Source organism: Protomyctophum parallelum (genome assembly GCF_964188405.1).
Source record: "Protomyctophum parallelum genome assembly, chromosome: 15".
In the NCBI taxonomy this organism is placed as follows: domain Eukaryota; kingdom Metazoa; phylum Chordata; class Actinopteri; order Myctophiformes; family Myctophidae; genus Protomyctophum; species Protomyctophum parallelum.
In genome coordinates, this window is record NC_139710.1 from 4305882 (window position 1) to 4442714 (window position 136833).

Consider the following 136833-nt stretch of genomic DNA (forward strand, 5'->3'; position numbering starts at 1 on the left):
CGGGCTGTACTGGGCGCGGAATTGGCTCTGCACCGTTCGCGGAGCGGAGTCCGCAACGATATGCTGCTACTATAATCGATTGAACCTGGCTACACCGAGTGCGGGTGTGGTGTGCAGGTTGTGCGTAAGCTCCGTACGTGAATAATTATTTTACACAAATACTCTAGTTCTCTGTGTGTGCACAGGGGTTACGCAGCCCTTCACCTCGCCTTCAGAGGATAAAAAACAGTAAATACGGAACTCCCTGCAGGATAGACAAACTGTTCCGTCCTTAGTGTAGCCCACCCCTTATTTGCTTGTAATTTGTGTAATCTGGGATTTGATGCCCATTTCTTCTGTTGCACTCTGGGTAAGACTATTATATTTAAAGTGGTTTGAAGGACATCGATAGAGGTCGTCATATCAGGGAATGACCAAAGTGATCATTTAAAGATAACGCCACAACACAGAAATATTCTATTTATTTTGTTATTGAAACACTGATAACCAATTAATGCAAAGTGGTGTGTCTCAACAAATGGGGGGTCTGCGGCCAACTGCTATTTTTGGCATTGTTGTATACAATGTAGTATACGTTTTATTTTGTATACATATAAATCACACTTTAAAAATCACCACACTGACTGACAATGTATTTGAACAGGTACTCATGTGCAGTCATCATGCACTAGAGCAGGAGAGAAGGCAACTTGTGAAGATTGTGACTTTGGCACGTATACGGAACATGAAAACGGGCTGCTGAGACAGTGTTTGAAGTGCACCAACTGTCGTTCAGGTAATTCCGCTAGATGGATTTTAAATTATTCGTCGATAGTGAGTGAAAAAGATCAACATGTAACCTTTTATAAGTGCTCAAAGCATCGGACTAAAACTTTTTCCCACGTCGTCCTTTCAGACCAGTATGTTGTAAGGCCATGTACAACCATCCAGAACACTGAATGCCAGTGCAAACCAGGGACGTTCTGTGCCCCTGATCAGGCATGCGAGATCTGCAAAAAGTGTTCAAGGTGAGCTAACAAGGATGGAGAATATAGAACAGGCCCTCCAGTTATTTCATTCAAATGAATCATGGGAGAGTACTCCTTTTTATGGCAACCATTTCTCAAATTAAATGTGCTCCTCCGGCAACCTTACCCGTTATAATGATTTTTTTTGTGCCTTCGTTTTGTCTTTTATACTGTGCTTTCAAACTAGATGTCGAGAAGGTGAAGTGAAGGTGAGGAACTGTACCGCTACCGCTAACGCAGTCTGCAAGAAACCACCATCCAGCCCCAGCACTGGTTCAGGTACAACACCATCTCATTTGGACATGTAGAATCATCGGCTCTGTTCCAAAACAAACTTACTATTATGCTCTCTTAATACAAGTGATAGCAGATCTACAAGCTCATATCGCGCCACCGAGTGGCGCGATACGAGCTTGTAGGTCTGCTATTTTTGAAAAATCGAAGAGCGACTGACATTTTTAGAATCTGATCTCAGGTCAGAATGGGTTCATCAGACCAGTGTGTGTCCGGCGGAAACCTCGTATGAATCTGATCTCAGGTCAGAATGGGTTAAGAAAGTTCAATTGTGTAAAATGTTTCAAGGATCAAATAATACGTACACATAACTAAAACATTCACTTAACTGGCTTATGGCCAGTGACGTGCCTGACGTAATGAAATCATTAAGTGATCAAAGTGAAGTGATGAACAATTTAAACCCTATATCAGGGATCATTGGACGACCTGCTCTACCTCCTGAGCCACAGCCGCCCCATGCTGCCCCCCCCCTTTCCCCCTGAAATGGACAATAATAGGAATGCAATCACAATCGGATTTCTTCTAAAACGATAAAGAAAAATGTATGTAGTGGGTTGCCACAAACGGACTTGAATTGTCATTTGCAGCCGTGAGGCCATCACTTTGTAATAATGGATGCTGATTATTTCTTGTTGCTCAATCAACAGTTGCTGTGATAATTATATCACTTGCAGTACTGGTTGCGGTGGTTTTGCTGGTTGGCTTGGTATGTCTTTGGAAGAGACGGACACATCAAACACAGACAGGTAAGAATCAGAATATTTATTTATTTATTTATTTGGTCTGTCAAAATAACAGAGTTAATTCAATTGTGAAATTACTTAGATTAAAAATGTTAACGCAATTGATCCATGCTTGGATGATCCGCCCCATACATTCCATAATCCCATCCACCCTGCACTATCTAGCCCTATCTGGATGGGGGAAAATCACAAGTCAGTTATTTCGAGAAAAGGCTGCACAATTTACATGGGCAGCGGGTCAAATCACATAGCACGACAACGTGGTGAGAGACAGAGAGAGACCATCCTGCCACACTGGATATAAAGAATAAAACATGACACATTCCCACAACAATATATGGAAAAACATAGCATATTTTGGACATAGTTTGAATGGTGATTAATTAATTTTTGAGGGGCGCTAGCAGATTTTAATCTGATTAAACTGTAATCATTTGACAGCGTGATTGAACAGTACTTACTAGTTAGTGTGTTGGAGACCTGTGTTTCATGTCAATGCATTTTTTCTTCTTTCTTTCTTTAATTTAATTTATCATTGTTTTGGTTACTTACTCGTTCGTACCTTATCTTATCTTATCTTATCCCTAATTGTCTAAATAAGGCAGAAAAAACGAATACATTTCAGAATCTGTTTAGTATGTGAAAGCAGGGACATCCGCACACTGCCACTTGCTGGTTCAGAGCAATTTTATTTTGCTTATTATTAACCCATTCTGACCGGGCACCCATTCTGGTGTTAGCATCATGTTATGCTTTAGCTATTTAAAAATAGCAGATCTACAAGCTCGTATCGCGCCACCGAGTGGCGCGATACGAGCTTGTAGGTCTGCTATTTTTGAAAGAAATCGAAGAACGACTGACATTTTTAGAATCTGATCTCAGGTCAGAATGGGGTTCATCAGACCAGCGTGTGTCCGGCGGAAACCTTGTATGAATCTGATCTCAGGTCAGAATGGGTTAAGGTCTTGCGACCTTCCTCAGGAATCTGTTTAGTGCAAGTGAGTGTGACCAATTGGACATTTGGCAATGACTATTAAAAAAATAAACTTTATCTTTCTAAATCTAAAAAGTCTTCTAGTGCAGGTGAGAACTTTGGTCAACTTATACAACTGTGTTTGACATTCAATCCTTTTTTGCCAGGCTTTGGTGTTTTTGTTATTTGGTTCATATAAAAAGTTGGCTGAATTATTCCGTTTGAATTTCAGTTTCTATGGAAACCACTACAATGGAATCTTCTGAAATGAAAATGTATTTCAGTTCTAAAACTAGATGCATGCAAATGCTTAAATGCAACAATTATATGTGTTATTGATTTATGCCTTAGCGTGCCCTCACTCACTCCACAGTTCCTCTCTCACAGATTCCCAGAGCGATAGAAATGAAAGTATGAAGGTTGTCGTGGTGAGTAACTTTTGTTTTCAAACTTCAGCTGACACCCTTATCCATAGCAATTAAAAAACAAGAACATGGGTAGAATAACCTTGATCTCCTAGATAAGTGTCCACCCTAACATTGGGAGGTTAGGTTGGGGGTTCAATCCCTGTCAGTCAAACCAACAACTATTAAAATGCTACCTAATGCGTCACTCCCTGGCACTCGGCATCAAGGGTTGGATTGGGGATAAGTCCCTACGACATGTACCGTTATATGTACTATGCTAAGGGGATAGGAGATAAGCTCCTGACCCATAGGCCGCGTGATTGGGGAACCATCGGTTCCCAAGGCTACTTACCTACTTAACTTTGTTTTCATGGACTTGGTACAAGCTGCTTTTTATTTCAAAAATTGTGAAGGCAACCTTTATCTAAAAACGGAAGACTAGATTTAAAGGGGAGAAGAATATCCACAAATATCACAATTGCTGCTATGTACAGTAGGTGCCATGTTGATGAGGAATGGGTAGTTGGGGGTTTGGGTATATCTGTACTTGCTAATGATATGCCATGAACCAAGGACTTATAATTATATGAAACACAAATTTTATCCAGCACATCAAATATGATGACAGGTGTCCAGGTTTCCAGGGGGGAGGTTTTGAAATGGTAGAAATGCAATGTGGTGGAACATTTGTTGTCCATGAAGAGATGCATCTCTGTGTTCGGTTTGATGACAAGAAATTGGTCAGAGGAGAGGGCCTCCAAATTATTTTGTGCGAATAGTGGATATTGTCCTCTTAGTCTATCAATATGCCAAGTTTCATGAAGGTGACCAATATATTCTTTGGACTGCCATAGACATCTATTGGATTAATGAAGAAGAAAAAGAAAGAAAACACAACTTGTCTTGTAATCATACATCAGCACAGTTATGCTAATACGTTGGCTGTAGGAGATATATGCCCAATTTAAAGCCACTACTTTACTGGTACAGTACAGTGCATACTTTTAGTAGGCATTATACCACCCTGTCAAGCAATCTATATTAGGAGTCTCGAACTGACTAGAGAGGATTGCTCCACCCTTATCCCTCCTCTAGGACAAAATGACGCCTGTTCCTTCCACGGAGGAGAGTCAGAACAGGCAAAACCACGCAATGACACGTGAAGACGACAGGCTGTGCCTGCTCCCTCAGCAGTGCCAGCGAGCTGTGAGAGCAGCCGCCACTGGCAAACCGTCAGCCATGGAGGAGGACGAGGACACTGGGTTGGGGGACAGCCTGGCCAACACTGCCAGTAACTCGCAAAGCAGCCTCCTCTCCAACCAGCTTCCCACACCCGCTCCCCCATGCTCTACCTATTACCTCCCGTTATTCTCACCCCAGCCCAGCTCCATGGTCCCCACGCAGCTGAGCATGAGGGTGAGAGCAGCAGCATCCATGCATGCTTCTCTGCCTGCCTTTACCTACCTACCTACCTACTACTACTAGGGCTGGGCGATATAACTTTAAATCAATCTCATGATGACTTCAACCTTGCCTTGATTACAATGAATCAAAAATAAATTAATATGGCTGATCTTCAAGCTCACAAGGCAGTGGTTAATTAGACTGATTCAGTCGATTATAAAAAACACTTTCCCTGTGTCGATTTGTTGATATATAAGAAAAACATTATTGGTTCTAAATATCAGTTTTGTATAATTTAGGTTAATTACCCAGCCCTACTACCAAACTATTTGTATCAATCATATAGCCTTAGTATACCCTACTACCTTTTCTATCTTTTCTCCCATTCTATACTTTTTAAAGTTCTCTACTTTCAACACCCTCCAGTAAGGCTCTCTCTGTAGTCTATGGTTGTGATGGCTACTATACTCCTCAACACACTTTAACCTCACTTATATTTCATGCCATATATTTACGCATGTTCTGTATGAAGTGTACTTTGCTCTGTAGCTGCACTATAAGGCCCAATCCAGGTGAGGACTGCTTTGAAGATGAAACTTAGTTTGGTTTATTTTCTTAAGTTTGATTTGTAGGTTTTTTTTTATTGTAATGTAATCATTTTACTCCAATGTTTACAAACAACAAAAATTACCAACAAACAAACAAATACGGTACCAATATACCACAAATATAGTTTCCCAAACTCCTCCAGCCCTCCTCATATGACTCAGACTGGTGCAACTAGTGGTCATTTTATGCAGAGAATAAATATGTTTCCCCTGCCATTTTTATTTGTATGTTTTTGGTGGTGAGGCTAACCATTTGTTTGTATCATTGGGCGTCTATGCCCCATAACAATTGCACCAAGCTTGTTCTTTTAACAGCAGACCTCTCTTTGCTTGTTCTCTGCCTTTTTAACAGCAGACTTCCCAAGGTCTGTCGGGTTAGGTTATGCTGGTCGGGCTGACCCCTTACTCTGATTCCTCTCCAATCAATCAATCAGTGTCATTTTTGAGGGGCGCTAGCCCCTCCTATATACAGCTTTTGTCCCCACACGTCTCAATATTTGCCATTGACAATGAAATATCATATCAAATGTCTGCCAAATATGATGTAAATCTTGTCCCCACACGTCTCACATTTGCCATTGACAATTAAAGGAGAAATTAGGTCTGCCAAATATGACAAGAGCGCCCCTCACTTCACACGGGTGTGAATTTTATTTACAACCATTTGATCGTTAAAATTCTGTACATTTTCTGTACATAGACTTCTGAAATTGGGTTGCTATACATTTATGGGTGTTGGTGGCTCTGGGGAATAGTGGTCGCCAAATCGAAACGTTCCCGGTTTGTTGGTATTATGTCCTTGAGCAAGACATGGAACCCATCTGCTCATTGGTCATTATCTGCCAGCTAGTTAGCATGGTTTAAATTCCAGGTATGCAAATGTGCTTGGAACTGTATTAATGTTTACCATTTCCTTATCTTTCTTTTGCAGGAAGATGACCCAATTCCATCGCTCATTCCTTTGAATGGTATGATATCACTTTCACTCCCTCCTTACTTTCCACAGATGTTATATTATGCATGTGACACATCGTGAGCTTGTAGATCGGCTATTTTGTACACTTGAGTGTGACACTGTAATATGACGAAGTAGGGTATTTATTACTTTTCCGGAAATGGAAAATAGAACCTGAGTTCCAATGATCAAATGTAATTATTATATAGGCAAAATGTCTTGTTAATGCGTCTCATTTGTTAAATATCCTATATTCACTATAGGGTCACACAAGTATAGATCTACTACTTTTGCTATTTTTTAATTTGAATCCTGAAAACTAACAATTTTGGACATAGGCCTATGAGGTTTCCACCCGACAGCAACGATATTTAACCCATTCAGACCTGAGATCAGATTCATACGAGGTTTCCGCCGGACACACACTGGTCTGATGAACCCATACTGACCTGAGATCAGATTCTAAAAAATGTCAGTCGCTCTTCGATTTTTCAAAAATAGCAGACCTACAAGCTCGTATCGCGCCACTCGGTGGCGCGATATGAGCTTGTAGATCTGCTATTTTTAAATAGCTAAAGCATAACATGATGCTGACACCAAAATGGGTGCCCGGTCAGAATGGGTTAGAATGCAGTGAATAAAGAATGCTTAATGGAAATGTCTTTCGCTTTTCTATTTGTTGTGGTCAGGCGAGGAGTCTCTGAAGAGATGTTTTGAATACTTTGAGGACTTGGACGTCGACTACCACAAGAGGTTCTTCAGACATCTGGGCATCAATGACAACCTGATCAAAAGCAAAGACCACCTCCACCACGAGGACAGGATCCATGAACTACTGAACGTCTGGATGGAGAAGGTTGGCAAAGAGGCCAGCTTAAACCACCTACTGAAAGCACTGCTTACTTTTAACCAAAGACTAACAGCCGAAAATGTCATAGCCAAAGCCATTGCCAATGGTAATTATGTACGTGAGAGGGAGTGAACGGCGGATTCCTTTCACATCAGAAAATGGATGGAAATGTGTGCATGAGTCATGCTATTCTCAGGTACTTGCTGCAGCAGGCCTGTGGGGCTGAATCATTCCCTGAAAAGCACAGGACATGCAGGCTCAAGGCTGGAAGCCGTAGAGCTTCTCCACGTGAATAGTGATTCTTAAATGTGTAAACTGGAAACAAGGGAGGAGTGTATACACTGAAATACATTGCTGTGACGCTTCTACTTTTGCACCAGAAGGACATGGTATTGTACTGTAGACGAGCTGTTTTTATCCTGAGATGCACTGAGCCTTGATGGCTCATACATACGGGGCACACAGGAAGCATTGGTCACCTTCCTTTACAAGCACTCTTCATCGGCAAGAGCTGGAATGTAGTTGATTCTCTTTTACTAATGGTCATTTATTATTTATTTTACTCTCCACCTGCATAATTTAATTTCCCCCGGGCCAATGCTGGAATTGTTGATGATGAAGTATTTAATTGTGCATATTTATTTGCTAGTTTACAACCATTTATGTGACTTCTGCACAAATGCTGCCTCTGGTTGCTTGAGCAAAGGGACCGAGGGCTCCCAATAGCGTTGTGTTAATGAAAGGTCATAATGGTAGGCTACTGACTGAATGAACATGTAACATGTCAGTTCTCACTTCTACGCCCATGAGTCAAGAAGCTGTTCCATTGTGTCAAGCAAAGCCCTGACAGTATGTCATGCTTTACTGCATCATGAGGTGCATTGTTTAATGTACATTATTTGAATTGAATGCTTTGTGAATGTAAATTGTGATTAGGTGTAGTGATGAATGTGATGTTAAAAGGTCATTGCATCATCCTTGTTTGTCAGACTGTAGTACATAGTTCCCTCTAGTGGATAAACAGTAATGTTTCCATAGAGATTCAGTCATAACAGTGGATTAGGACAGTGGTCCCCATGGGTCATGAATAAATATCTTTTTAAGTTTTTTATTTTTCAAAAATATTTCCTGACAAAATTCTGATGATTCATAGAATTTCTGAAAGAAAAAATAATCTGACATGAAAAAAGAACATTCAAGAAGTAGACTCAAAATATAAAATCTACAAGCTCACATCAGCATCATGACGTCAGCATCATGACGTGTTTGTTTGAGTTTGTATCGGCTATTTGCACTATTTTATAATGGGGCTTAAGTTATTCATGTATCATGTATTTTTGTACGTTTGGGTCCATGGCATAGAAGACATCAAATGTATCGTTTGGTTCTCGAGCTGAAAAGGTTTGGGAACACCTGGGTTAGGAAACAGACATTTCATTGAATGTCCCATATGCCTTTTCCATTATAATTCTGTTTGTTACAAGTCCCCACTGTCACCATCAACAAGTTGTGGGATAAGGGGAACAGAATCGAGCTCCAATATGTTTGGTTAATAGAATACAAAATAAAGATGGCTCGTTCATTGTGTTACATGGTAAGAGCGATGTCCCATAGACACTTATGGTTATGGATTACAATAGACACACTTCTGCCCACACTTTTTTTGTATTGTCTTTGTTGTGTGACTTGTGTCCATTACTTTTCATGTTCTCTGTACCTATGGTAGTTGCAAGTATATCATTCCAATAATTGTATTTTCTAAGCTGCCATCTGAGACAAATAAATCGTACCATTAAATAGCCTACAGCTTTTCTGTATACTGTCTGTGTGGTATGTTGCATATGCCTGTATGTGTCGATCCATGTGTATAAAGCCCTAACCACACCAAAGGGTCAAGACTGTTTTAGCGTTGTGTGATATGTCTTGTTGACCCTAGTGATTCAATGCATGGAATTCAATGGCCCAAACCACACCAAAGGGTCAAGACGGTTTTAGCGTTAACTCCTTGCAACCGTTTGGACCCAAGGAGTTGCATTGTGACCCTTTGGTGTGGTTAAGGCTTTAGTCTGAGCAATATTGTCTGTTTTTGTATCAGCATGTATGACAACGTTTGACGGTGGGTTTGTGAACATCTTGTTGGAATGTGTTATTTTGCCACTCACATCAAAGTCTGCTGGGGGCTGAGAACCATGTCAACGATTTACAGTCAAATGCCCTTTGGCTCTGAACAAAATGCAGTGTGAAGGGCTTGATATACAGTACTAAGTTGTGCACTGCTTTGCTCATGCACCAAAAATAACATGTAAAAGCTCACTATGTTGGTGCGGCAACACATTGTGAGCCTGTAGTGTAGTAGATCCCTAGCAGTACTGTAGACGTGTAGATGCCCTGTAGAAACTGGTGCTTTTCCCTAGTGGTGGTTAGAACAGGAATAATAACCCATGTATTTTTGTATTGAGATGGTGTATAGACTGGACAGTAAGGCTACAGAGCAGTGGGACATGAAGCGGAACATAGGCTACCCCTGACTTTGAATTCTCACCGGGGTCTTGCCTTCTCTGTACCCATGTTGAGTTTTATTCAATTTCCTGTGACTGTACAATCCAAGGGGACTATTACATTTGAACGAGTACATAATTAGACTGGGACCTTGACTGATGTAAAAGTGCTGGAGTGTGGACACACTTGCTGAGGCTTGCAGCACCGTGTATACTGTATAGGATCACATATCCCATTCTGACCTGAGATCAGATTCATACGAGGTTTCCGCCGGGGACACACTGGTCTGATGAACCCATTCTGACCTGAGATCAGATTCTAAAAATGTCAGTCGCTCTTTGATTTTTCAAAAATAGCAGACCTACAAGCTCGTATCGCGCCACTCGGTGGCGCGATATGAGCTTGTAGATCTGCTATTTTTCAATAGCTAAAGCATAACATGATGCTGACACCAAAATGGGTGCACGTTCAGAATGGGATATAGTAACAGACGGTATGCTACAAATGCATGAAAAAGGGGACATGAAATAAACAAATACAGGATGTTTGCAGTTTGCTCATGAGGATCAATCAATTATTGAATACTGTAGGATATAATACTTTTCATTGCTGTTGTCTTGTAATGTAGCATGAAAATCATACATGAATAAGTTCATTCTTTTCTGGTATTCTTTTCAAATGCATACGACGGGAATTTAAAGACCTTTAATATTTAGGAATTATTAGATCTCTCATCTTATAGAGGCAAATAGATTAAATGGCTAATGCATGTTTGTGTTGCATCGTCTGGGGGAAGTGTATTTCTTTGTTGCTATATAAAACTATTAATTGATAGTAAAGTGATATTTTTTCTGCCATGCGTTTTGAGCTTGTAGATAAACTATTTTCAGCACACCAACACTGTCATGCAACAAAAGTGTGAAGTGAGGGGCGCTCTTATCATCATACATCATCTCACTCAACTGTATTTACGAGTACCGTATAAATAAAGGTGATGATGATTCCGGCCAATCACATATCCTATGTCCAGCTTTTAATGTTTGTGTTTACACTCAAAACTGGCCAATCATTATCAATGGCATTTTAATGTTTGCGTTGGGACAATGATATAAAAATGGCCATTCATTATCAATGGGATTTCATGTTTGTGTTAGGACAAAGTTTGTTTTTCACATGCACACATATGAGGGGCGCCCCTCAAAAATGTTCTGTATTGTCTGAAATATAATATTCCAGAAAGGCCAGCAAAGGGACACGTAAATGTCCAGGCAAGACATGAGGATGATGGTGAATCTCAAAGAATCTACAAAGGCATAGCCTATCCTGGACAAAAATTGTATAACCATTGACGTATTTCAAACCATGTGCATCTCAAAGAATCTACAAAGGCATAGCCTGTCCTGGACAACAATAATCTAACTGACATATTTCAAACCAACAACTTCTTTACTTTTGTGAAGCCAGGATCCTATTACAGTATTTCTTAGGCTTGACTTGTTATGCTTGACCGGATTCCCAACTTCCCAAGGCTCCTACTGTATAGGTGCAACAGAGTTTTTTGTATAATATGGATGCCATAGTGTTCAAAGTGGCTACTTTATGTCATTGTGAGTTTATAGATCTGCTTTTCTGTGGTGACACTGTTGTACTAAATCATTCCTAAAGAAGACTTGTCATTGCACAGTGTGACAGTTTCTCAACAGAAATGTCAGCATGTCATAGGCTAGCCTACACAATGCCAATAATGGCAACAATTTAGTGAATTATAAAGGACAGGAAGAAAATGCTGCCAAGGTATTGTATCGCATGGTCTCCAAGCAACAGCCACTGCTTCCAGTGAGATTAGAAATTCATTGAGTGACTTCAGCTTCCAGTAATATAATCAACTGATGCAGCCAACGTTAATTCTAAACTATATGCCTTCATTTTGCTCCTGAATTACGGGTGATCTCACACATGTCATTGTAGCTGTCTGGGAGACACTATACTGCCATTCATCAGTTATTATGCCTTCCATTTCCATTATCCTTCCATTTCCCAATCTTTACTGGTAATGACCCAGAGAATCCAGTTGCTTACTCGGAATTATCATTCAAATTTTGAGCTCATAGCAGCAATATCAGCTCTCTACAGTTGTTAGCCCAGAGGCTTCATACAGTATGTGATCAGGAATCAAAAAACCCTGGAGCAACCCCATAGCCCATTTACACTGGCAGCACAGGGTAATTACAATAGCACAATACCATTTGCCTAATGCCTTTGAAGGACCCACATGAATAGTTTCACACAGGTTTTCAGGTAAATTATGTGTGGGTGCTTGCCATTGTAGCATTATACTGCTATTAAAGCATTCTATCTGCTGCCTGGGGAGGTTGGTGCGTTTATTATACTAATACTACAGCTGACACTGAACAAAGGGATGGAAAATTCAAGGGCCATAACAGGAGCTCGCAGAAGCCTTCATAGATACTAGAGTTTAGAGTAGGTTTTGCTTAAAATTCTACTTTTTCTTTTGTGTTTTTGGGGCTCCCATATGTGTTTTCTATCCACACAAATAACCAATCTTGAACAATCAGGCTTTCATATCATATGGGTGCTTTAATGGAAATTGCTGCAGGAACAGCTCAACTGATTTTGTCCTCATTGTGATATCATCAATGTCACCCTACTTGTTTACAATGTCCACCATTGTTGATTTTCCAAGCTGGCATGGAATGGAAACAAGCCTGGTTTTATCTAACATCAGTATTATAATGACTCAAATATTAAATAATCTGCATATCAGCACCCCCACCACCTCAGGACATTGTGGTACTGCAGCTAAAACTGCTTTCAAAGTCCAGAAAGAAAGGACAAGGACTGGTTATATCAGAGTGGTGATTGAGGCTCAAACCATTAGAAATAACTTGAGGGACATAGACAATAAGATATTAAATATTAAAAGCAGTTTTAAAGTGCATGTTATTTGCGCTTTAATAAATAATGGGGCTCCTCTGTAATGGAGCCCCGAATTTCAAGTGGTGTCTTAACTACTACTTCTATCTAGTATTCTATGGGCATAGTACTATCCAAATTTGCACAGACCTTCGGCTTCACATTTAATTATATTGCACATTTCTGTGTAATTCTAAGTGCTTCTCATGAGAAAGTATAGTACCGAGAAACACATTTTAGTCCTTGTGTGGATTCATTGGATATGATATATTGGTTGGTAAGCATGGCTCGCTCACAAATTATGTTATTTATTTATTTATTACAGTATGGGCATAGGCCCCGTGCTGAAGCCACACTTACTCTGAAAGTCATTGACTCACAGCTTTACTTGTCCAAAATAAAAGAGTTAGGCTATATGGTAAACATTCATGCTAAATTTAGTGCACATTGCTCCAAAAATAATACAATTAAATAATCCATGGAGGGGAAAACTGTTTTGTATATAGGGCAGGCTATTATGCCAAGTCTTATCGAGTTTTTTGGCATATGCTATGTTTATGCATCCACTGCAGCCACGTAAAATTGGAACAAAGTTACAAACTAAGGGCAATTGAATTAGAGAGGCTATAACTTCGTTTTCACTGACACAGCTGATACAGATATTGTTGCTGTTGTGAAAGGCATAAGGGGTCAAGGGATCTTAGTATAATCTGATCAACAGTAGTGGGTCAGGTGAGAGTGTCTTGCTCATAGGTCTTGCTCAGGGGACACTTCAACAATACCAAGGCCGGGACTCCGGGAGGCAGACCGTTGATACCACGACCTCGGACCTATCTACGATGCGTCACAGCCTGGTCACGTGGTTCATGTACTCGCGCAAGCCCATAGACTCCAATGCATTCCGTAAACTTCCGATTGTCCCTATGTGGAGCCTTCAATTAGGGACAAACCAATAGAAGTCTATGTAGAAGAGCCGCCACTGGAGTGGCCCCATGAAGTGAACGGAGTTTGCGTAACTCTGTCTATACTCTATCTATGGCCATCTAATAGAAGAGTTGCGATATTAGCCTAAAATATTGTCTATATACATACTGTACATTCATGAATCCACTTGCTGACCGGCTGAAAGTATTGGGCAATTTATTTTATAGTGGTTTCTTGTGACCCTACCATTAACATCCTATGGCAGGCAAACATTTCAAACTTTCCTTTTTGCTTTAAGTAGCATGTGACATGTCAAACTAGGGGGTTTTCATGATTCTGAATCCATTCCATTAGTTTTGCACAAAATACACTCCTTGGAAACGGGGCCAAAATCTCACTTTCACAGTGAAATGGCCTTGGTTCACATTTGCTTAGCCAAGTCTGTAACTTGAAAACTATTCACTGTGCAGCCCTATAAACTGTGTTGGGACTTAGTGGCACCAGTATGAGTCATATGAGGAGGGCTGGAGGAGTTTGGGAAATGGGTCCAAAATGTCACTTTCACAGTGAAATGGCCTTGGTTCACATTTGCTAAAAATGCCACGGCCATATAGACATCATGACAAAATGAGGTCAGCACATTTTGGGCACATTTGGGCAAGTGGCTATGGCTGCTTTTAGCCCAAGGATTGTACAAGGATTTGTGCAAAACTAATGATTGGAATGGATTCAGAATCATGAAAAACCCCTAGTTTGACATGCTATACTTACCATAGGATGTTAATGGTAGGGTCACAAGAAACCACTATAAAAGGATTGCCCAATACTAACAGCCGGTCAGCAAGTGGATTCATGAATGTATGTATGTATATAGACAATATTTTAGGCCAATAAAAAAGACTATATACCAAATTTCCCACTTTAAACAAAAGAAGCCTATGTCGGCTGCCGGACTAGTTCATGTAGGCTACTAACGCGAGCCAATAGACTCCAATGCATTCCATAAACTTCCGGTTGAACTTGTCCCTATGTGGAGCCTTCAATATAGGGACAAACCAATAGAAGTCTATGTAGAAGAGACGCCATTGGACTGGCCCCATGAAGTGAACGGAGTGCACTGAGCTTCGGCCTCCACTGATTAGGGCTTGTATTCTGCCTCAGGGGGGAACCAAATGACAATGATGTTGATTGATTGATTGATCGAAGAATTTATTAACAGATTGGGGAATTACAGTACATTTCAAGCACAACTCAATACAAAAATGTTAACTGTGAAGTGTGGACAACAGCATATTGCACTTGTTTACAATAGGGTCCACCGTGTTCAATTCATCATAACATTTAGAGATGTCGACCAGAGCTAATTATATTATTATATAATTCTATTAGGTAAACCACACCAATGCAACAATGAGGCCGAATGGGCCGAATGTACTAGACTGAATGTAGAAAGTAGACAGCAACAAGAACCGTCCTGATGGTCCTGAATGGTAACAAGAAGACTCACCCTGGTGCGTGCCCGTTTTCCTCCCGGAATTTTCCCCAGTGAGGGGGATAACTTTGTAATATGCTATTGGCTGTTTGTATTCTTTTTGGAAAAATATAAAAAGATACTCCTGTGGAAAGGCTATATTATATTACTTATATTGACCCTATAAAAATATAAAAAGATACTCCTGTGGAAAGGCTATATTATATTACTTATATTGACCCTATAAACAATTTAGTATTATTTAGTATATGTAAGGTTTTGCCCCCTCAAATGGTACCTCGTCAGATAATCCCCACATATCCTACAACAACTTCTGTGAACAGACTTCACTGTAGTAGCTTTTCATAAATTATATTTGTACTTAGGCTGTCTGCTGTCATGAAAGTTTATAGTTAGAAAAATTCAAAATCCAGCCGTCTGCTGGCCAGCCTCTCCCACCCCTCACTGGGGAAAATTCTGGGAGGAAAACAGAAACGGGGTGAGTCTTCTTGTATTCTCCTGAATGGGTTAAGTTGACTCACTGGAGGGCAAAGTGAGTAACTACATGTCCCATAAGCCTCTCACTGTCAACAAGGAAGCATATGACTTCCTAGCTTTAATGTTATAATTACCCTTAAATTAAACTATTTTTGGCCACGAATTGCTTTACAATAATCTACAGACATGGACGTTTTGTAAACGAGGTAGGCTACTGCTGAATTACTTTGCCATTGATTTAAACTATAATATTTAAACGTCGTCAAGCGGTCGTGTCCTAAAATGCTCTCTGGCAGAGAGAACGCTCATTTGAGCGAGTCATTTGAGAATGAGTCTAATCTAAGGTCTAAACCTCATAGAGATCTTTGGTAAATTACTACATTGATACACGGTATGCCTACATATGCCCTCGGGCTCGGACGCTACACGCAGTCTCAATAAGCTATAACAAAACTGCGCTCTAAAGGGCACCTGCGGAGTAATGCTTTCATGGTGTCGTCCACTCACAGTTAACAGTTTTTGTATTGAGTTGTGCTTGAAATGTACTGTCATTCTGCCAAATGTTAATACTTCAATCAATCAAAACAATGTGTAGTGAGTAGTTAAAACGCAAGGCGAATAACTTAATGCCTGGTAAGTGGTAGCCCCTCTCGGAACCCTCCGTAAAGCTTTTCTGAAATTTGGATGTCACTTTATGTAGGGTCCCTGTACGTATCTGTGTTTTCGTATTGAAATGATAGAACGAGGACATAAATATCGTCGTTAACGTCCGGCTTCTTTTCGTTTGAGTTATTCTGAATGTGTCAACTATAAGTACCTATACATACCGCTGCGAATTCTCTTGTGTCGCGGAAGCCGTTACGTATTTTTAATCTTTGTTTGACCGATTTGGTTTATTTGGTTTATTATTTATTATTAATTATTTGTGCGTACCCGGTGGCAGGGTGGAGGTGGAATAGGACCCCATGCTATCTGGGTCTCAAAAATGTCTATAGCTATTTATTTCCATTTGTTCATCAAAGTATAATTTTCTATTTAAAACTTAACAGCATATTGACTACGTTTTAAATCGAACATTATGTAGGCTACCTAATACAATCTAAATATTCTTAGTGCTCTTTTACACACACACACTCACACTCACTCACACACACACTCACACACACATGTTATTATTCATTGGTCATTGCAGGCAGATGCAGCAAGCTTTGTCTTCTGGTTCCCCAGACTGCGTCCTCCTCAGGCCGCTAGACACTGCAGAATGTGGAAGCGACACTACAACAGATGATACAAACCAAGAAGTGAAATCAAATACTATTGTGAGTAAAATATTTATCAGATAATCTATCTATAGTCAGGGAATTTCCATTCTGTCTGGGTCAGTTTGCCAGAGCCAGATATTTGTTGACTTGTAACAGTTTAGACTAGAGCTAGCTGTGGAAGGTTGCAGGTAGGAACTTTAAGCTGGTATGATGAGTGTAATTTGCTTGCTGTTTGTAGTTCAGAATGAGTTTGTTCTCTGTCTTAGTGGGTTAGTGGGCAGCCCACTCTCCTTTTTCTTTATTGAGACAAGAAAGAAAATTGATATGACTCATATGGGAGGCACAGGAGTGAAGGATCTGGCAAACATTTAATCCAATGCCAACAGGGGCATGTACGATTGTACGTCCAGAGACACTGCCGCCACTGGCCACTCACTCGAGCCTCTATTTTTCCAAATGTTTAGTCTTATGTAGTTCTGCTGTAGTCTAGACTCCAGCTAGTGGAATGTCCCATTAAAGGACTATCTCATTTTAAATGAAATTTCATTTATTTAACCTGTGTGTGTGTGTGTGTGTGTGACGTTGTGTTTTATATATATGCATAAAAAAAAAGAATATTGTGGAATATATATATATATATATATCTCTTCCGTAATATAATTTAAAAAGTAAAACTTTCGTATATTCTAGATTCATTGCAAATAAAGTGAAATATTTAAAACCTTTTTTTTTTTTTTTATCTTGATGATTCTGGTATACAGCACAAATCCTATCTCAAAGACAATTTTTTGAGACCACTAAAAAAACATATTTATAATACAGAAATGTTGACCATCTGAAAAGTATGTTAATTTATGCACTCAATACGTGGTCTGGGCTACTTCTAAACAAATTATTTAATCAATGGGGCGTGGCATGGAGGTGATAAGCCTGTGGCACTGTTGAGGTGTTATGGAAGCCCAGATTTGCTTTGATAGCAGCTTTAAACTTAGTTGTTGTCTCAAACCTTCCTCTTGACAATTCAACCTAGATTCTCTGTGGGGTTCAGGTCAGGCCAGTTGGCTGGTCAGTTAAGGACAGTAATGCCATTGTCACTACACAAATTACTAGTAGTTTTGGCTCCGTGGGCAGGTGCCAAGTGCTGCTGGAAAAGGAAATCAGTATACCCATAAAGCTTGTCAAGATACGGAAGCACACAGTGCTGTAAAATATCCTAATAGATGGTTGTGTTGTATCTGCAATTGATAAAACACAGTGATGATTTGGGTCAATGTCATCTGCATGGTGACGGTGTTGGTCACACTGGAGTCAACAGAGCCATCTACCAGGATATTTTAGAGCCAGATGGGGCGGAATTGAGTCCACAAACAAGCTTCTTCAATCTGGCGCAGTCAGGTTAATTATTCTCAGGGTCTCCACATGTTACAATTTAAAATTCCATACTTTTCTAAACTTCTCTGTAGTCTTTACAGACCATATTTGATGTCTTGAGTACATTACAAATAGCTAGATGTTTATTATTTAAACAAATACCTTTAAAATACAATTGTTAACATGCATGTTACATGTGACCGTAGCAATGCTAAAATAGAGAAATTGATGTTATAGTTTTGTCATGTGAATTAAAATGACAAACTGTACGTTCAACCCCTACACTAGTACAACAGTAACAGAAGTTCATGCACAATTCAACAGGGAACTAGAAAAGAGATCTAAAGTCCATTGTGTTTAGATCAAATTATGTCACTGTCAAGCATCTCTGCCCAAGCATCTCAAATCAAATTCCATAAGTTCCATATGTTGATACTTGCATAGAAACCTGCATTGAATTCTAATACTTGTTGTTTCAGTGTGCAGATCTGTTCAAGATGACGTCTGTTTTGTCCTTCTACCTTTGCTACGTACTCAGCCTGTGCCTGGGGCTAGGATGTGTGATGTGTGTTTGCTATTGGAGCAGTCACTGGCGTGGTGGCTTTGCCTGGGATGGCTCAGACCTTCAGTTCAACTGGCACCCAGTACTGATGGTCTCAGGCCTGGTGGTGCTCTACGGCAATGGTGACTGGCACCTTTATCATAAAGTTTCAGTTATTTTTCTCTATTCATTTTTAGAACCAAAAGTTTGGTTAATTAATCGAAAAGAGAAGTGACACTTTAATAAAGGTACAGTATCACTTCCTCTTCCAGCTAAATGTGTCACCTTTGGCGCCCGCTGGCCAAGTGGCCCAGGTGCATGCCACATAATAGGCTTTGGCCTGACAGCGCATTGTGTTTTCGACTCCCGTTCATGACGACCTTTGCTGCGTGTCTCTCCCCTTCTCTCTCTCCCTCTTTCCTGTCTTATCTGATACTATCAATAAAGGCAGAAAAGCCAAAAACAAAATCTAAAAAAAGAAAGTGTCACCTTTAGCTGAGTTTCCACTTTGGTGCAAATCTCTTCCACACTGCTTGTCTGTATCTAGTGGAAGATGTAGCGGTAGTGAAGAGTTCGTTATGGGGATCGTGCCTGTTTTACGTTGTGTTGTAATGATCATAATGGTTGTTCTGGGGTAATGGCAGATATCATTGTCTAATATCAACTTTATGTAAAAGTTTTATATACATATTCTGGTTGTAAAATTACTCATCGAATTGTGTTATTGAGAAGATCAAAACAGTGTGTAAATGCTAGCAATAAATAGCTATCATCATTATATTATGAAATTCTAGTTCTATCACACAATTGTAACTATTATTATTATTATTATTATTACTATTATTATTATTATTATTATTAAAAAAGGGGAACTTAATTACCCGGTACTCCCAAGCTATTAGGCACCATAGCAGAATACTCTCCCAGGTAGGTATCAACATTTGTATGTCAATTATTTGAATGTGAAGAATTATCATTTCTGTAAGAGTATTCATAATAATCCTTAAAATAAATGCTTAATTAATAAAAAACACATCAAACATAGCTGGCCGGTTAACACGTATCCAACATAATCCCACCTTCCCTGGTTTGATTCAGTCTGGTGTAACGTGTGTTACATCATGTTATCCATCCTTACCTCAATTATATGTGATTAAAATGTGTGACCAGAACATTAATAACATGCTCTTGTTGTCTCCCTGCCCTGTAGGAGCTGTACTATACCGTGTCCCTCTGACATGGGGTGACAATAAGCTTCCCTGGAAACTGCTGCATGCTGCAGTGATGCTTCTGGCCCTGGTCTTCTCCATCCTGGGGCTGTGTGCAGTATTTGACTTCCACAATGCCAAACACATTCCCAACGTTTACTCCCTGCACAGCTGGATTGGAATTTGCACTACTGCACTTTTTGCCATACAGGTAAGGGACCCAGAGTTGGAATCACGTTTTTACATAATTGCGTCTATATGGCACAGTTTCAGAAACATAATTGTTTAGCTGTGAGGTATTGCTAATTATTGTAGGTAGACGGGAAGTAGACCAATGAATCCCATATATCTGACTTAGACCAAGGGTCGTCTGTATGTCTCTGTGTTCTGTCTTTGTTTGACTGCAGGCTCTTTCAGGATTTTAGCAATAGGAGTGTAACTTCTAAACTTCATAGTCATACCGCTGTCAAAGCATGACACCGTTCAAAAAATTACATGAATCTCAGTGTGTACAGTATATTTGTCCTTTGCAAAGTCGATCAGATGGTTTTTCCAGAAAAGACCCGCTCAAAGCGAAGCCCCGATCTGGCACAGCACTAGTGCATTAAAACAGAATTTTATTTTCACAAAAAATAAACACACAATGATTATGTAGACTGTTGGATTACTTAGTTTACCAAGTAAAAAGTATTTGCCCCTTGATTTTCATATCTGCAGCAGTGTAGGGGATCCAGTGGCCTCCTTTAAAATCAAACAAACTATGGATTATTTTGTAAAATTATGCATAGATCCTGTTTGATCTGCCAGACAAGATGCCAATCAATTGTCTTCACAGTGGGTTGTAGGCCTGGCTGGCTTTCTCCTGCCCTGCTCCCCTGTGTCATTTCGTAAGCTGCTAAAACCTGCTCATGTGTGGATGGGAACCAGCATTATGGCCCTCAGCATCGCTTCCTGCATCTCTGGAATTAATGAGAAACTCTTCTTTGTTCTGTGAGTGCCACCTCTCAGATTGTATTCTTATTAGCATGAACTGACATATTTTCATTGTCAAATGGAAACGATTTTGGAGACATCAATGCATAGTAGCTGTATAGTACTTGATCAGAACAGTTCGGAAGAGCTCCCCGAGTCGAAAACCATCTGACAGGCAAATAGCAATTCATACTGCCACAGAACAATTCTGTGTTCTGCATGGCTTACAGCCTTACACTGTTGGTAGTCTCTCGAAGTACTGACTGAAGCAGCGTGCAATACAGCCAGCACTGTTGGAACCGATGGATATCAATGATGTGCTGTGGGGAATTTGTGACAGAGTTATGGCGGTTTTGCCCTTTGGGATAAGTTGTGTTCATGAACTAGAGAGATTTCAGAGGCATTTGTACCTCCTGGAAGTTTGGCTCGTGTCTCTTCCAAAATATCACTTCATTTCACTCTTCACTGCTGACAGAATAAAGCTGGTCTAAATGTAGAAATAGTGGCAAAACATGTCAGAAGCGCAGAACAACCGGAAAAAGGTCTGAGATTGCCCAACCAAAGCTCTGCCTCTGAATGATGTCATATTGTTGTTTTGGACCAGCCGAACTGACTGTAGTTTGACTGTAGTATAAATTGGACTTTGATGTGGTGTAATGTAGTCATGTGTTGAGGATGAAGTCATAACCTATTGTGTGTTGTTGCAAACCCTTTATCTTTTCTTGTGTTTTCCAAGGGCATCAAAAACCAATGGAACAATGCCATATAAGCTACTACCATCTGAAGCTGTGTTTGGAAATTCATTTGGAGTTTTGATTGTTGTCTTTGGACTGGTCGTATTGATGATTCTGCTCAACCAGAAATGGCAGAGACCAGAGCCTAGATCTGACGATGTAGCCTACAGGGTAAGAACACCAAAAAATATGTATACACAGTAACATCCTCAGTGTTAATTTAACTCTGAGAGTGTTTGGTTCCATTTATACACTGAGTTACAAATGGATAAATGAACACTGAGAATTCTACTTTGTGTATACAGTATAGGCCTACTATATGAAAGAAAACAAAAAAGAAAGGGAAATAACATTTAATTTAAACTTTTCCACAGCCTTTGCTCCAAGAAGATAATTAAGGAAATGGAGACATTTTGAAAATACGCACAAACTCCTCTTCATGAAATGTAAAAGTGCAATTCTGAATGTACAAACTATATGCAGTACTACTATGTAACATTTCTGGATATAATTATTTATTTGAGATTATATTTAACTTTGCTGTATTTGTATGGCCAAATAATAAATACATCTACATCACATGAATGATCATATTCTTCATTCAAGATTCTGAGATGACAGTATTTCCTTGTCACTAGGGCAGGGGTTCCCAAACTGTGGTGTGTGGCACTGAGTGTGTGTACCCCTTGTGGTGCGCGAACACCCTCTAGGGCTTCGTGACATGAAAAGGGTAATGGCGGTTTGATGGTGTTATTTAACACAAACGTCAAAATCCGGTAAAACACCGTTGTAAGGAGATGCTGTGGGAGTATACAGCAGCTGCATGTGTTATTATTTGCCATAATCATATAAAAAGTCACACCAGTGTGAACCGAGTGGTGCAACTCCCGTCTATTGGTTCTCTGTATCGTTCCAATTTGTATCGTTCCAATTTCTTCTCTGTATCGTTCCAATTTCTTCTCTGTATCGTTCCCAATTTCACGCATGCGCACACCACTCGTGCTCATGACAACAGGATACAGGTACACGGACATTGCTGGTTGTAGCACTCTGGTGCCCCCTACTGGTATAAATAAGTCACATACTCGTGCTCACTTAAGTTATACATACAGGTACACAGGTACACAAACAGGTACACAGACATTGCTGGTTGTAGGAGTGGTTGCACCACTCAAAAATATATAATTCTCTGCCCAATGCAACAAGACGTTGGGGGGGTGCGTCAGCTAGGTCAGGAGGTAACACAGTCAAAACAGTTTGGGGACCGCTTATCTAGGGTAAGTTTGGTGTGCTCGGTGCATAATTTGCACCAGGGTTGGCTATCATCTTGAGGGTATTTGTATAAATTGCTGAAACCTGCAGATGTATGCACTATATGGAAGCCAACTTTACTATATGCTAGATTACCATGTGTTGATTGGTATAAAAGCAATATCTGCTCTCTAATGATCCTGAAAGTGGAGTTTGATTTAATTCAGATTTTGCAACCTTTAAGGCAAGCGTGACAACCACAGTAATTGAGATTTTACTCATTTAGCGATGGTAATAACAAGTATGTAATGTGCTGTACTCAAACACAATCTCACAGTCCATTATTTTTGTCTTTGTCTAGTTTGAATAACATTGTCTGCGTAAAGTTTTATGTATTTTCAATTAATTTGAAATGACAAAGAATGCTCTGGTAATTAGTTGGCTGAGTAGAATTTTTATATACTGATTTGGTTCTGCTGTGTAACACAACAATTTAATTCTCAGCACTAGGATAGTCATTACCTCTTGTTTGGAATGGATAGTTAAATGATAGTAACACTAACAAAGTAGTATAATTAATGTAAAGATTAATTCTTAAATTGTCTCATAAGATATTAATGTAAAGACATACATTTTAATATGTGGTATTGCCGGAGCCTTTAATTACTTTTAATAGAGATATAATTAATCCTTTCCCCGTAATGAGTATAATTTATTTAATACATTCTTTGTCATCTATCGCCTTTCTTCAGCAAGAAAAACCTCTACATACTGTAGGTATCTGTCGAAACAAGCCCTCATCCTTTTAAGTTTTAATTTGAGTCTGAGTTGATGTAGCCTACGGTATGATTTATTACTTTTGTTTAATATTTGAATGGCATGGTAAAATTGCTTGTGTAGTGATTTATCTGAGATACATCTGTAAGTTAGTAACTAACTTACAGATGTATCTCAGATAAATCACTACACCAGCTACACCAGCAATTTTAACATGCCATTCAAAGTAATAAAAGTAATAAATCATACCGTAGATAGCCTGTAACTTTGTTCCCCTTGTTCAGCATCTTCTCTGACAATTGTCTGTAACCTGGCAGGCTCTGTGATCCCCTCAAATCCCACTACAGTAGGCTAGATCAGTGAGGAAGTGATGGCCTAAGTGTGGTTCAGGCTCATGCCACATGTTCTCTCAGAGCAGCCTGGCCCTGAGCTTTATGCCAGTTCAATTTTACAAGAATTAAGGACTACTGAGAGCATCCATGCGATGCCAATCATAATCGGAGCCACTTGACTTCTCATCTTCTCTGTTAAATGGGTTGGTGATGGGCCCAGTAACGATCCATGCTGATGATAAGGTTCAGAATGGAATCGGTGGAACTCATGATAGTAAAGACAACCCCGGCCTCGCAGAGTCTACCAGATGGCCAGCTACCTGCAGGCTACTCCGTAACTACCCTATGTATGTTGTGTGGCCACACAGACGTCAGACACAGCCAGAGACTTCACTAACACATAAGCCACCTTGGATCACAAATGGTGGAATTGGACCACGGTGATGGAAACCACCAGGTATCTTTCCATGAATGTGCTGAAGATGAAGATCACAGGAAGGCAGTCACTGAGGGAGTTACTAGCCTGGATATTTCACCGTCGCTAGTGTTTTGCATAATTTCCTCTTTGTCTTACCATGTGTAAGACAATATAAGACAATATTCCATGGGGGGAAAGAAACTACTACCAGAGACAGTGGGGCCCATTGAAATAGATTCATAGCAGGTTAGAAGCTTTGCTGTCCTTAAGATACACCATGTTAATGGCAGACATTAGATGCACACCTTTGCACAGTTAGCAGCCACATGTAGCCTAATGTCATTAGTACATTAGTACAAAGGTGTAAAATTGATCAATTTCTCAAGCAGTGGTGGAAAAGGGTACAGGCAGTCATTAGACCGACAACCTATACCTCAAACCCTAACCTAACCATAACTGCAAGCATGGGAGCAGCGCATGTTCGACCATTGTTCCCGCATGTCGGACAAATGCTCCGTCGGAATTACTATTGGATCCCGTTGGGAAGTACAAAATTATTGGCATCAAAATGTACTTATAGTACCAAAAGTTGAAAGTACTCTTCATGCAGAATGCAAATGTATAAAAGTAATTGGAAAATAGCAGATCTACAAGCTCACAATTAGTCGCATTGCGACGCATTGTGAGCTTGTAGATCGGCTATTTTCATATGGCCAAAGATTTATATAGGACTGAAGTGGTTAATGTATGTTTTGTAATAATAATCCAAATCTACAGAGTAACTAACTAGTAACTAAAGCTGTCAAATAAATGTAGTGGAGTAAAAGTGCAATATTTGGATCAGAGATGTAGTGGAGTAGAAGGGAATTGGAAATACTCAAAGTGCAAATATCTCAATTGTAATTAAGTACAGTACTTGATTAAATGTATTTAGTTATTTTACACCACTGTTCTCAACGTAAGTATCCCAGGCAACCACTTATTGCTTTATACAGCTTTGGGAGAAAAAAACACTGCTGAGAAATGTGAGAATGCACTGCAGAGCCTATCACTGCTAATATCGAATACCAAACGCTAATATCACAATAGAGGGTATGCACATGACATCATCGTACCTGGAAGTTATGCGGGAACGCCCACTGAGTGGCAAAAAAAACGACTTTCTGGCCTTGACAGCCCATTCATCCAAACAGAAAAGTCCTGTCTGATTGCATTAAACAATGTTAAACTCACCAACATTGTAGCTGTACGAAAAACTTGAATTATCCTCTTTCTATCTTGCAATGGGAATTAATGGTCTCACTATTAGTAAGTAAACAACATCAGGAAGAAGCAGGACTCAACCATCAGGATTCGAACTCCATTCTTTTATTGTATATGTCATCACACCCGAGAGAGACTAGTGACTCTCCAGAGCTTCCTTCCGAACTCCCCACACACATCCCCAACACATATTTTATACTTTCAGGAGTAACTAACTAACTATTCTATAGTTAACTCACACAGTTTGAAATAGGTTCACATGAGTCGGCAGTCTAATGAGTTTGTCAGTGAGGAACAGGTGGTAATTAGAGTGTAGAGTATCATCTACTAGTAGGCTACATTCAATGAATCAATACCATAGTGTTTATATGCATTTTTGCCACCACAATCTGCAAAGTTTTTGTTTCATACAAATCCACCATAGAAACGTTATGAGCTACTTTCTGTCAAGAAATGCCCTGCATTTGATTATTGTGCATTTGTCAGAGTTTGGAAGTGCTTGTTTTCAATAACACAACATGTTGCTGCCTCCTGCATTATGTGACATTTAGAAACAGGTGGTACGTAGGGCGGTTGAGTGATTTCCAAACTCCAACACTCCATGCTGCTCAATGTTTTGCCAGTCTAGATGAGGGGGGCGTGTCCTGATGGGATGAGAAAGAGATAAGAGGTAAAACTTGTAGGAATGGGCAAGAAAATAGGAGCACAAGGGAGGGAATGCATGATATGATAGTAGTAGTGCTATATGCACCAAATACTCCAACCCATCATTCAGAATCACAGATTACATTTTTGTCTCCACCAGGCCGAAGGCATGTGGGGAGAGTATGTTTTGCACTCCGTCCGTCCGTGTGTCCGTCCGTCCGTCCGTCCGTGTGTCCGTGAACAGCTAATCTCGGCCACCGTTAACCCGGTCGATGCCATATTTTGCACACACACTCCCTGGATGCCAACGATGAACCTCTGCCCCAAACTTTCCAGAACGGCCTGTTATAGCGCCACCAGGAGGCCGCTTTGTGCAAAACAAGTTTTTGCACAGTACACCTACAGATTTTGTCCAAACATCACGCAAATTGGTACACAGTCTCTCTAGAGCCATTCAACGAAACGGGTCTTTCAGATTTATCAGACTCCATCCTGATTGGTTAAGATTGGCTTCCAAAGTTCACAGGAGTGCTCAGTTTCAAACAAAATGCTGCAAATCATGAACACATCGCGTGATTTCCGTGAAATTGTGCACCCACATTCCCACTAGGCCGAGGACGAAATGCCACATGAACAATTTCAACTCAGCCTCAAGGTGGCGCTATAACTGGCCGAAAAGTGTTTTTACCTCTAACTGCACGGATCTGTGGATAACCTGGTGGAGACCTGTGCCCGGAAGGGCACTTTTTCTAGTCTAGTCATAGTTTTATTTATTTATTATATCTAGCCCATACCTGTAGCTTGTGTGTGTGTGTGTGTGTGTGTGTGACACATGCATGCTCTGTTAATTACGTGTGAGTGCAGTAATTATAAAAGGCCCAGAGGCAATGCTATTATTTCCCCCCTCCAGAAAAACATCTACATAATTAGGCTACCAATATTAGGTTACATGGAATGAAAAATCAATGTAAAGTCAACCGTTTTAACTTTACATACATTTTCATCTCAGATTATGCTCAAAATGTTAGCCAAAGCTAGTGGGTTTAGTGGGTTGGCTGGAACTGTAATCTGGATTAGCATTATATTGTCGATGCAAATCATGCAACTATACAGTGCCTTCGGAAAGTATTCACACCCCTTCACTTTTACCACATTTTGTTTTGTTACAGCCTCATTTCAAAATGGATTAAATTCGTTCTTTTCCTCATCAATCTACACACAATACCCCATAATGATGAAGTGAAAAAAGTTTTCTCAAATATTTTGTTAATTTATAAAAAATAAGAAACTGGAAGAACACATGTACACACACTCTTGACTTAGTACCAAGTTGAGGCACCTTTGGCAGCAATTACAGCCTTAAGACTTTTTGGGAATGATCCTACAAGCTTGGCACACTTGATTCTCTGCAGATTCTCTCAAGCTCCGTCAGGTTAGACGGGGAGCGTCGCTGAACAGCTATTTTCAGGTCCTTCCAGAGATGCTCAATGGGGTTCAAGTCTGGGCTCTGGCTGGGCCACTCAAGGACTTTCACAGAGTTGTCCTAAAACCAATCCTTCGTTATCTTAGCTGTGTGCTTGGGGTCGTTGTCCTGTTGGAAGGTGAATCGTTGACCAAGTCGGAGGTCCTGAGCGCTCTGGAGCAGGTTTTCATCCAGGATGTCTGTACACTGCTCCATTTATCTTTCCCTTTATCCTGACAAGTCTCCCAGTTCCTGTTGAAAAACATCCCCACAGCATGATGCTGCCACCACCATGCTTCACCGTAGGGATGGTATTTGCCAGGTGATGAGCGGTGCCTGGTGGTGCCTCTCCTCAATGAAAGGCACATGACAGCCAGGCGTCACAGCACACTTGGAGTTTGCCAAAAGGCACCTAAACGACTCTCAGACCATTATTAACAAGATTCTCTTGTCTGATGAAACCAAAATAGAGCTTTTTGGCCTGAATGCCAAGCGTTACGTCTGGAGGAAACCAGGCACCGCTCATCACCTGGCAAATACCATCCTTACGGTGAAGCATGGTGGTGGCAGCATCATGCTGTGGGGAGAACAAGTCTCCCAGGAACTGGGAGACTTGTCAGGATAGAGGGAAAGATGAATGGAGCAGTGTACAGAGATATCCTGGATGAAAACCTGCTCCAGAGCGCTCAGGACCTCCGACTTTGTCAACGATTCACCTTCCAACAGGACAACGACCCCAAGCACACAGCTAAGATAACGAAGGATTGGTTTTAGGACAACTCTGTGAAAGTCCTTGAGTGGCCCAGCCAGAGCCCAGACTTGAACCCCATTGAGCATCTCTGGAAGGACCTGAAAATAGCTGTGTAGCGACGCTCCCCGTCTAACCTGACAGAGCTTGAGAGGTTCTGCAGAGAAAAAGGGGGAAAATACCCCAAATTCCCCAAAAAGTGTGCCAAGCTTGTAGGATCATTCCCAAAAAGTCTTAAGGCTGTAATTGCTTCCAAAGGTGCCTCAACTTAGTACTAAGTCAAGAGTGTGAATACTTATGTACATTCCAGCTTCTTATTTTTAATAAATTAACAAAATATTTGAGAAAACTTTTTCACTTCATCATTATGGGGTATTGTGTGTAGATTGATGAGTAAAAAAACGAATTTAATCCATTTTGAAATGAGGCTGTAACAAAACAAAATGTGGTAAAAGTGAAGGGGTGTGAATACTTTCCGAAGGCACTGTACACAGGACACATGCCGAGGCCCTAATGTTGTATCCTAGTTTGCGCAAGGTGGCAGCAAAGTCTATTATAATCGAATCACTCCAAAATCAGTTTAGCCACGTCGAGCGCTTTTTAAATGCGCGGCATTTAAGGGATGCTATTCGCGCAGTACGGTTTCTAACTGTAGACTAATGTTGCTCAGAAATCAGCTGTGCAGAGTGCAGTCAGTGGCGACTTCAACGAAACATCACTGCTTCTAATCTGTGACTGTGACAAAATTGACAATTACACGTTCACCTACTGCAGCCTGTTACTCTAGTCTACTCTGTCTGTAGGCTACCCCCTGGCTGGCAGTTGAAGCAGCCTCTCTCCGCTGCATTAATTTCACAGCATGGGCCATCACATCACTGAGGTCATCGGGGAGGTGGGTGTGACTGGGAAGGTCCTGCTCAGTTTGGTCGGAAACTTAAAATCACAGGGGAGGAGGGAAAGTTAACGGAATAACTCTTGGCTCCAGCTGCTCTGCATGGCCATTGTGGAAGGCGGCCGACGTCGTTATTTACTGTGATCGATTGGTTCAAACAAAGGACCGCAGAACAAGTCACCAGTGGCAGAAGTAATCACGTAAGTTTAAACTAAGCATGAATCACTAATATACTATAAGAAAAGTTCACGCAATTTTTTTTAGCGCTTGGTGACTCGAGAATGTCAGCTAACCGTAAACCCCGTCACTATTACTGTTTCCCCATCAGCATAAGCTTTGTGAAAATGAGATTCAAGCTACTTTACGACAGCAGCAGGCCAGCCCAGATGCAACAATAATGAGCATTTTGTAGCTACAATTGTAATTTGAACAATATAAATTAGTTTGAACTTTGATTGTTACAATTATTAAGCTATTCGTATTAACGTAACTGTCTGTAACGGTCATTTTCACTTGTCCTTATGTGCTCCTCCTGGCCAGTCCTTTATGTTTGATTTCCTCACCTATAGTAAAAGCGAGTATAGTTAACCATTGTTCAATGAGGGTCATTTCCCAATGTTTTCTCGAGGTGAATAAAGTTTTATGATGCATACAAAATAGGCGACACGGTGTTGGGGAAAGTGGCAACAAGGTCTCAAATTTATAGGTTGTTACTTGACAGTGACATTTTGACCCTTGTCCTTGGTCCGTGCTACAGTTTAAAATTTCAACAGTGTATATGAGTGCTTATGAAGATTAGGAGGAAGACAAAAGGCTATTTTAGCATGATTGGACTTTATTGACGATAAAAGTTACAACCTTTCTACCCCATTTGACACATAATATGTCGATACATAATAGTCTAGATTGATGGAGCATTTGATTTACGAAAGGTAACAATGATATAGTCTTTAGTTTAGATTTAGCCAATAGACCAGAGGCCAGGGCTACTCAATTTAAGACGAATCAGGGGCCACTCAGCAAAATTCAAACAGTCCAAGGGCCGCAAGCTAAAAATGTCAGTATTATTTTGAAACGTTTACAAATTTATTTTGACAGACTACACGACTAGTATAAAAATGAAGGAAACACAGTAAAAAGCCACATTTTCAACTATAAGGCCAAACCTCAATGAACAGAAACATTGTGAAGTGTGATGAAGTTACAAGTCTTTTTTTTTAAGATATTTTTTGGGCTTTTTTGCCTTTATTGATATAGATATACAGTAGCACACACCAAAGTTTGCCAGGATCGGGACTCGAACCCACGACACACTGTCATGCTGGATTACCAGCCAAGGGGCCTGGACCACTAAGCTGGCCCTGGCCCATATCACTTTCTCTTGGAACAAACACCTACAATCTTGTTGACAACTAGATAAAGTGCCCCTCGGGGCACAGTTCTCCACCAGGGCAGGTCAGGTTGTGGCCTGCTGGTGGCGCTATAATAGGCCAATGTGAAAAGGGTGCCATTTCTTCTCACGCCTTGGATGGCAATTGGATGATTTGAAAAATCCAACACAATGTGAAAAGGCTGGGATATATTCCTCAGCCTAGTAGGGAAGTCTGTGAAATATTTCACGTAAATTGCACGCTGTGTTCATGATTTGAGGCTTTTTGTTCAAAACGGCCCAATCCTGCAAACTTTGAAAGCCAATGTTAGCCAATTAGAATGGAATCTGAAATATCGGACAGATCTGTCTTGAACACATGATTATAGAGATAGTGTGTAACGATTTGCGGGATTTTTGGACAGAATCTGGAGAAGTAATATAAAAAAATGTGTTTTACAAAAGTTGGCCTCCTGGTGGCGCTATAACAGGCCGTTCTGGAAGAATTGGGGCAGAGATTCATCATTGGCATCCAGGGAGTGTGTGTGCAAAGTTTGGCATCGACCGGGTTAACAATGCCAGAGATTAGCTGGTAACAGACGGACGGATGGACACGCACTCGGACATGGACGGGGTGCAAAACTTACTCTCTCCCCAAGATATTTACACACAAGCCTTTGCATTAGTGATTATATCATGACTAAACAGCTTGTTGTTAATTTCACTCAGGTAGAATAGTCTAGTTCAGAACATGCTATATATATATTATACCATCAAAGCAAAGCCCTTGTTTTGTAAGTACTGTTGAGGTCACAGAAATGGCAAGAAGCTCATAAAGACAAGAGTTCCAAACTCCACGTAATCTGTGCATGTATGTTAACCATGTTTTTGTAATGACAGCAGCTCACACATGAACAGTAGATTCAGCTGGCTTCATTCCAGCAGGTCTGTTGGTTTTGTGCAGTAGGCCTATGTGTATTTTCAAACTTGTGTATTTTTCACTGCCATGTTACAGTGAGACAAGTAGAGATTTTGCATTCATAGAATGATCCATCTTCCTCTACCAAGATGTTGCTTTTACACAAGTAACACTAATTCTATTTTATTTATTGTCATTGCATTGCAGAATTACAGTTGGAAACATTCAACTTTGCGCATTTTGTTCATAGTTTTGGTTTCTTGAGACATTGTGGCTTCTAATCACCAGTCACCACTGCTACCCTTTGCCATTTTGACCTATGACCTGGGGCCATTTTGACCTATGACCTGGGGTTTGTTTGTTTAACTTCTTGGCTTCAAGGGGGACACAGGAGCAGGGGTGTGGCACTGAACATAATACCAGTATTGTTGCTCTCCTTTGGGACTTAGGCATTAGTTCTACATCTTTTTGTAGGTTTTATTGTTAAAGTTTAAGCTCATGCAGTTAATCAAGGTAAAATGTGAGCTTGACTGATAGACAGCTATTGAGGCATATCATGAAAATCTTCAATTAAACCAAATTAAATAAGAAGCACAGGAGAAGAGTAGTCTTTGGTTAGAGTTGTTTATTGGGTATTTTCAGATGAGGCAGAATGACATCAACATGATTGTGTGGTCGACACACCGAGTTGTTTAATGAAGTGTACAGCCTGTCTGTGGCTGGATTCGATCATTGGAGTACACAGTACATGTGGGTCCATAGATAAGAGTTTAAGCATCATCACTGCTCACCAATTGATTCTATAAAAATGATGGAAGACTTACATCCATTGGCCTTCTGTTTGAGACAGTGTTCCCCTGTCCTGATTCCTCTATAATAAACGACCGCAATTCCAATGAATAACTAACCGAGACAACAGCCAAGGAATTTTAATGAACACTGTTCTGCTCTTCATCTATTCTCCCTCAGAGCTTGTCTTCCGTCCGTTCTGTGTGTTCTACAAACAACGATGCTGGTCGTCCACTGTCTGCCCTGCTGCTTCGCCTTCCTTTTAGCCCTGTTGGCACTCGGCCTGGCCCAGTATGAGCACCTGGGTTTACCGCCAGGATATGACCCCCAACAGGAACAGTACACTGCCCGGAAACTGCCAGCGGACACGCCCAGGATCCAGCTGCGTTTGGCAGGCGATAAGCGGAAGCACAACGAGGGTCGCGTGGAAGTTTTCTATGATGGAGAGTGGGGCACAGTCTGTGATGATGATTTCTCTATTCACGGTGCCCAGGTGGTCTGTAGGGAACTGGGCTATGTTGAAGCTGTCAATTGGTCACCATCGTCCAAATATGGCAAAGGAGAAGGTACAGTAGGTGTCTCCCCCTCCCACAACACCCCCCCCCCCCTCCCCCTCCCCATAATCTTTACAACAGGGCTACACAATTATTTATCGTTTACAACAGTGGATCTCAAAGTCTGGTCCAGGGGTCCTTGAGGGGGTCCCCAGATACATTATTGGTAACTCTGATAGTGTACAATTTTTTTACTTTCAAAACAAAAATACATCGCATGGATGCACCTGGGACGTATCCTCAATGATGTATCACAAAGGTCATCAGGCTTTCGGGTCTCTCGACATCATACCCCAGCCGGGGTGATCAAGTCCCAACTTGCGTCCCAGTAGCTACCCTCGATCAGTCCCATTAGCGAAAAACCAGGGCCACACAATCCGTTCCTCCTGAACTACTCTGCCGGGACTGGGAGGTAGTAGGTACTATTCTGGCGTGTGGATGGACTTATGTCCCTAATGCATCAGAGTTATGTCCCTAATGTATAATAAACTGGGGGTCATTGAAATTAAAACATTTTAGAATCACTAGTTTATACTGTTAAATAGAGCTGAAACTACTGGCGTATCAACAATATCAAAGCACGTTATTGCCTGCTGTAGTTAGTTTAGCATAGTCTAGTTCATATTATATAAGAAGTCACACCTGTGTGAAGTGAGGGGCACTCTTATCATACATCATCTCGTTCTGGCCAATCACAATTTGCGTCCTCTTTTCCACTTTTCCACACTCACTTTTTTATTTTTCTTCAGCCGGAAAGCTGAGCATAGGGTTAACCTGTTATTTCAATGGTAGTGAGTGGAGAGAGGATTTTTTTTTTTTTTAATACTGTTTTTATTAGACAATCTTTGACAATAATAATGAGTTATTCAGTTATAAAATGAAAGATAAAGACAGGTAATGTAAATTCCACATACAATACATAATAAAAAAGATATATAAATGTGATAAAAACGAAAAAACAAAAAAAACAGTTAAACAACGACAAATGTGAACAGACAAACAAAACAAAGACCACAGGACAGACACTCTTGCTCTCAAAACTTTCCCAACACGTTGTTGTAAATTAACAGAATTACAGACATTTCTTTTTAAATGAGAATAAATAAAATAAAATAAAATCCTCAGTTCCTTTTTTTTCTTTACTTTTCTTTCCTGGAGAGAGGATTTTTGTCCAAGAAACAGCCGCGGGCGTCTTTCTCCATGTCAGAGGTTCGTGTCTCTCTGGAGGTCTAGACCCCCAGATGCGGTGTAATATCAAATATGTCTTCCTGGTGAATTCCCGGCTTCTTCCTGAAAGCTGAAAGCCTTTTTGAGTCAAAAAGCCTGAAAATCATGACTACACAGTCATCATTATACTGTATGAGTCAATGTTCTTGGAAAAGTTTTGATGTTCACCTTCTCACCTTGGTTGCTCAGGATTTACTTACTTAGTTAAACATTATGGCTCCTACCGTAGCATGATCTACAGTATTAAGGAACTAAATGGAAAAGATTAAGCACAAAAAAATCTAATTCCAGGCATGACTGGATACTAATTTGCAATTACCTCTTGTGAGTCACTTAGCATGATGTATATTTCACATTTCATTATGGAATTTGATGATGATGTAAGTATGTATAGGGAGCACAGTCTGACGGTCCACCATCACCCCACCCCAGAAATGGTACAAAGATCAATAACACAAAACAAAATAAAACAAAACAATGGATACACATTCTAATAAAATAAGTAGGTACAACAACTGAAAATATGGGAATTCTCTACAGTAGCATGGCTCTGAAGGAGGGTCAGTAATGTATGTGTGTGTGTGTGTGTGTGTGTGTTTTAACAGAGCTAAGCTTGAAAACCACTGACTGGACCAAACCTATATGCACATTGCCAGTAAGACAACTTTGTACCGCCATGCAGGCTTTAGGAAATATATTGTTAATTCATTTATAATGGAAGGTAGATCAAGCTTCAAAAATGCCCACATTTGGATTCATATATCGTAGACGACTGACGTCACACAACTTAGCTGACCATATGAAGTCACACACATGACATTGACCCTCACGTTTCATACCTAGAAAATAAACAGAAAACTTGTTGTGGTAGTCCTGTTGAATCCTCAGTGAACTGAGTGTTTCTTCTACTTTTCCAGGACGCATTTGGTTCGACAATGTCCAGTGCACTGGCAAAGAGCAGAGCCTGGCATTGTGCAACTCTAATGGAATCGGTGTGTCAGATTGTAAGCACACAGAGGATGTGGGCGTGGTGTGCAGTGACAAAAGGATCCCAGGGTTTAAATTTGTCAACACTCTGCCTAACCATGTGGAGGTAAGCCATGCACCTTTTATCCCCCATTTTTTAAAAGTCATTTTACACTGTTGACTAAACAAAACCGTTATATAAATGCAGTGGTCTTTTTTTAACGGTGTTGCCGCAAACTATAAGAGCTGAAAGCTTGTAGACCTGCTATTTTTGCAATTATTGAAACTTGTTGCCTATAATGAAATGCCCAAAACAAATGCTTACTATATAAAAAAAAATCTATTCACATTTGTATTGTCATTTTCTATTGTTCAAAAACATAATTTATCATTGGACATCATTTAAGAACAAGGTGGGTTTAAAAATATAGCAGGAAATGTAGGCAGTATATTTATTACACTCCCATGTGATCTTCTTTAGCCTCCTACAAGGAATTTGTGGACCTTTTGGCAACTTAAGCTGTTGTTGACTGATATGTTTTTACTTCTGACTAGACAAACATTTGTCACCTCACACCTTGACAGCTCAGCTCTCTCAGTCACAGCTGTGCTTTTTGTTTTTGCATTGTTTTGGAGTGACTTGAGCTTACTCCATTCAGTATTTAAATTTCTTGAATATTCTGTGGCATTCATGAAGTGTTTTGTCTTAAACATCAACTTCAAACATATTAACTTCTATTTTATACTTTGTACTGTCGTACAATGGTGTCGTGTGATGAAAATAGTTGATCTACAAGCTCACAACTTTATACGTTATGAACTTGTAGATATGCTGTTTTCGCCAAATCTTTACAGCCAGCTGCAGCAATCCAAAACTCATATTAGAAAATGGTTTCTGCACTCAAAGAAGGTGCTGACTATGCCGAAAAACAATACTTCTAAGACATTTAAAAGTATTTCTCCTTCACTAGACAGATAGCACAGTGGAGGGGTAGACAGGAAGGAGGGGGCTGAGGCGAAATCTTATAGTACAACAAAGGACACGAAGTCAACCAGGACAATAACTGATTGAGACAGTTGCTGTCATTGTGATTATCTATCTCAATAAGCTTTTTGCAAATAGCCTCCAGACAGTCAAAGTGAGTCTGGGGAACTGAAGTGATTCATAACTCATAACTCGAAAATGCAGCCCGTTCACTTGTGTACTTGAACAAGCAATACTGTAAAATGACATATAAATTAGGCTTCATTTTTGCCTGACTGGTCTTTTTAAAGATGCATTGAGCTCATCACAGAGGCCAATCAGCCCAGATGTAATTGCCACCAAAGGCAGAATGTTATCTATATGCCCACTGTGCAGGCCATTCACATTCCAATGTTATGACTCGCAAACTGTACAACAGAGCTCTCTCTCTCATTTGCCTTATCTTGCTGTCGCTCTCTTGCTATTGCTCACCTGTGTTCTCTATCTCTCTCTCTCTCTCTCTCTCTACTGAGTTTAAAACTTATATAACCCATTTTGGGCGAGAACCCCTTTTGGTGTTTTAAACATTATGTTATAATTTTGCTATTGGAAATGTGGCGCAAATCTTTGAATATATATTCTTTCAAAGTGAATGTTTTTAACTCGGGTCTAAATGGGATAGTTAACATGTATGAACAGCACAGCAGAACTGTTCCCCAGGATTTGACCGTGGTTTAAAAACACCCAAATGAATCACCTTAACCTATGAATTATTCTGCGGAATAGTTTTGCAAATACATATGAATCCTCTCTGATTATGTAATGCATGTTTGTATGTTATGTTATGTTATGTTTTTTATGTTGTGTTGCGAGGCATTGTGAGCTTTTAGATCTGCTATTTTGTTGCACCAGAATAGCCCATTCTGACCGGGCACCCATTTTGGTGTCAGCATCATGTTATGCTTTAGCTATTTAAAAATAGCAGATCTACAAGCTCATATCGCGCCACCGAGTGGCGCGATACGAGCTTGTAGGTCTGCTATTTTTGAAAAATCGAAGAGCGACTGACATTTTTAGAATCTGATCTCAGGTCAGAATGGGTTCATCAGACCAGTGTGTGTCCGGCGGAAACCTCGTATGAATCTGATCTCAGGTCAGAATGGGATAGGGATGCTAAGGTTCATCATGTGGTTCAATTGTGCCTGTTACACCCTGTTACTAGTATGTTATGTATTTATTTACTAACATTTTCATTACTGTAGGTGCAGGCACATTACTATTCATACCTAGATCAACATTCCCAAGGGTTAACCCATTCTGACCTGAGATCAGATTCTAAAAATGTCTATTACATCCTGCCAGTTTAATTATTAACCCATTCTGACCTGAGATCAGATTCTAAAAGTGTCTTCGATTTAAAAAAAATAGCAGACCTACAAGCTCTTATCGCGCCACTCGGTGGCGCGATATGAGCTTGTAGATCTGCTATTTTTCAATAGCTAAAGCATAACATGATGCCGACACCAAAATGGGTGCCCGGTCAGAATGGGTTAATACAAAAGACTGTAATAAGGCCATTGTAAATTAAACTGTTCCCCTGTGGAGCGTTTGAGTCCGATTAAAATCTTTCCAAAGCTATAAATGCCTGTAGTGGGAAAGGATGCATCTCATCCGGCTTGTTCTGTTCCGCGTAGGTTTTTTTTGAATAGAAAAGGTACTGATTATGATTCTCCAGAGAGAACACTGCTGGAGTGGTCTAGTCTAGACGTCTGGAGTCAGTCTCTCCAGTCTCATGCTGGGGTAGAAAATAATCGTACTCAGCTTTTCCATTCACTAAGAGGGGACACATGGGCTCACTATGTATAAAACACAAGGCAGGCCCACCACACAGGGCCCTGGTCTTATCATCTGGAAAAGGTATTCTGGTGACTCAGCCCAGGCAGACTTGGGGTTTGTAATGACCGACAGGCATGACGACAGGCCATGTGGGTTCTGTGGTTTTAGTAGGATGAGAGGAGGGCTTTTGAATAAGCTTTGGATTTACACAACACAGGTATCTGCGTTAAGAGGCCTGTGTGCCCTCTCACAGTATGGTACAGGTGATGATAACCTGAGGACAACGACCAGCCAGTCGGCCACAAAGCAATGCTTAAAGGGTGAGTTAAGAGAGAGCGGCGAGAGGCCTCGCACGCACTGACCTTTTGACATTCCATTTAAATTGGGATGGAGTCCTCCTCTGTGAGTACTTTTGTCTTCTTTGGTTGTTGAAATAAGAGAAGAGATTACTTTTAGAGGCCTGTTTTTGTACATTCTTTAGTACAGGCTTTCCTGATCTTCCAGGTTCACCGCTGCCGAAAATAGAAAGTTGTTCTTTTGTGGTGCAGTGGAATAGAGTGGAGATTGTTTGGACAGTAAACAGAAAGCTACTGCCCAGCACTTAGGTTCCTCCATTTCCCTTCACTGGAATATTCACTGGAATATGAATATTCCAGTTCTTAAATATTCCTGTTCCCGTGTTTATTTGTATCTTTGTCCTGCCTTTAGAAAACACAACTTCCCCGAAACATTTTGGTTTTTAGAGTTGGGTAGAGAAAATATTTGAGGTTTGCTGTATGATCTGTCACACATTTACCGTCCATCTCAAAACTAAATTCAACTTTGAGAGATTCCTGGGTTTATGAAATGTGAGTTTTGGCAGTGCCTGTTTCCGTACCAAGTTAACAACATACAGTTTAGCCTTTTATCAGTGCAGACTTTATGAAGACACTTGTGCAGTCAGATTTCTCTATGAAGTATTACGTTTTATTCAGGCAAACATTTTATGAAGGTCAAGCAAGCAAGCTAAGTGCACATGGTGGAAGCAATCTATGAAAGATGTACATTTGTCTCAGTTGTGGAAAAATGTAAACTTTTGTGGAACATTATATTATATAGGTGGAGTGGAGGTTTATTGAAAAGATTAGCCTATGTGAAATGCATAGGCTGTAGTGTCTGCTGTCTGAAGAAAGACAATTTATGTAATTGCTGTTGGGCTGAAACCTTGTATGTCCAAAACAGTTACTTTTCTGGAACAATTTGAAAATAGAACCTATGTTGAACAGGACCCAAAGCAGTTATGTAGTTACAAGCTCTTGTTAACTACATTTCATTGGTTAAATATAAAACCCTCTGACAAACACGGTATGCCACCTGAAATATTTTACCTCGAGAGGAATGCCCATTGCGTAAATTGCATGACATCATGGGTATTATATTACGAGGCTGTAGCCTCTTCATCAGACTGATGATGTGGATTCACTCACATGTTCCTCCACAGGCTAGTGTTTTAGGACTTGGGTGATATCACATGCCTATAGGCAGGGCATCATCCTACTTGATATATTTAGCTTCATTACTTTGCAGTCCACTTGTCCTAAAGAATCTTCCAGGGATGTCATGCTGGGACAGGCAAAGCTGAACAAGACTGATTGTGGTGCTCCAGGCTGCTGGTAGAACTCATCTCTCCCATTATCTTTCCTTGGTCCCCCACCCCTCTCTCCTTTCTCACTTTTACTTGCTTTATCTCATCTCACTTGCTTAACCCTTTCTCTTCCACTCTCTCATTTCCTCACTCTTTTTCAATGGTCCTTGTGAAAGTATTTACATTTTGACATCGAAGTCACCCCAAGCAGAGTTTTATGGCTCCCATTTTCTCTTTAGTCATTGTTTCCCCTGAGGGCTAAAGGTCAACATCTCAACATTCTACTCTCTAAACCGCCACACGGTGGCAGGGTGCCATAGACTGCCTCGTCAGCCTCTAATTAAACGGCACCATGAACTCTTCTTGATGCCATTTGGTCCAATATCCCAAATGAAGTCCTACCAGTTTAATCAGATTCCCATACAACTGATACATATTTCTGTAGCCCAGTACAATTTCACAGCCCCAAGGCACCAGTCGGATGTTTATCCTCTGGAAATATGCATTCTAAAATTAAGCCTGCTGCCTCAGGCAGTAGTGTGTACAGAAGCGTGAATATACCGCAAGTTTCAGACTAATGTTGAAGTGGCTTTTTCATCCACACTGTGATATTATGCTGCTGTGGGACGAATCACAACCATACGTTACTGTTTGTTTCTTTATTAAAAATCTATGGCCCTGTTGAATCCATCCACTTTAGAGTTTCGACTTAATGGTCGGGTACCTGTTCAGCAGGAGGTGGGATTGGAACAGAGAGGGATATCGTGTTCCTCCATTGAGTGAAACTCAGTTGAAAAGAAGCGGCTGGTGACTCCCATGTGTATCGGAGTGTTACAAAGTAACAAATGAATATGTTACTGTAATTACATTCAATTCTAACCCATCATTACTGGTCAAAATTCAGTAATAATAGTACAGTTACTAATGAAACAATTAGTTCATTACTACATACTGTAAGTTCTGTTTTTCATCTACTGTATACCACACACACACACACACACACACACACACACACACACACACACACACACACACACACACACACACACACACACACACACACACACACACACACACACACACACACACACACACACACACACACACACACTTATGTCCTTAACGGTGAGTTCTTTGATGGCTAAGAGTCCAATCCTGGAATTACATGTTTTATTGCAGGTGGGGCATGGGTAGGTTGTAGTGGTGGTAGTGGTAATGGCAGTCATGGGTGTGTTCCTCCTGTGTCTCTGTTGCCTCTGTTGCCGTCTTCTGACAGTCCTGTCCTCCTCCAGCCTCTGGGTTCCTTCGTGACAGTGCTGCCGCCATGAGTCACGGTCAGCAGCAGCAGCAGCCTCCAGGTCCTCAGGCCTGATCTTACACTTCCTCAGTGAGGTCTTCAGCTGGTCTTTGTATAGCGCTTCTTTGGCCCTCCTGCCAGGCGCTGGCCATGGTGGAGCTGGGCCATACAGCACTCTACGGGGCAGCCCGTCTTGGGGCATCCGTATGACGTGTCCGAGCCAGCGCAGTTGGTGCTGCATGGGTGATCATGGCCTCGATGCTCCTGCAGTTGGTCTTAGCAAGTATTTCAGTCTGAGGTGCCAGGTGAGGCCAAGGATGCGCTGCAGGCATCCAACATGGAAGCGCTCCAGGGCCTTGATGTGACGGCTATGTGGGGTCCATGCGTCACAGCTGTAGAGGAGGGTGGTGATACAGACAGCCTGGTAAACAGAGACTTTGGTGTGCAGGTGAAGATTGTTGTTGTTGGAAGACCCGTCGCCGTAGTCTCCCAAAGGCAGCTGATGCCTGCTTGATCCGGTTTTGGATTTCACTGTCGATGCTGCAGTCTTCAGAGAGGATACTGCCCAGGTATTTAAATGATGGAGTTATTGTCAGGGGCTTGTGGTCAATGGTGAAGGCAGGCAGGGTGTGTGGGGTACTGGAGCTCCATTGGCAGAACACTTCTGTCTTGGTGGTGTTGACAGACAGCCCCATCCTGCTGTAGGCCTTGACCACCACAGCAAGGATGGACTGGAGGTCCTGTGGAGAGTGTGCCACAAGAGCACAGTCATCTGCATACTGCAACTCAAGGACCTGCTCTGTGGACAGCCTGTAGCCTCCTGATATTAAAGAGGTTTCCATCCAGTCTGAAATCCACTAAAACACCACTGCTGGACTCAAGCTCGTTATGGAGCACGCATGCACGCACGCACGCACACACACACACACACACACACACACACACACACACATACACACACACACACACACACACACACACACACACACACACACACACACACACACACACACACACACACACACACACAAGCACACACAGCTGAGACAAAACGATTGGCTTAATAATGACTAAATTAACAAAATAATCATATGAACAGAGATTGCAGTTATGGAAACGTTATCATTGGAAAAATTATATATATTTTTTTGTCTCTTACATTTTTGATTTGGGGTTTTAGGTTTTGTCATGGCTTTGTTGAACTTAGACATCTGCTTTCAATTTACAAACAAAGGCTCTTTTAATGGCTCCTAAGGAAGTCTACCGTAAACGAAACAAAACTGGTGAGTACATGACGTTTCCTGCAATCTTATAAATGGTCATTCAGGAAACGGATCAGTTTGTGCTTTGGCCTGTGAAGTAATCGACTCTCTGGCCAGGGGAATACATTTAAGAAATGTGACCTCATAACACGTGGAAATCACAGGGAGTAGTGACTGGGAGGGATGTCAACAAAGATTTCTAACATAGCAGATCAGTGTTTTCACACTGAGTTCTGGTTTCAATGTACTCACAATTCGTCAGTCTTCTGATTGGTCCCTGACTGAATAACCAGCAGGCTCTTTCTGCCTTGTTCCGCCCTGGTTCCACCTTGTTTATGTTGCATTTTCTAAATCAGATGCAACTGAAAAACACGTTATTTCAATGGTAGTGGATTGAGAGAAAGGATTTTTGTCCAACCATGAAACGGCAACCAATGGGTGCAAAGAGCGGCACAACCACATGTCGGGACTTGACCCTTGACAAAGGGTGAATTGAGTAGGAGAATCCAATAAATAAAATAAAAGAAAACATGAAAAACACTGTAAGAGCAAATATACATGACTGTAACTATAAATTAAGTTACTCAGAAGTAATTGTGAATGGTAACTGTAAAACTGAATAGCATGTCCCAGTTCTTTGGACTATAGATGATTTCAACAGGAAAAGAGCTTCAAGGGCTCTATTGGAACCATATGTTCCTCATACACTTTATTTTTGCTGGCAGTGACACACATTAGAACAGTGCTGAGCATGGTGAAGGATCATGAAGTCACAGTTTGGCCCTAAGTTGTATAAATATCTGTGGCCTTGTTGCCAGAAAAACACCCTGAGTGTTAACCGAAAGACTGCTGCATTCTTTGCGTAGCCTGCATCTTGCGATATACAGCTGAGTCAAGCCTATATAGCCTGGGGCTCAGTAGTATTTCCACATTCGTAACCCTGTAGCCTCTAAACATGGTATGTCTATTGGTCCTTCCAACTCTTTGGTGCCACAGAGAAATTAAGTTGAGTATTACTGAGCACTGCTGACTGGGCGAGATCATTCCCCACGATGTATGGTCTACTTACTCTACTGAGAAAGTGGATTATACATGACAGCTGCGGCCATGCTGCACCATATTGTTTTCCCTAAGGAGTAGGTTTACCACTTACTTATACCTGTTGACAGTATATGCAGAAGCATAACAGGACATAACTGTTTGGATACGTTTCATATAAAATGTTCAGATCCACTCTGATTTCACATTTTGGAATGTTTTGATTAAAGGACGACTTCACCCATTTTCAAACTATCGTCATATAACTGGTCCTACTCACTAAAGCTCATTAGGTATGGTACCATTTGTGTGTGTCCCAGAGGAGGGCTGTGGGCAGCAGGAACCCGCCTACCAGTGACATCATCGATTGGGAATCAAGGCTAATAGAAACAGCAGGATTTATATTCCTGGAAAGTTAGAATGCAATAATGAAAGCGATAATAAAAATTGAAATAAAACATTTTAAACCTGCCTAAGATGTCACTGGTAGGTGGGTTTCTTTTTTTTGAAAGATTTGTTTTGGGGCTTTTCTGTCATTATTTAGATAGTAGCAGTGGAGAGCGACAGGAAACTGAGAGAGAGACAGGGAGCGATACGCAGTAAAGGTCGTCAGGCTCGGGAATCGAACCTGTGACACTCTGTCAGGCTGCTTTAGAGCCTATGGCCCTCATTTATCAACCGTGCGTACGCCAAAACTTGACAACGTTCAAAACCCACGTCTGCTCGGCAGCTGGCGTACGCTTTGTCCTCACCTGTTTTTCTGTCGTAGAACAGCGGAGCAGCATTGTTTGACCAGCTGAGAGGCTGTCACAGGCATTTAAACATATGTTTTCACTCCTAAAATGTTAATATAAAACGGTATGTGTATGTAAAAAACAAAAGAGAGATTTCCAACTTTACAAGTAATTAAAATCGCGCAATTAAAAACAATATAACATGTTTACAATGTATTAGTGCTTAATCAAACAGTGCTTTACTGGCCTTGTTATGCGAGCGCACTTGTGAGATGATTTTGGATGCGGCATATGTGATTATGATATTATAAAAAAAGGCATAAATGGACTGCACGCCTTTATTTCCAAGTGACAATGACAAGCTTACAGCTTGCCTATTTGTAGTAAGTACTAGCAGGCTATAGGCGTAAGGGGCTTAATCATTCACCATTTAAAGTGCTTAGACAGGTTTTGACAGTTTTGACAGTTCAGATAAAAGCGAGATCATTTTCGGGGGTCGGGGGAGGACGGGACCGTGGCGTGCGTCGCCAACACATACCAGCACACATGCAAGCAAGCCTTCATCCATATGTTTATGATTCGTTCATCAATGATCACATCACTACATAAACGTTGATTATGACTGCCTTGACGACATGATAGCCTATCTCTCATGCAGGCATCACTGACACTCACCCACAGGACTTTAATATCACAGCAGTGCGCAGTCTCACGCCTTCGCCGTGCACTGCGCACGAATGGGTAAAATTAATATAGGCCAGCCCAAACGTATTCCATTCATGGCGATGCGATGTCGATGTGTCATGTAGGTGCGTGCGTGCGTGGACATGACAGCAAGGCAAGCGAGGTGAGAGGGAAACAGACAGGGTAGGCCTACAACTTTATTTAATTCATGCAGGTGTTCGTTGTTTATTTATTTAACAACACACCAGTTAGCTGGGCTTGCAAGTTGCGTGTGCGTGGCGTGCAGCGTGTGTGCGGGTGTGCGTCTGTGTGTGTGTGTGTGTGTGTGTGTAGGAGAGAGGGGGGTGACTTGAGGCGGGCAGAAAGGCACGGTAACCATGGTTTCCAGATCGTATAGCAGTGGTTCAGGTCGCAAAAACGAGGGCGAGGCTTGAGTTCTTAGGGCGTGCCAGATCAAATTCAGCCGTGACATTTATTAACGTGAGAACGAAATTAAGGAAGGATCAGCTGTTTGCGATCACTTTATAAATTTTACACTCGATTGATAAATGAGGGCCTTAATGTGGTTGTGCCTTAACCACTAGGCCACCGGCACCCCGGTAGGTGGCTTTCTGAAGTGTCCTGTTTCTCCTATAAGACACAAAAAATATCATTTTATCATGAGCATTAGTGAGGACAAATTATATGAAGATAGGTTGATAATGGGTGAAGTCATCCTTTAATGAATTAAATCTTATATAAAAAAATAAATATTTATTTTGAACTGGAAAGTGTGTAGCAACCATAGTGAGTAAGAGTTGGGTTGCAGCAGGTCTTGAAACTCTTCAATAGAGACTCATCCAGCTAATGGCTTTTCCATCTGCACCACCTTCCTCTTACCCAAGCCAAACTGATTGGGCCCCCCTTCCCCAGAGTGCACTGAAAACAAAGCACACATGTTAGAAAACTCTACTTTATTTCTTCAATCCCGATGCTGTCAACCATGCATATTTCAGGCCCGCTTTCTAGTAAACAAGACCCTTGAAGTGCCCTCTGAACCTCCAAACAGGAAATAGATTATATGAGGAATTAGATGTGGCAGTGCCAGCGGGGAATGGGAGGGCAGCAGGGTGGGAGGGTGAGAAGCCATTTCCCAAACAAGTTGAGTCTGTCATCCACCTGAAACCAAATTAAAGGGGAATAGTTGTAATATTTTCAGACTTCTCTGTAAACATAGAGTGGTGACTGTTAAAGACGTACAGTACACACAAGCAGTAAGCACACCAGCAAACTGTTGGCAGGGATATTGTTTATCTCACATAGACTTGGGCTCAGTGACTGAGAAAGAGATGGGGATATTTTGCAATGTTTATCGGACATTCATCACAGTCTTGAGCTAATTTTGGATAGCAGTCTTTAGTGACTTTCACCAGTCATGTTTACTTGACTGTGGCATGAGATATTTAGGCTGCGTTTTATTTGGATGTTCGCAGATTGTATTTTTCTCTTCTTTTGTTTGTTGTGATTGCCAAGTGAATCTGGCACCAGGATATACAGTATATGCTTTCCTCCTAGTGAATTAAGTTGAAAAGATATTAGAAATAGCCTTACCACTTACCACTAATGTCATCTACCAGGCTGTGTATATCCAGACAACATCGCACCATCACCACATTTCCTGTCATTAGTATTTCCCTATAATTTCAGCCTGCATACAGTTTAACCATCTCATACCAGATCCCTCTGTTCCCAACAAGGGATGGTTACTGTGGTCATCCATGGGGACAAAATAGATTGAGCGAAAGACTGATGATTTGCGATTATTTTTTTCAATGGTCCCATCTAACCCTTGCTTTTTCATTACTGATTTGGTAGGTCTCTCTCCACTTGTTTGACTGTAAGTGATATGTATTTATGCCCACCACATGTGTTGAGCAAAGCGACGTGTCCCCCCCCCCCCCCCCCAGTCTTTCTCCCTCCCTCTCGTTTAGCTTGCACTGTCACGTAGTGCAAGAATGTGGGTTTGGTCTAAGGGAGAGAAAGTTGTTTACTTAATCCCTACCAAGAGTCACAGAGGAAAGACTCATACAGTCCCTTTTTGACAGCTTGACACTGCCTGGGTGCTAACTGTTGTACTGCTCTTCTCCAGTCTGGCAAGTCTTTGCTATGACTGGCAGTTCTGCCTTGGTGCCGTGGCAAATACCAGGATGAAACTCATTGTCTCCCCTATAGTAATACAGTCAATCTCCTAGCAGGGACCCCCCTGAGTCTATACATTTATGGGAGGATGATTGTTATTGCTTAAACATGTATTGTTGAAAGGTTAAATAGTGAGACTTTGGTTTTGAATTAATCTAAATCTACAAAGTAACTACTAACTAAAGCTGTCAAATTATTGTGGTGGGGGTAAAAAGTACAATATTTGCCTCTGAGATGTAGTGGAATAAAAGTATAAATGATCAAAAAAGGAAATACTCAAAAATAGTACTTGAGTAAAGGTACCTCGCTCATTTCCACCACTGCCACACACAACACGTGCTATGCTGGTACAGACCTCCATGATTCTGCTGTTCAGAAGCCAAACAGTTGCAGTGCATCTGGTCATGGTCTTTTTATATTAATGAGGGTATTTACCGTGAAAATGTTTAAGTAAACCGGATACAGGTTTACAAGGGGGTGGTTGAGTTACAGCACAGATGGGGAGATGAGGGCCATAGATTTCATATTATGTAACACAAGAAATGCAACATTCCACTGAGCTGTGATGTACTGTAGAGTTGTGTATAAGATGGGATTGATGATTCCAGACAAAGTCGTTGGAAATTGTAAAAGCCAAAAGTTCAGAGCTTCATGCAATGTGTATATTCACAGCTTCAACCATAAATTAAATTGTATCCAAATGTATGTTAATAGTTCATTTGTACTTTAAAGTGTGCACAGGTCTCCACCAGGAGGATAGGAGTGTGTGTGTGTGATGTTTGGCAAAATGTTTAGGAGCAATATAAATGTGTGTGTGTGTGTGTGTGTGTGTGTGTGTGTGTGTGTGTGTGTGTGAGTGTGTGTGTGTGAGTGTGACGCAGCTTGGCCTGTTGTAGCGCCACCATGAGGCTGATTTGAAAACTGTCAAGTGGCATTTCTTCCAAAGCCTAGTGGGAATATGCATGCACAGTTTCACCACAATTGGACGCTGCGTTGAGTAGTTGTGGCGATTTGTACAAAACTGGTACAAAGCGGGCTACTCCTGAAAAGTTTAGAAGCCAATCGTAGCCAATCAAACAAACCCGTCTTGATCACATGACTATGGAGAGCATGTGTACCGATTTGCGTGAAATTTGGATAAAATCTGAAGGAGTAATATTAGAAAATGTGTTTTACATATGTCGGCCTCCTGGTGGCGCTATAAAGAGCAGAATTCCAGGCAGGTTTTTCCTTGGCCTCTAGGGAGTTGGCATACAAAGTTATCCACAGATCGTGCAGTTAGAGGTAAAAACACTTTTCGGCCAGTTATAGCGCCACCATGAGGCTGAGTTGAAAATGTTCAAAACATACTCTCTCCCCATGCCTTCGGCCTGGTGGAGACAATTATAAAATGTATGATTAATATTATATTTAGTGTATTACCTACCTACGTTTCAAGGCTGCAAGTTGATTTAATACCATACTGAAATGACATGAATCCAATGGCCTCCTTTAAAATCAAACCATGGTATGCTCCGGGAAATGTCAAGTATGTTAATTAAATGTTTACCTCATTCTTACCGTCACTATAATATTCGCTATATTTTCTTCTTTTTCATAGAACTTCAATATCCAAGTAGAGGACGTGCGCATTCGAGCCATCCTGTCATCATACCGCAAGCGTATCCCGGTGACAGAGGGCTATGTGGAGGTGAAGGACGGGGGCAAGTGGAAGCAGATTTGCAACAATGAGTGGAACCACCTTGACAGCAGGGTCATCTGTGGCATGTTTGGATTCCCTGGGGAGAGGAAATACAATGCCAGAGTGTACAAGTGAGTAGTCCTTCACTAGATAGGTTGGTACCTTATTACTTTCCCCAAGGGGAAATTAAGCACATTTTTTTTTTACAGTGGTTAAATCTGCATCTCAGGGGGTGGAGTACAACATGAACTTTACCATGGTTAACTTAACAGTTCCCTCACATCATCTTTCTCAATTATCTCTCTATTCACTCTTATTGAATGGTGAAATATGTCTCAAGTGGTCATTCTTCTTGGAAGTGAGTGGGTGTGTTGAGCAACATAGCATGAAGACTGCCACGTTTACAGTATGTACTATTCCCTGTTTAGCTCAAAGGGTCAACAACTGCCAGGGTGGAGGCTCCACACCTGTAGCTCATGTACAATGGTGAAGACACAATCAGGCTCAGGGTTGATGTTCTTCAACTTCTCCATGTAGCTCATTATATATCCTCGTTTTCACACGTGATCCCCTTCTGTTATACTGACTTGAGGAAGAAATCCATATATCATGGAAACTCTGAAACCTGATCAGTGTCATGTCCCATACATACAATACCAATACAATGTCTGTCTGCTGAACGTGAAGCCTTGACATCGCTCAACTCTATAGGGGGACATTAACCTCTTAAAACCTAATACTTTGTTGATATGAGTCCCCCAGGGGTCTCTATACACCAATTGTTTGGTGTACAAACAATAATCTGCAAGAATGTTCTGCCTATTTGCCTATTTATCTATATTTTATATCTATACTAGTGTCCATATTCGGGGTCTATTTGCAGTGAAGAGTTTTGATTTAGAGAGAAATAAGGGATCCAAGAACAGAGTGCTGGGGGAATCTGGTCAACTAAGTTTATAGGGTTTAAGTTAATTATGGAAAGTTATGTCTTAATAAAAGAGACCCATGTGTGTCTGACATGCTTGCTTCGATCTCACCACAAGCCTTTCAAGACTGACAGAAATAAATGAATACAAAATCATCCTCCTTTCATGCATTTAACTTCGTTGCATTCCTGATAGCAGTTGTAATGTTGAAGCGGAAAATGTGGTAACCAGCAGCCAAATAGCTACAGGTTAATCACAGTTATAACCATACACTTTTAGCCAGCACTGCAGTGAACTCTGCAGGGTAAGGAGGTTTCTTGTGCTCAGGAAACCACAGTGGAGCGAGTCATGCTCCTTACTTTTCCATCTACGTGTCTGCCTCCCCGTGCACCCTGCTCCTGCTCAGAAAACCATGAAACGCGCACAACGTTGTTTTCACAGGCTGCCGTTTGACTGAGTAGCGGTGCATAGCCAAAGGCCTGCTCCAGTTGTTTCATAATCTGGGGTTTGCCATCTGTTCGGATGCCTCAGCGTTTGCCCTCTAGGTTAGCTTTATTCACATTAACTTTGACAGCCAAGATTTATATTAAAAGTTATCATGTGCTATGTAAGGATGCTATGTACTGTACATCCTTACATAATATTACATTACATACGTGTGCATGTGTAATGTACACCTGCTGAAACATGTCATTTAGAATGTTGTAATTTCTGGCTTTACACTTGCTTTAATGTATCCCAGCGTCATTACATTACATTTGAGGAGATACCAGGCATCCATCTATCTAGGCGTGGTGTTAGAACATTTGGGCCATGTCCAAAAGACTGCAGCATTCCTAATGTAAGGTCCCAAATGAAAAACAAATGCTGTCTCCTTTCAATTTGCTTTTCTGTGTATACTTAAGACATGTGATACACAGACTGGAGGACATACTGTTCTGTGCGTGAGGCTCGTTAAAACACATTAATATAGGCTCTGTACTAAATGGAGAGGAAGAGATTAGCACCCCAGTGGGCCTGAAAGAGCACAATTAGCCCCACGTTGTTTCGTCCGTAACAACATTATGTCAGAAATCTTGTGTCTCAGTTTTCAACTTTAAAATGTATGCCCCATTTCGTTGTATGACAGCGCTGTGTGTGAAAAGCTGCTACGTTCTCACAGTGCGTCACGACAAGTTGCAAGCTTGTAGATTGGGGGGCGTGTCATTTGCCTATAACCCATTCTGAACGGGCACCCATTTTGGTGTCAGCATCATGTTATGCTTTAGCTATTGAAAAATAGCAGATCTACAAGCTCATATCGCGCCACCGAGTGGCGCGATACGAGCTTGTAGGTCTGCTATTTTTGAAAAAAATCGAAGAACGACTGATTTTTAGAATCTGATCTCAGGTCAGAATGGGTTCGTCAGACCAGCGTGTGTCCGGCGGAAACCTCGTATGAATCTGATCTCAGGTCAGAATGGGATAATGACATGCCCCAAATAGGGCCGTGAGGTTGAACGTTTTTAAATCTGTCCGTTGGTTTTATTTAACCAATGAAATGTATTAACAAGCACTTTTCTGACAAGTAACTGGTTTGGTTTCCACCCGACAGCGACGAATCCGACGATAGTTCTTACAATGCCTTAAACCCATTCTGACCTGAGATCAGATTCATACGAGGTTTCCACTGGACACACACTGGTCTGATTAACCCATTCTGACCTGAGATCAGATTCTAAAAAAATGTCAGTCGTTCTTCGATTTTTCAAAAATAGCAGACCTACAAGCTCGTATCGCGCCACTCGGTGGCGCGATATGAGCTTGTAGATCTGCTATTTTTCAATAGCTAAAGCATAACATGATGCTGACACCAAAATGGGTGCCCGTTCAGAATGCTGTAATTGTATTAACTTCACTATTGTTTCACCACGGTCATCAGTCATATCAGTCATGGCTAGCAGCACTCTGAACTTTGAAGCCATTAATCTGAGTTCACATCTCAGTGGAACCTATCCATTATGATTATGTGGAACCTATCTATTATAGGATGAAGATCAACCAGTCCTAGTACATTTTTACTTGGCAGGTCAGGACCATTTACGATTGAGTGCAAATCGTTGCTGTCAGGCAGAAACCTTCTATCTCCATATTTTAATCCTCATGCTGCCGTGGCACACAAAAGTAGCAAATCTAAAATCTTGTAGATCTGCTATTTTTCCTATTTTAGAAAATAAAAAATCACACTCGTGTGAAGTGAGCGGCGCTCATACATCATCATGAGGTAAAATAGACACTGCCTATTTGCTCAGACACTGACGTAAAATTCTCCATTGATTGTCAATGGGAATTTAATGTTTGTGTAGGACAAAAATACCGATTTGCTCGTCCACATATGATGTAAATTCTCCATTCTTTGTCAATGGGAATTTAATGTTTGTGTAAGACAAAAATCTACACTAATAGCTGAATATAGGAGGGGCTACCACCCCTCAAAAATAAGTCAAAGTGGTTGAGTCTGCCCAGCAAGCCAAATTACCATATGATGACGTCCTTCGGTGACTCTGGTGACGTTCAGGACTAGGCCAGATCACAGCCCATATGGGGATGATCTTTACGTCAGCATTGGTAAAGGAAATGCTGTCAAGCTGTGGTGTGCTCTGAACGCCCAGACCCAGATCCTTACCCTAACCCTAAATCTCAACAAAGCATGTCTAGACTACCTGTTTACTACAGAATCAGCTATACTATTACTTATAGTACTAAAAAAAAAGCAGGATGCACCACGGTAGATTTGAACCCACAACCTCCACAGTGATGGGTAGGCATTTTGCTACTGCGTCACCCGAGCGTCCTGTGCAAATCTTGACTTCACTTAACTTAGTATGCTTCCTGTCTCTCCAGGATGTTTGCTCGCAGGAGAAAGCCCACCTATTGGGACTACTCAGTCAACTGCACTGGCAACGAGGCCCATCTGTCTAGCTGCAAACTGGGTCAGGCTGTGTCGCTGAAAAGCAACAGTACCTGTTTGGGAGGCTTGCCAGTGGTGGTAAGCTGCATCCCTGGGAGAGCCTTCGCTCCCACACCCATGGCGGGCTTCAGGAAGGCATTCCGACAAGAGGTAGGTGTTCCGTGAGATGCCTGAGAAACTATTCAGAACACCCACAGTCAGGGGTTTTCAAACATTTCATGTGCAAGGACCCTATAAATGTATATGCATTTGTCCCTGGACCCCCATTTGAAAACATGTTGTCGTGCCATGGACCCCCATAAGAGAAGATTTGTGTTTGTAACATTTTAAAAGATTGAAACAAAAAAAACGAAATAGCAGATCTGTCTTATGTTTTTTTATATCCAAACTATAAAACAGGATTAAAGTGGTTAAACATATTTTGATGCTATATTAACACATTTTCATGGGGACCCCCTGGAACCCTCAATTTGAGAACCACTGCCTGTAAGTCCTGTTCTTCAAATTGTGCGTATACTACAGCATACCACATAATACAAAACATGAAATATACACAAATGAGTTGCATTTACATTACAATTAATGGTTATATCATAACATTATAGTATCCACATTGAATCATAGAGTATGTTATAATATATTCACAAGATGTAGGTCTGCATGGAATATGGATGCTCAAACACGGCAGAACATACAGTCTTTTCAGTAAATGCTGTTCTTAATTTTAACAGTTTTTTTTGTATAGTAGGGTGACATATCTAATGCCACTCCACTGAAAAACCTTACTGTGCATTTACACAAATCCGTTTTTGAGAATGAAGATTTCTAATCGAAAATATACAAATGATTTCTCAACAGTTTTTTTTGAGTGGTGCAACCACTCCTACAACCAGCAATGTCCGTGTACCTGTTTGTTTGTGTACCTGTGTGAGCACGAGTATGTGACTTATTGATACCAGTAGGGGGCGCCAGAAACAGAGAGAGGGGTAGTGCTGTGTCTCTAATGAGAGAGAGAGAGAGAGAGAGAGGGAGAGAGAGGGGGGGGGGGGGGGGAGGAATTGCACCACTCAGTTCACACAACCACATAAATGTTTCAAGTGAGACAAATGCAGTGCTACAAAAGTACAAATGCAGTGCTACACTGAAGTTTTGGCCACTTGTGGCGTCATTGTCTCTGCTCTAATGGCCTGATGTGAGTTGCTTGCCTGTGCATGTGCTCTCTGTCACGTTCCACGGCTTAGTGATTGAACTGGGATGGAACAAGTGACATTTTTTCCTCGATTCATCTGTCTTTAATTCAATTGGAAAGATCAGTGTCAGAAATTGTCACAACAACGATCTGTTGACAATATTATCCTTAGTATGTATGTACACTTGTATTTTGTATATTTTTATTTATAATTTATCATTTTATTAGATTTATAATTTAGCATTTTATATAGACGTAGCACTCTATAATGTATACTCATAGCTTCACTGTACAGATAATCTACTGAACAGATATTAGGTTCTTAGATTGGTTATGATTCTTGATGACTATTTCTATGTATTTGATGTATTGCCTTGTGTTGTTCTTGCTTACTGTAAATTGCTTTTTGATGAAGAGCATCTGCTAAATGCCTAAATTGTATTTTGTATTTTGGATAGGTCAGGTGTAAGTAACCCTCAAATCCAAATGACCAAAGTCCTCACTTAAAGATGTCCAGATTGCTGAATACAAATGGCAGTGAAGCACGTGAAACTATGCCACTAATGTGTTTACTTACGTAAAATTAAACACTTCCAATCTGTCTGAGCTTTTAATGGCAGGAGCACTTCAGTGGCATGTTAACATGGAGCCACCCAGTCTGTAGGTTTTCTAACAATTCTCCTGCCCTGTGAAAGTAGGAAAAGTCTAAACTGCGGTCCTCCAAACTTTCAGCTGACTGTGTTATTTTTGGAAGAACTATATAGTCTAACCCAAAACTGTGGTTTTCTCCTTTTAGAAAAACCTTGTTGAATAGATCATGGAGTTCACTTCCAAAAATGTCCAACAGAATACATATGTTGCCTAGTATTCAGTTGCAAACTGTAAGGGATAGATTTGATCAACAGGACAAACACACTTTAACTACTTTAACTGTCATAACTAATCCAACCGACGGGTTGCTAGGACGTGTGTACACCAGCGCATTTCCATTGATATCAAACGAGAGAAAAATATTCAGATTTTTTATTATTATTATTATCTTTTGCCTCTCCTTCTGCACTCCTTGCTCTTTTGCGCATGCGCGTTGTCGTTCATTTCCCCGTTTACCGTTCACAAAGAAAGGCTCGGCGCGCGTAATCTAAGGAGCTCTCCGTGGTTTTGTTCTTCATTTCTGACTTCAACGTGCCTCTCGTTAAAAATATGAAGCGAGCGATCATCAGCGACTTTTATCGTAATCTTTAAAGGTAAGCAAGAAAAAATATGTCTCCCGGTTTTTTTCCGGAACGGAAGTGGGCGGGCTTACAGAGTAAAAGCGGACATATCTTCCCGGCACCCCGAGCTTCTATTTTGAAAGAAATCCCGGCACTGATTGTGTTAACATTGCCCTATTATAGTGCAACCAGGAGGCCGAACTATTAATTTTTATATTACTCCCACTTGTCCAAATCGGTACACATAGTCAAGTGATCAAGACAAGATCCGTCCGATTTTTCATATTCCACCCTGATTAGCAAATTCCAAACATTGCTGGCCCACAATAACCTACCTACCTGACCTGGTGGAGACCTGTGCTCCGAGGATCACTTTTTCTAGTTTTATTTGGGTTTTCATTTCTTTTACTTAATCCTTTTAATTCAAACACATTGGTGTCCGAATGTTCTTCTCTCTGTCACTCACTCACTGACTTAATCTTTTTTGCCTCCACCATAGCAACCATTGGTGCGTCTGCGTGGCGGGGCCATCGTGGGGGAAGGCAGGGTTGAAGTGCTGAAGAATGGGGAATGGGGAACTATATGTGATGACAACTGGAACCTGCTGGCAGCTACTGTGGTGTGTCGAGAGCTGAGCTTTGGAACCGCCAAAGAGGTCTTGTCTGGAGGACGGCTCGGACAAGGTGGGCCAATCATTCTGTTTTGTCAGTACATCTATTCACATGACCTAGTATACTATTCGTATAATGTCTTTTCATTTCATGTTCTGTAAGAGTAAAAGTATAATCATAGTCTGGTATCATTCAACAGAATATTAATTGATTCAATATTATGTCTATTGGGTAATAATTGTACCTGAGAATGGGAGGATGAGGATGCTTTGGATATGATATGCCTGGTGACATCTGATTGACTGATTGATTGAATACTTTATTAACACGATTGTATTAACAGTACAGGTAGCATCAGGCATAGGTTTGTTTGTGGACACTTTCTCTGCTCTACTAGCCAATATATTGAATTTAGAATTTGTCTCAATTTGTTATACTAGTCCTTACCCGTTGTGAGATATTTGCCCCCCCCCCCCCCCCTTGTGGCCGTGAAGGGTACTGCGCCCGGGTGCGTTTGTAATTGACTAATACATTAATTAATAATCATTAATGTGTGAAATCGAAAAAAGGGCTTCGTTACGCCCTCCGGTCAATGCCTGTGTGAAAAGTGGGAGTGATTGGTGCAGGCAGTAAGGAGTTACGGCACTGTTTCTGACAGACACACGGACACACACTCAGACATTCGGTTAATTATAGTATGATGTTACCAGATGTATCTGTGTAGGCAGAGATCTCTGATCGTCTGGCTACGATAGACTAGGAGGGTGAGGATGCTTTTCAGAAAATGTTTGCACAGAAAGTTTTGACCCACAGTTAGGTACAGGGTGTACAGTAGCCAGCGAGGTATAGCTTTGAAAGCAATCCAAAGGCAATAAGCCCAGAAAGCTTAAAATTACAGCCTTTACTGCTGGAGTGGCTATTAAAATACAGTGTCTGCATGGAATGGGATGAAAAGTGATGATTGTCTACTTAGAGCAATAGTACATCTGCTCACCAAATGCTTGGTTAGGAAAATATCCAAAACATCTCACAGACAGTAATGTTACCCCTCAACCTTTCCCTTTAGTTCAATACCATACCACTGACGTCACCAAGCAACTCACCAACCACGCGGCGAAAGTGAGTTTGGTGAGGTAGAGTTGAAAGTGGTGAAAGTGACTTTGGTTCCATTCAGGAGCCTATAGTGCTGAAGGTTTTTGAGAGCATATACTGTAAACGTGTGACCATCTTCATTTGTAAGGTTGTAGATCTCTCTTTGGTGCGCGACACCGTCTTATAACGGAGAAATGGGATGGAATTGAACAAGTACATTCTTTAAAGGAGAATTCCATACTAAAAGGCTTTCTTACCTTTCTTTGTAAGGTTATTTATTGGCTATTTCCCCTACCATAAGCCCTAAATGAATTGCATTGAATTGAATGGGAATTGAATGGGGCTATGGGGTGTTGTGCTAATTCACTTATTTCCATCGCTTAAAATGATAATTTCTTTGTATATTATCCTCTCTTCATAATGTAAATATTATCCCAAGTGGAACACTTTACTACTTCTTTCGATGGAAATAAGCAAATTAGCATAACACCCCATAGCCCCATTCAATTCCCATTCAATGCAATGCAATTCATTGAGGGCTTATGGTAGGGAAAATAGCCAATAAGGAGTTTTTGCACAAAAAAACACCTGGACCTCTTTGGTGGGGACGTAACAACTACAAAGAAAGGTAAGAAAGATAAGAAAGCATTCTAGCATGGAATTCTCCTTTAAGCGTTAAATATCTCCTACTGGAAGACGGGCCTGTATTTAGAGTAAAGTGGACTGATGATGTTTTTTCCTCGATTACATTAGTCATTATTCAGACCAGACATTTAAATAGCACACATAGCTGCCTTTTGGATATCGAACCTCGGAAACATTATGGGATGAGCACCATAACAACTCAGCCCTGGCCTCCAGGCAATTTGAACCTGTGCAGAATATAAATCCTTCCACCACTTTATGGATGAATGTCCCTAATGATAGCCTTCATTCCTATACCAGTACGTCTTTATGGCCTCAATGGAGGAGTTTGTTAGACTTATACCAGCAGGACTTTGTTATGGGTTGACATAGAGGTTTTATCACAGGAGGCAAAGCAAGGTTGGACCCCCCCCCCCTTCCCTCCTTAGCCCAGCCCCTAGTTCCACCCAACCCCCAAAAAGTGACACTGACCCACACGACTCAGCAGAAATAATGTAACAAGCTTGTGAAATAGTTTTAAGGACCCTAGCTCACCTGTTACAAGAATATAGTGTGGAAAATAGCATGTTTTACTGCCACACTGTGGAAAATTGCCCACTCCCTCCTGGGCTTGTCCTATATACTGTGACCAGGAGAAAGATATCCACACTGCATATTATTTTGTGAATACCCTAGTCATTCTTTTTTCACTGCACCTCCACCCAGTATTTTGCCAGGGAAGGAGTAAATTCCAGAATAATGGCAGACTGCATGGAATGAGCAGAGGGAGAGTGGTACTGGTGCACTCAGAAAAATCATCCCAGGGAATCCTCGCTGGTTTCCTGTTAACAAGAAATATTCTCACCACTGGCTTGCTGGGCTTGGAAACTCACCTCACTCGCTTCCACTTCACTGTTGCCATTTGAGCTTTAGGTTTGTCTGTAAGACTAAATGTAGTCTTCTTCTTTATTTTATTATTATTATCATTATTTTATTTAATAAACAACAAAGCTTTCCTTTGTCTGACCCAATGTTTTTATACAGTAGTTTTGTATTTTTATTTTGGTGTGACCTTTTTAATTATAGATTAATTTCGACGAGTTTAGAGTTTTTGTGGGGAATCAAGGGCAAGATGAAAAAAGTTAGCAAAATGGCAGTCCCGAAGGGACTTGGTCCCTTATTGTTGTCTCCACCAGGCAGAAGGCATGGGGAGAGAGTATGTTTTGCACTCCCGTCCGTCCGTGTGTGTGCGTCCGTCCGTCTGTGTACAGCTAATCTCTGGCACCGTTGGCCCGGTCGATGCCAAACTGTGCACACACACTCCCTGGATGCCACCAATGACCCTCTGCCCCAAATCTTCCACAATGGCCTGTTATAGCACCACCATGAGGCAGATTTTAGCCAAACACATTTCTTTACATTACTCATACACATTTTATCCATACATCATGCAAATTGCTATAAACTATCTCTACAGTCATGTGATCAACACGGACACGGACATTCCCCATATTCCATCCCCAATCGCTAAGATTGCCTTCCAAACTTTGCAGGATTTGTCCATTTCCAACAAAATGCCTCAAATCATTAACACCGTGCGATTTCCGTGCACTAGGCTGAGGAAGAAATGCCACATCTGCTGGTTATAGCGCCACCATAAGGCCGATTTTGGTAAAACACATTTAGATCAACATGCATCTGTCCGCTTTTCCATATTCCATCCTGATTGGCTAAGATTGCCTTCCAAACTTTGCAGGATTGGTCCATTTTGAACAAAATGCCTCAAATCATTAACCCCCAGGTCACTGTGACATCACGTGACATCAGCCCCCTGGTCACCCCAGGCAAGCCTCCAGGTGTCATCAGCCCCCATATATGGTGCCCAGGTCATTGTGACATCACGTGACATCATCAGAGATGGATATATAGTAAATGCGACCTGTCGCAGTTAAGCCCATATATGGAAACCCTTAGATCTCCATATATGGATATATGTCCGAATCCTTCCCCATCCATCATTCCTCTTCGATGTCTCCCTTTTGACTTATTATACCTGTCCATTCAAACTCTAGACGGGCCTGCCCCACAGTTATTAGTGCAGCCGCGCCCGGCAGTCAGAGAAAACCAGAGTTCTCAACAGGCCCGAAACTTTAAGGCCCGGCCCCACCTGGGCCCTCATCAAACCCTGTACACTCAAGAGAATGTCGCCGCTACCACCCTTAGATTTCCATATACTGTATGTAGCTGACCTGTTCTGACATTCCATATGTTGATCTGACCTCATCAAAACCCTGTGCACTCAAGACATGCTCCTTATATTGTAAGTACAGAATTCATTCCACGTTGATCTGACTCCCCCATGCCAAAGCGCCAGCACTCGCCCAGCAGTCTGCCGTCAACGAGGCGAATGTGTGCACGAAGGGCGAGGTCGCTTCTCGCCCTCAGGCGTCTTACTGGTATATTTATTTTAATTGCCCTCGTATACAACCACCAGACGACAGATTATTGCACAGCAACAAACATTACTCCTACATATTTTGTCCAAACATCACAAATTATAAACAAGCTATTATCCTGGTGGAGACCTGTGCCCCGAGGGGACTAGTTTTTTAGTCCCCGAAGTCTTGATTCCGCGGAGAACATTCCTAATTCAGCTGGGAACAATCCTTGATTCCGCAGCTTAGTTAATATTCCGTGGACATGAACCTATTTAACATAAAATGACGAGTTATCAAGCTATTTAAAAATAAATAAAAGTAAAATCTTTAATGAAATAGATCGATGGATCTATTAATATTATGCATGTTTTAATCATTTGTTTTGGTTGCAAAGGTTGTCATTCAAACCCTGCCCTGTCTACAGTTTAGACTAGACACTAGAGGATACTTAATGTGGGTGTAATATTTATTCTTTTCTGCTTTAGCATTGTCAATTTGTCAGGAGTCAGGGCATGGATTCAGTTTCAGTAGGAACCATTTACACAGATTCGGTTTCAGAAGGAACCATTTAGAGGGCAGGCTGTCGTTTCTGTCCGCGCCGTATTTATGTCCCCTCGGGACATAAATAAACAAGTGTTACTCACCATGTACAAATCCTTATTATAGTACCTAGACTACCTACTTATTACTAACTAGTGGTACCTACTGGTAGTAGTAATAAGTAACTTTGTCATGTTATATGCGGACGCTCCGCGGCCTGTGTTTCCTCCCGGAATTTTCCTCACCCGGGAGTGAAAACGGGTGCGTCCGACTATTCCACATTCTACTATTCTGCGGATGGTCGAGAATTACATGGACGGCTTTGAAATCAGCGGTAAATTCCGCGATCGCGGAATTGCGGATTCATGTGGGGGTTTTTTTCTCCAACTGATTGTGTCTGGATAGCTCAGTAGGTAGAGCTCTCTCGCCTTTGGAACTCAAGGTCATGGCTTCAAATCCCGGCACAGCCAACACAGCGTATGAGTCTTCAAGAACCCACCCACACACCCACACGCACACACACACACACACACACACACACACACACACACACACACACACACACACACACACACACACACACACACAATTAAAACCGACCCTGTCCCAATTACATGGTCTTCTTTTCCTCAAGTTCAGTCTTCCATGTTTCTATGGCTTATTGTGCATATTGCTCTTATTGCTTATTGCTTGGTCCCACCTTATCGCTGCTTGCAATAGCTTTGTAAACACACAATATAGTTTCAGTTATTTATTTCATTGATTGAAGGTTTGTGTGTGTGTGTGTGTGTGTGTGTGTTTTCTTTTTCAAGGTATGGGCCCAGTGCATATGAATGAGGTGCAGTGTTCTGGCTTTGAGAAGTCCATCACAGAGTGTTTCTTCAACAAGGAGTCTATTGGCTGCAGCCATGAAGAAGATGCGGCCGTCAGGTGTAATGTCCCTGCAATGGGCTTCCAGGAAAGAGTACGTTTCAATAATGCTATTTCCGTTGAAAGATATTCAAACGTTTATTTGCGTCACAAATCATGAATATCAATGGATTATTATTTATTAATCTCCACTCTCCACCAGGAGATTCATGCATTTGCGTCTGTCTGATAAGACCATGTCTCTGCTGCGTTCTGTCTATACATATAATGCAGCTACGTCTGAGTGGAGGTCGTAACCCCTATGAGGGCCGAGTGGAGGTGCTTGTGGAGAGAAATGGTTCTCTGGTTTGGGGCACGGTGTGTAGCGAGGGCTGGGGAACCATGGAGGCCATGGTGGTCTGCAGACAGCTGGGCCTGGGCTTTGCCAGTAATGCTTTCCAGGTAAGTCACATACACTGTAGATAATGTTTGGGAACACTGAAATACTCTGTAGAGCAGTGTTTGTTGACTAGTTTTTGTCTTGGACATTGGGTCGTGGCTTTGTCTGATCAAAACCAGTTCAACTTAAAGGGATTGTGACATTTAAAACACATTTTTGTAGATTTTTTGGCTTTTTTGGCTTTTCTTGACATCAATTTCACAAAAAAAAAACGAAGTTTGAACATTCAGTGTATTCTCTGCTGTCTGGACTCTTGTGAATAATTATGCAAAAATGTCTCATCTGGTTGGACGGCAGGGATATACGTAGATCCCGGCTAAACCTCCGCCCCCTCCACTCTGCTCCCTGCCTAGTGCCTACCCTCTCTTCTCCGCTTCCTCATTGTCAACCGCGACTTTGTTTCTTTGTAATACTTACTAATAATGTCTTCTAGAGAAAAATCAATCTGCTCTGTTGTTGGCTGTGGATACCAACTTACACTGGATACCAACTGGCCTAGATGACTCTTTTATTTTTGACGACGTTCCTACCACGTTGTCAAAGAAGCGCATCTTGGGTTGACAGGAAAGGGGGAATTACCGACATCTACAGGCTAAAATAATGTGTTTTTCCATGGCTTCTCAGGATGAACTTTACACATGCACAAAAACTCGTGTCAAGAAATACTGGAGTGGAGTTGAGTGTTCAAACTTTTTAGACACGTTTGAAGGACCATGGCCAAGACTTTTAATGTTGTTAAAATTATGTTATAAATCATGTCATAATACCTTTAAGAGATTTCACTACACAGAATGAATGCACTGATATTTATTACGTAAAGGGAATACATCGAGTATGAATGAATTGAAAGTATGAATGAATTGAACATGATAAAGTAAAATATAAATTCAGTCATATTGGCATGACATTAAATGCTTTGGCGCGGGCCCCATCTGAGGATCTGGTCAGGAGCCTCAAATCAGATCCTGCCTGATGGAAGGAGCCCGCCCCTGTGGGGCCATCCTGGTGGTGCCTGCTGCTGGGCAGTGTTGGGGAGGTGGCAGGTGACCTGAACAGATAGCACAAGCGAGACAAGGAAGGAGGATGTGTCCTTTTTTTAAGGAGCCCAGCCATGAGTTACGCTGATCTGATTGGAGGAGGACCGAATGGGTTGAATTAGGGGAACCGAGATGGATGACGGTTCGTTCCATTCCACCTCTCAGTTGAACTTTTGTCTTTAACTGACATTTCACTGCTCTAGTCTAGAACCTCACTGTACACTTCTTATTTCTTAATTGGTGCTTATATGGTTGATATATGCACTTTTTAAATACTCCCTTTGGTATAGCCTATTAATTGATTAAGCTTCAATTGGCAGATTGAATAAAATGGTAAACACATTCCTAATGCTTACAAAACAAGGCAGCCTGGCGATTAGAGAGGTTCCTGACTGTATATGGATAGATGCATACCGGTAGTTCAATTCTTGCAAAAGCCAATGTTGTCACACTCTGTCACTTCGCAGTGTTGCCAACTCTATGAATAAGCCAACCCACCTCCAAAAACAAGCCAAAAACAAGTCAACTCTTAGTGAAAGAAATAAGCCAAATTTTCCCTTGAAAAACAGGCCAAAACAAGCCCAATAATATCACCATATAATACTAATAAATAAATTGTTGATGCATTTATCATTATAAATACTATGTATGTCTACAATTATAAATGTTTTGGTCATTTATTATACTATTTCACACATAGCTGAGACACCAGACCCATTCTGTCACTCAGTGTGATTCACACTTCCCCAAACCTATGGGTATTTATTGCATAAATATCAAAGAAATGTTGGCTTGTTTGATATTCAAAATAAGTCACCACATTTTTTTTTAAACCCAAAAAACAGCAACCCGCGACTCGGGGGGAAAAAAACGCAACCCTGGAAAAAAACAAGCCAACATTGGTGGGAAACAAGCCAACATGGCAAACCCTTGACACCAAGAGACTGAAACTGTAGCTAGTCCAAATGCCTAATTATTTTCTTTGCTGTATGGTGATTGAAATGTGCTGGGGGGGCGGGGGGGGGGGGGGGACCCTGATGCCGTATCCATTTTTAATGTCACAGGGTCCTCATCCACTTTGATCTGCCTAGGAATGTAGTCACATTCATGTGCGGTGAGGATTAAGTTGACATCTGCACATTAAGTGGCTTCTCACTCTCTCCTTCACTCCTTTCATGTCAGCTTGAATTTGTGTATTTCATGGAGAAATATGGCTCCCCAGGGTGTCAACATGTTACAAGTTAGTCAGCACTTGCATCCATTTGTGATTGGCACACCGTGGTCTTGTGATTGAGCCCAATGTGAACAAAGCACGTTGTCACTGGCTGGTAAAATAATATAAGGTCACTGTCGGGAAGAAACCTTGTATCTTCACTTTCATCTTTTTATATTTTATGTCCGTATGCCAGAAGTAGTGAAAATAGCTGAACTAAAAGCTCACAATGCATCGCATTCCAACTCGTTGGTTGTGAGCTTGCAGATTTGTCTTTTAAACAACTAGAATTTCGCGGCCGCTCATCCCAGAGTTATGTTGCCGCGCACTATGGGAAGAAGGAAATTGCGGGAGTTGACTCCACATGTAGTAACGGATGGGTTATTAGTTATTATTATGTATCCTTATTAGTGTAGCGTAGTGTAGTCAACAAGTTATGGCTCATACACACTGCCCGGTATTTGCTCCGATTATGCTGTCGGGGAGCATTTTTTCATTGGCTTGTGGCCACATCTTTTCATTGGCTTGTGGCCACATCTTTTCCGCACGTGACATGTTTTCACTTGTTATAATAGATAGAACACAGATTCAAATATGGAACACAGGTTTGTTTTAGTCCATTTCCTAAAAACTGATTTCTGTCCGCCGGCAACAATATAATAAAACTAGAAAAAGTGCCCTTCTGGGCACAGGTCTCCACCAGGATAGGAATGTAGGACATTGCAGCTTGCCTTCATCTGGTGGTTGGATAAAAGGGCAACAAAAGTAAACGTTCTTCCTTGGCCTCTAGGGAGTTGGCATACAAAGTTATCCACAGTGCAGTTAGAGGTAAAAACACTTTTTGGCGAGTTATAGCGCCACCTTGAGGCTGAGTTGAAATTGTTCATGTGGCATTTCTTCCTCGGCCTAGTGGGAATGTGGGTGCACAATTTCACGGAAATCACGCGATGTTCATGATTTGCAGCATTTTGTTTGAAACTGAGCACTCCTGTGAACTTTGGAAGCCAATCTTAACCAATCAGGATGGAGTGTGAGAAATCTGAAAGACCCGTTTCGTTGAATGGCTCTAGAGAGACTGTGTACCGATGTGCGCGATGTTTGGACAAAATCTGTAGGTGTACTGTGCAAAAACTTGTTTTGCACAAAGCGGCCTCCTGGTGGCGTTATAACAGGCCGTTCTGGAAATTTTGGGGCAGAGGTTCATCGTTGGCATCCAGGGAGTGTGTGTGCAAAATTTGGCATCGACCGGGTTAACGGTGCCGGAGATTAGCTGCTCACGGACACACACACGGACGGACACACGGACGGACGGACGGACGGACGGACGGACGGAGTGCAAAACATACTCTCCCCCCATGCCTTCGGCCTGGTGGAGACAATAAGGCACTTCTATAATGTGGCTGGAGGCGTACAGTAGCAGTCACTTAACTGCACTGATGTCTCCACCAGACAATGATAAAATAGAAACCAAAGTGCTAAACCAAGGGAGGCTTGCCATGCAGCTCTCTCTGCAGGGGACCCATAGGTTGCAGTGGATTGAATGAGGCATTTTAAAGCTCTGCGTCAAAACCACTCTGCCGGGTTGCTCATCAAATGACTCCATCAATTTGTCGCTGGCTTTGATGAGCAGCCACTGATATGATATATCTTTGGTGTGGGTTGTAGTTTCTAGTATGATTGGGGGTAGGGCCTACTCTACCAATGTCATATGATGACCCACGCAGCTTTGTTCTTGAGTTAAAACACGCTAAGCCACCTTCTTTGAGCCTTTTATTTTATATTAGGATATGTACAGTAAATGCTGTATATCTATAGTTGATGTTAAGGCCGCTTTGTGGCCTGAAAATCCTGGGTCACAATTTACAACCCCTAACGTTGTTGTTTTTCTGTCCCACCCATATGGGCATATGGCGTGGCGTCACTGATTTTGCACCCGTTAAGATAGCGCTCATCATTGGCATCCGTCAGTCTCGGATATGGAGTCACGCTCTGGAAAGGGGTTCTTCGGCTTCGTTCTGTCAACACAACAAATAATATGTTCCATTGATGTGGTTTTAGAACACTCTGCCATTCCCAAAAGTGTTGCCTTTGTGTTGCCTTGTGTTTCTACGGCATGTGTATAATGTTGCTTTGGGTGACAAATGACCCACTGCAGTCGCCACATATTAACAACCGTTACGCCTGCTAACGGCTTACACCTGTGAAGCATTGAGATAAATGGACTCTCTCCTCCGACAGGGGTGGATTTGGCGATCCAAACTTTACGTTTTGGTTTGATTTGAATTTGCAAATAACACACATATCATACATGTTGGTTAAAAGACATTCACGGATAAAACACAATAAAGTCCGGGACTTATTTCCATTGTGGCCCTCTAATGTTTATCCCATTCTGAACGGGCACCCATTTTGGTGTCAGCATCATGTTATGCTTTAGCTATTTAAAAATAGCAGATCTACAAGCTCATATCGCGCCACCGAGTGGCGCGATACGAGCTTGTAGGTCTGCTATTTTTGAAAAATCGAAGAGCGACTGACATTTTTAGAATCTGATCTCAGGTCAGAATGGGTTCATCAGACCAGTGTGTGTCCGGCGGAAACCTCGTATGAATCTGATCTCAGGTCAGAATGGGTTATAGTGTGGGTTGATAACTGTAATAGGAGGGAGGCCTGCCAGCATACTTTACAGCTTAGGAAAGTATTTGCAGAGCCGTGGGATGACAGAACACTCCTCCTCGATGCTGGAGATTTATGGCAAAATAATCATTTTCAGTTCATTATAGGTTGTCAGGCTTGCCTCAAGACAGGGACAGTGTCTCTGTTGTCTTCATACCCTATACCCGGGGATTTGGGCTAAGAAGTAAAGCCTGTTTCGGATTAACCCATTCTGACCTGAGATCAGATTCATACGAGGTTTCCGCCGGACACACACTGGTCTGATGAACCCATTCTGACCTGAGATCAGAATCTAAAAATGTCAGTCGCTCTTCGATTTTTCAAAAATAGCAGACCTACAAGCTCGTATCGCGCCACTCGGTGGCGCGATATGAGCTTGTAGATCTGCTATTTTTAAATAGCTAAAGCATAACATGATGCTGACACCAAAATGGGTGCCCGTTCAGAATGGGTTAATTAAAGAATGATTGCTATATACCAGGATATCCCCCCCGTTCAACCCTTATTTTGAAGATCCAAAACACTGTGACCGGAACTGGATGTTGACTGAATGGTGTGGGTGTGTGTTGTCGGATTAGGTGTTGCTCTCTCACTAGCTGATGAGAAGTACAGGCCGGCGCCATTACAGCGACCACTATGCTCCGTGCAATAAGCTTTGTTTTGACCAGAAATGCCGCCTTAGTTCGGGGAATTGGAGATAAAAGCGACTGAAAGCATGCATGCCAGTGGGTGCGTGCGCAAATCAAGATGGCGCAGTGTTATGGCAAACAACAGATAGCCATCCGAAGCTAATGTGAGTAGCCTTTCGACGAGATCGGATCAAAACATTTATACAACTGAATTAACGTATCTTACTTGAATTGGCGCTTGCCGAGACTGATCAATTAACGTAGGTTACGTTTTTCGGCTGGGATTGTGTTAAGTTGGTCCTACCACAGGGTCTAAATTCAGAGCAGGGAGAACACCTCCAACCGCCAAATGTTAATTATCATTGCATACTCCACCATCCAGATTGGTTAAAATCACATTTTAACCAATGTTATTATACAGTTTTCTAGGGACACATGCTTATTCTGTGTTTTAAGGTAGAGTTGTGTACATATTTAATATATTCATTAAAGGTGATAACATTTTAATCCACACTGCTGGTTCTAAAGGGATCCCCATTTTCAGACAAAATAGTACTGTACATTAATTAACAAGGGGCTCCCTCTAGTGGTGATCCTACAGAGATTTATTTCTCCAGATCCTTACCCCAAACTTCACCACACCAAGCCCATGCCTAAACTTAACCACACTAACGGTACCTATACAACTCATGCCTAAACGTAACCATTCTAACAATACCTAATTAAACCCATGCCTAAGCTTAACCATATTACTACCTAATCAGGGGAGCAAAAACGATTCTACCCTGGGGGAAGTATTTTCTATTTTATTTTTAATTAAAAAAGATTGATCCCCCAGGGTAGAATCGGATTTGTGCCCCTGATAGTGGCCTGCATCTAATGACAACTATTTACAACTTTATGGATTAGAACATGTAATGCTTTAATAGTCCATGAATCACACAGGTTAGTTAATAGGTTCTCTTATAAAGAGATTATTAGAACACTGAAAAGTAATGCTGATATCAAACCTGGAGTGGATTGATACTCTGTGCTTCCTTTAACAGTCATGAAGAATGAACACTGGTTAAAGACCACAGCATACTTGGCCAGAAGGTGTTCTTGTGGGTGTAGGAATGTCAATGTAAGAGCCAGAAAAGGAGGAGAGGACTATTGTTTAAAATAGTCATGAAGGACAATACAGAATAGGATGGGTGGTGGGTATTCTGTTTGCTCAGTGAGTACAATTTGCACACACAATTAAATGATCAACTCATGATTTTACTATGTAGCAAAAAAACATGGTTAAAAACAGTTAAATAGACAGATGAAGTGTATTTGATCAGTTGACAATCACCACCAGTGTGGTGCATGAGTTGATGTTCCTGCCTGAACCTATGCTCTAACTCTGTTCCATGTCGTCCCAACAGGAGACGTGGTACTGGCCAGGGGAGGTGAGCGCAGATGCGGTGGCAATGAGTGGGGTCCGCTGCTCTGGCACTGAGATGTCTCTCCCTCACTGCCTCCATCACGGAGCCCACCTCAGCTGCCCCAGAGGAGGGGGGCGCTACGCCGCTGGGGTGTCTTGTTCCGAGAGTAAGACACCAAATAATATGCATTCGTGGCAATGGTTGATTCATGCTGTGCTGTAGTACTTAAAGCCTTTTTTTTTTCTTTTTTTTCCCCAAAGATTGTACACTTTGTTTTACACCAAGAACAGAAAAGATCCCATGTTGTCATTGAATTGCATCACAAGATGGTTGCATCACAAGACCGCCCCTTGTGGTCTCCTGACAGATAGTTTCTCAGGCTAGCTTTGAAAGAAACCAGTGATTCACATTTCTTTAATGGATGGTGTCACGGCATTCCACATTTCGGTGCCAGAGTAGTAGAATGAAAAATTCCCCAGGTTTGTTTTATATTTGGGTAGTACCAAATCGTGTGCAGTGGGCTGGTGAATGTGTGTTTGGGATTTTAGGGACTCGCTGTGCACCATGTTGGAGGAGAGATGCAGTAGGTTTTGTGTCCTTTGCAAATCAGCCAGCACACTGCAATTTTGAGGTCAAGACAACCTCAATTTGCACCGTCCGCCGCCGGCCTGCTTGGACCAGGTCTCCTGGCGTAGCCTATAGCGAGTTGTACTATTTTCTATTTTTATTTTTATTTTATTTTATTTTATTGCTATTTTCGGCACACTTTACTTGGTGGAGGCACACCCAGATAGATACACAAACCTGCTTTATACTGTATGATATGTTCTGTTTGAATTATAACCACCAGAGATCCATGGACCACTACTTAAGGAGTAAAGATACTCCTGGTGAAATTTACTCCACTACAAGTAAAAGTAGCACAGTCAAAATGTTACTTAAGTAAGAGTAAAACATACTTGCTTTTAAATGTATTTCGTTTTCAAGAGTACATGCACAAAGAATGAATGAATTATTTATATAGCACCTTTCCAAACATATACAGAACGTGTACTGTGACCAGTGTTGTTCAAGTTACTTTTAAAAAGTAAAGAGTTATAGTTATAGTTACTTATCTAAAAAAGTAACTAGTTACTTTACTAGTTATTAAATTATGAAAGTAACTACTTTCAATTTACTTTACTTTAAAAAATAATAATATAAAAAACGATTTAAAAGAAGGTTTTTTGTTCTGTCACACAGTAAGAGAAAAGACAACTCCCTCCTAACATTATGAAATGTAGTGGAACAATAAAACATGTTCAGATTTTTGTTTTTGTTTAATAATAATAATCAAATAAAACATTAGTCCGTATATCTGCAGTGGTAGAGAGATATTCTAATTCATCAAATGTATTTTTGAGCTCATCTTCCATTTTAGAATATTCACTGTTCAGGTATTTGGAAAATGTATTTCTGCACATTGGCCCTGCTTTCACTGGTATTTTGCTGACCAGTGGTTTGAAAGGAACAGACTCCACCATTGAGAGGGGAAGCATTTCCTCAACAACATAGGCTACCTAGCAATCATTTTGTCAAGTTGACTCTTGGTGACATGCTACTGTGGCGATTTAAAATCGATCTTCGTCTGTTTTGGTGGTGTTCTGTTGGTCCATGTGTGAGGCATGGACTGATTTGAGGTGCTTTCTTAGATTCGCATTGCTCTTCTTCGCTGTGGACAATGCTTTCTGTCCGCCGCATAATTTTCATTTTCGCCTCATGTTTTTGTCGTCCTTTACCCGCAAGTTCTCAAAATGATGCTTGTATTTCCAAACCCATCCGATCTCGCTGTAATCCGCATTTGCCATTGTAGCGTGTGTATAACATGTGTATATATGTTTTCTTTGATAACATAGTATAGTATGCAATTTATTAACCCATTCTAGACGGGAACCCCTTTTGGTGTTTTAACTAAGCATTATGTTATACTTTAGCTATTGAAAGCTAGCAGATCTACAAGCTCATAGCGCGCCACCGAGTGGCGCGCTACGAGCTCGTAGGTCTGCTATTTTATAAAAATCGTGAAATCTTTGAATATATATTCTTTCACAAGACTTTTTATTTCGAAGTGGGTTAAAGTTCTAGCTCTCAGTCCCTTGTCCACTACTCCTTTCCTCCCTCCTTGGCTTGTGTTCATCTCTCTTGCTCACTGTGTGGTCTTTGGCCATCTCTCCATGCCCTCCTCTTCCTCCTCCCAGCGGCTCCTGACTTGGTGCTGAACCCCTCGGTGGTGGAGCAGACCACCTACATGGAGGACAGGCCCATGTTCATGCTGCAGTGTGCTTATGAGGAGAACTGTCTCGCCTCCGCCTCCAGCCAGACCCCAGCCAACTCCTACCGGCGACTGCTCCGATTCTCCTCCCAGATCCACAACAATGGACAGTCCGACTTCAGGCCCAAAGCCGAACGGAACTCCTGGGTTTGGCACGACTGTCACAGGTACATACAGTAATGGTCTGTTTTATTCCTAGGTTTTCATTTAATTATTTTAATTTGTATTATATTACCCAAGAATGAGTTATATTATGTATCTACATAATGGTCATTGGCTTCTATTTTTCAAGTTGACTGTGTGTAATTATCTACTTATGGAAGATGTTTTTGTGAGTGGTGCCTAGCCGCTCCAACTTCCAGCTATGTGTGTCTGTCCGTCCCCCATGTATGCATGCATCGTTTCAGCACGGACAGCTGCAGTAGCGCTGTATGCCCTGGTGTGGCACTGTTGGGCGGCGTGGCTATGTGAACAGTACAGTGCAGAGTAGTACAGCACAGAGTACAGTACAGAGTAGGACAGTATGGAGTACAGTACACAGTAGTACAGTAAAGAGTACAGTACAAGGTACAGTACTGTACAGAGCACATACAGTACAGAGCACAATACAATACAGAGTACAGTAAAGTACAGTACTGGAGCACAGTTCAGAGTACAGTACGAGTACAGTACAGTACAGAACAGTACGAGTACAGTACAGAGTGCATTATAGTATGTGTACAGTACATAGTACAGTACAGACAGAGTACAGTACACAGTACAGTATGAGTACAGTACAGTACCCAGTACTTACAGTACACTACAGAGTTGTGTACAGTAACTATAACAATAACAATAACCGTTACACCGCTCAGTTGACACGGGTGTTATTTTTACCATGATATTTACTTCACCACATATTTCCAGGGGATAGGGGGAGCTCATATTACCCCATCCACAAACTACTGTATGTGTTGCAACATAGAGCCGAATGTATTAACCCATTCTGAACGGGCACCCATTTTGGTGTCGGCATCATGTCATGCTTTAGCTATTGAAAAATAGCAGATCTACAAGCTCATATCGCGCCACCGAGTGGCGCGATACGAGCTTGTAGGTCTGCTATTTTTTTTTAAATCGAAGAGCGACTGACATTTCTAGAATCTGATCTCAGGTCAGAATGGGTTCATCAGACCAGTGTGTGTCCGGTGGAAACCTCGTATGAATCTGATCTCAGGTCAGAATGGGTTAAGGTAGAGGAACCGTGTCGTGTTGGCAGCTTTACACGATGGCCAAGCCCCACACAACCCTCTGGCTCCCTGTCATGACTGGTTGAATCTTGATGCAAGAGCTGCTATTTCCAAGAATCTTGTGGGATTGCATGCAGCATTACTAAACATAGGGAATTTTGCAGGCGGAATGTTTTCCTTTTGGCCTTTTGTGTCCGCCTGGTGCCTTTTGCACTTCAACGGAGACTATAAGTCGAGTATACAAGAGAACTCTGCCCACGGGCAACGGATCAAGGCTATTGAGGGGATTCAGAACCAAGTGTCTTGCTTCCAGAGCCTATAGCGTGTGCCTTCGCTTTTTTTATAATACATATTTTTCTAGACGTTACTATTGTAAATTAAAATTACTTTCATGAATTAGTTCTTGTTCTGTACTGTTGATGTGTGGTTCCTGGTGAACATCTTTACCACTGTTGCTTTCTGTTGCATGTGTGTGTGTGTGTGTGTGTGTGTGTGTGTGTGTGTGTGTGTGTGTGTGCGTGCAGACATTACCACAGCATGGAGGTGTTCACACACTACGACCTGTTTAGTCTTAACGGCACTAAAGTGGCAGAAGGACACAAAGCCAGCTTCTGTCTGGAAGACTCCGAGTGTGATGAGGGTGAGCACGAGTGCAATGGGTAGATCTCCTCCCCTACAAAATAATAACAAGCTCAAGAGGTAATGTTTTTATGAAGTGTTATTCATCACCTCTGGTCTCATTTAATGTATGAACTGATGTTTTGTGTTGTATAGGTATTGACAAACAGTATGAGTGTGAAAACTTTGGAGAGCAGGGCATCACTGTGGGCTGCTGGGATACCTACCGACATGACATTGACTGCCAGTGGGTTGACATCACTGACATCAAACCTGGGGATTACATTTTTCAGGTAATCTTTCCTCTTTATTTCTTTATTGAGCTGTGTTTCATATGAACACAATTAAAACCATAACAACAACACATTAAAGGAGAATTCCATACTAAAAGGCTTTCTTACCTTTCTTTGTAGTTGTTACGTCCCCACCAAAGAGGTCCAGGTGTTATTTTGTGCAAAAGCTCCTTATTGGCTATTTCCCCTACCATAAGCCCTAAATGAATTGCATTGAATTGAATGGGAATTGAATGGGGCTATGGGGTGTTGTGCTAATTTGCTTATTTCCATCGCTCAAAATGATAATTTCTTTGTATATATCCTCTCTTCATAATGTAAATAATATCCCAAGCGGCACACTTTACTACTTCTTTCGATGGAAATAAGTGAATTAGCATAACACCCCATAGCCCCATTCAATTCCCATTCAATGCAATGCAATTCATTGAGGGCTTATGGTAGGGAAAATAGCCAATAAGGAGTTTTTGCACAAAAAAACACCTGGACCTCTTTGGTGGGGACGTAACAACTACAAAGAAAGGTAAGAAAGATAAGAAAGCATTCTAGCATGGAATTCTCCTTTAACCATAACACATAGATAACAATCAAGCTTTTGCTCACAAAATGACACAAATGTGAAAAGCATGACTTTGTCATCTTTGTTTGTTTAATCTACTGCATAGTTGTTTTATTTTTCTTGTTTCTACATTTTCATGTTTCTAGTTGTTTTCAATGGTTGGGGTTAGTCATTTGATAAATGGCCACTTTCTTTCTTTCTTTTGGAATGTGTTTCCTAATAGTTTGACATATGTGTCCTCTCCTGCAGATTAACATAAATCCAAAGTATGAAGTGCCAGAATCAGACTACACCAATAACATCATGAAATGCAGATGTCGATATGACGGACATCGTGTATGGATGTATAGCTGTCATAATGGTAATACAGCACAGTCTTGCATGTCTGTATTTGTAGAATCTTGTCTTGTCTTGTTTATTTACCCAGTTTTGTATATATGGTAACTCTTGAAGTGTCCTGTCCTGTTCTTATAGGTGGTTCATTAAGCACTGAATCAGAACAGAGTTTCCCTGGCCTGATCAACAACCAGGTGACCCACAGGTAAAGGAACTCCTGCTGAGAGCCACCCGGATTCCACACCAACCACTAGACACATCCATCTGTGGTGGATTTCCCCTTGCTACAAACACCAGGATCAAAATGCAATATCCCCACCCCATCCTCAAGGCAGCGGCCAGCTTTGAATGAACGCCACCAATCTTGAAGGTGCATGTTGCTTCTCTGCCGTAGAATTCTCCCCTCCTGTGGACTAGTCAGCTCCCAGACTGAGGCAGAAACAGCCTTTACCCCTATAGCATCCCAGTGGATCTCTGCCTGTTCAAAAATCAACAGACTGGCATGACATGCTCTCACTGGCACTACTGCAACCTTTTATGGAATAAGAAATGAAATACTCCTGCTGCTGACCGTACAGCATGTACGATGTCACCAAGGGTGAAACTTCTTTGAAGAGAAGTCATTACAGGGATGTTTACAGCAATTTGTTTAAAAGAAAAAGAAGCCTCATAATTATTTGAATGTGATTTTCAATAGTTTGGTTTGGTCTCTCTACGGAGTCTTTGCTTTGAATGGAAATAATTGGATGTAATACCGTACTCTCACTCAATATTCCCCATGACGTTTGAGAAGAATATTTCACACATTAAATACCGGTAGGTTGCTAAAATGGCTGGAGATCAAACCTTAACTATCTGCATTGTGATTGCATTCAGTTAAAAAAAAAATCTATTTAAACCCATTCTGACCGGGCACCCATTTTGGTGTCAGCATCATGTTATGCTTTAGCTATTTAAAAATAGCAGATCTACAAGCTCATATCGCGCCACCGAGTGGCGCGATATGAGCTTGTAGGTCTGCTATTTTTGAAAAATCGAAGAGCGACTGACATTTTTAGAATCTGATCTCAGGTCAGAATGGGTTCATCAGACCAGTGTGTGTCCGGCGGAAACCTCGTATGAATCTGATCTCAGGTCAGAATGGGTTAAGATGTTATATTGGGCTTTAGAAACCAGTAGGTGACCTTGTCACACTCCACCATGTTGTCAGATTTCTTTAGATAGTTTTTTGTCTGTCCAGTGCATTAAGGCAATTTATACTGCATGACGATAGAATAAATAAATTAAGCTTGTTGCTATTCTTCCAGTTTGTAGGTACTCACATTCTTCTAATTATTGTAGCAATTTAGTTTGTTATTTTTGGTTTCTCACATTGCAGACACAGTGCAGACATGAGACAGGGACACATTTTAATTGCTAATGGCCTTATCTTTGTGCATCAACCTATGTATTGTTATTTAGATATTAAGTATTGTTACTACTGTACAAAGTAATACAATAGTTGTTGATACGTCATGCAATTGTTCCTCCTACATACTTTCTTAAGGTGTAACAACACAGTGTAGAGTGAAAATGTAATTGTATACATTGTGTTCCACACTAGTGTAAAGTAGTATAACAAAAATGCTAATGCAGTAGTGTTTTTACCGTAGTGGTTTATAGAGATAAGGCACTGGAATGAGGATGTTTTAACATATCTTTTTACCCGAGACTCATGCCAGATTGCAGAAAAGGTTATAATTCTTTAAGACAAGTACTACTGAATGTTAACATTCAAATACCTGTTCTGTGCCATAGGAATGTTCTATTTTATTACTTGGCATTTTCTGTTAACAAATAGTCTAAGACATCAATCAGACAGTTCCAAATTACATTTCTATTTGTCAATGTTCATAAACCAAAAAGATAAGTCTCCATATTAGTAACTTATTGTAAAAGTCAGGGATTTTTGTGGTCCTTTTCTTAATTTACTTTTGTACAATAATATATGTGAAACTTATTTTATTGTACTTTTGTATAATGGTGCTATCAAACTGACCCTCTGTTTTCTGAGGGTACTGTTAATGTTATGTATGCTAAGTGCTATCAGATGGTATACTTGAATGGAGTGTAAAAGACAAAAAATAATGTGCTTCATGAGTTAACTATAATAAAGTTCAAGCAACCAATTATTCGTGTTGCATTTCTGGCAAACCATAACTTGTGTATGCAACGAATAAATCCCTCAGTATGTTTCACATATTGTGAATATTCTTTCACCTGTCCCTGGAGACAAGAGAAGACTGCGACCTATGCACCGCCATCTTGTATTTACATATTAATTATATTTATTTCACACTACCACTTCTCTATCACATCAGATATTATTTTTAACCGTTAACTGTAACTGTAGTGATACACTTCAACAGTAGTATCTTAAAGCAGTGTAGTGCTGCCACCTTTTGGTCAGAGGGACATATAGTTCTTGCTAAAATATTCTAGTACGCGAATGGGTTACAGAACTGATGGCATCTACTCATAATCCTCTATGGCTACGCCCTGTCATTGAAACAATAGTAGTGCTATTTCAACACACCAAGAGATTTTCCTGTCACATTACATGATATTCTCTCTTACACATGGAGCCCATTACATAGCCCATTGGCAGAGTGAAAGGGTGTTTACAGTTAAAGGGACACTTCACCCTTTTTGCAAAAAAATATATGTTAATGACGTTTAGAAGCTTTAGATCACTTTCCTGGGGGTATTTATGTGTGTAATATGTGGTTTTAGTTATTTTAGATTGTAGCAGTGAGCCTGTTGGATGGACATGGACACTGGTCTCACTACCTTCCTGGACTACAATTCCCATAATTCTTTGGTGCACTGCTCCTCCTTGTGGATAGGGGGAGAGCTGTATTACTGAGACAACATGTAGTCCAGGAAGGAAGTGAGCCCAGTGTCCATGACATCAGAGACAACAGGCTCACTGCTACAATCTAAAATATCTAAAACCACATATTACACACATAAAGATCTCCAGGAAAGTGTTCTAAAGCTTCTAAACGTCATTAACGGCAAAAAGGGTGAAGTGTCCCTTTAAAGCTCAATCATATATTTATGCCACATTAATTCAATAGGCTTTAAGGCAATGAATTACAGTGAGTTGTCATAAGTACAGTAATATAAAACTGATAAAGGCAGGAAGTCATGCCAAATCTTTGTGTGGGCTTGACATTATGACTGTTTGTGGGTGAATATGATCTGTGGATGTAAACAAAATTATAAACATTATGCTTTTCGGTGACATAATATACATGTAGTTTTTCATGTTTTTCTAAAACGGAATATTTAAACGATTGATTTAACCACTTTCTAAAGGTCGGAAAAAATCGAGACCTGGTACACCATTCGATTTGGCGTGGTCTGAATCGAGGGGGGGTAAAATATATATGTATATAAAATGATGCTTTTCGACGACATAACTATTATATAATTCACTCATTCTTGAGATGAGGGACAAAAGTGGAAAAAACATGTCCCACACATAAGAGCCTTATTTATGTTAAAAATAAATGAATTCATAAAAATAAAAGGACTTGCAAAGTTAAATGTAATACAGTTGTGTATTATTATACCATTAATTTCATTATAATTGTTTTCATATGCCATCTGAATTAGTTAAAAGCAGGCACTGTACCAAAAAACGCCTGTATTTAGCCTGTCCCCAGCAAGTGGTCACAATTTCAAACTGCTAAAAAAGTGTCTAATACTGTCACAATCACATAAATATACATACTAAATTAAAGTAGATTGTCAACAACATAGCAAACAATATACACAGTTAATTTTAATTTATATTTTCCATTAGATATCTCATATCAAATGTGTGTCCCACGTCTCCCGTCAACTCCGTCAGGTTTTTTAAAAGTCTTAAATTAATCAGAAAATATTGTCGACAGATTTAGCCTGAAGACTCCTTTTCCAAGTCCCGTTTATATTTGTTGCAACAGTGGAGCACCTGGTCTGACAAGCATTCAATTGTTTGATATTTTAAACAAACAATGTTGATATCAATGAGGTCACAGCTTTTACATGTCAACTCCGTCAGGACATTATTATGATCTTTGTTAAGAATTCCAAAATAATGTTTATTATTTTAGTTTAGGGTTAGGTTTAGCTAACAAATGAAGCAAAAACAAAATGGCTACATTGTACTACAGAGGGTTCAGATTAAAACAAATTACATTTTGTCAACTCCGTCAGACGCCAACTCCGTCAGGTTTTGTGTCTGACGGAGTTGACATGTATCTGACGGAGTTGACAAAAGTGTTCCTAAACAATAAAATTATAGTTTTTGAATAATGGGAAGTATTCTAATTTGGCACACAGCTAGAGCATGCCTTAAGGAACATTTTTGGCTATAGGGCCATCACAGATTTGTCTCGTGGTGACCATGGCAGCCATTTTTCAAAATGGCCGCCACCTGCTGTTATTTTACAATAACTCAAGTTCTACACCATCTAGGATCTTGATTCTGGTGACTAATCATACATTTTCAAGGATGTGGGATACATTTGTACTATTTAGATTTGTCCTGTGACCATGGCAGCCATTGTTTTTCAAAATGGCCGCCACCTGCTGTTATTTTACAATAACTCAAGTTTTAGACCACCTAGGATCTTGATTCTGGCGACTAATAATACATTTTAAAAGATGAGGAATACAGTGGTACTATTTAGATTTGTCCTGTGACCATGGCAGCCATTGTTTTTCAAAATGACCACCAACCTGCTGTTATTTTACCAATAACTCAAGTTTTAGACCACCAAGGATCTTGATTCTGATGACTAATCATTACATTTTCAAGGATGAACTTTCTCTGGGAGGGGTCAGGGCTTATTTCAGGTGCAGGTTGAGTTGCTACTGACAGGACATTATAAGGAGGTGGGCTTTCTGGCCTTTGACTTGTCCCTTTCAGGTACAGACGCACAGTTTGACTCCTGCCTCCTGCCAGTGTTTCTCCATCCTTCTCATGAGCTCTGTGTTCTGGGGCTCTGTTATAGTCAACTTACATTGTCTTGGCTGGAGATTGCTTTCCTGCAGGGTCCAGCGCAGTCTTGTGCAGATGGCTGCTGGCACACCTGGAGGCCCCAACCTCACTTGTTCGGTTGGTGTGATTAGGTGGGGTGGTCTTCCCCAATCAGGATGAAGGGTTTGACCCTTTCAAACGGCAGTCTGGCCAAGTGTCTGTATTTAGTTGTGAGGCTAGATACAGGATACGATTGCTCACCCAGCCCCAGGTGACTTGAGGTGAAGGCTCCTTTGATTTGGTAACATTGCTTTGGTTGACATGCTGGGGACACAGAACGACACTGATGCCTTCAGTGTCTGCACATCCTGCCTGATAGTCCTGAAGGCAGATCTTCTGTCTTCAGTCTTTCGCTCACTGTTCACTGCTCACTGTTTACCTCAAGCAGGTCTTCAAGGTGTTTGCCTTTGCACAGGCTATATGGCTAGGACTCGTGCTTCAACCACTCAGAGAACTCCAACATGGTGTTGGTTGCTCCTGGGCCGCAGAGCATTGTGCGGCAGAATTCAGCTCTCATCTCTGGTGGCAGCTTGTTGAGGAGTCGTGCAACATGTGAGCCGCATCTAAGTTCTGTGTCTCCCTCTGGGTCTAGGGTAGACACTTGCTATTTTCCGTAACACTAATTGGTGGGGCTGTCCAAACTTGTTGTTTAGGTGTCAATCGGGTCTCTGTTGGTGAAGTCGGGTCTAGGTGGTCTAGAAGATGAGTTAGTCAGGGGATATTAAATGGAGTTGGAACAACAAAGGTTCGGGAGGTTTGGCCAAGCAGAAGACAACCCACCTGCCTGCCATCTCCTCCCTTGCCAACCAATACTCCACCCTTGCCAACCATGCCACCACTCACCCACTTCCAACTAGCCTGGCCACTCCTACGTCGCCCATTACCGTGGGTACTTAAACTCAACCGTCAAAAAATGCCCTGTGCCAGTTTCTTGTAAACACGCACACCCATACGTTACATGAGATTTAATCGCACATTATTATCTCACGTTAGCATAGATAGCCATTACTAAATCCTCCCGGTTCTATCCCCCATGCCCAACCTGTTCCTCCCTCTCATTTCCAGCAGGCTGCAGCACCCCACCTCCACCCCCCCCTTCAGTACAACTATCAAGCCCCATCTCCCCTAGGTTTCCCCCCAGCCATCCTAGGATTTCCCCCAGCAGCACCCAGCGCCCCACACAGTCACGTGTCTTCTCTCCCCCCCCACCCTGTGTTCCCCAACCGCCCCCCCCCCCCCCCCCCCCCCCTCCTTCTCCCTCTTCACAGCAACGCCAGCACCCATCCCGCCATCCGCCATCGCTCTCAACGCCCCCATGGTCCCCTCACACCTCCGTTCACAGATTCTACAAGGTATGGACATCGACCTCTCTTCCCTCATACGCCCCTCCGCCAGCACAGCCCAACACCGGTCAGTAGACCTCGGAGGAATCGCCATCACCCTCCGCGACCTCTCCCCATCCACTTCCTCCGTCCTCACACCCACAGAGTTCGTCCTAGCCTTTTCCATATTCCGGGACATTATATGCACCTCATTCCCCTCCCGCCGCCAAGAACTGGACGACCACCTCTATATTTGTATGGATTTATGCACTCGCTTCGGAGGCAGCCTTTTTTATGAATACCACCGCCAGTTTTCCGCCAGGGCCGCCTCCAGACTACAACAATTTAACTCTTCCACCTACTGGGGCTCCCTGGAGCTAGAACTATATTGCAGGATATTCGCCGGAAAAACATCAGAAGCATGCAGCCTTTGCAACTGCCCCACCCACCCCACCACTCACTGCACCTTCCGAGCTCCAGAACCCCGCCCCCACGCCGCACACCAAACCAGCTATGTCCCCCCCCCTACTGAGCGTCACCACCTCCAGCAAGGTCTTCCCCACTTCCTCCAAGGCCAAAGACATGCGTGGCCGCCCGCTTGTCTTTGTCGGCACCAAAATGCTTTGCAATAATTTCAATGAAAGAGGCTGCGACCTGTCAGCATGCCGCCATCTCCACATCTGCACCTTCTGCGGCGGCTCCCACTCCCGTCCCAACTGCACCGACAAGCAGGCCAAACGCCCATCTCCTCAACACCAACCCCCCACACCTTAACCCACAACAGCTCCATCCTCCGCACCGGCTTCAGGCCCCTCACCATGCCACGCTCGAAGCCAAGTTCTCCTGTTCGTTTTCTTTTGGGTTTCCCGCATCTCCAACACCTCCCTCAGCCCAATGAGCCCCCTTTAACCACTCACTCACCCGACACGCCCAGCACGCACGCCATCGGGTTCGTAACAACAGCGGTTCAGTCGCCATCCGCTCCTGGTTCCATTCCTACCTCCACCTGGTCCCCGCCGACCAGGACACTCCCCGGAACACTCCTTCGGCTACCCCTCCAGAACTGGAGCCGCGTCACAGCTCCAACAAGGGAGTTCCCGACCACATAACCCAGACCCTCGGCCCGACGGTCTTCCCAGGCCCATCACAGCTACGTCTGCTCCAACGCGCCCTCCACGACGCCCACCGTTCCAGGGTCTGGTAAACTCTAGAAAGATACTTTTGGGGTTTCTACCATACCACTCAGGCCCACGCCTCGACCCCTAAGCCAAAGTATCTGGGTCCGCCCCCCTCGAACCTGACCACACTGCTTTCCGTACCAAGCCTAGGCCGCTTATGACGCACGTCACATGCCACGCATGCGGCGCGCCCATGGGCGACCACACCGGCATCACCATGTATTCAAGCCCTGGCCGTCTACACCACGCGTCCCATGCCTCGCATGCGAAGTGCCTGTGGACGACCATGCTGGCTCCTCTGTATTTAAGCCTTGGTCGTTTATGTCGTGCGTAATCTGTGCTTCGCACTCTACGCACCCATAGACGACCATGCTGCCTCACTAAGTATTCCAAGTCTTGGCCGTTTATACTGCGCTCCCCATGCTTCGCATGAGGAGCACTCATAGACGACCATGCTGCTCCACTACGTATTCCAAGCCTTGGCCGTTCATGTCGTGCGTAATCTGTGCTTCGCACTCTACGCACCCATGGACGACCTTGCTGCTTCCCTATGTATTCCATGCCTGGCCGTATATACTGCGCGTCCCATGCTTCGCATGTGGAGCGCACTCATAGACGACCATGCTGGCCCACCATGTTGTATGCCATGGATGTTTATGTTGTGCGTCTCATGCTGCGCATGATACGCTCCCATAGACAACCATACCCCGCATTCTTACTTCATGCAATGGCATTCGTGACAGCAATGACCATACTCCACCCTCGTTCAATAAACCATCTTAAAGGGTTCCCATGTCTGATGTTTGGTCTTTCCTAGTGAATACAATCTGGTAATAAATTCCTTATCAAGAATTTTCTTCACCAATGTGTTTGGAAGGGTGTCTACTAACATATCCCACATTGCTTTATATTCAACCACCCTAGGGGAACTTTTGACAGCTGCTGAAAGTTGGGGTACCATCAACAACCTATATAAGGCAAAATGTTCATTATGCTTTAAGTAGCATGTGACATGTCAAACTAGGGAGTTTTCATGATTCTGAATGCATTCCAAGCATTAGCTATGCACGAAGAACACTCCTTGGGCTGAAAACGGCCATAGCCGTAATCACAAAATGAGGTCAGCACATTTGGGCAAGTGGATATATGGCCGAATTTAGCCCAAGGGGTTTGACCCCTAGTTTGGCCATAGACTCCCTAGTTTGGCCATAGCCACTTGGTATGGTACCCAACTTTCAGCAGCTGTCAAAAATGCCCCTAGGGTGGTTCAATAGAAACCAATGTGGGATATGTTAGTAGACACCTTTACAAACACATTGGTGAAAAAATTCTTGGTAAGAAATGTATTCACAGATGACATTATTCTGATAAAAAACGACAAACCATAGTATGTGGTTTTTCGTGTTTTTTATGATGAAAAACGAGGATTAAAAGAAAAAGAAAAAAAAACGATGGGCTAGAACCCATCGTTTTTTTTTTTCATTTCTTTCAAATCCTCAAAAATGATGAAAAACGGCGTGCTATAGTATGCCGTACGGTATGGGCTATAGCCCATGGTCAAAAATGATGAAAAACCAGGATAATAAAATAAAATAAAACGATGGGCTATAACCCGTCGTTTTTTTCTTTTAATTATTTTCAAATCCTCAAAAATGATGAAAAACGGCGTGCTACAGTATGCCGTATGATATGGGCTATTATACGAGCGTCTAAAAATGGGATAAAAAACGTCTAAAAATAGACGTGTTTTAGACGTCTATTTTTAGACGTTTTTTATCCCATTTTTAGACGCACTTCTAATAGCCGGCTATTGCTCAGTGGGATGGTCAAAAATGATGAAAAACGTGCTATAGTATGCCGTACGATATGGGCTATTAGACGAGCGTCTAAAAATGGGATAAAAAACGTCTAAAAATAGATGTCTAATAGCCGGCTATTGCTCAGTGGGATGGTCAAAAATGATGAAAAACGAGGATAAAAAAGAAATAAAAAAATCAAAAAACGATGGCTATAACCCATCGTTTTTTTTTTTCAAATCCTCAAAAATTATGAAAAACTGTGTGCTATAGTATGCCGTACGGTAGGGGCTATAGCCCATGTTCAAAAATGATGAAAAACGAGGTTATTTTTTTTTCTTCAAAAATTCAAAAAACGATGGGCTATAACCCATGTTTTTTTTATTTTTTTTCAAATCCTCAAAAATGATGAAAAACGGCGTGCTATAGTATGCCGTACGGTAGGGGCTATAGCCCATGTTCAAAAATGATGAAAAACGAGGTTAATTCTTTTTTTCAAAAATTCAAAAAACGACGGGCTATAACCCATCGTTTTTTTTTAATTTTTTAATTTTTTTCAAATCCTCAAAAATGATGAAAAACGGCGTGCTATAGTATGCCGTAAGATATGGGCTATAGCCCATGGTCCAAAATGATGAAAAACAAGGATATTATTTTTTTCAAAAATTAAAAAAAACAATGGGCTATAACCCATCGTTTTTTTAATTTTTTAATTTTTTCCAAATCCTCAAAAATGATGAAAAACGGCGTGCTACAGTATAGTATGCCGTACGATATGGGCTATAGCCCATATCCTCGCTGTGTATAGCGGTGTATGATAATGGGTGTTGCGGAGGATGAGAGCATTCCTCTCATCCTACGCAACACAATGCATTCTCTATGGCAATAGCACAAACTTTGGCATGCTACTAGTCCTACATACTTACACCTAGCAACCCCATTCTAGCCTACTTAGGTTCATCTTACGGTGGACATGTTTGCCTGAAAAGGAATCTTTGAAATGTTTCATAGTTTTAGAAATATAGTGCTTTCAAATTTGAAACATTTAACATGGGGCTCAATGGCAACTCTATAGGCACGTCAAAAGTCACTTTCACCTAGAAACTCCATTCACACTTTTTATTATTCAGCTTACTGTGGAGACACATGCTGGAACCTTTTTTTATTTTTATGTTTTGTAGTTTATGAGTTATTTAACTTAAACGCCCAATGCATTCTCTATGGCAATAGCACAAACTTTGGCATGCTACTAGTCCTACATACTTACACCTAACAACCCCATTCTAGCCTACTTAGGTTCATCTTACGGTGGACATGTTTGCCTGAAAAGGAATCTTTGAAATGTTTCATAGTTTTAGAAATATAGTGCTTTCAAATTTGAAACATTTAACATGGGGCTCAATGGCAACTCTATAGGCACGTCAAAAGTCACTTTCACCTAGAAACTCCATTCACACTTTTTATTATTCAGCTTACTGTGGAGACACATGCTGGAACTTTTTTTTATTTTTATGTTTTGTAGTTTATGAGTTATTTAACTTAAACGCCCAATGCATTCTCTATGGCAATAGCACAAAATTTGGCATGCTACTATTCCTACATACTTACACCTAGCAACCCCATTCTAGCCTACTTAGGTTCATCTTACGGTGGACATGTTTGCCTGAAAAGGAATCTTTGAAATGTTTCATAGTTTTAGAAATATAGAAAAACGATGATAAAAACGAGGATTAATTTTTTTTTCAAAAATTCAAAAAACGATGGGCTATAACCCATCGTTTTTTTCATTTTTTTCAAATCCTCAAAAATGATGAAAAACGGCGTGCTATAGTATGCCGTACGAAATGGGCTATAGCCCATGGTCCAAAATGATGAAAAACGAGGATAAAAAAAAAAAATCAAAAAACGATGGGCCCATCGTTTTTTTTTTCATTTTTTCATTTTTTTCAAATCCTCAAAAATGATGAAAAACGGCGTGCTATAGTATGCCGTACGATATGGGCTATAGCCCATGGTCCAAAATGATGAAAAACGAGGATATTATTTTTTTCAAAAATTAAAAAAAACAATGGGCTATAACCCATCGTTTTTTTCATTTTTAATTTTTTTCCAAATCCTCAAAAATGATGAAAAACGGCGTGCTACAGTATAGTATGCCGTACGATATGGGCTATATCCCATATCCTCGCGGTGTATAGCGGTGTATGAGAATGGGTGTTGCGGAGGATGAGAGCATTCCTCTCATCCTCCGCAACACAATGCATTCTCTATGGCAATAGCACAAACTTTGGCATGCTACTAGTCCTACATACTTACACCTAGCAACCCCATTCTAGCCTACTTAGGTTCATCTTACGGTGGACATGTTTGCCTGAAAAGGAATCTTTGAAATGTTTCATAGTTTTAGAAATATAGTGCTTTCAAATTTGAGACATTTAACATGGGGCTCAATGGCAGCTCTATAGGCACGTCAAAAGTCACTTTCACCTAGAAACTCCATTCACACTTTTTATTATTCAGCTTACTGTGGAGACACATGCTGGAACTTTTTTTTATTTTTATGTTTTGTAGTTTATGAGTTATTTAACTTAAACGCCCAATGCATTCTCTAGGGCAATAGCACAAACTTTGGCATGCTACTAGTCCTACATACTTACACCTAGCAACCCCATTCTAGCCTACTTAGGTTCATCTTACGGTGGACATGTTTGCCTGAAAAGGAATCTTTGAAATGTTTCATAGTTTTAGAAATATAGTGCTTTCAAATTTGAGACATTTAACATGGGGCTCAATGGCAGCTCTATAGGCACGTCAAAAGTCACTTTCACCTAGAAACTCCATTCACACTTTTTATTATTCAGCTTACTGTGGAGACACATGCTGGAACTTTTTTTTTTTTTTATGTTTTGTAGTTTATGAGTTATTTAACTTAAACGCCCAATGCATTCTCTATGGCAATAGCACAAAATTTGGCATGCTACTATTCCTACATACTTACACCTAGCAACCCCATTCTAGCCTACTTAGGTTCATCTTACGGTGGACATGTTTGCCTGAAAAGGAATCTTTGAAATGTTTCATAGTTTTAGAAATATAGAAAAACGAGGATAAAAACGAGGATTAAAAAAAAATTCAAAAATTCAAAAAACGATGGGCTATAACCCATCGTTTTTTTCATTTTTTTCAAATCCTCAAAAATGATGAAAAACGGCGTGCTATAGTATGCCGTACGATATGGGCTATAGCCCATGGTCCAAAATGATGAAAAACGAGGATATTATTTTTTTCAAAAAAAAAAAAAAACAATGGGCTATAACCCATCGTTTCTTTCATTTTTAAATTTTTTCCAAATCCTCAAAAATGATGAAAAACGGCGTGCTACAGTATAGTATGCCGTACGATATGGGCTATATCCCATATCCTCGCGGTGTATAGCGGTGTATGAGAATGGGTGTTGCGGAGGATGAGAGCATTCCTCTCATCCTCCGCAACACAATGCATTCTCTATGGCAATAGCACAAACTTTGGCATGCTACTAGTCCTACATACTTACACCTAGCAACCCCATTCTAGCCTACTTAGGTTCATCTTACGGTGGACATGTTTGCCTGAAAAGGAATCTTTGAAATGTTTCATAGTTTTAGAAATATAGTGCTTTCAAATTTGAGACATTTAACATGGGGCTCAATGGCAGCTCTATAGGCACGTCAAAAGTCACTTTCACCTAGAAACTCCATTCACACTTTTTATTATTCAGCTTACTGTGGAGACACATGCTGGAACTTTTTTTTATTTTTATGTTTTGTAGTTTATGAGTTATTTAACTTAAACGCCCAATGCATTCTCTATGGCAATAGCACAAAATTTGAAATGCTACTATTCCTACATACTCACACCTAGCAACCCCATTCTAGCCTACTTAGGTTCATCTTACGGTGGACATGTTTGCCTGAAAAGGAATCTTTGAAATGTTTCATAGTTTTAGAAATATAGAAAAACGAGGATAAAAACGAGGATTAATTTTTTTTTCAAAATTTCAAAAAACGATGGGCTATAACCCATCGTTTTTTTCATTTTTTTCAAATCCTCAAAAATGATGAAAAACGGCGTGCTATAGTATGCCGTACGAAATGGGCTATAGCCCATGGTCCAAAATGATGAAAAACGAGGATAAAAAAAAAAAAATCTAAATTCAAAAAACGATGGGCTATAACCCATCGTTTTTTTTTTCATTTTTTCATTTTTTTCAAATCCTCAAAAATGATGAAAAACGGCGTGCTATAGTATGCCGTACGATATGGGCTATAGCCCATGGTCCAAAATGATGAAAAACGAGGATATTATTTTTTTCAAAAAAAAACAAAAAACAATGGGCTATAACCCATCGTTTTTTTAATTTTTTAATTTTTTCCAAATCCTCAAAAATGATGAAAAACGGCGTGCTACAGTATAGTATGCCGTACGATATGGGCTATAGCCCATATCCTCGCGGTGTATAGCGGTGTATGAGAATGGGTGTTGCGGAGGATGAGAGCATTCCTCTCATCCTCCGCAACACAATGCATTCTCTATGGCAATAGCACAAACTTTGGCATGCTACTAGTCCTACATACTTACACCTAGCAACCCCATTCTAGCCTACTTAGGTTCATCTTACGGTGGACATGTTTGCCTGAAAAGGAATCTTTGAAATGTTTCATAGTTTTAGAAATATAGTGCTTTCAAATTTGAGACATTTAACATGGGGCTCAATGGCAGCTCTATAGGCACGTCAAAAGTCACTTTCACCTAGAAACTCCATTCACACTTTTTATTATTCAGCTTACTGTGGAGACACATGCTGGAACTTTTTTTTTTTTTTTTATGTTTTGTAGTTTATGAGTTATTTAACTTAAACGCCCAATGCATTCTCTATGGCAATAGCACAAAATTTGGCATGCTACTATTCCTACATACTTACACCTAGCAACCCCATTCTAGCCTACTTAGGTTCATCTTACGGTGGACATGTTTGCCTGAAAAGGAATCTTTGAAATGTTTCATAGTTTTAGAAATATAGTGCTTTCAAATTTGAGACATTTAACATGGGGCTCAATGGCAGCTCTATAGGCACGTCAAAAGTCACTTTCACCTAGAAACTCCATTCACACTTTTTATTATTCAGCTTACTGTGGAGACACATGCTGGAACTTTTTTTTATTTTTATGTTTTGTAGTTTATGAGTTATTTAACTTAAACGCCCAATGCATTCTCTATGGCAATAGCACACAATTTGAAATGCTACTATTCCTACATACTCACACCTAGCAACCCCATTCTAGCCTACTTAGGTTCATCTTACGGTGGACATGTTTACCTGAAAAGGAATCTTTGAAATGTTTCATAGTTTTAGAAATATAGTGCTTTCAAATTTGAGACATTTAACATGGGGCTCTATGGCAGCTCTATAGGCACGTCAAAAGTCACTTTCACCTAGAAACTCCATTCACACTTTTTATTATTCAGCTTACTGTGGAGACACATGCTGGAACTTTTTTTTATTTTTATGTTTTGTAGTTTATGAGTTATTTAACTTAAACGCCCAATGCATTCTCTATGGCAATAGCACAAAATTTGAAATGCTACTATTCCTACATACTCACACCTAGCAACCCCATTCTAGCCTACTTAGGTTCATCTTACGGTGGACATGTTTGCCTGAAAAGGAATCTTTGAAATGTTTCATAGTTTTAGAAATATAGTGCTTTCAAATTTGAGACATTTAACATGGGGCTCAATGGCAGCTCTATAGGCACGTCAAAAGTCACTTTCACCTAGAAACTCCATTCACACTTTTTATTATTCAGCTTACTGTGGAGACACATGCTGTAACTTTTTTTTATTTTTATGTTTTGTAGTTTATGAGTTATTTAACTTAAACGCCCAATGCATTCTCTATGGCAATAGCACAAAATTTGGCATGCTACTAGTCCTACATACTTACACCTAGCAACCCCATTCTAGCCTACTTAGGTTCATCTTACGGTGGACATGTTTGCCTGAAAAGGAATCTTTGAAATGTTTCATAGTTTTAGAAATATAGTGCTTTCAAATTTGAGACATTTAACATGGGGCTCAATGGCAGCTCTATAGGCACGTCAAAAGTCACTTTCACCTAGAAACTCCATTCACACTTTTTATTATTCAGCTTACTGTGGAGACACATGCTGGAACTTTTTTTTTTTTTTATGTTTTGTAGTTTATGAGTTATTTAACTTAAACGCCCAATGCATTCTCTATGGCAATAGCACAAAATTTGGCATGCTACTATTCCTACATACTCACACCTAGCAACCCCATTCTAGCCTACTTAGGTTCATCTTACGGTGGACATGTTTGCCTGAAAAGGAATCTTTGAAATGTTTCATAGTTTTAGAAATATAGTGCTTTCAAATTTGAGACATTTAACATGGGGCTCAATGGCAGCTCTATAGGCACGTCAAAAGTCACTTTCACCTAGAAACTCCATTCACACTTTTTATTATTCAGCTTACTGTGGAGACACATGCTGTAACTTTTTTTTATTTTTATGTTTTGTAGTTTATGAGTTATTTAACTTAAACGCCCAATGCATTCTCTATGGCAATAGCACAAAATTTGGCATGCTACTAGTCCTACATACTTACACCTAGCAACCCCATTCTAGCCTACTTGGGTTCATCTTACGGTGGACATGTTTGCCTGAAAAGGAATCTTTGAAATGTTTCATAGTTTTAGAAATATAGTGCTTTCAAATTTGAGACATTTAACATGGGGCTCAATGGCAGCTCTATAGGCACGTCAAAAGTCACTTTCACCTAGAAACTCCATTCACACTTTTTATTATTCAGCTTACTGTGGAGACACATGCTGTAACTTTTTTTTATTTTTATGTTTTGTAGTTTATGAGTTATTTAACTTAAACGCCCAATGCATTCTCTATGGCAATAGCACAAAATTTGGCATGCTACTAGTCCTACATACTTACACCTAGCAACCCCATTCTAGCCTACTTAGGTTCATCTTACGGTGGACATGTTTGCCTGAAAAGGAATCTTTGAAATGTTTCATAGTTTTAGAAATATAGTGCTTTCAAATTTGAGACATTTAACATGGGGCTCAATGGCAGCTCTATAGGCACGTCAAAAGTCACTTTCACCTAGAAACTCCATTCACACTTTTTATTATTCAGCTTACTGTGGAGACACATGCTGGAACTTTTTTAATTTTTATGTTTTGAAGTTTATGAGTTATTTAACTTAAACGCCCAATGCATTCTCTATGGCAATAGCACAAAATTTGGCATGCTACTATTCCTACATACTTACACCTAGCAACCCCATTCTAGCCTACTTAGGTTCATCTTACGGTGGACATGTTTGCCTGAAAAGGAATCTTTGAAATGTTTCATAGTTTTAGAAATATAGTGCTTTCAAATTTGAGACATTTAACATGGGGCTCTATGGCAGCTCTATAGGCACGTCAAAAGTCACTTTCACCTAGAAACTCCATTCACACTTTTTATTATTCAGCTTACTGTGGAGACACATGCTGGAACTTATTTTTATTTTTATGTTTTGTAGTTTATGAGTTATTTAACTTAAACGCCCAATGCATTCTCTATGGCAATAGCACAAAATTTGAAATGCTACTATTCCTACATACTCACACCTAGCAACCCCATTCTAGCCTACTTAGGTTCATCTTACGGTGGACATGTTTGCCTGAAAAGGAATCTTTGAAATGTTTCATAGTTTTAGAAATATAGTGCTTTCAAATTTGAGACATTTAACATGGGGCTCAATGGCAGCTCTATAGGCACGTCAAAAGTCACTTTCACCTAGAAACTCCATTCACACTTTTTATTATTCAGCTTACTGTGGAGACACATGATGTAACTTTTATTTATTTTTATGTTTTGTAGTTTATGAGTTATTTAACTTAAACGCCCAATGCATTCTCTATGGCAATAGCAAAAAATTTGGCATGCTACTAGTCCTACATACTTACACCTAGCAACCCCATTCTAGCCTACTTAGGTTCATCTTACGGTGGACATGTTTGCCTGAAAAGGAATCTTTGAAATGTTTCATAGTTTTAGAAATATAGAAAAACGAGGATAAAAACGAGGATTAATTTTTTTTTCAAAAATTCAAAAAACGATGGGCTATAACCCATCGTTTTTTTCATTTTTTTCAAATCCTCAAAAATGATGAAAAACGGCGTGCTATAGTATGCCGTACGAAATGGGCTATAGCCCATGGTCCAAAATGATGAAAAACGAGGATAAAAAAAAAAATCAAAAAAATCAAAAAATGATGGGCCCATCGTTTTTTTTTCTTCATTTTTTCATTTTTTTCAAATCCTCAAAAATGATGAAAAACGGCGTGCTATAGTATGCCGTACGAAATGGGCTATAGCCCATGGTCCAAAATGATGAAAAACGAGGATAAAAAAAAAAAATCAAAATTAAAAAAACGATGGGCTATAACCCATCGTTTTTTTTTCATTTTTTCATTTTTTTCAAATCCTCAAAAATGATGAAAAACGGCGTGCTATAGTATGCCGTACGATATGGGCTATAGCCCATGGTCCAAAATGATGAAAAACGAGGATATTATTTTTTTCAAAAAAAAAACAAAACAATGGGCTATAACCCATCGTTTTTTTTATTTTTTATTTTTTTCCAAATCCTCAAAAATGATGAAAAACGGCGTGCTACAGTATAGTATGCCGTACGATATGGGCTATAGCCCATATCCTCGCGGTGTATAGCGATGTATGAGAATGGGTGTTGCGGAGGATGAGAGCATTCCTCTCATCCTCCGCAACACAATGCATTCTCTATGGCAATAGCACAAACGTTGGCATGCTACTAGTCCTACATACTTACACCTAGCAACCCCATTCTAGCCTACTTAGGTTCATCTTACGGTGGACATGTTTGCCTGAAAAGGAATCTTTGAAATGTTTCATAGTTTTAGAAATATAGTGCTTTCAAATTTGAGACATTTAACATGGGGCTCAATGGCAGCTCTATAGGCACGTCAAAAGTCACTTTCACCTAGAAACTCCATTCACACTTTTTATTATTCCGCTTACTGTGGAGACACATGCTGGAACTTTTTTTTTTTTTTATGTTTTGTAGTTTATGAGTTATTTAACTTAAACTCCCAATGCATTCTCTATGGCAATAGCACAAAATTTGGCATGCTACTATTCCTACATACTTACACCTAGCAACCCCATTCTAGCCTACTTAGGTTCATCTTACGGTGGACATGTTTGCCTGAAAAGGAATCTTTGAAATGTTTCATAGTTTTAGAAATATAGTGCTTTCAAATTTGAGACATTTAACATGGGGCTCTATGGCAGCTCTATAGGCACGTCAAAAGTCACTTTCACCTAGAAACTCCATTCACACTTTTTATTATTCAGCTTACTGTGGAGACACATGCTGGAACTTTTTTTTATTTTTATGTTTTGTAGTTTATGAGTTATTTAACTTAAACGCCCAATGCATTCTCTATGGCAATAGCACAAAATTTGAAATGCTACTATTCCTACATACTCACACCTAGCAACCCCATTCTAGCCTACTTAGGTTCATCTTACGGTGGACATGTTTGCCTGAAAAGGAATCTTTGAAATGTTTCATAGTTTTAGAAATATAGTGCTTTCAAATTTGAGACATTTAACATGGGGCTCAATGGCAGCTCTATAGGCACGTCAAAAGTCACTTTCACCTAGAAACTCCATTCACACTTTTTATTATTCAGCTTACTGTGGAGACACATGCTGGAACTTTTTTTTATTTTTATGTTTTGTAGTTTATGAGTTATTTAACTTAAACGCCCAATGCATTCTCTATGGCAATAGCACAAAATTTGAAATGCTACTATTCCTACATACTCACACCTAGCAACCCCATTCTAGCCTACTTAGGTTCATCTTACGGTGGACATGTTTGCCTGAAAAGGAATCTTTGAAATGTTTCATAGTTTTAGAAATATAGTGCTTTCAAATTTGAGACATTTAACATGGGGCTCAATGGCAGCTCTATAGGCACGTCAAAAGTCACTTTCACCTAGAAACTCCATTCACACTTTTTATTATTCAGCTTACTGTGGAGACACATGCTGTAACTTCTTTTTTATTTTTATGTTTTGTAGTTTATGAGTTATTTAACTTAAACGCCCAATGCATTCTCTATGGCAATAGCACAAAATTTGGCATGCTACTAGTCCTACATACTTACACCTAGCAACCCCATTCTAGCCTACTTAGGTTCATCTTACGGTGGACATGTTTGCCTGAAAAGGAATCTTTGAAATGTTTCATAGTTTTAGAAATATAGAAAAACGAGGATAAAAACGAGGATTAAAAAAAAATTCAAAAATTCAAAAAACGATGGGCTATAACCCATCGTTTTTTTCATTTTTTTCAAATCCTCAAAAATGATGAAAAACGGCGTGCTATAGTATGCCGTACGATATGGGCTATAGCCCATGGTCCAAAATGATGAAAAACGAGGATATTATTTTTTTCAAAAATTAAAAAAACCATTGGGCTATAACCCATCGTTTTTTTAATTTTTTAATTTTTTCCAAATCCTCAAAAATTATGAAAAACGGTGTGCTACAGTATAGTATGCCGTACGATATGGGCTATAGCCCATATCCTCGCGGTGTATAGCGGTGTATGAGAATGGGTGTTGCGGAGGATGAGAGCATTCCTCTCATCCTCCGCAACACAATGCATTCTCTATGGCAATAGCACAAACTTTGGCATGCTACTAGTCCTACATACTTACACCTAGCAACCCCATTCTAGCCTACTTAGGTTCATCTTACGGTGGACATGTTTGCCTGAAAAGGAATCTTTGAAATGTTTCATAGTTTTAGAAATATAGTGCTTTCAAATTTGAGACATTTAACATGGGGCTCTATGGCAGCTCTATAGGCACGTCAAAAGTCACTTTCACCTAGAAACTCCATTCACACTTTTTATTATTCAGCTTACTGTGGAGACACATGCTGGAACTTTTTTTTATTTTTATGTTTTGTAGTTTATGAGTTATTTAACTTAAACGCCCAATGCATTCTCTATGGCAATAGCACAAAATTTGAAATGCTACTATTCCTACATACTCACACCTAGCAACCCCATTCTAGCCTACTTAGGTTCATCTTACGGTGGACATGTTTGCCTGAAAAGGAATCTTTGAAATGTTTCATAGTTTTAGAAATATAGTGCTTTCAAATTTGAGACATTTAACATGGGGCTCTATGGCAGCTCTATAGGCACGTCAAAAGTCACTTTCACCTAGAAACTCCATTCACACTTTTTATTATTCAGCTTACTGTGGAGACACATGCTGGAACTTTTTTTTATTTTTATGTTTTGTAGTTTATGAGTTATTTAACTTAAACGCCCAATGCATTCTCTATGGCAATAGCACAAAATTTGAAATGCTACTATTCCTACATACTCACACCTAGCAACCCCATTCTAGCCTACTTAGGTTCATCTTACGGTGGACATGTTTGCCTGAAAAGGAATCTTTGAAATGTTTCATAGTTTTAGAAATATAGTGCTTTCAAATTTGAGACATTTAACATGGGGCTCAATGGCAGCTCTATAGGCACGTCAAAAGTCACTTTCACCTAGAAACTCCATTCACACTTTTTATTATTCAGCTTACTGTGGAGACACATGCTGGAACTTTTTTTTATTTTTATGTTTTGTAGTTTATGAGTTATTTAACTTAAACGCCCAATGCATTCTCTATGGCAATAGCACAAAATTTGAAATGCTACTATTCCTACATACTCACACCTAGCAACCCCATTCTAGCCTACTTAGGTTCATCTTACGGTGGACATGTTTGCCTGAAAAGGAATCTTTGAAATGTTTCATAGTTTTAGAAATATAGTGCTTTCAAATTTGAGACATTTAACATGGGGCTCAATGGCAGCTCTATAGGCACGTCAAAAGTCACTTTCACCTAGAAACTCCATTCACACTTTTTATTATTCAGCTTACTGTGGAGACACATGCTGTAACTTTTTTTTATTTTTATGTTTTGTAGTTTATGAGTTATTTAACTTAAACGCCCAATGCATTCTCTATGGCAATAGCACAAAATTTGGCATGCTACTAGTCCTACATACTTACACCTAGCAACCCCATTCTAGCCTACTTAGGTTCATCTTACGGTGGACATGTTTGCCTGAAAAGGAATCTTTGAAATGTTTCATAGTTTTAGAAATATAGTGCTTTCAAATTTGAGACATTTAACATGGGGCTCAATGGCAGCTCTATAGGCACGTCAAAAGTCACTTTCACCTAGAAACTCCATTCACACTTTTTATTATTCAGCTTACTGTGGAGACACATGCTGGAACTTTTTTTTATTTTTATGTTTTGTAGTTTATGAGTTATTTAACTTAAACGCCCAATGCATTCTCTATGGCAATAGCACAAAATTTGAAATGCTACTATTCCTACATACTCACACCTAGCAACCCCATTCTAGCCTACTTAGGTTCATCTTACGGTGGACATGTTTGCCTGAAAAGGAATCTTTGAAATGTTTCATAGTTTTAGAAATATAGTGCTTTCAAATTTGAGACATTTAACATGGGGCTCAATGGCAGCTCTATAGGCACGTCAAAAGTCACTTTCACCTAGAAACTCCATTCACACTTTTTATTATTCAGCTTACTGTGGAGACACATGCTGTAACTTTTTTTTATTTTTATGTTTTGTAGTTTATGAGTTATTTAACTTAAACGCCCAATGCATTCTCTATGGCAATAGCACAAAATTTGGCATGCTACTAGTCCTACATACTTACACCTAGCAACCCCATTCTAGCCTACTTAGGTTCATCTTACGGTGGACATGTTTGCCTGAAAAGGAATCTTTGAAATGTTTCATAGTTTTAGAAATATAGAAAAACGAGGATAAAAACGAGGATTAAAAAAAAATTCAAAAATTCAAAAAACGATGGGCTATAACCCATCGTTTTTTTCATTTTTTTCAAATCCTCAAAAATGATGAAAAACGGCGTGCTATAGTATGCCGTACGATATGGGCTATAGCCCATGGTCCAAAATGATGAAAAACGAGGATATTATTTTTTTCAAAAATTAAAAAAACCATTGGGCTATAACCCATCGTTTTTTTAATTTTTTAATTTTTTCCAAATCCTCAAAAATTATGAAAAACGGTGTGCTACAGTATAGTATGCCGTACGATATGGGCTATAGCCCATATCCTCGCGGTGTATAGCGGTGTATGAGAATGGGTGTTGCGGAGGATGAGAGCATTCCTCTCATCCTCCGCAACACAATGCATTCTCTATGGCAATAGCACAAACTTTGGCATGCTACTAGTCCTACATACTTACACCTAGCAACCCCATTCTAGCCTACTTAGGTTCATCTTACGGTGGACATGTTTGCCTGAAAAGGAATCTTTGAAATGTTTCATAGTTTTAGAAATATAGTGCTTTCAAATTTGAGACATTTAACATGGGGCTCAATGGCAGCTCTATAGGCATGTCAAAAGTCACTTTCACCTAGAAACTCCATTCACACTTTTTATTATTCAGATTACTGTGGAGACACATGCTGGAACTTTTTTTTTTTTTATGTTTTGTAGTTTATGAGTTATTTAACTTAAACGCCCAATGCATTCTCTATGGCAATAGCACAAAATTTGGCATGCTACTATTCCTACATACTTACACCTAGCAACCCCATTCTAGCCTACTTAGGTTCATCTTACGGTGGACATGTTTGCCTGAAAAGGAATCTTTGAAATGTTTCATAGTTTTAGAAATATAGTGCTTTCAAATTTGAGACATTTAACATGGGGCTCTATGGCAGCTCTAGTCTATAGGCACGTCAAAAGTCACTTTCACCTAGAAACTCCATTCACACTTTTTATTATTCAGCTTACTGTGGAGACACATGCTGGAACTTTTTTTTATTTTTATGTTTTGTAGTTTATGAGTTATTTAACTTAAACGCCCAATGCATTCTCTATGGCAATAGCACAAAATTTGAAATGCTACTATTCCTACATACTCACACCTAGCAACCCCATTCTAGCCTACTTAGGTTCATCTTACGGTGGACATGTTTGCCTGAAAAGGAATCTTTGAAATGTTTCATAGTTTTAGAAATATAGTGCTTTCAAATTTGAGACATTTAACATGGGGCTCAATGGCAGCTCTATAGGCACGTCAAAAGTCACTTTCACCTAGAAACTCCATTCACACTTTTTATTATTCAGCTTACTGTGGAGACACATGCTGTAACTTTTTTTTATTTTTATGTTTTGTAGTTTATGAGTTATTTAACTTAAACGCCCAATACATTCTCTATGGCAATAGCACAAAATTTGGCATGCTACTAGTCCTACATACTTACACCTAGCAACCCCATTCTAGCCTACTTAGGTTCATCTTACGGTGGACATGTTTGCCTGAAAAGGAATCTTTGAAATGTTTCATAGTTTTAGAAATATAGAAAAACGAGGATAAAAACGAGGATTTTTTTTTTTTTCAAAAATTCAAAAAACGATGGGCTATAACCCATCGTTTTTTTCATTTTTTTCAAATCCTCAAAAATGATGAAAAACGGCGTGCTATAGTATGCCGTACGATATGGGCTATAGCCCATGGTCCAAAATGATGAAAAACGAGGATATTATTTTTTTCAAAAATAAAAAAAACCAATGGGCTATAACCCATCGTTTTTTTTATTTTTTAATTTTTTCCAAATCCTCAAAAATGATGAAAAACGGTGTGCTACAGTATAGTATGCCGTACGATATGGGCTATAGCCCATATCCTCGCGGTGTATAGCGGTGTATGAGAATGGGTGTTGCGGAGGATGAGAGCATTCCTCTCATCCTCCGCAACACAATGCATTCTCTATGGCAATAGCACAAACTTTGGCATGCTACTAGTCCTACATACTTACACCTAGCAACCCCATTCTAGCCTACTTAGGTTCATCTTACGGTGGACATGTTTGCCTGAAAAGGAATCTTTGAAATGTTTCATAGTTTTAGAAATATAGTGCTTTCAAATTTGAGACATTTAACATGGGGCTCAATGGCAGCTCTATAGGCACGTCAAAAGTCACTTTCACCTAGAAACTCCATTCACACTTTTTATTATTCAGCTTACTGTGGAGACACATGCTGGAACTTTTTTTTTTTTTTATGTTTTGTAGTTTATGAGTTATTTAACTTAAACGCCCAATGCATTCTCTATGGCAATAGCACAAAATTTGGCATGCTACTATTCCTACATACTTACACCTAGCAACCCCATTCTAGCCTACTTAGGTTCATCTTACGGTGGACATGTTTGCCTGAAAAGGAATCTTTGAAATGTTTCATAGTTTTAGAAATATAGTGCTTTCAAATTTGAGACATTTAACATGGGGCTCTATGGCAGCTCTAGTCTATAGGCACGTCAAAAGTCACTTTCACCTAGAAACTCCATTCACACTTTTTATTATTCAGCTTACTGTGGAGACACATGCTGGAACTTTTTTTTATTTTTATGTTTTGTAGTTTATGAGTTATTTAACTTAAACGCCCAATGCATTCTCTATGGCAATAGCACAAAATTTGAAATGCTACTATTCCTACATACTCACACCTAGCAACCCCATTCTAGCCTACTTAGGTTCATCTTACGGTGGACATGTTTGCCTGAAAAGGAATCTTTGAAATGTTTCATAGTTTTAGAAATATAGTGCTTTCAAATTTGAGACATTTAACATGGGGCTCAATGGCAGCTCTATAGGCACGTCAAAAGTCACTTTCACCTAGAAACTCCATTCACACTTTTTATTATTCAGCTTACTGTGGAGACACATGCTGGAACTTTTTTTTTTTTTTATGTTTTGTAGTTTATGAGTTATTTAACTTAAACGCCCAATGCATTCTCTATGGCAATAGCACAAAATTTGGCATGCTACTATTCCTACATACTTACACCTAGCAACCCCATTCTAGCCTACTTAGGTTCATCTTACGGTGGACATGTTTGCCTGAAAAGGAATCTTTGAAATGTTTCATAGTTTTAGAAATATAGTGCTTTCAAATTTGAGACATTTAACATGGGGCTCTATGGCAGCTCTAGTCTATAGGCACGTCAAAAGTCACTTTCACCTAGAAACTCCATTCACACTTTTTATTATTCAGCTTACTGTGGAGACACATGCTGGAACTTTTTTTTATTTTTATGTTTTGTAGTTTATGAGTTATTTAACTTAAACGCCCAATGCATTCTCTATGGCAATAGCACAAAATTTGAAATGCTACTATTCCTACATACTCACACCTAGCAACCCCATTCTAGCCTACTTAGGTTCATCTTACGGTGGACATGTTTGCCTGAAAAGGAATCTTTGAAATGTTTCATAGTTTTAGAAATATAGTGCTTTCAAATTTGAGACATTTAACAGGGGGCTCAATGGCAGCTCTATAGGCACGTCAAAAGTCACTTTCACCTAGAAACTCCATTCACACTTTTTATTATTCAGCTTACTGTGGAGACACATGCTGTAACTTTTTTTTATTTTTATGTTTTGTAGTTTATGAGTTATTTAACTTAAACGCCCAATGCATTCTCTATGGCAATAGCACAAAATTTGGCATGCTACTAGTCCTACATACTTACACCTAGCAACCCCATTCTAGCCTACTTAGGTTCATCTTACGGTGGACATGTTTGCCTGAAAAGGAATCTTTGAAATGTTTCATAGTTTTAGAAATATAGAAAAACGAGGATAAAAACGAGGATTTTTTTTTTTTTCAAAAATTCAAAAAACGATGGGCTATAACCCATCGTTTTTTTCATTTTTTTCAAATCCTCAAAAATGATGAAAAACGGCGTGCTATAGTATGCCGTACGATATGGGCTATAGCCCATGGTCCAAAATGATGAAAAACGAGGATATTATTTTTTTCAAAAATAAAAAAAACCAATGGGCTATAACCCATCGTTTTTTTAATTTTTTAATTTTTTCCAAATCCTCAAAAATGATGAAAAACGGTGTGCTACAGTATAGTATGCCGTACGATATGGGCTATAGCCCATATCCTCGCGGTGTATAGCGGTGTATGAGAATGGGTGTTGCGGAGGATGAGAGCATTCCTCTCATCCTCCGCAACACAATGCATTCTCTATGGCAATAGCACAAACTTTGGCATGCTACTAGTCCTACATACTTACACCTAGCAACCCCATTCTAGCCTACTTAGGTTCATCTTACGGTGGACATGTTTGCCTGAAAAGGAATCTTTGAAATGTTTCATAGTTTTAGAAATATAGTGCTTTCAAATTTGAGACATTTAACATGGGGCTCAATGGCAGCTCTATAGGCACGTCAAAAGTCACTTTCACCTAGAAACTCCATTCACACTTTTTATTATTCAGCTTACTGTGGAGACACATGCTGGAACTTTTTTTTTTTTTTATGTTTTGTAGTTTATGAGTTATTTAACTTAAACGCCCAATGCATTCTCTATGGCAATAGCACAAAATTTGGCATGCTACTATTCCTACATACTTACACCTAGCAACCCCATTCTAGCCTACTTAGGTTCATCTTACGGTGGACATGTTTGCCTGAAAAGGAATCTTTGAAATGTTTCATAGTTTTAGAAATATAGTGCTTTCAAATTTGAGACATTTAACATGGGGCTCTATGGCAGCTCTAGTCTATAGGCACGTCAAAAGTCACTTTCACCTAGAAACTCCATTCACACTTTTTATTATTCAGCTTACTGTGGAGACACATGCTGGAACTTTTTTTTATTTTTATGTTTTGTAGTTTATGAGTTATTTAACTTAAACGCCCAATGCATTCTCTATGGCAATAGCACAAAATTTGAAATGCTACTATTCCTACATACTCACACCTAGCAACCCCATTCTAGCCTACTTAGGTTCATCTTACGGTGGACATGTTTGCCTGAAAAGGAATCTTTGAAATGTTTCATAGTTTTAGAAATATAGTGCTTTCAAATTTGAGACATTTAACATGGGGCTCAATGGCAGCTCTATAGGCACGTCAAAAGTCACTTTCACCTAGAAACTCCATTCACACTTTTTATTATTCAGCTTACTGTGGAGACACATGCTGGAACTTTTTTTTTTTTTTATGTTTTGTAGTTTATGAGTTATTTAACTTAAACGCCCAATGCATTCTCTATGGCAATAGCACAAAATTTGGCATGCTACTATTCCTACATACTTACACCTAGCAACCCCATTCTAGCCTACTTAGGTTCATCTTACGGTGGACATGTTTGCCTGAAAAGGAATCTTTGAAATGTTTCATAGTTTTAGAAATATAGTGCTTTCAAATTTGAGACATTTAACATGGGGCTCTATGGCAGCTCTAGTCTATAGGCACGTCAAAAGTCACTTTCACCTAGAAACTCCATTCACACTTTTTATTATTCAGCTTACTGTGGAGACACATGCTGGAACTTTTTTTTATTTTTATGTTTTGTAGTTTATGAGTTATTTAACTTAAACGCCCAATGCATTCTCTATGGCAATAGCACAAAATTTGAAATGCTACTATTCCTACATACTCACACCTAGCAACCCCATTCTAGCCTACTTAGGTTCATCTTACGGTGGACATGTTTGCCTGAAAAGGAATCTTTGAAATGTTTCATAGTTTTAGAAATATAGTGCTTTCAAATTTGAGACATTTAACATGGGGCTCAATGGCAGCTCTATAGGCACGTCAAAAGTCACTTTCACCTAGAAACTCCATTCACACTTTTTATTATTCAGCTTACTGTGGAGACACATGCTGTAACTTTTTTTTATTTTTATGTTTTGTAGTTTATGAGTTATTTAACTTAAACGCCCAATGCATTCTCTATGGCAATAGCACAAAATTTGGCATGCTACTAGTCCTACATACTTACACCTAGCAACCCCATTCTAGCCTACTTAGGTTCATCTTACGGTGGACATGTTTGCCTGAAAAGGAATCTTTGAAATGTTTCATAGTTTTAGAAATATAGAAAAACGAGGATAAAAACGAGGATTTTTTTTTTTTTCAAAAATTCAAAAAACGATGGGCTATAACCCATCGTTTTTTTCATTTTTTTCAAATCCTCAAAAATGATGAAAAACGGCGTGCTATAGTATGCCGTACGATATGGGCTATAGCCCATGGTCCAAAATGATGAAAAACGAGGATATTATTTTTTTCAAAAATTAAAAAAACCAATGGGCTATAACCCATCGTTTTTTAAATTTTTTAATTTTTTCCAAATCCTCAAAAATGATGAAAAACGGTGTGCTACAGTATAGTATGCCGTACGATATGGGCTATAGCCCATATCCTCGCGGTGTATAGCGGTGTATGAGAATGGGTGTTGCGGAGGATGAGAGCATTCCTCTCATCCTCCGCAACACAATGCATTCTCTATGGCAATAGCACAAACTTTGGCATGCTACTAGTCCTACATACTTACACCTAGCAACCCCATTCTAGCCTACTTAGGTTCATCTTACGGTGGACATGTTTGCCTGAAAAGGAATCTTTGAAATGTTTCATAGTTTTAGAAATATAGTGCTTTCAAATTTGAGACATTTGACATGGGGCTCAATGGCAGCTCTATAGGCACGTCAAAAGTCACTTTCACCTAGAAACTCCATTCACACTTTTTATTATTCAGCTTACTGTGGAGACACATGCTGTAACTTTTTTTTATTTTTATGTTTTGTAGTTTATGAGTTATTTAACTTAAACGCCCAATGCATTCTCTATGGCAATAGCACAAAATTTGGCATGCTACTAGTCCTACATACTTACACCTAGCAACCCCATTCTAGCCTACTTAAGTTCATCTTACGGTGGACATGTTTGCCTGAAAAGGAATCTTTGAAATGTTTCATAGTTTTAGAAATATAGTAAAACGAGGATTAAAAAAAAAATTCAAAAATTCAAAAAACGATGGGCTATAACCCATCGTTTTTTTCATTTTTTTCAAATCCTCAAAAATGATGAAAAACGGCGTGCTATAGTATGCCGTACGAAATGGGCTATAGCCCATGGTCCAAAATGATGAAAAACGAGGATAAAAAAAAAATAATCAAAATTCAAAAAACGATGGGCTATAACCCATCGTTTTTTTTTCTTTTTTTCCAAATCCTCAAAAATGATGAAAAATGGCGTGCTATAGTATGCCGTACGATATGGGCTATAGCCCATGGTCCAAAATGATGAAAAACGAGGATATTATTTTTTTCAAAAAAAAAACAAAACAATGGGCTATAACCCATCGTTTTTTTAATTTTTTAATTTTTTCCAAATCCTCAAAAATGATGAAAAACGGCGTGCTACAGTATAGTATGCCGTACGATATGGGCTATAGCCCATATCCTCGCGGTGTATAGCGGTGTATGAGAATGGGTGTTGCGGAGGATGAGAGCATTCCTCTCATCCTCCGCAACACAATGCATTCTCTATGGCAATAGCACAAACTTTGGCATGCTACTATAGTCCTACATACTTACACCTAGCAACCCCATTCTAGTCTACTTAGGTTCATCTTACGGTGGACATGTTTGCCTGAAAAGGAATCTTTGAAATGTTTCATAGTTTTAGAAATATAGTGCTTTCAAATTTGAGACATTTAACATGGGGCTCAATGGCAGCTCTATAGGCACGTCAAAAGTCACTTTCACCTAGAAACTCCATTCACACTTTTTATTATTCAGCTTACTGTGGAGACACATGCTGGAACTTTTTTTTATTTTTATGTTTTGTAGTTTATGAGTTATTTAACTTAAACGCCCAATGCATTCTCTATGGCAATAGCACAACATTTGGCATGCTACTATTCCTACATACTTACACCTAGCAACCACATTCTAGCCTACTTAGGTTCATCTTACGGTGGACATGTTTGCCTGAAAAGGAATCTTTGAAATGTTTCATAGTTTTAGAAATATAGTGCTTTCAAATTTGAGACATTTAACATGGGGCTCAATGGCAGCTCTATAGGCACGTCAAAAGTCACTTTCACCTAGAAACTCCATTCACACTTTTTATTATTCAGCTTACTGTGGAGACACATGCTGGAACTTTTTTTTTTTTTTATGTTTTGTAGTTTATGAGTTATTTAACTTAAACGCCCAATGCATTCTCTATGGCAATAGCACAAAATTTGGCATGCTACTATTCCTACATACTTACACCTAGCAACCCCATTCTAGCCTACTTAGGTTCATCTTACGGTGGACATGTTTGCCTGAAAAGGAATCTTTGAAATGTTTCATAGTTTTAGAAATATAGTGCTTTCAAATTTGAGACATTTAACATGGGGCTCAATGGCAGCTCTATAGGCACGTCAAAAGTCACTTTCACCTAGAAACTCCATTCACACTTTTTATTATTCAGCTTACTGTGGAGACACATGCTGGAACTTTTTTTTATTTTTATGTTTTGTAGTTTATGAGTTATTTAACTTAAACGCCCAATGCATTCTCTATGGCAATAGCACAACATTTGAAATGCTACTATTCCTACATACTCACACCTAGCAACCCCATTCTAGCCTACTTAGGTTCATCTTACGGTGGACATGTTTGCCTGAAAAGGAATCTTTGAAATGTTTCATAGTTTTAGAAATATAGTGCTTTCAAATTTGAGACATTTAACATGGGGCTCAATGGCAGCTCTATAGGCACGTCAAAAGTCACTTTCACCTAGAAACTCCATTCACACTTTTTATTATTCAGCTTACTGTGGAGACACATGCTGTAACTTTTTTTTATTTTTATGTTTTGTAGTTTATGAGTTATTTAACTTAAACGCCCAATGCATTCTCTATGGCAATAGCACAAAATTTGGCATGCTACTAGTCCTACATACTTACACCTAGCAACCCCATTCTAGCCTACTTAGGTTCATCTTACGGTGGACATGTTTGCCTGAAAAGGAATCTTTGAAATGTTTCATAGTTTTAGAAATATAGTAAAACGAGGATTAAAAAAAAAATTCAAAAATTCAAAAAACGATGGGCTATAACCCATCGTTTTTTTCATTTTTTTCAAATCCTCAAAAATGATGAAAAACGGCGTGCTATAGTATGCCGTACGAAATGGGCTATAGCCCATGGTCCAAAATGATGAAAAACGAGGATAAAAAAAAAAAATCAAAATTCAAAAAACGATGGGCTATAACCCATCGTTTTTCTTTCATTTTTTCCAAATCCTCAAAAATGATGAAAAATGGCGTGCTATAGTATGCCGTACGATATGGGCTATAGCCCATGGTCCAAAATGATGAAAAACGAGGATATTATTTTTTTCAAAAATAAAAAAAACAATGGGCTATAACCCATCGTTTTTTTAATTTTTTAATTTTTTCCAAATCCTCAAAAATGATGAAAAACGGCGTGCTACAGTATAGTATGCCGTACGATATGGGCTATAGCCCATATCCTCGCGGTGTATAGCGGTGTATGAGAATGGGTGTTGCGGAGGATGAGAGCATTCCTCTCATCCTCCGCAACACAATGCATTCTCTATGGCAATAGCACAAACTTTGGCATGCTACTATAGTCCTACATACTTACACCTAGCAACCCCATTCTAGTCTACTTAGGTTCATCTTACGGTGGACATGTTTGCCTGAAAAGGAATCTTTGAAATGTTTCATAGTTTTAGAAATATAGTGCTTTCAAATTTGAGACATTTAACATGGGGCTCAATGGCAGCTCTATAGGCACGTCAAAAGTCACTTTCACCTAGAAACTCCATTCACACTTTTTATTATTCAGCTTACTGTGGAGACACATGCTGGAACTTTTTTTTATTTTTATGTTTTGTAGTTTATGAGTTATTTAACTTAAACGCCCAATGCATTCTCTATGGCAATAGCACAACATTTGGCATGCTACTATTCCTACATACTTACACCTAGCAACCCCATTCTAGCCTACTTAGGTTCATCTTACGGTGGACATGTTTGCCTGAAAAGGAATCTTTGAAATGTTTCATAGTTTTAGAAATATAGTGCTTTCAAATTTGAGACATTTAACATGGGGCTCAATGGCAGCTCTATAGGCACGTCAAAAGTCACTTTCACCTAGAAACTCCATTCACACTTTTTATTATTCAGCTTACTGTGGAGACACATGCTGGAACTTTTTTTTTTTTTTATGTTTTGTAGTTTATGAGTTATTTAACTTAAACGCCCAATGCATTCTCTATGGCAATAGCACAAAATTTGGCATGCTACTATTCCTACATACTTACACCTAGCAACCCCATTCTAGCCTACTTAGGTTCATCTTACGGTGGACATGTTTGCCTGAAAAGGAATCTTTGAAATGTTTCATAGTTTTAGAAATATAGTGCTTTCAAATTTGAGACATTTAACATGGGGCTCTATGGCAGCTCTATAGGCACGTCAAAAGTCACTTTCACCTAGAAACTCCATTCACACTTTTTATTATTCAGCTTACTGTGGAGACACATGCTGGAACTTTTTTTTATTTTTATGTTTTGTAGTTTATGAGTTATTTAACTTAAACGCCCAATGCATTCTCTATGGCAATAGCACAACATTTGAAATGCTACTATTCCTACATACTCACACCTAGCAACCCCATTCTAGCCTACTTAGGTTCATCTTACGGTGGACATGTTTGCCTGAAAAGGAATCTTTGAAATGTTTCATAGTTTTAGAAATATAGTGCTTTCAAATTTGAGACATTTAACATGGGGCTCAATGGCAGCTCTATAGGCACGTCAAAAGTCACTTTCACCTAGAAACTCCATTCACACTTTTTATTATTCAGCTTACTGTGGAGACACATGCTGTAACTTTTCTTTATTTTTATGTTTTGTAGTTTATGAGTTATTTAACTTAAACGCCCAATGCATTCTCTATGGCAATAGCACAAAATTTGGCATGCTACTAGTCCTACATACTTACACCTAGCAACCCCATTCTAGCCTACTTAGGTTCATCTTACGGTGGACATGTTTGCCTGAAAAGGAATCTTTGAAATGTTTCATAGTTTTAGAAATATAGTAAAACGAGGATTAAAAAACAATTCAAAAATTCAAAAAACGATGGGCTATAACCCATCGTTTTTTTCATTTTTTTCAAATCCTCAAAAATGATGAAAAACGGCGTGCTATAGTATGCCGTACGAAATGGGCTATAGCCCATGGTCCAAAATGATGAAAAACGAGGATAAAAAAAAAAAAATCAAAATTCAAAAAACGATGGGCTATAACCCATCGTTTTTTTTTCATTTTTTCCAAATCCTCAAAAATGATGAAAAATGGCGTGCTATAGTATGCCGTACGATATGGGCTATAGCCCATGGTCCAAAATGATGAAAAACGAGGATATTATTTTTTTCAAAAATAAAAAAAAACAATGGGCTATAACCCATCGTTTTTTTTAATTTTTTAATTTTTTCCAAATCCTCAAAAATGATGAAAAACGGCGTGCTACAGTATAGTATGCCGTACGATATGGGCTATAGCCCATATCCTCGCGGTGTATAGCGGTGTATGAGAATGGGTGTTGCGGAGGATGAGAGCATTCCTCTCATCCTCCGCAACACAATGCATTCTCTATGGCAATAGCACAAACTTTGGCATGCTACTATAGTCCTACATACTTACACCTAGCAACCCCATTCTAGTCTACTTAGGTTCATCTTACGGTGGACATGTTTGCCTGAAAAGGAATCTTTGAAATGTTTCATAGTTTTAGAAATATAGTGCTTTCAAATTTGAGACATTTAACATGGGGCTCAATGGCAGCTCTATAGGCACGTCAAAAGTCACTTTCACCTAGAAACTCCATTCACACTTTTTATTATTCAGCTTACTGTGGAGACACATGCTGGAACTTTTTTTTATTTTTATGTTTTGTAGTTTATGAGTTATTTAACTTAAACGCCCAATGCATTCTCTATGGCAATAGCACAACATTTGGCATGCTACTATTCCTACATACTTACACCTAGCAACCCCATTCTAGCCTACTTAGGTTCATCTTACGGTGGACATGTTTGCCTGAAAAGGAATCTTTGAAATGTTTCATAGTTTTAGAAATATAGTGCTTTCAAATTTGAGACATTTAACATGGGGCTCAATGGCAGCTCTATAGGCACGTCAAAAGTCACTTTCACCTAGAAACTCCATTCACACTTTTTATTATTCAGCTTACTGTGGAGACACATGCTGGAACTTTTTTTTTTTTAATGTTTTGTAGTTTATGAGTTATTTAACTTAAACGCCCAATGCATTCTCTATGGCAATAGCACAAAATTTGGCATGCTACTATTCCTACATACTTACACCTAGCAACCCCATTCTAGCCTACTTAGGTTCATCTTACGGTGGACATGTTTGCCTGAAAAGGAATCTTTGAAATGTTTCATAGTTTTAGAAATATAGTGCTTTCAAATTTGAGACATTTAACATGGGGCTCTATGGCAGCTCTATAGGCACGTCAAAAGTCACTTTCACCTAGAAACTCCATTCACACTTTTTATTATTCAGCTTACTGTGGAGACACATGCTGGAACTTTTTTTTATTTTTATGTTTTGTAGTTTATGAGTTATTTAACTTAAACGCCCAATGCATTCTCTATGGCAATAGCACAACATTTGAAATGCTACTATTCCTACATACTCACACCTAGCAACCCCATTCTAGCCTACTTAGGTTCATCTTACGGTGGACATGTTTGCCTGAAAAGGAATCTTTGAAATGTTTCATAGTTTTAGAAATATAGTGCTTTCAAATTTGAGACATTTAACATGGGGCTCAATGGCAGCTCTATAGGCACGTCAAAAGTCACTTTCACCTAGAAACTCCATTCACACTTTTTATTATTCAGCTTACTGTGGAGACACATGCTGTAACTTTTTTTTATTTTTATGTTTTGTAGTTTATGAGTTATTTAACTTAAACGCCCAATGCATTCTCTATGGCAATAGCACAAAATTTGGCATGCTACTAGTCCTACATACTTACACCTAGCAACCCCATTCTAGCCTACTTAGGTTCATCTTACGGTGGACATGTTTGCCTGAAAAGGAATCTTTGAAATGTTTCATAGTTTTAGAAATATAGTAAAACGAGGATTAAAAAAAAAATTAAAAAATTCAAAAAACGATGGGCTATAACCCATCGTTTTTTTCATTTTTTTCAAATCCTCAAAAATGATGAAAAACGGCGTGCTATAGTATGCCGTACGAAATGGGCTATAGCCCATGGTCCAAAATGATGAAAAACGAGGATAAAAAAAAAAAAAATCAAAATTAAAAAAACGATGGGCTATAACCCATCGTTTTTTTTTTCATTTTTTCATTTTTTTCAAATCCTCAAAAATGATGAAAAATGGCGTGCTATAGTATGCCGTACGATATGGGCTATAGCCCATGGTCCAAAATGATGAAAAACGAGGATATTATTTTTTTCAAAAATAAAAAAAAACAATGGGCTATAACCCATCGTTTTTTTAATTTTTTAATTTTTTCCAAATCCTCAAAAATGATGAAAAACGGCGTGCTACAGTATAGTATGCCGTACGATATGGGCTATAGCCCATATCCTCGCGGTGTATAGCGGTGTATGAGAATGGGTGTTGCGGAGGATGAGAGCATTCCTCTCATCCTCCGCAACACAATGCATTCTCTATGGCAATAGCACAAACTTTGGCATGCTACTATAGTCCTACATACTTACACCTAGCAACCCCATTCTAGTCTACTTAGGTTCATCTTACGGTGGACATGTTTGCCTGAAAAGGAATCTTTGAAATGTTTCATAGTTTTAGAAATATAGTGCTTTCAAATTTGAGACATTTAACATGGGGCTCAATGGCAGCTCTATAGGCACGTCAAAAGTCACTTTCACCTAGAAACTCCATTCACACTTTTTATTATTCAGCTTACTGTGGAGACACATGCTGGAACTTTTTTTTATTTTTATGTTTTGTAGTTTATGAGTTATTTAACTTAAACGCCCAATGCATTCTCTATGGCAATAGCACAAACTTTGGCATGCTACTATTCCTACATACTTACACCTAGCAACCCCATTCTAGCCTACTTAGGTTCATCTTACGGTGGACATGTTTGCCTGAAAAGGAATCTTTGAAATGTTTCATAGTTTTAGAAATATAGTGCTTTCAAATTTGAGACATTTAACATGGGGCTCAATGGCAGCTCTATGGGCACGTCAAAAGTCACTTTCACCTAGAAACTTCATTCACACTTTTTATTATTCAGCTTACTGTGGAGACACATGCTGGAACTTTTTTTTATTTCTATGTTTTGTAGTTTATGAGTTATTTAACTTAAACGCCCAATGCATTCTCTATGGCAATAGCACAAAATTTGGCATGCTACTAGTCCTACATACTTACACCTAGCAACCCCATTCTAGCCTACTTAGGTTCATCTTACGGTGGACATGTTTGCCTGAAAAGGAATCTTTGAAATGTTTCATAGTTTTAGAAATATAGTGCTTTCAAATTTGAGACATTTAACATGGGGCTCAATGGCAGCTCTATAGGTACGTCAAAAGTCACTTTCACCTAGAAACTCCATTCACACTTTTTATTATTCAGCTTACTGTGGAGACACATGCTGTAACTTTTTTTTATTTTTATGTTTTGTAGTTTATGAGTTATTTAACTTAAACGCCCAATGCATTCTCTATGGCAATAGCACAAAATTTGGCATGCTACTAGTCCTACATACTTACACCTAGCAACCCCATTCTAGCCTACTTAGGTTCATCTTACGGTGGACATGTTTGCCTGAAAAGGAATCTTTGAAATGTTTCATAGTTTTAGAAATATAGTAAAACGAGGATTAAAAAAAAAATAAAAAAATTCAAAAAACGATGGGCTATAACCCATCGTTTTTTTCATTTTTTTCAAATCCTCAAAAATGATGAAAAACGGCGTGCTATAGTATGCCGTACGAAATGGGCTATAGCCCATGGTCCAAAATGATGAAAAACGAGGATAAAAAAAAAAAAAATCAAAATTAAAAAAACGATGGGCTATAACCCATCGTTTTTTTTTTTCATTTTTTCATTTTTTTCAAATCCTCAAAAATGATGAAAAATGGCGTGCTATAGTATGCCGTACGATATGGGCTATAGCCCATGGTCCAAAATGATGAAAAACGAGGATATTATTTTTTTCAAAAATAAAAAAAAAACAATGGGCTATAACCCATCGTTTTTTTAATTTTTTAATTTTTTCCAAATCCTCAAAAATGATGAAAAACGGCGTGCTACAGTATAGTATGCCGTACGATATGGGCTATAGCCCATATCCTCGCGGTGTATAGCGGTGTATGAGAATGGGTGTTGCGGAGGATGAGAGCATTCCTCTCATCCTCCGCAACACAATGCATTCTCTATGGCAATAGCACAAACTTTGGCATGCTACTATAGTCCTACATACTTACACCTAGCAACCCCATTCTAGTCTACTTAGGTTCATCTTACGGTGGACATGTTTGCCTGAAAAGGAATCTTTGAAATGTTTCATAGTTTTAGAAATATAGTGCTTTCAAATTTGAGACATTTAACATGGGGCTCAATGGCAGCTCTATAGGCACGTCAAAAGTCACTTTCACCTAGAAACTCCATTCACACTTTTTATTATTCAGCTTACTGTGGAGACACATGCTGGAACTTTTTTTTATTTTTATGTTTTGTAGTTTATGAGTTATTTAACTTAAACGCCCAATGCATTCTCTATGGCAATAGCACAAACTTTGGCATGCTACTATTCCTACATACTTACACCTAGCAACCCCATTCTAGCCTACTTAGGTTCATCTTACGGTGGACATGTTTGCCTGAAAAGGAATCTTTGAAATGTTTCATAGTTTTAGAAATATAGTGCTTTCAAATTTGAGACATTTAACATGGGGCTCAATGGCAGCTCTATGGGCACGTCAAAAGTCACTTTCACCTAGAAACTTCATTCACACTTTTTATTATTCAGCTTACTGTGGAGACACATGCTGGAACTTTTTTTTATTTCTATGTTTTGTAGTTTATGAGTTATTTAACTTAAACGCCCAATGCATTCTCTATGGCAATAGCACAAAATTTGGCATGCTACTAGTCCTACATACTTACACCTAGCAACCCCATTCTAGCCTACTTAGGTTCATCTTACGGTGGACATGTTTGCCTGAAAAGGAATCTTTGAAATGTTTCATAGTTTTAGAAATATAGTGCTTTCAAATTTGAGACATTTAACATGGGGCTCAATGGCAGCTCTATAGGTACGTCAAAAGTCACTTTCACCTAGAAACTCCATTCACACTTTTTATTATTCAGCTTACTGTGGAGACACATGCTGTAACTTTTTTTTATTTTTATGTTTTGTAGTTTATGAGTTATTTAACTTAAACGCCCAATGCATTCTCTATGGCAATAGCACAAAATTTGGCATGCTACTAGTCCTACATACTTACACCTAGCAACCCCATTCTAGCCTACTTAGGTTCATCTTACGGTGGACATGTTTGCCTGAAAAGGAATCTTTGAAATGTTTCATAGTTTTAGAAATATAGTAAAACGAGGATTAAAAAAAAATTCAAAAATTCAAAAAACTATGGGCTATAACCCATCGTTTTTTTCATTTTTTTCAAATCCTCAAAAATGATGAAAAACGGCGTGCTATAGTATGCCGTACGAAATGGGCTATAGCCCATGGTCCAAAATGATGAAAAACGAGGATAAAAAAAAAAAAAATCAAAATTCAAAAAACGATGGGCTATAACCCATCGTTTTTTTTTCATTTTTTCATTTTTTTCAAATCCTCAAAAATGATGAAAAATGGCGTGCTATAGTATGCCGTACGATATGGGCTATAGCCCATGGTCCAAAATGATGAAAAACGAGGATATTATTTTTTTCAAAAAAAAAAAAAAACAATGGGCTATAACCCATCGTTTTTTTAATTTTTAAATTTTTTCCAAATCCTCAAAAATGATGAAAAACGGCGTGCTACAGTATAGTATGCCGTACGATATGGGCTATAGCCCATATCCTCGCGGTGTATAGCGGTGTATGAGAATGGGTGTTGCGGAGGATGAGAGCATTCCTCTCATCCTCCGCAACACAATGCATTCTCTATGGCAATAGCACAAACTTTGGCATGCTACTATAGTCCTACATACTTACACCTAGCAACCCCATTCTAGTCTACTTAGGTTCATCTTACGGTGGACATGTTTGCCTGAAAAGGAATCTTTGAAATGTTTCATAGTTTTAGAAATATAGTGCTTTCAAATTTGAGACATTTAACATGGGGCTCAATGGCAGCTCTATAGGCACGTCAAAAGTCACTTTCACCTAGAAACTCCATTCACACTTTTTATTATTCAGCTTACTGTGGAGACACATGCTGGAACTTTTTTTTATTTTTATGTTTTGTAGTTTATGAGTTATTTAACTTAAACGCCCAATGCATTCTCTATGGCAATAGCACAACATTTGGCATGCTACTATTCCTACATACTTACACCTAGCAACCCCATTCTAGCCTACTTAGGTTCATCTTACGGTGGACATGTTTGCCTGAAAAGGAATCTTTGAAATGTTTCATAGTTTTAGAAATATAGTGCTTTCAAATTTGAGACATTTAACATGGGGCTCTATGGCAGCTCTATAGGCACGTCAAAAGTCACTTTCACCTAGAAACTCCATTCACACTTTTTATTATTCAGCTTACTGTGGAGACACATGCTGGAACTTTTTTTTATTTTTATGTTTTGTAGTTTATGAGTTATTTAACTTAAACGCCCAATGCATTCTCTATGGCAATAGCACAAAATTTGGCATGCTACTAGTCCTACATACTTACACCTAGCAACCCCATTCTAGCCTACTTAGGTTCATCTTACGGTGGACATGTTTGCCTGAAAAGGAATCTTTGAAATGTTTCATAGTTTTAGAAATATAGTGCTTTCAAATTTGAGACATTTAACATGGGGCTCAATGGCAGCTCTATAGGCACGTCAAAAGTCACTTTCACCTAGAAACTCCATTCACACTTTTTATTATTCAGCTTACTGTGGAGACACATGCTGGAACTTTTTTTTATTTTTATGTTTTGTAGTTTATGAGTTATTTAACTTAAACGCCCAATGCATTCTCTATGGCAATAGCACAAAATTTGAAATGCTACTATTCCTACATACTCACACCTAGCAACCCCATTCTAGCCTACTTAGGTTCATCTTACGGTGGACATGTTTGCCTGAAAAGGAATCTTTGAAATGATTCATAGTTTTAGAAATATAGTGCTTTCAAATTTGAGACATTTAACATGGGGCTCAATGGCAGCTCTATAGGCACGTCAAAAGTCACTTTCACCTAGAAACTCCATTCACACTTTTTATTATTCAGCTTACTGTGGAGACACATGCTGGAACTTTTTTTTATTTTTATGTTTTGTAGTTTATGAGTTATTTAACTTAAACGCCCAATGCATTCTCTATGGCAATAGCACAAAATTTGAAATGCTACTATTCCTACATACTCACACCTAGCAACCCCATTCTAGCCTACTTAGGTTCATCTTACGGTGGACATGTTTGCCTGAAAAGGAATCTTTGAAATGTTTCATAGTTTTAGAAATATAGTGCTTTCAAATTTGAGACATTTAACATGGGGCTCAATGGCAGCTCTATAGGCACGACAAAAGTCACTTTCACCTAGAAACTCCATTCACACTTTTTATTATTCAGCTTACTGTGGAGACACATGCTGGAACTTTTTTTTATTTTTATGTTTTGTAGTTTATGAGTTATTTAACTTAAACGCCCAATGCATTCTCTATGGCAATAGCACAAAATTTGAAATGCTACTATTCCTACATACTTACACCTAGCAACCCCATTCTAGCCTACTTAGGTTCATCTTACGGTGGACATGTTTGCCTGAAAAGGAATCTTTGAAATGTTTCATAGTTTTAGAAATATAGTGCTTTCAAATTTGAGACATTTAACATGGGGCTCTATGGCAGCTCTATAGGCACGTCAAAAGTCACTTTCACCTAGAAACTCCATTCACACTTTTTATATTTCAGCTTACTGTGGAGACACATGCTGGAACTTTTTTTTATTTTTATGTTTTGTAGTTTATGAGTTATTTAACTTAAACGCCCAATGCATTCTCTATGGCAATAGCACAAAATTTGGCATGCTACTAGTCCTACATACTTACACCTAGCAACCCCATTCTAGCCTACTTAGGTTCATCTTACGGTGGACATGTTTGCCTGAAAAGGAATCTTTGAAATGTTTCATAGTTTTAGAAATATAGTGCTTTCAAATTTGAGACATTTAACATGGGGCTCAATGGCAGCTCTATAGGCACGTCAAAAGTCACTTTCACCTAGAAACTCCATTCACACTTTTTATTATTCAGCTTACTGTGGAGACACATGCTGGAACTTTTTTTTATTTTTATGTTTTGTAGTTAATGAGTTATTTAACTTAAACGCCCAATTTTTTTCAAATCCTCAAAAATGATGAAAAACGGCGTGCTATAGTATGCCGTACAGTATGGGCTATAGCCCATGGTCAAAAATGATGAAAAACCAGGATAAAAAATAAAATCAAAAAACGATGGGCTATAACCAATCGTTTTTTAATTTTTTTTCATTTCTTTCAAATCCTCAAAAATTATGAAAAACGGCGTGCTATAGTATGCCGTAGGCCTACGATATGGGCTATTAGACGAGCGTCTAAAAATGGGATAAAAAACGTCTAAAAATAGATGTCTAAAACACGTCTAAAATTAGACGTGTTTTAGACGTCTATTTTTTGACGTTTTTTATCCCATTTTTAGACGCACGTCTAATAGCCGGCTATTGCTCAGTGAGATGGTCAAAAATTATGAAAAACGAGGATAAAAAAAAAATCTAAAAATCTAAAAACGATGGGCTATAACCCATCGTTTGGTTTTTTTTCTTCATTTTTTTCAATTCCTCAAAAATGATGAAAAACGGCGTGCTATAGTATGCCGTACGATATGGGCTATTAGATATAGCCGGCTATTGCTCAGTGGGATGGTCAAAAATGATGAAAAACGAGGATTAAAAAAAAAAAAAAAATGTCTTTTTAATTTTTGATTTTTTTTCAAATCCTCAAAAATTATGAAAAACGGCGTGCTATAGTATGCCGTACGATATGGGCTATTAGACGAGCGTCTAAAAATGGGATAAAAAACGTCAAAAAATAGACGTCTAAAACCCGTCTAAAAATAGACGTGTTTTAGACGTCTATTTTTAGACTTTTTTTATCCCATTTTTAGACGCACTTCTAATAACCGGCTATTGCTCAGTGGGATGGTCAAAAATGATGAAAAACGAGGATTAAAAAAATATATAAAAAAATCAAAAAAACGATGGGCCATCTTTTTTTTTTTTTAATTTCATTTCTTTCAAATCCTCAAAAATGATGAAAAACGGCGTGCTATAGTATGCCGTACAGTATGGGCTATAGCCCATGGTCAAAAATGATGAAAAACCAGGATAAAAAATAAAATCAAAAAACTATGGGCTATAACTCATCGTTTTTTTAATTTTTTTCATTTCTTTCAAATCCTCAAAAATGATGAAAAATGGCGTGCTATAGTATGCCGTACCATCGTTTTTTGAATTTTTGAATTTTTTTCAAATCCTCAAAAATGATGAAAAACGGCGTGCTACAGTATGCCGTACGATATGGTCTATTAAATGAGCGTCTAAAAATGGGATAAAAAACGTCTGAAAATAGACGTCTAAAACACGTCTATTTTTAGACGTGTTTTAGACGTCTATTTTTAGACGTTTTTTTATCCCATTTTTAGACGCACGTCTAATAGCCGGCTATTGCTCAGTGGGATGGTCAAAAATGATGAAAAACGAGGATAAAAAAAAAAAAAAAAAAAAAAAACGATGGGCTATAACCCATCTTTTTTTTTTTTTTTTGCATTTCTTTCAAATCCTCAAAAATGATAAAAAACGGCTTGCTATAGTATGCCGTACGGTATGGGCTAGCCCATTGTCAAAAATGATGAAAAACCAGGATAAAAAATAAAATCAAAAATCAAAAAACGATGGGCTATAACCCATCGTTTTTTGAAATTTTGAATTCTTTTCAAATCCTCAAAAATGATGAAAAACGGCGTGCTATAGTATGCCGTACGATATGGGCTATTAGACGAGCGTCTAAAAATGGGATAAAAAACGTCTGAAAATAGACGTCTAAAACACGTCTATTTTTAGACGTGTTTTAGACGTCTATTTTTAGACGTTTTTTTATCCCATTTTTAGACGCACGTCTAATAGCCGGCTATTGCTCAGTGGGATAGTCAAAAATTATGAAAAACGAGGATAAAAAAGAAAATCTAAAAATCTAAAAACGATGGGCTATAACCCATCGTTTTTTTTTTTTTTCATTTTTTTTAAATCCTCAAAAATGATGAAAAACGGTGTGCTATAGTATGCCGTACGGTAGGGGCTATAGCCCATGTTCTAAAATGATGAAAAACGAGGTTATTCTTTTTTTCAAAAATTCAAAAAACGATGGGCTATAACCCATGTTTTCTTATTTATTTTTTTTATTTTTTTTCAAATCCTCAAAAATGATGAAAAACGGCGTGCTATAGTATGCCGTACGGTATGGGCTATAGCCCATGGTCAAAAATGATGAAAAACGATGTTATTCTTTTTTTCAAAAATTCAAAAAACGATGGGCTATAACCCATGTTTTTTTTTTTTTTTTTTTTTTTTTCAAATCCTCAAAAATTATGAAAAACGGCGTGCTATAGTATGCCGTACGATATGGGTTATTAGACGAGCGTCTAAAAATGGGATAAAAAACGTCTAAAAATAGACGTCTAAAACACGTCTAAAATTAGACGTGTTTTAGACGTCTAATTTTTGAAGTTTTTTATCCCATTTTTAGACGCACGTCTAATAGCCGGCTATTGCTCAGTGGGATGGTCAAAAATTATGAAAAACGAGGATAAAAAAAAAATCAAAAAATGATGGGCTATAACCCATCGTTTTTTTTTTTTCTTCATTTTTTTCAAATCCTCAAAAATGATGAAAAACGGCTTGCTACAGTATGCCGTACGATATGGGCTATTAAACGAGCGTCTAAAAATGGGATCAAAAACGTCTAAAAATAGACGTCTAAAACACGTCTAAAATAGACGTGTTTTAGACGTCTATTTTTAGACGTTTTTTATCCCATTTTTAGACGCACGTCTAATAGCCGGCTATTGCTCAGTGGGATGGTCAAAAATGTAAACGACATAGTATGCCCTCCGAGACCATGGACTATAGCCTTTTGCTTTTCTTGATTTTCACCTTTTTTCAAATCCTCAACAATGACGAAGAATCGCGCACTATAGCACGCCGCTCAATGACCTTGACCAATATCAATGACCTTGAGCAGTATAAATGCCCTTCATAAGACTAGTAAATGACCTTGACCAGTATAAATGACCTTGACAAGTATAAATGACCTTGACCAGTATAAATGACCTTAACAATTGTAAATGACCTTGACCAGTGTAAATTACCTTCACCAGTATAAATAACCTTCACCAGTATAAATGACCTTGACCAGCTTTTCCGCGATTTTCACCTTTTTTTCAAATCCTCCGAAATCGTGAAAAACGACATAGTGTGCCCTCCGACACCATGGATTATAGCCTTTCGCTTTTCCTCTATTTTCACCTTTTTTCAAATCCTCCAAAATCGTAAAAAGCGTTGGACTATAGCCTTTCGCTTTTCCGCGATTTTCACCTTTTTTCAAATCCTCCGAAATCGTAAAAAGCGTTGGACTATAGCCTTTCGCTTTTCCGCGATTTTCACCTTTTTTTCAAATCCTCAACAATGAAGAATCACTCACTATAGCGCGCCACTCAATGACCTTGAACAGTATAAATGACCTTGAGCAGTATAAATGACAGTCACCAGTATCAATGACCTTGACCAATATAGATGACCTTCATAAGACTATAGTATGCCCTCCGAGACCATGGACTATAGCTGTATTTGGGTAAAGTGTTGATAAGATAAGAACACATTGAGCTGTATTTGGGTAAAGTGATAATATAAGAACACATTCAAGTATCTCACAATGTATAAAGTTCCCAAACCAACTATAATGAGTCAGTTTTGTGTTGCTCATAAAACGTCACTTCATCACCAATTTTTGCAGAAGAAATATACGTGTGAAAACTTTCTCAAACTAAAATAAGAGACGTTCTCATTTGGTTCTGGGACTAGTGAACAGAAATCATATGGAATAAATAGTACTTGGGAACCTAACTATAGGTAGTACAAACACAGTAGAGAACCTTGGAGTTATCATATATGAAAAGGCAACACAATGAGCAGAACATTTAAATAAACCATGTAAATACAACAAATTGAGCAGAGCACTGCAGGGACTTGAACCCCGTTCTGGTAAACCAGGAGTACCACACCAGTGCCTTAGTTTGTTTTGTTGTAATTTACAGGTCCATTATTTTCATCTTGTTCTCAAACCCTGCAAAACCATGAAAAACGTCATTGTTATGTATTTCTAAGGGATACATAGCCCTAATTATGAAAATGAATATCCCAACACTAATAAATAGTCGGGACTTGGAGGAGACCCTGGTACAGGAGAATTGTGAGAATGTAATAAAGTAAAAGTACTCAAGTCAGAAAATACCTAATGTAAAGGACTGTAAAATCTTTTAAACAAGAGAATATTAAACTTTATCCTTAATGTTATACTTGTAATCCTATATTAATAATGTAATCCGATATTAATACATTTGAAGGAAAAATACTTTAGAGGAACAACTACAATACTAAAATGAGTAAAAGTAAGAGCATTTCAGAGTAAACCAGAATACCTTAGAATGAATTTGACAGACACAAGGAAGAGAAGTGAGACAAGCAGAGCCAGAAGGAATTTCCATTAGATATATTACCCATTACACCGGGAGAGAAAATGGTAGGTCCGGACAGCGTTGAAAAGATCTCTCACCATGTCCAAAATGGACACGGTTAATATAGCATATTGTAATCGTCACACAGACCAACGTGTCAAACACCAAGGGCAAAAACATGTTGTTCACAGAGGGGCAGATAATGCAAGATGTCACTTAATGTTGCATACAGGCGATATCTCACAGGGCAGAGACAGCCATGATACATCAGTGCAGAGACATCCATGATATGAATATCAGTGGGACACAGGGCATGAAGTGAGATGAAAACTTAGTGGAACAGGGTGACATGAAATATAAGTCATAGGGCTAACTGGGAACATGTAAATTCATTCACAAAACAACAGATCTACAAATGAGTCCCCGAAATACAGTCATGCAGTCCGAAACCATGGACTATAGTATACCTTTTTTTTCGTTATTCATCTTTTTTTCAAATCCTCCAAAAACCTTGAAAATCACACCCGTGTGAAGTGCTGCAACTCTGTTGGGTTATAGACTATAGCGTTGCAGTCCCACCTCCTCGAGAGACCCGGAAAATAAATCCGTTCATTTTCCTCATAGACTCAGAGACGCTCATTTTGTTCTGGGTCTAGTGAACAGAAATCATATGGAATAAATAGTACTTGGGAACCTAACTGTAGAGAGTACAAACACAGTAGAGAATCTTGGAGTTATCATCTATGAAAAGGCAACACAATGAGCAGAAATTTTAAATAAACCATGTAAATACAACAAATTGAGCAGAGCACTGCAGGGACTTGAACCCTGTTCTGGTAAACCAGGAGTACCACACCAGTGCCTTAGTTTGTTTTGATGTAATTTACAGGTCCATTATTTTCATCTTGTTCTCAAAACCTGCAAAACCATGAAAAACGTCATGCAGACCCGGAAAAGAAATCCCCATTAATTTTCCTCATAGACTTTTCAGAAAGTATTTATTTAAAGAAGTTTACGCCGCAGACAAAGCCAACTCTTGTTGTGACAAATCATGACAATCAACACAATGTTTTGGGCCAAACAAAGAATTAGGAAAAAAAACGGCAGGTACAACACTGTTTTTCTTCTTTGTAATCATTTGTTTGGTCCAAAATATTGTGTTTGTCGTCATGTCACGACTCGGCTTCGTATGACACTTGGGTCTTTAAATAAATACTTTTTGAAATGTCTATGGGAAAAATGCATTGAGATTCATTTCCTGGGCCTGGCATCGTCATGAAAGGGGGCGGGACTGCAACGCTCTTTTTTCAAAACCTCTTAAATCATGAGCTTGTAGATTTTTTTGCTAATGTTCCCCTCAGAATAGTGATTCTAGGGTTAATGTAATTAATGTAGTAAATACATAAATGAAAATTGGATTTATTTATTACATTAACGATATGAACGAATGAATGATTATATGAAAAAAGCTGCAATCAAAGATTTGGAACTCCTCTGTAGTAACGAGGAACCCCTATACTAGGGGTCCGAGAACCATGTGATCAGAACCATCACTGGCCTCTCTACACTGGCTCCCGGTTAAATACAGAATACAGTTCAAAATCCTCCTCACCTATAAAGCTCACAATGGTCAGGCACCACAATATCAAAGAACTCATCGATCCCTACAATCTTAACAGAACAGTGTGTTCATAGTTTACAAAAATGTTTAGTCCTGAATATCAAAAGTTACAATAGGAGGCAGGGCGTTTAAAGGGATTGTGACATAAAAAAAAAAAGGTTTTGGAATTGTTCTTATTTTTTTTAGGTTTTCTAATCTCAATTGCGCCCAAAAAACATGAACTTTTAACATTCAGTAGATTTTCTGTGATCTGGGGTTTTCTGGCTCAAACAGGTGCTCTGATTTTCCTGCCGTTTGTGATGTAAGATCCTGCAAATCCCATATATGTCAATTGGATTTGCCAGCAGATGTCACTGTTTTGCCTGTTTTCATTGTAGCTCAAAAGGCTTCCAAACCCCAAAGAAAACTTCAGACCACAGAAAATCCACTGAATGTTCAAAGTTCAGGTTTTTTTGGGTGTAATTGAGGTCATAAAACCTAAGAAAAAAAAAGAAAAAGAAAATGAATGTCATAAAACCTTTAAGTCCCAGGCACCTTCTCCCGGCATCTGTCCTCGGGGGTGACACGCACTGCAGTCAAGACTAGATTAAAAACCTCTATGACAAAGGTCACCCGACAAGTAAAAAGGGTGAGAAGAGAACCCCTCCACCCCTCGGCGTGGTCACGCCGCCAGGGCGAGTTAATTGCACAACCAAACACTGTTTTATACATTGTGTACACGTAATAGAGGCTAGTATTTTATAGAGAAAAGTTATTATGTGAAGGGAGTTTAATTGTGTTTAAGTGCTTTGCATATATGAAATGTCTTGTTATAGTTTACCGTTTTGCCTCATTCTAAAGTATTTACTTTAATAAAGATTGTAGTAAATATAATAAACCATGTAAAAACAAATTGAGGGCACCGCAGGGAGTTGAACCCCGTTCTGGTAAACCAGTAGTACCACACCAGTGCCTTAGTTTTTGTTTTATAATTTACAGGTCCAAATCAGTCATTAGTTTAAATTTTGATAAATATGTTTTAAACTTACTCTTGCCGACCTCCTGCGGCAAGATAACCTACACACTCAATTTGAATCATGACTATAAATGATAGCCATGATTATGTCTTTAAACAATTGAAAACCGGAAGACTCACTCCACAAATACCTTAAGGAAAACTCCTCAGACATAAACTAAGAAAATATTCTGTCATGCTCAAGTGCTAAAAGTGAAAAGTGCAGCAGAAAACGTTTGGGTCATAGGCCCATCGTCAATGCCTCACCTACTGACCGGCATGGATGATTACGTTTTAGCTGCAGATGGCAGCATAAATAAATCACATCAATACACAATGTGATGTTAACTGACGCGATGAAGCTTCACTCGCACATTATAAAAGACATACATCACATCAACCAACATCACATACCTAACCCTATGTTCATTATGTGATGTGGGATGACATGATGAAGCCTTACTCACAAATGTGAAATGATACGAGACATAAACACACATCACATATCCGGGCCTTTATTCATATGTGATGTGGGCTTACATAATGAAGCTTTACTCACAAATTAAATCTGATATAGCACCGACAATAGTCTTATCACCTAGATGTTTGCTGCTGCACTTATCACTTTATGAACATGAACAAAATAGATTTTCTTGGTCTCTGCCCAAGCAGTTGGCTTAGGTTTTCGTGGCGCAAGTATTTTTGTAGGAAACATGGGGCAAGACTGTACAATTTATACCATTTGTGGCCGATTGACAAATTATACGAGGTAGCAGCATTCTTTGCGCCCCAGTATTTGTCAGCAATACTACGAACATTAGTACACAACATACAACAGCAATAAACACAATTCGTATCGCGTGAACAATGCTGACAGACGTGAATGACGAGCTAGCTATCTGCAATTGCTGTGAAATATCACCTTTAAAGAAACTCACATAAATGCACATCACATACTGGGCCTGTGTTTATATCTGATGTGAACTGACGTGATGACGCTTTACTGGTAAATTACATGAAACAGCTCCAAATGAGAAACTGTACGCGAGACACGTCCCGAATCACACATACACTAGTGAAGAACAAGTGTCATAGATAAGAAAGAAATTACTAAAAAATAAGCAAAATGCGATTAAAAACTCTGAGACCACAAAAACCAATAACTTTATTAAAGCAAAGAATAGAAGAGAGAAAAGATGGTTTGGTAGAAACCTTGTACGTCCAAAACGGTTACTTTTCTGGACAAAAAAAACAATGCAATATTATTAATATAATAATCTGTGTTCCAATGTTATTATTTAGTCACAAGCTCAGTCACAAAATCAAAATATTCAATAATGGATTATTGTTGCCTCGTGAGATTGGCCATTTGCTACTTTAGTGTGTGACAGTGTAGCATGACCAAGTAAGGGAATTAATTTACAAAAGAAGGTTGAACTATGGAGATACAAGGTTTCTGCCCGACAGCCAAGGATAATAAACTACTCACTTACCTTCAATATCAGCCAGTAAACTCAAAACACACACACACCAACCAAGGAAGCAAATGACACAGCGGCCATCATTTGCTTCCTCTTGTTAGTTTGCACAGACCTACAGCATAGTAAGCTGTAAACACAGTGTTAAGGGGCTACATGCTACCATAATGACACAAGACAGGCAATAGATAGGCAAGAAATAAATTACTTAAATAAAATAAAGCAGAATGCGATTAAAACTAAGACAACAAAAATTTAATAACTATTAAATCCAAAGAATAAAGAGAAAGGAGACAAGAGAACATACATATGTGATGTGGACAGACTTTACCCGTAAATTATGTTACACGATAAATAAATCACATGCCTCCACAAACATCACATAACGGTGATGTGGACTGGCATTATACACAAATTAAGTGAAACTATACATGGCGCGAAAGACAACCTACGGTATGGTAGCATGTAGCCCACTTAAACAAGCAGCAGGAATCAGACGGTTAACTAACCTTCACTGTTAACAGCACCCAGCAGTGGCAACAGCATAGAGTTCACACCTCCAGTCAGCTTCACTTTCTGAAATGGCAGGGTAAAAGAAAATTAGTTGTCGGCCTACAGGATGACATTTTGGAAGTCATAACAGTCACTGTCAGGGCTGTGTCACCATTATTACACACTTTCCTGGGGTTTTATGTGTACAATATGTTTTTTCCACTTGTGTCCATGACACCCTGGACACTTTAAAATACCAAAATATCTAAACTCATATTGCCCACATAAAAATCACTAGGAAAGCGTTTTTGATCTCCCAAACCTCATTAAAATAAGATCTGTTTGGAAAAGGGGTAAAGTGTCACTTTAATGCATTTTTGGAAATGCATATAATTAGTCTAGCAGTAGAATGTCTGATCATTCATATCATACATTCCTGTATACACAGATATAGAACACCCCGGCCCGCATTGCTTCTGGTTGCGGCGCAACATGCACGGCATAAATGTGATAAATGCAATAAATGCTCAGTTTGTACTCGCCCATTAAATAATTCCAAAGACGTAGAGTGAGATATTGTCCTAGTTTCATATCCATGTGAAAGTTCCAGCACAAAGTGTATTTAGTCAAATATCTCCACAGCATTCGCACAGACACCTTTCACTCCGGGCAAAGGGGTCCGGAATGACGGTTGGACTGAATTTACCAAAACTTCCTTATCACCACACACGTCATCACCAATTGACCAGGGAAGCACACAATCGGCAGGTGAGTTGCGATAGGTGCTGGGTAATTAATTAATCACATCACCTGCCAATTGTGCCCCAAACTTGCGTTTCCCTGATGACGTTTGTGATGATCAAAGGAAGTTTTGATAAAGTCCAGCTGTCATTCCGAGCGCCTTTGCCCGGAGAGAAAGCTGTCCGGGTGCAGCTCGTGAAAAAGTGGAGATATTTGACTAAACAAACATTTTAACTTAATGACTTTCACATGGATGTGAAACTAGACCATATCTGACTCCCAAGTCTTTGGAATTATTTATTGAGAGAGTACACATGGAGTACCGACCACATTTATGCCACCGTTCTGCCACTGCAACCTCAAGTCTACGGCAGTGATCTATGGCTCTGGTATGTGAAATACTGCAACCTCAAGTCTACAGCAGTGATCTATGGCTCTGGTATGTGAAATACTGCAATGTATGGAACAGACAATCTAGGGCTATAATCTGCCTTGTGCAACCATTTATTTTATGAAGCCTAAAAGCTATAAAGAAATTAAAATTAAAACAGTGTTTCGCAATCCTTTGCATGACAATGAATGGTCAACTTAACATGTTGTAATGGTGACACAGCCCTAGTTTCTACTACAGCCACATGTAATCCAGGTACATACCATGGGGGGGGGGGGCTTCCGTCGCTCGGTTGAAGATGGCCGGTATTAATAGAGCCACGTAGGTTGTACGCCTCGTAATCTCAGGAAGAGCATTCGTTGACACCGTTATACGTTTCAGCCCAGCCGAGTAGACACTCTATTACCAATACCAGCTAACTCCTGATGACTGCATCCAAGGTCACCGCATGACACCAAGGTCACATGATCAACCTGTAAGACACAAACATACGCCAACATTACTCTTTATCCAGATTTTATACATTGTAGAAAATACATCTTTAGGAAATTCTTGCATTTTTCTTTTGCAACCAGATCTTATTTTAATGTTTGATAGACAAAAAACACTTTCCTGGGGTTTAGATATTTCAGTATTTCAAAGCGTCCATGGACTCCATGATGTCATGGACACTGGGCTCACTTCCTTCCTGGATGTTGTCTCAGTAAAGCCCACCACACACCGGCTGCGTCTCCATGCGGCAGCCACAGCCGCCTCCATTATTTTCAATGAACCTATCGCACACCGGCTGCGTCCGACGCGGTCACGCCTCGCCTGCCGCGCCGATGCACCGCTGTTCTATTTTCCAGGCGTTGCCGCGCGGCCTCCATCCGGGTATCCGTGGGCGTGGCTGGGGTCTGTACCTTAAAGGGTTAGCCTAACCTTCCCCAGCCGCACCGTAGCGCGCCGCGTCCTGTTGGTGTTGCCGTGTGGCTATGGCGCGCGGCAATACTGTGCCGCGGCGGTCGCAGACTGTGTGTCGGGCTTTAGACAGCCCTCGCCCCATCCACAAGGAGGAGCAGCGGACCAAAGCATTGTGGGAATTGTAGTTCAGGAAGGAAGCGAGCAACATCATGGAGTCCATGGACACAGTGTTTGTCTCAAAAATCATTAAAGACTAGAAAAAGTGCCCTTCTGGGCACAGGTCTCCACCAGGTTATCCACAGATCCGTGCAGTTAGAGGTAAAAACACTTTTCGGCCAGTTATAGCGCCACCTTGAGGCTGAGTTGAAATTGTTCATGTGGCATTTTGTCCTGGGCCTAGTGGGAATGTAGGTGCACAATTTCACAGAAATCACGCGATGTGTTGATGATTTGCAGCATTTTGTTTGAAACGGAGCACTCCTGTGAACTTTGGAAGCCAATCTTAACCAATCAGGATGGAGTCTGAGAAATCTGAAAGACCGGTTTCATTGAATGGCTCTAGAGAGACTGTGTACCAATTTGCGTGATGTTTGGACAAAATGTGTAGGTGTACTGTGCAAAAACTTGTTTTGCACAAAGCGGCCTCCTGGTGGCGCTATAACAGGCCGTTCTGGAAAGTTTGGGGCAGAGGTTCATCGTTGGCATCCAGGGAGTGTGTGTGCAAAATTTGGCATCGACCGGGTTAACGGTGGCCGAGATTAGCTGCTCACGGACGGACGGACACACAGACGGACGGACACACGGACGGACGCAGTGCAAAACATACTCTCCCCCCATGCCTTCGGCCTGGTGGAGACAAATATCTAGTTGCAAAAGGGGTGAAGTGGCCCTTTAAAGTTGAATCAAGTTGCTCTGTATGGTAGAAATGGGCTTTGAATTCTGAGAAGTTTGTACATCCAGCAGAGAGACATTTAGTTTAATCTTATGAATGCGTCTGAGCCACAGTTACAACTTGTGTTACCATTATGTACTAAAGTAAAAGGGTATGGCATCAAAATGTACTTTAAAAAAAATGACCAAATGTACTCATTACACAGAATGTCCCATTTCAAATGTTTGAAAGAAAAAAAAAATCATTGTGAGATTGTAGATCAGCTACTTCCAAATGGCCAAAATGTGGTTGTAGCCCAGTGGTAAATTGCAATGTAGCCAAAATGATTTTTTTTTTTTTAATAATCCAAATCTACAAAACTAGTAAAGTGTCCAAATAATAGAATATATTATCCATAGTACTTCAGTAGATGTAATTATTTACTTTCCACCTGTTTTAGTTTATTTGTTTGTGTCTGAAAAAGTACCAACACATTCCTCATATTGTTGTCCTTTTAGAGTCACAATAAACAACCAAAAGTCCTTCTAACACTAATGTTTAAACAATAACAGAGTTAATGTTGGCTGCCTAAAAACCATGCCGTTCTCAAACAAATCTTACCTTTCAACAGCTTCCAATCTTCCAATCAATCTTACCTTCAACACTCTGCTATGCATCGCTTGCGGCTCCATTTTAAATCATATGCCCCGCCTACTGCATCCGGATCTAGACCGTCGGTCATTGGTCCGTCATAGTGAAAGTGAATTGATCACAGCTGTGTGGATTTACAAGCCGCACGCATGCGCGCGCACACACACGCACGCACGCACGCACGACAGACAGACAGACAGACGACAAGGACGGTCGGACCCACAAATGATATAATATGAAAAGGTTTGTCATTGTCAAGAACTGCTGCATCCATAATAATCTTCAGACACATGCAGTGTCTGCTGGTGAACACTAGATGGCAGCAAAACGTTTCCCAGTCTGTCCATGACAAACGACTTTAAACCAGGGGGGCAGTCAGACCGATATTTTGTGAAGCCACTAAGGAAATCGGGACTTCCTGAAAGTTCATATAATGGCCTGTTGTGGCGCTGTCATTGGGCCCAAAAAAACCCATATCTCCATAGAGGTCCATGTATTTGGGCCGAACATCACCTAGACTGTATTACCTTAATAAACATGGTCATGAATACTTTCTGCTTCCAGTCACTAGTTTAAAGTCTCATTTCTCATGTCATAATATTATTTTTGGAAAATTATGGTCCCATTTATTAAAAGAATGACCATAAAGTCGCGTATGTTCTGAGGGGCGTGGCTACCGTTACAGTCTATGATCGGGATCGAGCCACCCCCCGTTCGAGTCAAAATAAAAACCAACAAAGAAGAAGGGGGTTAGTCCAGTCTCGTTGTCTAGGCCAGCCAATGGCCAGCTGGGCCCAAACGGATCTAGAAAGATGGCGATTTACAATTCAAGGACTGACTGGCTTCATCTTACGTCCATATCAGACCCGGGGAACGCTTTGTCCATATTTTTTTACAGTCTATGCTTTAAACATGTAGTTTCACCTGCTCTCTCTCTCTCTCTCTCTCTCTGTATATGTGTATATTTGTATGTCTCTAAATGTTATGATGAATTGAACAAGGTAAACAAGTCTAGTGCTTTATTGGTCGTCCACTCACATTTTGTATTGAGTTGTGCTTGAAATGTTCTGTAAATGTAACAGTTAATAAATACTTCAATCAATCTATCAATCACAGGCCACCAACACATATGAATAAGTACGAATGAGTTGTCGTTGGATAAGATGTTGTCTACAATTCCATGCTGTGATGATGTCTCTAAATGGGTAAATTTCGTGCAAATTAAGTAATGCAGATGTTTAACAATAATGAATTATACCTCTTGAGAGCCTAAAATGAGACCAAATGGTTACCAGCTCTCCATCCTTTATAGAAGAGCGTACCAAATGGAACCAAATGGACCAGTTGGGGGGGGGGGGGGGGGGACCACTTGGGACCGCCTCAAGGCCCACAGGTGGTCCCTGGACCACTGGTTGAACACCACTGAGCATACATAGTCGGTCAGTCCTTGAAGATTCAGATAATTCAGATTGAGATAACTTTATTAGCCATTGTGTAAAACACATATAGGAATTTGCTTTGACATTTGACATGTGTGCATTTCTTTTCCTTTTTTCACATATAACGAAAAAACAACAACAACACAAATACAACACCGTGCAGGAAGTATAAATATAAAGTGCAGAGTTTATGGAATAGTGCAAAACATGTCCGGTGACACTCCCTAGGGGGCAGGGGTGGGAGGGAAACCAGAGTCATTTAGCAGCCTGGCGGCTGAGGGGAAGAAGCTCAGTCTGTGGTGGACTTTTGTAGCCTTCAGCAGCCGCAACCGTCTCCCAGAGGGGAGCAGGGTGAGGAGGCCGTGGCCAGGGTGGGAGGGGTCGGCCATGATTTTCCTTCCTCTCTTCAATGCCCTGGAGTCGTGCAGGGACTTGAGGGAGGACAGAGGACGGCCAATCACCCTCTCTAAAGAGCGTATCACCCGTTGCAGCTTGGCGAGATCTTTTGCAACTGCAGCGGGGAACCAGGTGATGATGGAGAGAGTGAGAATGGACTCAATGATGGCTGTGTAAAACTGAGCCATCATGGTCCTTGAAAGTCTGAACTTCCTCAGCTGCCTGAGGAAGTACAGCCTCTTCTGGGCCTTCTTCAGGAGGGCCAGGATGTTTAGTTCCCACTTCAGGTCCCGAGAGAGAATTATGCCCAGGAACCGACATGACTCTACTGGGGTCACCTGGGTGCCTCCCAGCATGATGGGAGGGGGCGGGGCTGTGTTCCTCCTGAAGTCCACCACCATCTCCACTGTCTTTAGAGCGTTAAGCTCTAAGTTGTTCAGTTGCTGCACCAACTCCGCAGCCGCTCGATCTCCCTCCTGTAGGCCGACTCATCCCCTTTGGAGATGAGGCCCACTAGCAAACTTCAGGAGCTTGACGGATGGGTGGAGGGAAACACAGCTGTTGGTGTACAGGGAGAACAGGAGTGGGGACAGGACACAGCCCTGCGGGGAACCGGTGTTGGTGGACCTAGAGCTGGAAATGCTCTTCCCCAGCTTCACCCGCTGCGACCTGTTGGTGAGGAAGCTCGTAATCCACTTCCGAGTGGAGTCCGGCACTTGCAGCAGGGACAGCTGGTGCTCCAGGATGGATGGCAGGATGGTGTTGAAGGCCGAGCTGAAGTCCACGAACAGGATCCTGGCGTAGTCGCCTGCAGTGTCCAAATGTTGTAGGGTGTAGTGCAGAGCCATGTTCACGGCATCCTCCGTGGATCTGTTGGCTCTGTACGCGAACTGCAGTGGGTCCAGTACAGGATCTGTGATGCTCTTCAGGTGAGCCAGGACAAGGCGCTCCAGGACCTTCATGACCACAGAGGTCAGGGCGACGGGTCTGTAGTCATTAAGGCCTGACACCTTGGCCTTCTTGGGGACGGGGATGATGGTCGAGACCTTGAAGCATGCTGGGACGTGACACTGCTCCAGCGAGGCATTGAAGATGTTGGTGAACACCGGGGCGAGCTGGTCAGCGCAGTGCTTCACGACGGAGGGAGAGACAATAAGGGGATTCTGGCTCCTCAGCAGCAGTTTTACCTCTCTTTCCGTGACAGAGAGGGGGGGGGGGGGGTGTGGGGATGGTGGTTGTGGGGGAAGAGGGTGGGGGGGAACGACTCTTTTTCAAACCTACAGTAGAACTCATTGAGCTCGTTTGCAAGGGGGAGGTTGTCAGTTGCCTGTGGGGACTTTGGCTTGTAGTTAGTTATGGTCTTGAGACCTTTCCAGACGGAGGAGGAATTCCCCTCAGAGAGCTGCTGCCGCAGTTTCTCTGAGAAGCGATGTTTCGCCTCCTTCACCGCTTTGGCAAAGCTGTACTTAGCTTGCCTGAACAGAACCACGTCTCCGTTGCGCCTGGCCACCTCCTTCTCCGTCCTTAGCCTCCTGAGTTGGGCTGAGAACCAGGGCTTGTCATTGTTGTAAACCATCCTGGAGCGGAGTGGGACACACACCTCCTCACCGAGGCTGATAAATGATGTCACAGTGTCTGTGTATTCATCCAGGTTGTTTCCAGCCTCAGGCCCCGCCCACTCGACAAAGTCCTGGTCACAGCCAGCGCTCTCCAGCCAGGCACGGAGTCGCTCACATGCGTCACTGGACCATACTCTGTAGCTCCACACTACAGGTTTAGAGATTTTTAATCTCTGCCTGTAGTGAGGAATCAGATGGATGAGATGGTGATCACCTTTGCCCAGCGCAGCACGGGGGACAGAGTGGTATGCTTGCTTGATGGTACAGTAGCAGTGATCCAGAGTGTTCACACCCCTAGTTGGGCATGTGACCTGCTGTCTGTATTTGGGGAGAGCCCGGCTCAAATGAGCCTGGTTGAAGTCCCCCAAAATTACAGCAAAACTGTCCGGGTAATTACGTTCCACCCCCGACAGCTGTTCGGCTAGTGTGTCTACTGCTGCTGTGACATCAGTATCCGGAGGAATGTAAACACACACGAGGATGAACGCATTAAACTCTTGTGGGGAATAGAATGGACGACAGAGGATGAAGAGGGATTCAAGTGCAGTAGAACAGTGTTGATGAATCACTGTCACATCAGAACACCAGCGATTGTTCACAAAAAACATTAATCCGCCTCCACGCGACTTGCCAACCGCCTCGAAGTCTCTGTCAGCTCGAAACGCGGAAAAGCCCTCCAGCTGAACAGACTCGTCTGGGACTGCCGGCGTTAGATGGGTCTCTACTAACGCGAAGACAGCCGTGGAGTGAAAGTCATTATTCCTTGAGACCAACAACCGGAGTTCATCCATTTTATTGGGTAGAGAGTTCACGTTTCCAAGGAATATACCTGGGAGCGGTGGACGCGATCCTCTCCGGCGTAGACGAGCCAGGCAACCTCCTCTTCTTCCCCGTTGCCTCCTAGACCAACGCACGGCACTGGCGAAGAACGCCGTCCCTCGCACCAGGATATCCAATATATCCGTGGATCGGGTGAGTAATGTTGGTAAAATGCCCGATGGGGTTGAACACCCAATGTGCAGAAGTTCTTCTTTTGTGTAAGAAGTTAAACAAGACACGTAAACGGCACAGGACAGACAAAACACAGCACACGCCAACACCACAGCAGCCCTAGACGGCACCATCTTGACAGCTGTCACTCAGCCTAGATGAACCATCATCCCAGGTCCCATCATGGGACCTTGAATTGTAAATCGCCATCTTTCTAGATCCGTTTGGGCCCAGCTGAGCCATTGGCTGGCCCAGACAACGAGGCGGGACTTCCCCCCTTCTTCTTCGTTGTTTTTTTTTACTCAAGTGGGTTCCGAGTGGGCTCCCGTTCATAGACTGTAACGGTAGCCACGCCCATCAGAACATACGCGACTTTATGGTCATTTTTTTAATAAATGGGACCATAATTTTCCAAAAAGAATATTATGACATTAGAAATGAGACTTTAAACTAGTGACTGGAAGCAGAAAGTATTCATGACCATGTTTATTAAGGTAATACAGTCTAGGTGAAGTTGGGCCCAAATACATGGATCTCTATGGAGCTATGGGTTTTTTTTGGAGCCCAATGACAGCACCACAACAGGCCATTATATGAATTTTCAGGAAATCCCAATTTCCTTAGTGGCTTCACAAAATATCTGTCTGACTGCCCCCCTGGTAGGTACCTTCACAAAATACATACAGTAATCCTGGTCTCAAAACTACCTCCCCCTGGCCAGCCGGGGTGTCTGATGGAGGGGAACAGAACTGGTCGGAATAACGTGTTCCTTCCACGCGCTACGTCCTACCAGGGAAACCCTGTCAGGTGAAAAGAATCAACTTGGACTCCTCATGCATAGAGGGAAGCATGAGGTCACACCCAGGTTGGCAGAGGAAGTGTAGCTCACAGGATTACATTAGATAATTGACACTGGGTGAAAAAATGGGTTACAAAATCGTGGGATAAAAATTTATATTAAAAAGAACTAGGCCAATATTTTTGTACTTTTACTCAAATACATTTTGAATTCCGGACTTTTATTTCTACATTGCGAGAGGAGGATGGAAGAGACTAAAAATAAATCAAAAAATTATTATTAAAAAGAAATGAAAACATGTTGGCTCCCTGGAAACACACTGCTACACCAGTGGGTCTCAAAGCTCTACCTCCTGAGCGGCTGTGGCTCAGGAGGTAGAGCAGGTCATCCAATGATCCATGGGTTGGTGGTTTGAATCCCCGCTCCTCCTGTCTACATGTCAAAGTGTCCTTGGGCAAGACACTGCCCAAATTTGGTTCCTGTCCAAAACCTCTAAAATCATGAAAAGCGACACCATGAACTATAGTACGTTGTTTGTTTTCATGATTTACATCATTTTTGAAGGGTGCCAGCCCCTCCGATAGGCCTACCTACACATGTTTAATGTTTGTCTTTAGTTCAATGTTTGTTTTGTAAACGCCATTGACAATGAAGGGAAAAAAAAACTACATACTAGCCTAAATCTTATAATAGCATTTTATTTCATAAAATATAACACACAGAATTTATTTCATATTGTTATATTTAACCCATTCTGACCCATTCTGACCATTTTGGTGTCGGCATCATGTTATGCTTTAGCTATTGAAAAATAGCAGATCTACAAGCTCGTATCGCGCCACCGAGTGGCGCGATACGAGCTTGTAGGTCTGCTATTTTTTGAAAATTCGAAGAACGACTGACTTTTTAGAATCTGATCTCAGGTCAGAATGGGTTCATCAGACCCAGTGTTTGTCCGGCGGAAACCTCGTATGAATCTGATCTCAGGTCAGAATGGGTTAACACCATGACACCATCACTGCCACCTGGTGGACGCAAGTGCCAACGCTTGACTGCCGACCTGGAACTATACTTTGTTTTAGTGTGACGCACACTGGATGCACGTCCGGTTATCCCATTCTGACCTGAGATCAGATTCATGCGAGGTTTCCGCTGGACACACACTGGTCTGATTAACCCATTCTGACCTGAGATCAGATTCTAGAAATGTCAGTCGTTCTTCGATTTTTCAAAAAATAGCAGACCTACAAGCTCGTATCGCGCCACTCGGTGGCGCGATATGAGCTTGTAGATCTGCTATTTTTCAATAGATAAAGCATAACATGATGCCAACACCATAATAATTATATGTCTCCAGTTTTTAAATAAGAAAACTGTCAAAGTGAAAGTGAACAATGTTTTCTCTGACAGGACTTTCATCTTTCGCACAGACGAAATGAAAGCCTGGGTATCGAGGCTATGACAGGACTGACCTCAGGATTCTGCTCTTGGGAAGGGATAATTCAGCAGGAAACACTTCTAGGAGGCAGTGGTTTTCAAACTGAACTGAGGTCAGTGCAGTGTGAGGTGAGACAGGGTAGCGTAGCAGGGAGACATGTGAACCAGGCTGGTTCGACAACCATCCACTACAGGACACCTCAGAGATGGACAGACTGGAGATCCAGGACAGTGTGTCTCTCTGTCCTCCTGGACCACATGCTGTTCTTCTGCCCTTCGTACAGCATTCACCAAAGCACAGAGAGTAGCAGTAGCGGAACACATGACCCTTCTGTCACAGAGCGTGTGGAGTCATGCTATAGTCCTGTTCACCCATGGAGACCTTCTGGGAGACAGAAGCATCGAGCAGCACATCGAGGCTGAAGGAGAAGACCTCCGCTGGCTTGTTGACACATGTGGGAACAGCCTCACTTGAACAGGTACCATGTCTTCAACAATCAGGAGACAGATGACACTCAGGTCACAGAGCTGCTGCAGAAGATGGAGGAGATGGGGGCAGGAAACAGAGGTGGACACTATGAACATGGTGGAGATGTTTCAGAGACGACGTCAGAGAGGAAGAAGATCAGAGATAGTCCGGCAGCCGACAGGCTTCTTTTGTTTAAAGCGGGAAATTTGGTATAATTTATAGTCTTTTTTATTGGCCTAAAATATTGTCTACATAAATTATGTATACATATTTATTTATAGGGGTTTATATGTGACCATACCTCTGTATTACAAAATACACTACAGGAATTTTCTTGGCCTCTGAAATGTAGTTTTCTACAACTTTTATTATTGAAATGTAATCCATATGCCTAGTGGGTGAAAATTTAAAATTGTTGCAACAAAAAAAATACCAACTCTCAAGAAATATGTATAATTATCCAATTTAAAGCCAACATTTTCAATTAATTAGTCAGAATAGTATGGTGATGGTAAACACAAGGAATTGGAAGTGCAACAAGTTGAGTTACGTGGAAACATAACTGTACCTGTTCACCGCAAGTGTGTAGAGAAATACTCTCACCCAAAAAGAATAGAGAGGGATAGGGTTGGTCCTCCAGTTGTTGAGCCAAAGAGAGTGACGATCAGAACAATCCAAGTTCATTGCTCACCAACATGGTCTGTTTTGTGGTGATAATTGTGAAACAAAGAAAGATCCTAAACATCTTACTATCGTAGGTGTCTGCAACATGGTCAATAATGAAAGCAAACACAATCCACATCAGACTTGCACTGCAGTTGTTCCTTTTGACCTACATTCTGCAGGCATAAGGTAAAGCCAAATTCATGTGTTCAAGAAATATTTAAGCTGCAATTCGGCAAACGTTAACACTGAATAGCACAGAACCAAAAGTCACAGCATTTATTTCATGTCATCACATTTCTTGTTCAAAAGAGATCAAACATGCATACCTCAATTAGTCTATACAAGAAATACGAGGATGCTGGTGGAACCATCCTTGCTCGTAAAAAGTTGGTATCAAACCTTGTTGATTACGTCAGAGGAGAACTCAGATTACTTAGAGACAGACATACATACGTTCGGAAATGGTCGTGCTGCGGTTTTTTGATGGGGGTTAGATGTTTCAAAAGAAGCATATAGGAGCTATAGGAGACAACGGAAACGGCAGACTATAGCATGACGTTTTTCATCATTTTTGAGGATTTGAAAAAAAGACGAAAATAACTCAGAAACTACAAAACATTTAAAAGTAAAAAGTTCCAGCATGTGTCTCCACCAGGGGGGCAGTGAAGCCAATAGTGTCTGAAGCCAGTAGGAAA

At 40.2% G+C, this 136833-nt stretch overlaps 3 protein-coding genes across 4 annotated transcripts in view; all 3 read left to right on the plus strand.

Moving 5' to 3' along the window:
* The window catches only part of hdr (hematopoietic death receptor), a 13960-nt gene extending 4894 nt beyond the window's left edge, over window positions 1-9066 (plus strand). Inside the window, exons 3-10 of the mRNA XM_083784005.1 lie at window positions 644-775; window positions 896-1007; window positions 1195-1286; window positions 1952-2050; window positions 3408-3448; window positions 4523-4843; window positions 6371-6407; window positions 7084-9066. Coding sequence (XP_083640131.1) covers window positions 644-775; window positions 896-1007; window positions 1195-1286; window positions 1952-2050; window positions 3408-3448; window positions 4523-4843; window positions 6371-6407; window positions 7084-7376 — 1127 coding nt within the window. The 3' untranslated portion in view covers window positions 7377-9066. The remainder of the gene's footprint in view (window positions 1-643; window positions 776-895; window positions 1008-1194; window positions 1287-1951; window positions 2051-3407; window positions 3449-4522; window positions 4844-6370; window positions 6408-7083) is intronic.
* A 6586-nt stretch (window positions 9067-15652) lies between these two features.
* cyb561a3a (cytochrome b561 family, member A3a) lies at window positions 15653-22239 on the plus strand. Of its 2 annotated transcripts, XM_083783960.1 has the most exons (7): window positions 15653-15776; window positions 16763-16889; window positions 18683-18887; window positions 19955-20163; window positions 20788-20942; window positions 21661-21829; window positions 22033-22239. In XM_083783960.1, the coding sequence occupies exons 2-7, from the start codon at window positions 16767-16769 to the stop codon at window positions 22054-22056; spliced, it is 885 nt and encodes a 294-aa protein (XP_083640086.1). In that variant the 5' UTR covers window positions 15653-15776; window positions 16763-16766; the 3' UTR covers window positions 22057-22239. The 2 variants fall into 2 exon arrangements, with proteins under 2 accessions (XP_083640086.1, XP_083640087.1); XM_083783961.1 differs by lacking the exons at window positions 15653-15776; window positions 16763-16889 and adding an exon at window positions 16918-17020.
* A 7145-nt stretch (window positions 22240-29384) lies between these two features.
* loxl2b (lysyl oxidase-like 2b) lies at window positions 29385-75936 on the plus strand. The gene is made up of 14 exons (XM_083784753.1): window positions 29385-29646; window positions 32704-33089; window positions 35222-35397; window positions 48488-48699; window positions 52378-52594; window positions 55344-55527; window positions 60962-61113; window positions 61293-61460; window positions 68423-68588; window positions 70660-70900; window positions 72487-72602; window positions 72737-72873; window positions 73682-73793; window positions 73907-75936. Exons 2-14 carry the CDS (start codon window positions 32744-32746, stop codon window positions 73975-73977), a joined length of 2298 nt encoding a protein of 765 aa, XP_083640879.1. The 5' UTR covers window positions 29385-29646; window positions 32704-32743; the 3' UTR covers window positions 73978-75936.
* The last annotated feature ends 60897 nt before the right edge of the window (window positions 75937-136833 follow it).

Excerpts from the sequence above, each read along its gene's own strand:
- cyb561a3a (XM_083783960.1), top strand. The coding sequence starts at position 16,767 with ATGCAGCAAGCTTTGTCTTCTGGTTCCCCAGACTGCGTCCTCCTCAGG. Across the intron at positions 16,890-18,682 it reads AAGTGAAATCAAATACTATT|TGTGCAGATCTGTTCAAGAT; the intron begins GTGAGTAAAATA and ends TTGTTGTTTCAG. Across the intron at positions 20,164-20,787 it reads CTGCACTTTTTGCCATACAG|TGGGTTGTAGGCCTGGCTGG; the intron begins GTAAGGGACCCA and ends TTGTCTTCACAG.
- loxl2b (XM_083784753.1), top strand. The coding sequence starts at position 32,744 with ATGCTGGTCGTCCACTGTCTGCCCTGCTGCTTCGCCTTCCTTTTAGCC. Across the intron at positions 52,595-55,343 it reads GGAAGGCATTCCGACAAGAG|CAACCATTGGTGCGTCTGCG; the intron begins GTAGGTGTTCCG and ends CCTCCACCATAG. Across the intron at positions 61,461-68,422 it reads TTGCCAGTAATGCTTTCCAG|GAGACGTGGTACTGGCCAGG; the intron begins GTAAGTCACATA and ends TCGTCCCAACAG.